General features: G+C 49.3%; 8 protein-coding genes and 1 pseudogene across 9 annotated transcripts in view; 5 read left to right on the forward strand and 4 right to left on the reverse strand.

The window, feature by feature from the left end:
• Positions 1 to 25,471: 25,471 nt before the first annotated feature.
• Positions 25,472 to 27,543, reverse strand: LOC101766875 (leucine-rich repeat extensin-like protein 4). The gene has a single exon (XM_004960789.2). It carries the CDS (start codon positions 27,283 to 27,285, stop codon positions 26,041 to 26,043), a length of 1,245 nt encoding a protein of 414 aa, XP_004960846.1. The 5' UTR covers positions 27,286 to 27,543; the 3' UTR covers positions 25,472 to 26,040.
• A 322-nt stretch (positions 27,544 to 27,865) lies between these two features.
• Positions 27,866 to 28,441, forward strand: LOC101754983 (mucin-1-like). The gene has a single exon (XM_004963459.1). It carries the CDS (start codon positions 27,866 to 27,868, stop codon positions 28,439 to 28,441), a length of 576 nt encoding a protein of 191 aa, XP_004963516.1.
• A 13,960-nt stretch (positions 28,442 to 42,401) lies between these two features.
• Positions 42,402 to 48,702, forward strand: LOC101767287 (WD repeat-containing protein 91 homolog). Its single transcript, XM_022825619.1, has 16 exons — positions 42,402 to 42,534; positions 43,043 to 43,454; positions 43,542 to 43,664; positions 43,894 to 44,035; positions 44,326 to 44,534; positions 44,792 to 44,850; positions 44,929 to 45,023; positions 45,110 to 45,212; positions 45,317 to 45,411; positions 45,481 to 45,543; positions 45,669 to 45,744; positions 45,844 to 45,952; positions 46,706 to 46,818; positions 47,678 to 47,736; positions 47,815 to 47,923; positions 48,004 to 48,702. The coding sequence occupies exons 2-16, from the start codon at positions 43,064 to 43,066 to the stop codon at positions 48,136 to 48,138; spliced, it is 1,881 nt and encodes a 626-aa protein (XP_022681354.1). The 5' UTR covers positions 42,402 to 42,534; positions 43,043 to 43,063; the 3' UTR covers positions 48,139 to 48,702.
• Positions 48,703 to 49,885: 1,183 nt separating this feature from the next.
• Positions 49,886 to 53,169, forward strand: LOC101768089 (annotated as a pseudogene).
• Positions 53,170 to 53,810: 641 nt separating this feature from the next.
• LOC101755394 (MAR-binding filament-like protein 1) lies at positions 53,811 to 58,462 on the reverse strand. The gene is made up of 3 exons (XM_004963460.3): positions 58,014 to 58,462; positions 56,514 to 56,719; positions 53,811 to 55,871 (listed from the first exon to the last, which is right to left on the reverse strand). Exons 1-3 carry the CDS (start codon positions 58,297 to 58,299, stop codon positions 54,096 to 54,098), a joined length of 2,268 nt encoding a protein of 755 aa, XP_004963517.2. The 5' UTR covers positions 58,300 to 58,462; the 3' UTR covers positions 53,811 to 54,095.
• A 727-nt stretch (positions 58,463 to 59,189) lies between these two features.
• Positions 59,190 to 61,810, reverse strand: LOC101768494. Of its 2 annotated transcripts, none has more exons than XM_022824849.1 (3): positions 61,472 to 61,810; positions 60,242 to 61,169; positions 59,190 to 59,860 (listed from the first exon to the last, which is right to left on the reverse strand). In XM_022824849.1, exons 1-3 carry the CDS (start codon positions 61,473 to 61,475, stop codon positions 59,686 to 59,688), a joined length of 1,107 nt encoding a protein of 368 aa, XP_022680584.1. In that variant the 5' UTR covers positions 61,476 to 61,810; the 3' UTR covers positions 59,190 to 59,685. The 2 variants fall into 2 exon arrangements, with proteins under 2 accessions (XP_022680584.1, XP_004960850.1); XM_004960793.3 differs by having other exon boundaries at positions 59,540 to 59,860; positions 61,496 to 61,809.
• A 22,915-nt stretch (positions 61,811 to 84,725) lies between these two features.
• Positions 84,726 to 91,354, forward strand: LOC101769164 (serine carboxypeptidase-like 11). Its single transcript, XM_004960794.3, has 13 exons — positions 84,726 to 84,910; positions 85,039 to 85,184; positions 85,314 to 85,513; positions 85,611 to 85,713; positions 85,966 to 86,003; positions 86,254 to 86,355; positions 86,444 to 86,527; positions 86,680 to 86,832; positions 89,724 to 89,795; positions 89,885 to 90,006; positions 90,572 to 90,685; positions 90,799 to 90,844; positions 90,960 to 91,354. The coding sequence occupies exons 1-13, from the start codon at positions 84,777 to 84,779 to the stop codon at positions 91,041 to 91,043; spliced, it is 1,398 nt and encodes a 465-aa protein (XP_004960851.1). The 5' UTR covers positions 84,726 to 84,776; the 3' UTR covers positions 91,044 to 91,354.
• Positions 91,355 to 95,823: 4,469 nt separating this feature from the next.
• Positions 95,824 to 97,912, forward strand: LOC101770250. The gene is made up of 3 exons (XM_004960797.2): positions 95,824 to 96,016; positions 97,026 to 97,077; positions 97,207 to 97,912. The coding sequence occupies exons 1-3, from the start codon at positions 95,902 to 95,904 to the stop codon at positions 97,364 to 97,366; spliced, it is 327 nt and encodes a 108-aa protein (XP_004960854.1). The 5' UTR covers positions 95,824 to 95,901; the 3' UTR covers positions 97,367 to 97,912.
• Positions 97,913 to 100,311: 2,399 nt separating this feature from the next.
• The window catches only part of LOC101769575 (heat shock 70 kDa protein 15), a gene marked incomplete at its 5' end in the record, with an annotated part of 5,367 nt that continues 4,326 nt past the window's right edge, over positions 100,312 to 101,352 (reverse strand). Inside the window, 2 exon segments of the mRNA XM_004960796.2 lie at positions 100,312 to 100,864; positions 100,949 to 101,079. Coding sequence (XP_004960853.1) covers positions 100,636 to 100,864; positions 100,949 to 101,079 — 360 coding nt within the window. The 3' untranslated portion in view covers positions 100,312 to 100,635.

The following is a 101,352-nucleotide window of genomic DNA, read 5'->3' on the forward strand; positions in this document are numbered from 1 at the left end:
GTGGGTGGGTGGTGTTTGTGGCGGCTGGTGGCGGCGCGGGTCGTCGCCCCCCTGGAGCGGCTCAAGAGGCCGGGTGCGAGACCGGGTTCGTATATCCTTGGGGCAGTGAGTTGTGAAGCTTTCGCTTAAGAGAAAAAGGTTACAGGGGCTTAAATGCAATTACACCCTTTAAAAAGCATACCTGGTAATTGGTTGGCTAAAATGAAATATTACTGCAACATTTCTTGACTGGCATTCCATGATATGATAATATAGATTCATGTTTGGGAACAATATATTATTCTTATAAAGCTCATATATATATATATATCTTTCGTGCTGTACTTTATTTTTTAGCTGGTGTATTACCTGGTAACGGAAATACATGGGAAATGCATGAGCTAGCATGTACTTTATTTTTTTCCTTGAAGAAACTCATCTAAATGAAATGACAACCGGTCCAAACTCTCATGTGATACAATGGCAATGGCATGTCATAGCAGCACGCCAGCACCGCAACAGCTTAGCGCAGTATAATAAGCATCGACACGGGACTGAGATATTTGCAATACTAGCGCTCTTTCCTGTCTCCTTGCCTAGTTACACAGTAGTCCCTTCGCAATGGAGTCTATAGTGTATGCTACTTTAGTTGTCATTGTCACTATTGCTTGTGAGATATTGGAGCTCAACAAATCTGGAGAAGCCAAGAAGTTGAGAATTGGAACAAATTTTTCCTCTCGACGGCGAATGATATGCTGCGGGCAATGTACCCTACACCAAAGAGACCGTGAATGTTATGGATGGCTAATTTCTAAGCATCCCACCCCTCCTCTCCATGCCTACCGCCAAGCTGTAAAATTTCTCAGAATTGGTGCCAATTTATTGGTGAAAAGAATAAAATCCAAATCTTCTCTTACCCAATCCCTCGTGATGGACACATCCACACAATAATCATCGGAATTTCGCCCGGAATTCTGAGCAGCGAGCGTAACGAACGTCCAGCGAAGCAGAGGACGGGCGAATCATACGCTGTTTTTATTGGGTCTCAAGTCTCAACAGCAGAGCCATTGTAGCGAGCGCACACTGGACGACACCCAGCAAGAACAGCTAGCGAAGCATCCGTCTCGGTGCCATGTGAAGGTGGTGCGCGCATCTGTTCGCCGCCGCTCAATGCCCGTACGGCCGCGCCTCTCGACCTGTACCCGTGGCGAGGACGGCCCGAGCACTTGAGCTATTAACCCGCAGAGCCGCCGCCGTTTTCTTCGTCTTGCGGCGACACGTTTGCCTGGGTTCCTGCGGTTGCAGACGCACGCACGTCTGGACTCTGGAGCATGCAAAAACCGGTACGCGCAGACGAGCACTTACGAATACAATGGAACTTTCATGAAACAACTCACATGAATGAAATGGCAATCAGTACAGCTCTCATGTACTACGTACTACTAGCACACAGGTACAAGAGATTAGCAGTATATATATAAGCATTGACAGGGGACTGAGATATACATTGGAGTACAAGCAAGCTTACACATCGCAATGAGTGTTTGTTTACTCACTATTTTCGGTGACAGTCACCGTTGCTGTTTAGATATTGGAGGTTAGCAAATCGGGAGAAGTCAACAACAAGAGAGTGCAAAGAAACTTCTTCTCTCCATGGTGATCAGATATCAAAGGGAATAGCCTGATTAGAATAGATCGGATTTCACCAATACCCAGGAAGATGATGGTATAGTAATCAAAAGTAGCAAAGGGGTGTGGAAATCTGCTATGAGCTGGTGGACGAGAAAAATGGTTAGTGTAGGCATTAGAACTATGATAACTGAATGATGGGTTGAAGATAATTTATAGCCATCCTTTTTATCAGGCCTTCACTTTCGATCAATATCAAGCATCACGACGTTTCAAGTTGTTTCTGCTGGTGATTCGGTCACGTTGGTTATAGTTTTAGGTCTTCATCGACACAGGAATGGAAAATCATGCGTTAAAACATTGCTGTAAGTAGCAAAGAGTAGAGAAGGTCGAGCACTCCACTCCAGCGGAGGCAGCACGGCACGGACGAGTCATGGCGTCCGGGTGTCAACGGCGGAGAAAAGGCAGAGTAGCAGAAGCGAAGCAGAGCTCTGTGCTTCTTGCGGCGGCGACACGTTTGCTTGAGCTCCTGAGTCTGCAGACGCACGCACGACTGTTATTCTGCATCAAGTGTATGAAATGGCACTCTCTGCTGAGTTTGACCTGCATCTAACTGCAATTTTGCCTCAACAGTTAGTTACTGGCCTAGTTGGGGATAATAAAGAAGAGTGACCATCAAAATAGGAGTATGTCTCAAGTGTACATCACGTTGTTTCCATGCCACTTTTCTTTGGCATCTCCTTTTGTTCTCCTAGTTGCCCGCATTGCACTGGGTCGCGGCTGGCCTCCATCGCGATGCAGGGTGCCGGCCTCCACCACGGAATGCAATGAAAAATTCATGAAGCAACTCATGTAAGTGAAATGACAATTAGTGCAGCTCGTATGTACTAGGCTACTAGCACACAGTTAGAAGAGATTAGCAGCAGTATCTAAGCATTGGCAGGGGACTGAGATATATGGACTACCGGCACCCTTTCGTGTCTTATAGCTTATAAACAGTAGTTCTTTTGCAATGGATCTTTTCTTTACTCCTATTTCAGTTGTTGCTGTTGCTTTTGTGATATTGGAGCTTAACAAATCTGGAGAAGTCTGGCTTAACAAATCTAGAGAAGTCAACAGCAAGAAACTGCAAAGGAACAACTTCTCTGCATGGCGCTATTTTCGGTTGATCAGATATTTTAGCGGTTAGCCAAATAAAGGAGAACGTAATTTCACCGGCCTCACGTCGAAGAGATGATAATACTAACGAAAAGTATCAAACCGGAGGAAAAGAGAAAACTGGTATGAGCGGTGACTTTGTACAGAGTAGACGAGTAGTATACGCATTAGAACTACGATAACTTGGTAATTGGAAACAAACGGATGCCTGATTTTCGAGCATGTTTCTCTCCTACCTTTCATTTTTGGTCAGATTTCGACCATGTTTTTGTGCTAGTGATTCGGTCACTACAATTGTCAAATTGCTAATAACTCGAGACATTTTTTTCCAGTAAGAGAGCGGAATCCAAATGTTTTGTTACTCAATCGCCGTCGTGAATCCTGATTGATCCACACAACAGTCGGAAATACATTGGAAATTTCATGAAACAACTCATGTAAATGGAATGACAACTATTACAGCTGTTATGTACCAGGCTACCAGCACACAGCTAGAAGAGATTAGCAACAGTATATAAGCATTGATAGGGGGCTTAGATATGTGTAGTACTGGCACCCCTTTCATATCCGATACATTACACAGTAGTTTGTTTCGCAGTGTGTCTTTCTTTACTGCTATTTAAGTTGTTGCTGTTGCTTTTGAGATATTGGAGCTTAATAAATCTGGAGAAGTCAACAATAAGAAATTGCAAAGGAACTTCTTCTCTTCATGGTGTTATTAATGATTGATCCGACATATTAGGATCTAATTAAGCTGAATCAAAATATCAGAATTTCAGCAATGGCACCGGCCTCAAGTCGAAGAGAGATCAGAATTTCACCAAAGTTGTTGGGCTTTGTAGGAAAAGTTAGTCTAGGCATTAGAACTATGATAACTAAATGATGGGTAATTGGAAACGAATTGATGGCTAATTTTCAACCAATTTTCTCTCGCGTCTTCACTTTCGGTCAAGATTTCTACCATTTTTTTTCTGCTGTTGGTTTGGTCGCTGTAGCTTTTGTAATAACTGCTGGCAATTTTTTATGGAAAAAATCCAACTATGTTCTTCAATCTGTCAGCAACACGTGATTGACACAACAGTAGTACATCAAAGTTTCTAGCAAAGAGACTACTGTGTGTAGGCTCTCACGCAATGAGAAGCATAATGGTAATCTTAGGCAATAATATGATACTGCGTGCTCCTGTAGTGCTGTGTTATGCTATCCTGTCACACTAGAGTCGTGACCAGTTGTCATTTCATTTGCATGAGTTATTCTGCATGAAATGTATATCGTGACACTCTCTGCCGAGTTTGGTACCTGCATCTACTGCTAATTTTTCCTCAACATCTACAGGCCTAGCTGGGAATAAGAAAGAAGGATGATCATCAGACTAGGACTCGATCAAGTGTACCTTACGCTGTTTTCGTATGACTTCTCTTTGCGAATCTCCTTTTCTTCTCCCAGTTGCCCCAGGCCCAGCTTTGGATCACGGCCTCCATGGCGAAGTGCGCCTCCACGGTTCCACCACGGAAATACAATGGGAATTTCAGGAAGCAGCACATGTAAATGAAATGACAATTAGTACAAAACTCGCATGTACTAGCACGCGGCTAGAAGAGATTAGCAGCACAATATATAAGCATTGACAGGGGACTGAGATCTGTGTAGTAGTAGCACCCTTTTTGTGTCTGATAGGTTACACAGTAGTTCTCTCGCAATGGGTATATTTCTGTACTCCTATTTTAGTTGTCACTGTTGCTTTTAAGATATTGGAGATTATCAAATCTAGAGGAGTCAGCAAAGATGCGATTGAAGAACATCTCTCCAATGCAAATGAACTTCTTCTCTCCACCGTTTCGATAAAGATAGAAAAGGCATTTTACACATGGATGCAATTTGAGCAACCGGAATCATATCGTAAGCTCCAATGAAGTCTGAAAAGCGTTCATTTCAAAAAAAAAAGAAAAGAAAAGCAAGATGCCGAGCACAATCAAGAAAGAAAGATTTCACCAACAGGCTAAGGCTTTGTATGAAAATAGCTTAGATAATTTAATGATGGTATAATTGCAAACAAATCTATGGCTAATCTTCAGGCATCCTTGTCCTGACTTGACCTTCCCTTCAGATTTCGTCGCATCCTTTTGCTGCTGGTGATTCAGTTACAACAGTTGCAAATTGGTAAGAACTGCCATGTTTTTCAGGAAAAGAAAAGTAATCCAAATGTTTTGTTACTCGACCACCCCTCATGAATCGACAATTCGACACAAGACTCGAACCTTCTACAAAATGTACTTGGAAGGTTCATATGGTAAGCTGAATGCTGGCAGAGTGGCAGTTGTGTTGAGTAAAAGAAGTCTGCTGGGAATGCAGCAGTCGTGTTATTGTGTATTCTTGTTGCTGTAAAAGGGAATTCAGGATTTTGTTCTCCCAGTTTCAGCTTGCCATGGTGTTGGATTGTTGTGTGGGGAATAAGCTTTGAGCCTTCTTTGAGATGTGCGTCGCGCATCAGAAACTAAAAATGCATACAAAATTACGAATATTGATGAAGTGATTGATACGGGCTGGTCTCAGACTCACCTTCAACTCTAGTATGCTGCACTGGTAGAACGTTTTGACGCTTTGTTCTCCTCCATCTAGAAGAATGTTCATTGGCTCAATTAAGTCGGATCTTGGCCGACGACTGTTAATTTACTCTGAATCTCGCTTGGAGCGAACTTATCCTAACTGAACTAGGACATGTGCGCTAAAAATCATTCTTGTTCTAGTCGCTTAAATATCATAGAATTTTCGTCTGATCTCGTCCAAGGACTGTCAATGTACGCTGAAATTGAATCTCATCGGAACAAACTTATCCTAATTGAAATAGAACTCGTGCGAGGAGAAATGTCAGGGCACAAGCACAACGGAGCTGAATGAAAGTAGAACTGCCTCTTGAACGCCACAAAAGACTCCGCCACGCACTCCCAGCCGCGCGCGCGCGACACCCTGCTCCGGACGTACGGCCGCGACCGTCACTCCAGGCCTCCAATCCGGCGGCATCGCCGGTGATCGCCTCCCGGCCGTAGTTCCAAGCTCCGCTGCCGTCCCGCGCCGCGTGTCAGTGGCGTGCCACGCCGGGCGGCATGACCCCGGCTGTTAAGCGGGCAGGGCAGGGACTTCCCGGCGACGTCACTGGCACGCCATACCGGCCGTACGAGTACGGGAAAGTGTAGGTCCAGTCGCCGGGAACGCAGAACGGCGAGCGGCGCTCCCGGACGCCTGCGTGAGCAGCGCGAGACGAGGAACGCCAGACTCGGGGGTGGACGGGGTGGACGGTAAATGAAATACCGTCCACCCCTTGGCCTTTTCTGATCGTTGGATCAGCCCCGTGCGGCCAAGATCGATCGACCTGTATAGCTGCAGGCGGCGACTAGTCTCCACAGTCCTCGCGCGCTGGACGCTGGGCTGCCCCGCTCCCTTGCACGATGCGCTGCGCTGGAGCTTCATCCAGTGAGCGCCACCCCAGGAAGAAGAGGTGCGGACACCGCACCGGCAGCTCGTGACCGCCTGCGGCGGCGAGCGGGCGAGGTGCGGAAGCACGGGGAGCTCGGCGAGGCCGCCGAAGCGGGAGGCATCGGGGATGACATGGGGCCGGCGGCTTGGAACACTTCAGCGGGGCGGTGGACGCGGGTGCGGCCGACGGATCCATGTCCACGTCACCGTCCAGCGCTCTGCCTCACGCCGCCGTACATGCCTCGAACACGAGCTTCTTCTGCCAATACGGCGCCCATGGACAGCATGCCGACGTGCACATCTCGGCAGGGGCATGTTATAGCAGCTGCGGTGGAGGTTAGGATTGGGTGGTTCTCACCTACACTTCAGACCTCTATCTCCGCCTCGGCCTGCCGGCGTAGCAGAGCTCCGTCCGTCCCTCGGTGCAGCAGTGCAGCACCGCCGCAGCGCCAGGTACTCGCTGGCATGGTTGGCACTTGGCGGTCACTTGGTACAACACCGCACTCGCGCCACGCGAGGCGGCATGGTTCCGTTAAGCTGGCAGGGACTCTCCCGCGACGCCACTGGCACGCCGTACTAGCCGGGAGACTGCTAGAATGTGTAGGTCCGGTCGCCGGGGACGCGGAACAGGAACCGGCGCTCCCGGGCGCCGCCGTGAGCTGCGCGCGACGAGGAACGCCGGACTCGGGGTGGACGGTAAATGAAATACCGTCCACCCCCCTTGCCTCTCGTGGCCGTATGATCAGAGTCGTGTGGTCAAGATCGACGTCGAATAGTTGCAGGAAGCGACAGGTTCCGACGGCCCTCCACGTGCTGGGCCGCCGTTGACCTGGGCGACGCGCTGCGGCGGCGCTTCATCCGGTGAGCCCTAGCGCCGCCCAGGAAGGCAGCCCGCCGGCTGCAGAGCTTCGTTGGCAATTCGGGTTCCCGTGCGCCCGTGCGGTTCGTCGCCATGAGCACGCGTACAGTACCCTCGCGAGCAGCAACACCGAGCATGGGCTGCCTCGGCGCCGGAGCTGGCTGCCGAACGAACCGCGCGGTCGCGACGGCATCGAGCCAGAAGCCCAGAACCGCCGTCGCCGCTCAAGTGGGCGACGTCATGCTTCTCCTGATCCACCGCGGCCACCGGCTGCCACGCGCGCCTGACGAGGAACGTCATGGCATGCATTGCCCACCAAACGATCTGGCACGCATTACATCTCGATCTGGCTCCCGATGGCCACGGACGCCGGCTCGTCGACGAGCACGCCCGAGGTGGTGGTGGAGCTCCTTGCCTTGCCACGGGCCCACCACCGGGTCCGCGTTCTGGTAGTGCCACGCCATTGACGTCTCCTTCATCTCCATATAAGCCGTCCATCCAGTGCCAGTGCCTGGCACCACCAGCTGCTGCTTGTCGCTCACCTCACATGGATCGTCGACGCCGACGAACCACATCGCCGGCTAGTCCCTGCACGCGAGGTTCAGGGCCTCGTCGAACGACCGCGCCTGGGCGGCGACGTCGTGCGCGCAGGTAGCTGTAGTTGGCCCAGTGCCGTGCCGTGCCTGCTCTCCTCGGCGCCCATGGTGACGGCGGCGCGCATGGCATGGACCAGGACCTCCGGGCTCCACGGGTTCACGCGGATCGCGCCGCCCAGCCGGAGAACTCGGACACGACGACGGCGCAGCTCCTCCGCGCGCCCTCCTCCAGTCACACCGTGTAGAAGACTAGAAGTAGGGGATCCGGTTGAGCCTGTCGCACGCGGTGACGACGCAGCAGTCGGCGGCGGCGTAGTAGGCCACCTTCTCGCACAGTACAAGACGAGAGCGCGGCTGGACAACCTGCCATGTACGGCTGCGTAAGCACAAGCACGCGCGCGGTTGCTCGCCTCGGCGAGCTCGGTTGGCTCCGATGGCTGCTGTGTTGAGTACTTGCTGCCGGAGCAGAGAGTGAATGACGAGATCCTAGGGCTTGACTGCATTTGAAGGCGATGGGGCTTCGCGCTCCCGGATGGCGCGGAAGGTGGGGAGGGCGGCGGCGGCGAGGGGCTTCTGGCGGACGAGCCGGAGGTGGAGCGGAGGGGCCGGGAGCCGAATTGGAGGTGGAAACCAGGGGGCATTTTGCATATATTCGGATCGCGATTAATAATCGTGATCCAATCCAGAGGGTATTTTATAAATAATCGGATCGCGATTAATAATCGTGACAAAAACCAGGGGTATATATGTAAATTTGTGGATCGCGGTTAATGATCGCGATCCAATTCAGGGGGCGTTTTGTAATATTCCACCGGCGCCATAGGAGCTCGCGAGGTCGCCTTGCCGCCGGCGAACACCGCTCGCCCCTTCGCGCTGCATCCCCGCGAGCATCCGCACGAGCCGATACCTCCGGACACCCTCCCTAAGCGACGCACGGCCCCAGACTAGAAGACCCCGCGACGGCCCCTCGCCATGATCGGCGGCGAGAGCTGGCGCGCCGGCGTTTGTCTTCCTGTTGCTGCATGATCCAGGTATCATTACAGAGTCAGAGTGGACTGGCAGGAAATCGCCGCCGTTGGCTGTGGCGACGAGCCGGCAGGAGATAAAAGGCTGCGGCGCTGCGCTTGCGCATCTAGCCGCCTGGGCGGACCCGTGAGCGAGTTGTGGACCTCGCGGCGATACGGTGCTCATGCTGTCCAAAATCCTCATCTGTGCGTGATGCGATGCGTCCGCTATGGCTGGCTGGAAGAGGCCAGGAGGAAGGAGCTCATGCTGCAGTGTGGCCGTTGGCCTGATTCAACGGCACCTGTGGCGGCCATTGCAGTTGACTCACAGACACAGGCGAGCCCTTCCGCCCTTCCGGTCTGAATCGCCGTTCAGAACTCCGGCCACCAAAACTTTCAGTTTACACCCTTATCAAATGTTTGTCCACCGAGTTGGTTGTGAAAATGGGCAGGGGGACAGAGAGCCTTCTGGTCCCTTCTCAATGGCAGCAAGACTACTGTGTGAAGGATAATCTTAGGAAGGATGATCATCAAACTAGCACTGTGCCACTGGCCTAGTTGGGAATAAGAAACAAGGATGATCATCAAACTAGCACTGTGCCAAGTGTACATTACGCTGTTTTCGTATGACTTCTCTTGGCATCTCCTTTTCTTCTCCCAGGTGCACCAGGCCCCGCCTTGGATCACAGCCTCCATCGCGATGCCCGCCTCCACCACGGCACCACAGAAATACAATGGGAATTTCATGAAACAACACATGTAAATGAAATGACAATTAGTACAAAACTCGTATGTACTAGCACACGGCTAGAAGAGTATGGCAGCACTATACATAAAGCATTGACAGGGGACTGAGATCTGTGTAGTAGTAGCACCCTTTTTGTGTCTGATAGGTTACACAGTATAGTATTCTTCCGCAATGTGCATTTCTTTACTTCTATTTTAGTTGTCACTGTTGGTTTTAAGATATCGGAGCTTACCAAATCTGGAGGAGTCAACGACTATGCAAAGGAAGAACAACTCTTCAATGCAAATGAACTTCTTCTCTCGTGTGTTTCTTTGGTGATTGAGCAGATATTTCCCACATGGACACAATTTGAGGGAGCTTAATGCATCTAGGAATCATGTCGTAAGCTCCAATAAATTCTGTAAAGCAATATGCCCAGCACAATCAAGAAAGAAAGGTTTTCACCAACAGCCTATGGCTTTGTATGTAAATAGCATGGATAACTGAATGATGGTAATAGCAAACAAATTAGTAGGGTAATCTTCAGGCATCCTTGTCCCAACTTACCTTTCCCTCCGGGTTTCGACGCCTCCCAAGTTTTTTCTGCGGGTGACTCGGTCACAACAGTTGCAATTTGTAAGAACTGCCATGTTTTTGCATCGACCGCCGTCGTGAATCGTGATCGACACAACACGGGAACATTAAGCGCCAACAGTAGCGAAGGTCCAGCGGAGCCAAAGCGCAGACGAATCATGCCGTCCGAAACGGCAGAGCAAAGCAGAGTAGCGCAAGGAACCAAACCCAACAGCGAAGCAGAGGACGCACGGATGGATATGTCCCACCCGTCCTAGCGCCATGCGTAGGTGGCGGGCCTTCCCACTCCATCTCTGCCCCTGCCCGTGGCGAGGACGACCTCTCGCTCTCGGATGGCGCATCTGTGCGTCGCCGGCCAGGGTCGATGGGATGAGGATCTCGTCGTGCTCATCACTCATCAGGTCCAGGCGTCCAGCGCTTCAGCTTTTAACCCGCACGGCCGCCGCCGCTCTCTGCTTCTTGCGGCGACACGTTTGCTTGGGTTCCTGAGGCTGCAGACGCATCGCATGCACGTCTGGGCTCCGGAGCATCCCAAAATGGCTCCCTAGTACTGTACACATTACAAGTACGATAACTTGATTGGTAATTTACAAAGTACGATAACTTGATTAGTAATTGGAAACAATCTGATGCCTGAATTTTTGGCATGTTTCTCTCCTATCTTTCATTTTCTGTCAGATTTGGACCATGTTTTTTGTGCTAGTGATTCGGTCACTACTGTTGTCAACTCTGTAAGAACTCGTAGACATTTTCTTTCAGAAAGAGAAAACGGAATCCAAATATTTTGCTACTCAATCGCTGTCATGAATCGTCGTCGACACAGCAGCCGAAATCATGCCTTGAACATTGAGCAAAAAGGTCCAGCGGAGGCAGAGCATGAAAGAGTCATGCCGTCGAAGTCTCAACAGTCAAGATCATGTAAGTGGAGTTTTGAACGAACGATGTAAATGGAGTTGTGACTACTTGCCTAGATGTGAATAAGAACGAAGGATTACATCAAATTAGAGTCTGTCAAGTGTACATTACGCTGTTTTCATGCGGCTTCTCTTTCGCATCTCCTTTTCTTCTCCTGGTTGCCCCAGCCTCTTGTAAGGCAATACGAATCCTAAAAGCTAGGAATTGTCTGCGTCACGGCCTCTATTGCAATGCCCGCCTTCACCATGGAAATGCAATGAAAATTTCATGGAACAACTCGTGTAAATGGAATGACAACTAATGCAGCTCTTATGGACCAGCATACAACTAGAAGATATTAGCAGCAGTATATAAGCATTTCGAGGGGACAGGGATATGTGTGCTACACTGCTACTAGCACCCTTTCGTGTCTTACAGAAGATAGATTAAGCAGTAGTTCTTTTGCAGTAGTGGGTCTTCCTTTACTCCTATTCAAGTTTGTTGATGTTGCTTTTGAGATATTGGAGCTTACAAATTTGGAGAAGTCAACAACAAGAAATTGCAAAGGAACTTCTCCTCTCCATGGTGTTCTTTAATTGTTGATGAGAAATTTTAGGGCCTCCACTGAATCAAAAGACGACAGTTTCACCGATGGTGCTCACCTCATGTCAAAGAAGACATCACAATCTCACAAAATCCACTCGCCACAGGTGGTGAAGATAATGATAGTAGCAAAATACCAAAAAAGTACCATGGGTAGGTGCCTTTGTAAAAAAACAGGAGGGTAGGTATTAGAAGTTAGAACTAGGGTCTGTCTATCCATCACTCGAGTAATTTGAGGGCTCTCATCACCTGGGTGGTTTGGCTAGACAAATCATCCAAATCTATAGCGAAATAAGATTTGAGTGATTTGTTTGCTGCCCTCACACAGGTGATTTGGGCACCCAAATCATCCAAAAAATCTACGTACTAAATTTTGAGTAAAACAAGTATATTGCTCACCCAAATTTAATACACACAAAATTAAAGATAAAAACTTCTCAACCAAATTTAATACACACAAAATTAAAGGGGAAAATATCCACATCCACGTATGAAAACAAATCAATCATGCCAAATAAATGAAATCAGATCAAGTAGAAAAAATACCATATATACAGAAAATTCAACAAATAGAAAATTTACATATGCAGAATGAAAAAAATTACATCCAACTGCCTATAGTAAAAATACAAAGAAAGTAATGTAAAATTAAATGAGCAACTTCATATGTGCAAGATCATCAATGAAATTAGGCTAGATAGTGATATTCACACTGATAGTGATAAACCAAAAGGCTAATTGTTCAATGAAAACTGAATAAAACACAATGACAAACATATATCAGATAGATAATAAACTGAATTGAAGCAATGCTCTAATGAATAGAATTCAATCCAGTTGCTAAAATATCTGAAGAAGAATTATTGTTGAAGGTACTAACAGAGAAAGAAACAGGGTAGATATTTAGATGTTGGTACAGAGCAAAAGAAACAGTGCAAAAAGATGTAATCAGTAGAAAGAGATAAATTAAATTTGTTGTTGTTACTATTTTAACCAATCGAAGACATTGAATATGAAACATATAACTAGACCCAATCATGAAATAGAACAAAGACAAGCTACAACTTAACTGAATCAAAATGTACCAAATTCAAATGTACCAAAATAAAACTAGAAACATACTATATGATGAAACATATTGTATACAACATGATCAAACAGTCTGCATTCAACAGAATCTGTATGATCTAAAGTAGAATCTGTATAATCTAAACAAAATTATCACTAGATCAGCAACAAAATACATGAACTGAGCAAAAAGATATAATCAGTAGCAAAGATAAAAATCAATGTGCAATTATCAGTGCTCAAATCAAAGTTGCTTCTATTGCTAATTTCACCTATCAAAGTCACTTAATACAAAAGCACAAAACTAGACTCAAGCAAGAGCAACTGCATTGAATAAAAAAAGAACTAAGAGTTCAAGTGCATTGATTCTTCTACATAATATGGAAGGTAAAATGAGAACAAACATACACAAATTTCACAGAAACCAAATGAATTAACTTTATAGATGTACACATAAGCATAACATGCAACTAAACCTATGACCACCCAAGGTAACCATAATTATCAGTTTAAGATAAAAGGTAAAAACAATGGCAACCAGCAGATTCTTCAAATTGAAAAATATGATAGAGATATAAAATGTTAGGACTGGAATTTTTGGCTAAGAATATAATAGAGTACTACATTAGATAAAAAGATAATTATTTAACATCTCAAGTATATTACACCATTATATCCTACAAGTTATGAAATAAAATGTTATTGTGATCACCAAAAGCTGAAACTACGCTCCTGAAATGTTCCAAATTCCCAAAAATCATATGCAGATTACGCGACTCAGATTTTTTTCTAAGGAATGTAAATAAATAAATTAATTTGGATTGTCACTGAAACCCCCAAATACAGATTAAAAAAATATCCAAAATTCCCAAAAACCATATGCAGATTTGTCAAATAACTCGGATTTCTTTTCTAAGGAATGCAGGTAATCAGATTTATTTTGGGTTCTTACTGAAACCCCCAAGGCATGAATGACCAAATGTTCTAAATTCCTAAAAATGACTCATATTTCTTTTAAGGAATGCAGATTAACAAATTAATTTAGGTTGTCATTGAAACCCCTAAACAAATAAAGATTTAACAAATATCCTAAAAACCAAAAGCCATATACAGATTTCTCAAATAACTCAGATTTTTTTTCTATGGAATGCAAATAACCAGCTTTATTTGGGTAGTCATGGAAACCCGTAAATACAGTTTGCTCATATGCCACAAATTTCCCCAAAGACAAAGAGGCAACACCTAAAGTCGTACATCCCAATGAAAATTTATGTACATTTAAATATAGCAAAATTTACGCCTAATAGGTTACTGTCATATTGGTCACAATGTAATGTAAGTCATATTTATCAAATATATGAAGCATTATAAAAGATGGATAACTGCACCAGCACCAACTGGGGAGGGGGATTGAACCACATACCACAATCACATCTTCTTCTTCTTAGATGAACCAGCTTCAACATCATCTTTGGTTGTTAGAGCCCTCCTTTCATCTATCCTCTTTGGACTGAAGCTGCATTGACCCTGCGAAGCAAACGAATGGTGAGAAAATTATTTTTGACAAAATTTTCAAGATTTTCTAGAAAGCAAAATAGAGCAGAAAGCTCATCCACATCTAATAGCCATCAACAAATTTAAAGTTGAACAAATAATACAGAATAATGGAAAAGATGTCAGTGCACTAGGGGGCAACATGATTTCATTCTAGTTATGGATGCATACACATATCATTTTATTATGCACGGTAAAAATGGAACCATAGTGGTTGAATAGGAAAAAGAAGAGAACATGGTATAGATCCAAGAACAAAAGAAACATCAGAAGAGAACAAGAACCATAATCCTCAATGAGCTTCTAGTGACCACTAAAGAGCACTAATGACCGATGAAAATTTCATCACTGAAAACTGGTAATTGTAGATACATCTATAGTTAAAAAAAACTGAGTAAATCCTTGCATAATAAATTGATCTAGAAAAAGATAACTAAATGAAAGATAACTATAGATAACATACACAAGTTCAAAACCACCAGGAGTGCGAATATATCACACTTACAGCTCAATGCAAACACATATTTGCACATACATTTTTAACGCTATTGAATCATTGTTCATAAATATCAAATTAATAGTGATTATTTCACTGTAAAATCAGACCAAGTTAACTGTATCTAAACCTATATACATGTAACACATGCAATTGCAAGTAAAATATAGGTCACAGAACGAAAAACACATATTAAAATGAAAACAACAGGCATACTTAGTATATGATATAAGATCTTGAGCATACTAATGTGAGCAAGGATAGATGGCAGATGCCTATTTCTATACGGTTTGATCAATGCTAATTCCTGAATTTTCAGAAGCCTCACAGTCACAAAACCATATATCTCTCCTAATCAAGCTCTAGTTATCCACGGTGAGCAAGAACAAATGGATACCTAGGCCTCTGACTACACACCTCTGGACGGCATTCTGCCCTAGACCTAGCCTCACTCCAGTCACAACAGCCCACAGCCCCATCAAGCTGGATGAGAACTGAAATCTCCAACACCACACACAGTTGAGAGGATTTGGAGGAACTGCCTCAAGTGGAAAAAAATCAAATCAATCATACAAAGGTATAAGCAATAGATAGAACCATATGCGTGTTAGGAGAAAAAATTAAGCTAACTGCAGGTTTCAACTAACATTAAAAGTGCACTGTACATGATTATGAAGAGGAATACATATAAAATACAGTTTGTACTAATTCATAAGAACATGTACAAAATGGTTCATTAAAAGGCTCATATAAGAATAGACACAAGAAGAGAACATCTATATCCATCGGTGTTAGAAAAAAATAATAAGCAAGGAAACATCACAAATAATGGTATTAACCTACACTACAGTCACCAAAGGGCAAATATGGTCAGAACATAAGGTGACACTTAAAAATATGAAATTCAATACTTACATGAACATGTAAAATTAATGGATTGACACAATGGACCATTTACATTTTACATAGAGGGCAACCAACACAGCATGGCTAACAGACTGACAACAACTAACATATCAGCCTCATATACATTGATTCCTGATCAAAAGAATTGTAGCGACCACAATGAACTAGCCTACAGAGAAGGGAGTATAAATAACTAGGTAGAATCAAAACAAATTGTTACAAATTTCTTGGGAAAGAAACTCTACAAATCATCCACATGCAAAAAAATAAGTGGATCTGAAAAAGATAATCAGATCAGGCTAATTGTAAGGTAGTGAACCTAATATAACACACCAATTTGTAGTCAAATTCAGAAACACGGAATCATGGATCAACAGACCTCACTCAGTTTAGCATGCACAAGTTGTCATAATCGGAAAAAAAAAAGATCACGCCCCTCATCCTCACTCACCCTCATTCACAGAGCACTACCATAGTACCATATCATCTAGTTTACCTATACAATAAAATGGACACAATTGCCTAATCTTTAGGACTAAGAACCACAATTTCATTAGGAAATGTCCCAGCCCATTGCTCGTGCACCTAATCAGAGAGGTGCAGAATATCGAAACCCTAAGTCATAGGGACAAAAACTTGAAATCTAGTATAATTAGATCTGATTTAATGCTAAATAGCCTAACCAAAATCTAGCATCCTACTGGATTGTTGGAAACAAGGCATGAACCAATCTTCATGGAAACCAAAGCAAAATATACAGATAGCAAAATTGAGAACAACAGAAAGTCGCTAATGTCTACAATGACTGGGAGTAGAAATCGCAGGGGGCGAAAGGCACAAGGAATGGAGCAACGTGAGTGGAGGAATGGTTTTAAGGTAGCCATGGAAAAACCTTGGAGATGGCTTGGCACCATCGCTCACACCACCACCTCGCTGCCCACGGAATGAACCTAGGAGATCCCCTGGCGCTGCTACCTCGCTGCCCTCAGGATGAGCCTGGGAGATCCCCTGGCGCCACCGCCTCGCCGCCCTCGGGAGGAACCTTGGAGATCCCCTGGCGTGGCCGCCTCGCCACCCACGGGAAAGAGAGAAAGGGGGCGAATGAAACTACGGGATCAAGTGCAAGATCTTTGACCTCGAGTGTAAGGTGGAGGATCTTCAAGCCAAAGTTGATGCAAATCCTTGGGCGGTCAACATCGCAGGTGACCCGATTTGTACCGATCCATGGTGCAAATGCCCCTACCACCACAACAAGGATCGCCCACCATCACCGCCTTCCTCTGGGGGTGCTATATACTATGAGGCTGGGCCCTCCTAGCTCTAGCGAAATCTACTAGAAAGTAGAGATGGCTCTATCCCTGGCTATTTCAATTACCTAAGGCGTGTTAGATTTAGCAATGGCACATGTTTAGGATAGCCATCTGTGCCGCACATGCCACTGCAATCTATTGTTTAGGTTAGAGTCATCGGTGTTCGTATGTTCTGCATGAATTTCATTTTCATGTTGTTGTAATTTCGTTGGAAACAGCTATGTATTTCATGGCCGGGAAGTGATTCAATTTCCAATATTTTCTCGAAGCGCTCTCTCTCTCTAATTTGGAATTTCATATTCAAACCAATAATGACATATTCGAATATTTAGTGCTTCCAATCTAACTTTATATATTTTTATAACTAAGGAAAAATGTCACGAAATAAAAAAAAATTACACAAAGTTATAGCCGTTTGAACGGCCATATGCGTCTCATGTCGGCACTGGCGGCCACACCGGCGAAGAAGGGGGGTGAGCACTTACCGCCCATTTCAAACGGCCATAGCCGTTTCAACAAGCGGTAAGCTCTAGCCCCTGCCACGTCACGTGACACGTAAGCTACCGCCGGTTCGGTAACAATTTTAATTATTTTTTAGTTAGTTACCGCCGTTAGCCATTTCATCTGGCTGTATAAGTCTATATCTGCAATTTTTTTATCCAACATTTATTTTTGCAAAATTGTAAAAAGTTAAATATAAAAAAATCCTTACCCATGTAGCCCATTTGCCACTTGTGACCCAAATATAAAACAGGGCCATCAATCTCCAATGTGGGCTAGCATTTGCGGCCCATATAGCAAACAAGCCTGTCAGTTTCCGACCACTTCATTCAGAGCTTCTTGCACCGACGCCTGTCGCCACAAGTCACAAGCGTTTCGGCGGACCTTGAGCTGTCCGGTTGGTCCCGGTCAGCGAGAGATTGGGGAGTGAGCTGCTGCAACCTGACCTGCCTGCTGCAGTCGCCGCACAGCAAAGCCGGACCCCTTTGGCTTTGGCCTAGCCCGACAGGAAAAGCTCCCCATCTGTCGGCGAAGCATGTCGAGGGCATACATAACTTTTGCTCTCGCTTCCTGTCGAATTAAAATTCAAATTTGATCAAATTTACACAAATTTTTTTTTAAAATTCACATCTCCAAATAAATTTAATATGAAAATATATTACATGATTAATTTATTAATATTTATTCTGTATTATAAATGTTAGTACTCTTTTATATAAATTTGATCAAATTTAAAATTAGTTGGCTTCTAAGAAGCAAGAGTTGCATTCTTTTTTTGAACAGAGGGAGTACCGATCTGCCCAGGTGAGGTCACTCACACCGTCACGCGATGCAACGGTGACTAGCGTGTGCTGTGTAGTTTATCTTCTTCTTTTTTTCAATTCGCTTCCCATTTTCACTTGCATACCAGTATACCACGAGCCCACGAGGGCTTCGGGCCCGTACGAGCTTGTGCTCCCTGACGGAACTGCATGTGAAGCTAGCTGAAGCGGCCGGCCTCGATGGAGCGCAGTGGAAGGGCGACTAGGAAGTAGGAACCCACCAAACGGGGCCCTTCCATTGGCTGGATTCTTCTTGTAGGCTAGCCTAGCCTGGTAGGAGTACGTCCGTCTTCATGTTCCGCATGGCATCCCTCGACCCGGACCGGACCCCTTCCTTCTGCAAGAGAGATGAAGCGCGCGCTGCGTGCTGGCTGCTGCGACAGTGAAGCTGCCTTGTCCAAACCCACAAAAGCCCAGGGGAATATGTCCGTCCAGGTCCAGCCAGCGTCCACCACCCCTGCCATGGGTGCGGTCCAGTGCTCGTACCAGCAATCTAGCTCTAGGCCTCTAGCTAGCTAGCCTGCCTTTGGCATGCCAAGCCAGCAGGGGCCACCACGATGGGAACGGAACGGAACGGAACCGTGTGCGAGCGATGGTGGACGGACACACACCTCCACCACCACCACCACGCACCGCTTTCCGCTTTGTACGTTCCTGTTCCTCTTTGCTGCTACGCGCGAGCGAGATACTATACGGCGGTGCTACGGCTTGGCATTTGTAACCTTCCGGCCCATCACTTTGTATGCAACCGTAAAGATTCGAACCAGCAGTGTTATTATGCGTGCGTGCACCGTGTCACCACTTTGGCAGTTGGCACCACCCTCAGCGCTCCCTCGATGGCCGGCGTCGGTCGTCTCGTCGGTGGCGCACCGGCTGGGCGTGGCATCATCAGCGTTTACTCCCGGAGTTACGGTGTCGGCGGCAGCATCTCGCCGGCCACGCGAGCCAACTTTTGTACCAGGCGATCCAGGTCAACATTAACTCTCACCTACCAGGCCACCAACCACAGAGCACCACGCCACCATGGCAACCGCCGTGGTCAAAATGGGCGGAGCTAGCAAAAGTCGCAGCGGTTTCTGCCGTGAGGCGCGCGATCAGGCGACCCTGAACAAACGGCGGATGCAGGAGCGCTTCATCGGGCACAAGGATTATTGCAAGTTGGAGTGCAGTTACCGGTTACCAACACAGGACCAATAAGCACGCACCTGCGCCCCCATCGCAAGTAGCAACAGTGCCGGCCACCTTTGGCTCGGCGGCCGGGGGCCGTTCGGCACTGCTGCCTGCGACTGCGAGGCGCCGAAAGGGATGGTTAGTGCAGTCTTGACAATGCCGAGAACCCAGAGAGAGATATTGGGCTTTATGGGAACAAAGTTTCTCCACGAGCAACTCGGCCTTTCTCTTTCGCTCGTGTCGTTTCATTTCATTTCACATCTACGCTACTACTACGCCAGGCACAGCACATGCCCCCCAACTTGGTGCCAGCGCAATGCGACGCACAAAAAGACCAAACTACCCTTCCAAAGAACGATTGCGCACTGGGTACGTATGATTACGGCGCTAGCCATTTCAGGATTAGTAAACTCACTGCAGAGGGATAGGCAATTCACAATGACTCGGTGGGGGTGCACATGCTACCCCCCGTCCCATGAAACCTGGGGGCAGTGCGTGTGCATTACAAAATGACCAGGCTGCCCAACAAAACGAACGGTGATTACGGCGCTCGCTAATTAAGCGCACCCTTGTTCCCCCCAAAAAAAATCTTGAGAGCAACTCTAAAAACTCCCTTAAAATTCCCCAAAACCTTATTTAGTGGAAAAACAAACAAAACTTATCTTCAATAGCTCTTCAATCATTCCCATAAAAATACGCGGATGCTAAAATTACCTCTGTTGCCCCGCATATATGCGGGGACAATCCCGGAATTTCCTGCAGCTCACGGCCACGGACGACGCGGGCGGGGTGCTTGCCTAGGTCGACGTCCGGCGGATAGGAGCCGACGCTGGCCATGTGTTGGAAGGTGAGTGAGAGCAATGCGTCCCCGGCGAGGACCGCGACGCCGTAGACGATGTGGCAGGTGGGCTTGCCGCAGCGGAGGTCATCGTCGTCCATGCAGGGCAGGTCGTCATGGACGAGGGACATGGTGTGCACCATCTTGACCGCGGCTGTGCAGCGCCACGGGGTCCTCCCCGCCGGGATGGCTGCGTCCAGTGTGCGGTTGACCGCCTCCGCGCGCGACCCCATGTAGACCTTGAAGTCGAACTCCGTGGTCGCCGTGGTGTAACAACCTAGATTAATTAAATGGTGTTTTAATCGTAAGAACAAGTTTTTTGTGCTTAAACAAGAGCTTTGGCAACTTTCAGGCAAGTGGAAGTACCCTTTTCCCCTCACAAGAAGCCCATCAAAATCCCGGTACACCAATCCGTGTTGTTTTGTCCAAAATTCAGGTCAAGTCCCCTAGTTTGGTCAACTCAGCCTCCTTTAGCAATTCTGGTTAAATCTAAAAATCATCCCGACCTAGCGCCTTAGGGTGGGTTTATCTTTTAAAAGTTGAACGGAATATCGGAAAATCCCTTTGTAAAAGTTGGAGAACCAAGTTCCTACAAAAACTTTGTTAATTGGACCTTGATCCAATTCACCTTTGAAACTTCCCAAATTTGCAGCTCAAGTCAGCCCAGAACCTTAAAAAATAGTCAAAACCGCCTCTTTTCTATAAGTCCGACGTTTCCCAAAACCTTGAAGCGTTGAATCTTCAAATCCACTGCGTTTTTGAACTCGATCAATTTTACAAAGTCAGACGTTGGTCTGTGTTCTACAACTCTTGTAAAGGAAGTCAACGTGATGCGGTTTGAAATCGGGAGATCCAGAGGTTTGAAGTTGGGTCCGGCAAAGGATCTCGTGGATCCGTCGGCCAGACAGCGCCAAAGCGCGCGTGTGCCACGCTCCAGAGCGTCACCGCCGCGTGGCGTGGCCTCACCGGCTAACGCCACCTAGCCCAGTCACCGGCCGCGACAAGATAGATCAGCGCGCCTCTTCCCCAGTCGCGCGCAGTAACGCCCTGCAGGCCTCCGCCCCATCTCGTCTCGCCTGAGGCCTCGCCGACTGCGCTAGGCGCACTGCCCGCGGTCCCGCCGCGCGCCCCAACGCCTTCCGGCCCTTCCGTCACACCCCGGACGCGCTGCCCGCGCGCGCCCCGCGACGCTACCGCCTTTGCCAACCACCACGCAAGCAGTGACAGCACCTCTCCCCTCTCCGCGAACGCCACACCGCCAAAGCTCACCGGCGCATGCCTTCGCCCAGTAACCAGCATGACGCGACCACACACGCACGCGCAGACCTAGCAGATCCGCGTGCCCAGCAAACCTGCTTTGCCCCAGCCCCAAATTCTTGCTGCCCAACCAGGGCAAGATTGCGTTAGAGCTCGCCAATGAAGGCACTGACCAATCGCCGCCGCGACAGAGCACTTCCTTCTCCCTCGATCTTATCCTCTCGCCCGCTCGAGCTCATTTCCTTCCTCCGAACACTTCCGCGCATCTATAAAAAGGTACCGAAGTCTCTTACCGGAGTCCCCTTCGCCACCACCGCCATTGCCGCGCTACCTGCTCTGTTTTTCTCCACCGCACTCACCGCCGCACTTGGAGCTGCCACTCCGGTCAGCCCCGCACCACGACTCCTTCACAGTCAGCTTCGCCTTGGTCGCCTAGAGCTCGCTGACCTGCTCAAGGAGACTCTGAGGCCCCTGTCTTGCCGGATCGCCGCCGCCAGTTTCCACGACGCCGACTCAAGCCGCCGTTGTTCCTCGTTCCGCCCCGGCTTGTTTCTTCCTGACCCCAAGACCTCGTCCGTATGACCAGAGGTGAGCTGCCGACCCCTTTCCAGCTCTTCTCGACCCTGTTTCATCCGCAAAAGCGACCGAGTGCTGTCCGTCGCGACCGAGTGTTGTCCGCCTCACCCGAGTGTTGTCCGCCTCGCCCGAGGGTTCGGTTGTGTCTTTTCATTTGACCGAGGGTATTTGTGTTAAATTCCAAGGGTATCTGTGTTAAATTCCAAGAACTTCCCTAGGTAAAATCTGAGGATCCCGGTACAGTTATTCCTTAAATCTAAGGGTCAGATCGTACGTTTTCCCTGATCTGACTCTTTTAACTCGTTGTAAATCGACAGAAACTTGGAAATTACATCTTAAATCGAGGAAAAGTCAAAAAAATGTGAAATCACTTTGGTTGGAATCCTTGTTCTAAGTAGAATCCAATAAAGTAGGTTTCACACTTTTTCCTGTAGTTTTGCTATAGATTTGGGTTTAAATCCTTGCAAATACCGTTGAAATCACTATCAAAGTGTCTTATTCTTGCATTGCATTTCGTGTAGAGCTGAACCTCGCAGATGAACCTACGAGCTTCACCCGGCGCTAGAAGAAGGAGCCGTAGCTGAGCCGCCACCTGCGGGAGTCGAGCCTGTGCACGCTGAGGATCAGTTCGCTAGCGCCCCGCTTGAAGGCAAGCCCCCGGAGCATAAATTCCTATGTTTTAATTACTTGCAATACATTTGCTTGCCTTGTTTGTGCATTTATGTTGCAGGAATTGTTTGAAACTATAGATGCATAAATTAGTTCCCTTTGATTTGAACATTAGTATCCGAAGTCGAGTAGTGGCAATGCTTAAATAGGACTCGGTAAAAGTCGAGTGATTTCCTGTCACTCGTGAGTTATAGGAGTTGCTTGCTTTCTTTTTGCAACAATTATAAGGACGATGGACGGGGCAGGGCTCTGTGAACTATTTTGGTGGTCGGTGGATTGTCCTGTCTGTCTACATGAAATTGGACTAAGGTCGGAAGGTGATGGTGTTCGTGATCAAGTGTTTGAAAGTACTAATCTCATACCTAGTATGAGATAGGGAAGCCTAGTACCAGATTGAATCGGCAAGTGGCTTATACCCCTGTTGTCCTTGGAACGTAGTTCCCATGGTGCATCATGTGGGTGCAAGTGCGGTCACAGTACGGTAGAGATCGGGACTGTGGAGCATTGCATGCCAAAGGCGGTTTGGACCTGACATGCATTTGGGACAAGTGAAGCGACCCTTCGTGGTGCGCGGATGTCGTGAGATTAGGTTCACCATACATGGTTAAGAAATTCGAATCGATTCGTCTGCCTCTCATAGTTTAGGACTACTTGATCGCTATGCCACACTGAGTAAGAATGAAAGATGATGATGATCTAATATTGTCGCTTGTTTAATTGCTCGAAAACTATGTTTGGTTTAGTATATTTGCTAACCTAGAATGGTAAACAACAATAGAACTTGTGGCTAAAATGTTGAAAGTAAGGACCTACGCTTGTCGCTTTTGGCAAAGACAAACCCCAGAGCTAAAAAGCTTGCATGTCTAGGTGTTGGTGGATTAGAACCACCCGTCAGTTAAGTCTTGTTGAGCGTAGTCGCTCAGCCTTGTTGTGGCTTATCTTTTCAGGTTTTGTTTTGGAAGAAGGTACCGCTTGGCCCTCCTAGCTCCCTTCGGGATGGACGGTCGAGTGGGCTCCCTCCTCGGACGGCGAGGATGGAGGTTACTGATGTCGTGACCGACTCACGGTGTTAGGCGCCGACGTTTAGTTGCCGTCGTTTATTTCTGCTGGTGAACACTTGCAAAATTATGTTGAGTTTCGAACTCTTTGGTTGTAATAAACTTATGCCCTTGTTAAAAGAATGGATTGTTGTAATCTCTGCAACCGCTCACCTTCGTGTGAGTTTGCTCTCGCGATCTTGTAGCGTGATTTCATCGGAAAGAATCCGACGGACTGCCGAATTGACTTGATTAAAGCACATGATCGTGTGTCAGGCAACTTAATTGTGCTTTAGCCAGGTTAATTTGGGCGGTTCCGCCACACGTGGCCACGATGGCGGAGAAGCGGCGATGCTGGTGGTGGTGGTGCACCGCAACGGAGGCGGACGAGGGCGCGACGGCGGCGCCCGGGAGGAGGGGGCGAGGCGGACGCGCGAGGCGGCCAGGGGGTGGAAGGCCATGTCCATGGGTGGCGAACAGCTTTTGGTGGCGATGGGGATGGCGGGGCGCTGGTAGACATTGAGGGCGTTGAAGCCGCCGGCAGCGCGGTGGAGGGCGAGGGAGGGGAAGTAGAAGAAGGTGCCGATCTGGTCCTTGGCCCGGAACTTGTAGGTGTAGTTGGCCCCCGGCGGGATGGCACAGTTGTTCCCCGCCACGTCGTCCTGCCACAAGTTCTTGCGCTGCTTGATGCCGTTCCAGGTGAGGAGGAAGGGCTCGTCAAGGCGGTTGACGACGTTGACGATGAGGTTGCCGGGGTGGTCTCAGTTCTTTGCTCTGCTCTGGGATTGGGGAGGCTCACGGCCACGTTTTGTTTCGGTTCTTCTTCAACTGAAGGAAGAAGAAACAATGAGACAGGGAGAGAGCAAGGAGGTGCCGGGCTGGACCTAATTACGATGACGTGGCCTGTTTTGAAATATTGAGAGCTAATTATTAGCGATATGCTGTGGGTTGATATATTTTTGGAGGAAATTTTTTTTAAAGAGCTCCCGATACATAGTTTTGAGGAGAACTTTTTGGGAAACCTTGCTCGCACGATCAGTAAACTCGTAGTACTGCAAATCCACCACGTGACGAGGAGGGTAGAACCGGCACCCCCACTAGCAGTGGTCACATTTCCAGGCATTTTTGCAACTGCGTTTCTTTTGATCTTTCCCCTCTTACGCATGGACACCGCTAAAAATGCACGCTCCCAGAATCAGTACATACTTAACACTAGATCTGATCAGAGAAAGGCTAAAAGTGAGAGGCGTACCCTAATCTTAACCGCCGTGAAAGCTGCTGTGTAACGGTCATCATATATTATCTTAGGGCCAAAGCAAATGGGGTCAGACCAAAGCAATTTGTGCATGATTTCTTCAACCAAAGGCGGGCCAATGCAGTCAGCGATGATCACTACACCTTCTAATCATGGTGGCAGTGCCGAAAAGGGTAGAGATTAAGGACCTTGCCTTGAATTAGTACAAGGAAAATAGTTCACCAATCTTCTTTATGAGAATATAGAAGGTTCTTGTGATCACTGTGCACCTGTATAATCAAGAAACACCTGGCAGTATCACTCTTTGTTAAAGCAAATAAGCTTTGAAAAACTTGTGCCGATAGGATGCTAATTATGCTGAACACACCATGCGAAGCATCTAAGGCACCATGGTGATTTCTGTAGCAGAGGGCACAAAGAATGACCAACCTGAAAACAGTATTCATACAACGACCATCTTCATAAAAAAAAGTAAGAACAGAACAGAGTACCAATCAAGAGGCCCAAAGTTTCTAAGAATCCGAAATAAATATCATAACGATCAAATAACAGTAAGTAGCTGTGACAAAAAAGAAAGAAAGAATAGTTAAGTAGGATACATTTCTTGGCCTGAGAACTTATCTCTCGACTCTCAACTGAAAGCAGCTTACTGAAGAAAGAACTCGAGCTTCAGTCCTTCTACAGTACATCCCAGGCCCAGGTGACACCAACCAACAATCCTCTACATCCTCGTAACCTGTCTCTCTCAAGCAGTTTATTATTCACAACCCAATTAGCAATCAATCCAAGCTCAGATTGTTCCCTCCATCCATCACCAACCATCGATCTCCAATCCTTTTTCCCATCACCATGACGCAAACAGACAGACCAATGCAAAAGGCAAGAGCGATGGTATATGCACCATATAATCTTCTATATATGCGGGTAGCTATCAATCAAGAACACTAGAAATCTAAGCACAACAATGACTGACCACGTACACCTGTGACAGTGGACTCTGCTGTGTCTCCATCCAGCAGGGCGGCGAAGGAATGTGAAAGTGATAACGCCTCTCCGCTGAACGAATCATCGGTAATGTGAGGGTGGCGGCGGCGATGCGTATGGCATCGGGTACACTGGTGGCAGGGGCCCGGGGTATACCGGTGGCGGCGGCGGCAATGGCGGAACAGGGACGAAGGGCTTGCACTGGAACGCGGCGCAGTCGACCGGCGGGAGCGAGTAGAACGCTGCGCACTGCTGCGGCGTGCGCTGCGCGGGGCGGTTGGGCAGGCAGTTCCGCCTGTCGCCGTCGGGCGGGACGACGCGCGCGCAGGACGGCGGCTCGCCGGTGAAGTAGTTGTCGGAGACGGTGAAGTTCTTGAGCCGCGGGAGCGCGCAGATGGCCTCCGGGATGGCCCCCGAGAGGTGGTTGTGCACGACGTCGAGCTGCTCCACCTTCCGCATCCCGGCCACCTGCTGCGGCAGCGGGCCGACGAGCGCGTTGAAGCTGACGTCGAAGACGGTCACCTCCCGGAGCAGCCCGACCTCGGGGGGAACGCAGGAGTCGAGCCCGTTGTTGATGAGGAGGATCTCGTTGAGCGTGCCGGACATGTTCCCGAGGCTGGCCGGGAGGCAGCCGCCGAAGCTGTTGTCGGCGAGCACGATGACAGAGGCCGGCGAGTTGCCGAAGTTGTCCGGGAGCGGGGAGCGCAGGCGGTTGTGGTTGAGGAAGATGGCGTCGAGCGGGCGGTCGAAGAGCTCCCGCGGGATGGGGCCCTCGAAGTCGTTGAAGCGGAGGTCGAGGAACTTGAGCGCCGGGAGGTCCAGCACGACGGCGGGGAACGCGCCGACGAGGCGGTTGTTGCTGAGGTCGAGCTCGACGAGGAGGCGGAGGCGGCGGAGCGCGGCGGGGACGAGGCCGCAGAAGCGGTTGGAGTTGAGGTGCAGCAGCGCGAGGTCGGTGAGGAGGCCGAGCTCCGAGGGGAGGTACCCCGCGATGTCGCCGTGGTTGAGGTCGATGCCCGCGACGGCGAGCTCCCCGGCGCCGGGCTCCCCCTGCGGCAGCGGCGCGCAGAAGACGCCCCTGTAGCTGCAGACCCCCGGGCCCACCCAGTCGGCGGTGAAGTTGCGGGGGTCGGAGAAGATGGCCTGCTGCTTCCACGTCTGCAGCGCGACGTAGGCGTCCCGCAGCCGCTGGCTCGGGAACCTCCACGACGGGTCCACTACCACCGCCAGCTCCGCCCCCGCTTGAGCCGCCCCCTCCCCCACCGCCTCGACGGCGGTGGCGAGGCAGCAGAGGACAAACAGCAGCAGCAGCAACGCCTTCCTCATCGTCTCACCACGCGCTCATACCACCAAAGCGAAGCCAACAAAGGGGAAGGAAGCGGAATCCGGCTGAGGAACGGAGGAGGCAGCTCGGCGCAAGCAATGCGGGGGGGATTATGGCGGCGGATGCGGATTCCTGTGGAAGGGAAGGGGAAGGGGAGGAAGTGAGCTCCTGGAGTGAGTGGGGAGAGGAGGACAGCTGTGTCACAGCTCAGAGTTGGGGTGGGTGGGGTTACCGCGGAGGGGCACGGAGCGTAGGGCTTCTGCGGCGGAGGAGGATTTATGGCGGGGGGAGTAATGTCGGGGTTGCGGCCGGGGCCCTCGCCGCGCTTGGCCCCCGGGGGACGGCACGGTAATTATGGCGGGGATGGCGTGGGTTTACTTTTGTGTTTCAACCCGTGTGCGTGTGGGTCTACCTACTTCATCACTCTTTTAATATCTTTTGTTCATTCACTATAAGTAAAAGTGTGAAAAAAAGTAACAAACACGCATTGCTCGCAAAAAAAATACTCATTAAAAAGGTGTAAAAACGCATACTAACGCTCCTGAAGCTTTGCGGTTTTGGTTGGAGCAGAGCGGAGCCGAGATGAGCCCCTTGCTCTCCTCATCCGTGCGCGGGGGGGCACCGCCCACCCCACGCCGCGGCGGCTCGGGGGCCTCCTTCCCCTTGTCGACGGGCACTCCATCCCCAACATCCACCTCTCGGACTGTGCAGGCACCATCGGAGGAATCCTCGCCCCAAGCACCCACTCCCAAGGCAGCGGCCCACCTCTCACTGGAGGGCACTCCGCCCCCAGCGCCCACACACCTCTCGTCGGTGACCAACACGCCGCCGGTGAACGCCTCCCCCTCGTCGACACACTCCTCAACGCCCACCGCTCTTCCTATCCCCATCCCCCTCCCGGTACCAAAGGTTGAAGGACGCTCCCCACCGCTTTCCCCAACGGCGCGTCCGTTCTTCCCGGGGGAGTCCTCTGTTGGCCACCCCAAGGTGGTGCGCTGGCAGGACTTCAGCGACGACGAGGAATGCATCGACTACGAGCTCTTGGCCTCGGCCTCGCCGTCCCCGCGGACCGCCAGCTACCGCGACGTGCTCTACCGCCCTGCCCCTTCCTCGTTGGTGGTGGCAACCAACCCATCTGCAGGGCCACCTGCTGGGTAGGTGGCGAAGACTCACCCATGTGGTGGGAAACGACGCCGTCGGCCCTTCAAGCGCACCCATAAGCGCCGCCCTCCCCCGCTGCGGGTGCCTCAGCCGGCCTAGCAGGCTCGCTAGGCTGCTTTGAGATCTCAGCCGCAATCTACGGTGGCGGATGGCCCTTTGCGGCGCCACCCCCCGAATTGATGTTGACGGTTTTCAAGAAGCGGTCTCGTGCTCCACCAGGCGTCGCCTCTGTCGGGTCGAGCTTGCTGGTGGACACTCGTCGTCCTCCTCGCCCCCATGGTGCATCCCACCGGAGCTGGCTGACCATTGCCTCAACTGCCTCTCCTTCAACCACTGAATGGCGACCTGTTGGCTTCCTCGACGCTGCCTACGCTGCCATGGTCTTCAGCACATCGCCAGGGATTGCTGGAGACCGCGTTCCCCCTCACGACAGCATCCTCCTCCGCAGACATCCGAGATGGAGCGACAGGCTATCGGGGTCCGTGGTAGGATGGCCAGCAACAACTGACGCGCTTCATTCGTGCTAGCGCCAACAGTACACCGACTCCGACGGCGTTAGATGCTCCAAGCCATACCCCCTTGCCACCTCCTCTGTCGCATGTTCACCGCACTCCCACCCCTAGCGCATCAACGGAGCCGCACCAACCACTGGTGCCGAAACCAAAATGCTGCTATGTGGAGTACAGCGAGGCCATGGCGGAGGAGGAGACCCGGATGTGGCTCGCATTGATCACATAGGTCGACAACGTATCCTGGGACTTCCTTGGCAATGACGCTGCTCAAGCGATTGCCAACGCCACGGGTTTGGACGCGACAATATTCACCATCACTTGCTCCTTCCCTGCGAGCTTCCTGCTTGTCTGCAACTCTTAGGCGGTCCGTGACCGAATTATGGGTGCCAGCCCAATCCCTATGGACGCCACGAGCCTCTCGTTAGGACCCTAAACGAGACTCACTCGCGTGACTGAGGTGGTGCTGCTGCACAAGGTGATGCTTGAGCTAGATGGCATCCCGGAACATGCTTGGTACATCGACACCACTAGCAAACTACTAGCTAAGCATGCCTGGGTAGAGCGTCTGGATCAGGCGATGACGAGCAAGGTAGACATGTCCACCTTCAAGCTCACGGCTTAGACCAAATACCCCTACACCATTTCGACAGCCAAGAAGCTCCTCGTGGCAGAGCCAGAGCAGACGGTGGTCTGCTTCGACGACGAGCTCCAGACCATCTTCGGCAACCTGGAGCCGTACTTATGTAAGAAGCAGATGCTGGAGTATCCCATCGACATCCATCTTCGCAGCATCATGGATTTCCAGCCATGGACTCCGTCTTCCTCCGAGTCGTCCCCCCCCCCCCCGACGATGGCGGCAGTAAATCGAACGGGAACCTTGACTGCTCCTATGGATTTCGCCAGGGAACTGGCCGGTTTCCCCGCAGGCGCAACGGTGCTGGTGGCACCAGTGCCGCGATTTAGGGAGCGGCGGCGCCACCTATGGCACGAGGCTAAGGAGGGAGGCCACAGTACTGCCTTATGACGTCACGACACTGCAAAAGGAGAAAGAAACCTAATCTGCTGAGGGAAGGGTGTTGCAAAAGCTCCCAAAGTGGATTCAAATAAGAGGGTGGTGACAACGACCACTATTGAGCTGGCACCTGTACAGCTCACGGGTTGCCAGGCGGTGCCCTCGCCTACCGTCTGTGCCATGCAGAGCCGTGTAGCTGTCCCCGCCCTGTCGATGGCGGCCTTGGAGCAGGCGGTAGACCCAATGTTGATCGAGGCTGACCAGCATGCTTTCTGGTCAACGAAGACTGTTTTAGGTCCATCCACCACTACGAATGTCCACGTTGAGGGGGAAAACCTGAGGCAAGCACTGGCCAACTACCTATTTCTCACCCAGATGTCGCCACGGGACACTTCTGGGTGCTGCGAGGAGGACGCCAACAATGACGATGTCATCCCTCTGGCGAGGGGGACGGAGGCAAGCCAGATGGTCCCAGCAGTCACGACTGCAATGGAAGACCATCTACCTACGCTAGTTATGTAGGAGAAGGTCCAGGAGACAAGCCTCGTTGGGCCAACAATGGCCCAAAAAGTAGAAGGAGATGAAGACATGGAGGAGGCCACAGAACTAGGCTCTCCACTAGGCTTCTCCAGGACAATGGCCCATTCTGAGGGCGCCGCCAAACTATTAGCTTCAACCAACGATGTACAGTGCAAGATCCGCTATTGGCGAAATGTGACGAAGGAGCTACAGAGCTGGTCATCCAAGAAGATTGGCTCGGTCAAGCTACAACTCTTGGTGGCGAAGGAGTTGATCTTACGATTGGACAGAGCTCAGGACACCCGGGTGCTATCACCGGCAGAAGAAGACCTGAGGAGACAATTGAAGAAGCTACCCCTGGATCTCGCGTCACTTGAGAGAACAATCGCCAGACAACACTCTAGAATCATGTACCTCAGCGAGGGCGATGCAAACACATGATTCTTCCACATTCGTGCCAATGGGCGAAGACGCAAGAACCACATCACCACAGTCCGCACGGAGGATGGAGCGCTGCACACATCAGACACCATGGCAAAAGGTGTTCTTCGACTACTATGATGGGTTGCTTGGAACAGAGTGGACATGGAGCCACACACTCAACCTCACGTCACTGGGAATTGAGCCAAGGGACCTCTCTGATTTGGAAACTCCCTTCACCGAGGAGGAAGTCTGGCATGTGATCAAGGGGCTACCGCCGGACAAGTTGCCTGGGCTTGATGGCATGACAGCGGCATTCTATTAGGTAGCCTGGCCGGTCATCAAACAAGACATCATGTACACTGTCAACACCTTCTACATGATTGACCGCGCAGGGTTTTCACTGTGTCAATAGAGCTCTTCTCACCCTAATCTCTAAGAAGGTAGATGCAAAAAGTCCTGAGCACTACCAACCAATCAGCCTGATCCACAGCTTCCCCAAGCTATTGGCGAAGATCCTCGCGAATCGTTTGAACACGTTCATTAGAGAGCTAATACTCTGCAATTAGAGTGCATTCATTGGAGGCCGGTCCATACTGGATAACTTCAAGTACGTCCAGCATGTAGCGACAGTGATCAAGAAGCGCAAAATCCCAAAGGTGCTGCTCAAATTGGACATCTCCAAGGCGTTTGACATTGTTTGTTGGCAGTTCCTACTTGACGTGCTGCAAGCATGGAGTTTTGGAGCATGGTGGTGCGATTGGATTTCGCTACTACTATCCACGGCATCGACAAGAGTGATGATCAATGGTCAGCTAGGGCAACCGATCGAGCACCTCCGTGGCTTGAGACAAGGAGACCCATTATCGCCGATGTTGTTAGTCATCGCAATGCATACGCTGAACAGGCTATTCCGCAAAGCTAGTGACGATGGAGTTCTCCAACCCATGGAGGCGTTGATGATCAAGCACCATTGTAGCCTGTATGCAGACGACACCATCTTGCTGGTGGCCCCAACTACGGATGAAGCTCAGGCAGTACAAGAGATTCTCTGGATCTTTGGTGATGTCTCCGATCTGAAGATCAATTTGGGCAAATGCTCAATCACACCAATCTTTTTAGAATGAAAGACTTCCGGTCCATCCTGTCGTGCCTAATACAACAGTTCCCCATCAAGTATTTTGGCTTGCCGTTGTCAACCAAGGCATTCCTAAAGTCGTAGTATCGTCCACTCATCGAGAAGATGACAGCGAGGTTGCCAGTCTAGCAAGGGCCACTGATAAACAGGAGCGGCCGCCTCACGCTTGTCAAGTCAACTCTATAAGCGATGCCAATCTATCTGACAATGTGTGACAATCTCCCACCTTAGGTCATCAAAGAAATGGATGCCATCAGGACGAACTTCCTCTAGACTAGCAAGGACACGTCTGTTCGAGGAAGAATGCCATGGCGTGGCCTACTGTTTGCCGTCCGACAACATGGGGAGGGCTGAGAGTGCTTGACCTCAAGCTTGCAGGATTCGCTCTAAGAGCAAGATGGCTATGGCTGCAAAAAATGGACAGCGAAAGGGCATGGTCAAAGCTCCAAATCAAGATCAAGACTGAGGTGCACACATTCTTCAAAGCATTTGTTACAGTACGTGGTGGCCTGTTGGTTCAAGCAATCATTGAGTACATCGACCTTTGGCACCGCCTGTCTAAGATGCAATTGATCAAGGAACAAGAAGACACGTATCAATGGCAATGGACAGTAGATGGAAACTATACAGTAGCATCTGCCTACCAAAAAATGCAGGAAGGCAGCACCACACTGCAATGTAGCAACCGCATTTGGAGAAATTGGGCACCATTGAGAGTCAAATTCTTCACATGGCTAGCAACAAAAGGAAGGCTTTGGACAGCGGATAGGAGGTGATGGCACAACCTGGAGGCGCACGATACTTGCTGGCTATGCGAGCAGGAGAATGAAACCGGGGATCACATCCTAGTGAACTGCTCCTATGCAAAACAAATTTGGTGGGTGCACTGTCTTAGCTAGGGCGATCATGTACCTTTCCGGATCATCCAAGTTCGTTGCAAGATTGGTGGTCCCATGTGAGGAGGTTGCAGCCAAGGGAAATGAGGCGAGGAATCGATACACTCTTCATGCTGATCATTTGGCGCCTGTGGAAGGAACGCAACGCGCACCTATTCCACAACTCTCCCTCAATGGTGCAACAGTTGCTAATGAGCATCAGAGAGGAGACGGAGCTCTGGATTCAGGCGGGAGTACACCGGTTGGGATGTTTGAGGGGAGAGTGATAGGGTTAGCTCTTTGGTTGTCTTTTCTTAGTACGCCATTGGTGACTAAAGCTGTGCCTGAGCTCCGGCTCATTGTGTTGTAAAACTCTCTTTATTTCCATCTTAATAGAATGATACGCAGCTCTACTGCGTATTGGAAAAAAAACATACTCACACTCCTGTTAGCTCGCTGGGTATTTTCAAGGTCGAACAAGCATAGGAGAATTGGAGGGTTGAACTTTGAGAGAGTACCACAAGAGTTTGTTTTGTTTTGTTTGGAGGTGAAATGAGCCGAAACCTCAAAAATATAGTGATGCCCCCCTAATATTACTCATACTATTTGAAAATGTAGTCTTTTGTGAATTTACTTAATTTCCATTCTAGTTCCAGCTCGGACGGTTGAGGAGAATTGTTCTATCCATCCTAAATTGTAGTTTGTTTAGTTTTTCTACATGCATATCTTTTACTATGCATCTAGATATAGGTCATGTATAGATATGTAGAAAAACTATAAAATGGAGGGAGTAGTCATCTAACATCGGACTAAAACCCTTTTCTCTTAGTTCTAGCAATCTTTCTTTTTCTCGATGATACATAGGTTATGAGACGCACCACATCTGCAGAAATCATATCTAACATTATCATTTGTCACGTTGATTTGAACCGTAAAAAGGCAGTGAGCGTCATGTCACCAACACTTGAATAGAATGAGCAAGCTTGCGATAGTGCTGGTGAAGAAGTCAAACTGTCAAAGCATGGGTTGCGTGAGCTATATATATCAGTAGTTGCTGGTACATGGAGAGGGTCGGGTGAGTGAGAGGAGAGCAGGGGAAAGGGAAAATAATGTTCGTGGAGACCAGGCCTGTTCGAGATAGAAAAGGAACAAATCGGAATAGAGAGAATTCCTTTATTAAAAGAGGAGATATTCAAACATTAAAGTTTGTGATACTAGCAAATTGGCAGTTTTCAAAAACCACAAGGGACCATATGGAGGGAACAAATTGCAGTGGCGAAGGGAAGGGGTCTTGCAGCGGCAGAACCCCCCCCCCCCCCCCAATATGATTTTCCATTGAAAATTTTGAATTTGATTAAATTTTTAAAAAATTTAGCATTGTTGATCTAATGATGAAAAAAATGAATTCCTGACTCGGAAAGTTGCGAGAGGAAAGCGCAAAGACTGCTGCCCTTCTCTACTCCGATCCTCCATCTGCGCACAAGTGTGTGCAAAAAGCTCTTTGGAACGGCAGGCATGCACTAGTTTATGCGAAAGGCGTGCACACGAGGCCGAGTGCACGGCCGTGCGTGTCACCAACTCGCGTCGAGCCCATGATGGCCACTGGCGCCCATGATTGACCATGGCTTCCTATATCCGGAATGTTCACATGCCACATTGCGTGTGCACGACACTACAACCTAGAGAGAAGAGAGATCTTCACATTGGGGGTGTTTGGCAACACCCTGTTAAAGTTTAACACCTGTCACATCGGATGTTTAGATGCTAATTAGGAGTATTAAACATAGGCTAATTACAAAACTAATTGCACAGATGGAGTATAATTCGCGAGACGAATCTATTAAGCCTAATTAGTCCATGATTTGACAGTGTGGTGCTACAGTAACCATTTGCTAATGATGAATTAATTAGGCTTAATAGATTCGTCTCGCGAATTAGGACAGGGTTCTGCAATTAGTTTTATAATTAGCTCATGTTTAGTCCTCCTAATTAGCATCCGAACATCCGATGTGACACTGTTAAAGTTTAGCACCTCGTATCCAAACATGAGGGCAATTCTGAATTCTCCCGTAGACAATGTTTGTCCTTTGAATGATTTTATTGCGAAAAGATCACACAGGGAGAGTACACTGGCTGCACGGGGATCGGAGAAGCGAGCGCAGACGCAGAGGCTGCCGGTGGCCCTGCCTTTGCCGGGCCTAACCTGAAGTCCTGACACGGTTTATGCTGCCTGTACCCTCTAATTTATCGCCATTGAATGCCACACGTACGCAGAGAGACGCCACCTCTAGACTCCAGCTAATTTACGAGAATCCCAGTACGAGAATCCATCAAGATATGAATGCGCATTCACCATCTGTACTCTCTGCAGCAAAACGCCCTGGCATTTTCATCCGTTTTACACTTGGAGTAGTGTTTTTTCTATTCCAGCCTTTCCTTTTAAATATATTTTTGCACGTGCCATGCTACCTTGCATGTAATGGGATCGCTGCTGAACTTGCAGCCTTGCAGGTTTGTCACGGAGCTGTGTAAAAAGGGTTTACTTTTATAAACTGTATCTTCGTAGGCTCATTTTTAATACTAGTCCATCAACCCGTGTTCCCGCCCGGGTTAATATTTTTAAATATTATTGTATTTAAAAATTACTTAGAAACTAAACTCCTAACTAATAATCAAAATTATTTACCTACTACTCTCTTATTTTTTCAATACTTCAACATAAGTACCTTTGTCCAGTTATGAATAATTTTTAATTAGTAATTACTCCATACATTTTTTTATCCACATTCACACTTTTTTCATTTTGTATCGCACCTCCACACATTATGTTTAGCATAAAAATCAATATTTTACGCACTTCTTCACATACATGTATAAATAGTCTACATGGTGACGCCCATCATGCTTATATACCTTAATTTATTATTTCTATATCATCAGTGATATAAATAGGTAATTTAATTAGAATCATATATTAGTTTACTTTTGAACATTTCTATATGATGCTTACGAAGATAATTAGATTAAGATTTAGGTATTTACTTTGGTTACTTTTAATAATAATATATGTGGGTAACTTAGATACAAATTTAGAATGACATTTTAAGTTATGCTTTTATAATAATATGCATGAGTAAATTGGATGAAGATTATGGGTTACTTTAGATTATTTTTTATAATGGCAGAGCTTGGTAATTTAGATATAGGTTTATAGTTTATTTAGAATATTTTTATAATGTTAGTGGTGGGTAACTTTTTGAAAATATAATAGACCAATGACTATAATTATTAGAGTTTAGAGGATTGATGTTTGATGTTTCTGATTTTTGTGAGAATTTTTAGTATTTGAATTTTTTTCTAGCATGTCTCGTGAGAACTAATTGGGAGTCTCCAATGGAAAAAAATGAGGCAACACTACTACAAAACTGTTACCTTGAGGTACCTCTCATTTGTTAAATATTCGAACATGATACTTATATAGATATATACTTATTATTCTCATCCGACTGTGATAGATTTTAGTTAGAAATTACTCTATAATATTTTCAGACATGTTTATAATCTTGAACTGTTCACTTTGCAACACAGATATGCCCTTGAATTTGTTTCATGGACCCTAAGTTTGAGCTATAATTTTAACATAGAAAACCATATTCTCAGCACTTTCTCTATATCTTTAAAATGGTGAAACACATCATGCGTATAAATTTTAATTATTATATTATATATTATTATACCATACATCAATAGTGTAAGAAATAGACGATTTAGAATCATATATTTACATGTATTTTTAAATAAGGTCATTTGGATTAGAATTTAAGGTTACCTCATGTTATTTTTAATAATAAAAAATTTAAGGGGTTACTTTAAGTTATTTTTTAAGTATTAGTTACGGGGAATTTAGTTGTAAATTTAGGGGGTTATTTTAAATTATTTTTATAATGGTATAAGTGGGTAATTTTGATGAAGATTAGGGGTTACTTTAGTTTATTTTATATAATGACAGAGGTGGGTAACTTCGATATAGATTTAGCGGTTATTTTAGACTATTTTCATAATGGCATAGGTGGGTAATTTTTTAGAAAACATAATAGATCCAATCGCTATAATGATCTTAGTCCTACCGATTCATGGCTAGATGTTATGCTTTTTTGTGAGAATTTTTAGAATTTCTCTATTTTTCTAAAGTGTCCACTTATGATTCTAGGTGGCTTCACCTGGAGCCTTTCCAATTAGTATGGTAAGATAGTTTTTAAAAGGTCAAAGTATTGAAATGCTTTCTTTTCCTCCTTTTTATCTGGGTTTTTCACAGCCACCCTTAAAAAGATGTTTTTTCACCTTGGAAAGCAAAGCTAGCGACGTGTCCTGGCAGGATTGACGATGCCTCCTCGTGCAGAGACTGACAAGTCAGAGGGGCTGCTGATCAGAGGAATTTAAGGATCAGGCCACCTCAAATAATTGCGATATTTAATGAGCTACTCCTAGTACCACGGCATCTGGCAGGACTGTCACACATGCTGGTCGTTAAATAATCGGCATGATTAGATAAAGAAACATGTGCAGTGCGGTTGCAAAACCTCACACATGCTCGATCTCCTTGTTGCCTAAACAATTCTTGCAGCCTCCCAGGTGAACTGTCGTCTTTGCCCAAAGAGCAAAGCATATCATCATGCATGCAGGAGGCTACTGTTACTCACACTGTCAGACACATGACGACTGCGGAGCTGGAACAACACGTGTAAATATATATATTTGTGTCGGTTTAGGAGAGTTTGGTAAAAGGTTGCATTCAATTCTCGTCGGTGAAGCATGTTCATCACTTTGCAGAGCACTGCTGAGGCCATGCTTGCTTCCCCGACCCCAAAAGTTGGAGGATGTGTCGCTCGTTGGAGGCCAAGCAAAACAGTGCCATATTGGGAGGCTGCACTGCTTTCGTTAAGCGCCTTGTTGCTTGGAAGTTGTAAGGGTATGGGTATCGATTAGCATTTTGTTTAGGAATTTATAATAATAAACATGGGTATGTATATATTATATATAGCCTCCAAAAGATTCCCACACTAAAGTAATTCTCCGTATTTTTTTATAATCATATTTATATATATCATAGGAGCGTTTGCTAGAGTACATGACGATGATCCCGACTTGTTACTACATAAATTAATCCTGATAGAAATCATTCAGTAGAGTCCATATTTCTTGTACCGCCGCAACAGCCTCTTGTCCTAGCATCAGCTTAGATCCAAATACTCTGTTGGGAGAAGGGAGGTCAAGAGAAAAAGAGAGAGAGGGAGGATGATAAGGTTGCGGGGAGGACGCGAGGAGTCAGGTAAGCTCGGGAACTTAATACACTTTGAGTCTAATTCTATAGAAGATTTGGATCCGAGACCAAGTAGATAAGTGAGACCAAGTGAAATTTAGGGGGTGTTTTGCACTCCACTTCATGAAAATTAGCTCTACTCCACCAACTAAAAAACTCGCAGCCAAACACGTCTAGCTCCACCAACTCCATCTCCAGAAAAAAGGTGGAGCTAGGGGTCAGATCCATGTTTTTGGTGGAGTACCTCAAGGAGTGCTCAAAAACACAAGTTTCTAACCTCCTCGTGGAGTTGGGGTTATTTACCCACCATTACCACCAGTTACACAACTTATGGTTCGTTTTTAATTTTTCTATCCCCTCCCTCTGCCGCTCAGCCCGCCGTGGCCGACTCGCCCCCAACCGCCAGACCGCGCCGCCCTCGACTACCAAACCGCACCGCCCCTGACCGTCGTCGCCTGCTGCCGCCAGCCCGCCCCCAACCGCTGGACCCTGCCGCCCCCATCGCTGTCGCTCGCCATGGCTCGCTCGCCCCCGACCACCACCCCCGACTGCCGAAAAGGGCCGGCGGCGGGTGAGCTCCCCTGGTCGCCCTCCATGGCCGGCGGGGGGAGCTTCCCAGGTGCCGCGGCCGGGACCCATGGCCGGTGGGGGAAGCTTCCCAGGCGCCGCGGCCGGTGCCCATGGCCGATGGGGGTGAGCTCCCTTGGGCAACGTGGCCGGGGCATAGGCCAGCGGGGGTGAGCTCCCCTGGGCGTAGGCTGGCGGGTGCGAGCTCCCCTAGGGCAGCGCGTGTGGGCTACAGGATGCTGGCCGAGCTCAAGCTCTGTGTGGTTGCGGGCGAGCAAGATCCCATGCGCTGCTGCTCTTGCGATTTGCGAACATGAAGAAAGAGGAAAAAGCTAGCTGAAGCCTGCTGATTGCTTGCTCGTGTAGATGAGGTTCGTTTTCATCGTCATTTTCGATTGATGATTGATGAGCAAGATTGTTCTACATTTCGCAGGATAATTTCTCGTAATACATGTAGCACTGTCTAAAACTGAGATGAGAAGAGAAGAGAAGAGAAGAGAGAGGAAGAGGAAGAGGAAGAGGAAGAGGAGAGGAGAAAATAGAAGAGTATGACATGCGGACCCATTCACTAAGGACAAAATAGACTATTCCTAACAAGTTCTCATGTTTCTGGAGCTGGAGCACTGCAATTAGCCAAACACGTACAACAACTTCATGTTTTCTTGAAGTTGGTGGAGGGAGCTGCTAAAAGATGGAGTTAGTGGAGTAGAGTGCTACCAAACACCCCAGCGGCGACGAGGCTTGTCACTACTTATGACTAAGTCATAAGATACAAGCGACAGGCCTTGTTACGACCATGATCTGCCTGACTCAAAGGTTTATGGGTAACTTGTATTGTTACTGGCCCATCACTAGTAACTAGTACTCCCTCCATCCCAAATTATAAGTCATTCCAAGAATCTTGGAGAGTCAAAGTATCTCAAGTTTGACCAAATTTATATGATAATATAATAATATTTATGATGTCAACTAAGTATCATTAGATTCTTTATCAATTATATTTTCATAGTATACCTATTTGATGTCATAAATCTTTATAATTTTCTCTATAATTTTGGTCAAACTTGAGATGTTTCGACTCTCCAAGATTCTTAGAATGACTTATAATTTGGAATGGAGGGAGTAGTAAGTAGTAAGTTTTCAGTGATTCTGCAATATTTGTCCGTCATCATGGTTGACCGGATTCACATATTAGTGTAATTTTTAAAATTTTGGTCAATCCTAGGATTTTTTTTCGAATCCTAGGATTAATTTTGTAATTGCTAGATTAAATGGTAGCATTAAAAAATTAAAAAATCTCAGATATTTAGCACTAGCACTTCCAGTTCCAAAGCATAACACAAAGCTAGCCATTAGCTGGACTCTACCACTAGACGCATGTCCTTTTCAGCATCATCGATCGCTTTCAGTTCTGCCGCACTAGCATCTCGCTCGCATGGCTTAATGGCTAGCATACCCAAGAAGCTACGGGCCACATCTACAAACACTTGTTAGCATCACATATCTCTGTCCATATCTACAGCGCGCTGGTTCGATATATAATTGATGCCTGATTATGCATGCATGCTGCTAATGAACGAAGCTTAATTACCTAGCTAGCCGTGTTCTTGACGACAAAGAAGTGCTTCCAGAACCGGTCAGGGCGTAGCTTTCCTCCAGCTATTTTCGCTCGTTGCGTGCAGCTGGAGGGCACGATGAAAGGCGCGTCGTGCTCGTGCGCGTACGCGCGCATGTGCACTGGCCACGAAAATGGAGGGTGGAAAAGGATTGGATCATCCGCAAGCGTCAACCAGCAGTGCATGGCCGTCGTTGTGCACAGGATTGGCAGTTGACAGCGATCACTTGATCGATTCCCTGTATCTTGTTCGTTACGGGTGTCGCCATCCTCCTCTGCTGCCATCCGCGCGCTGCCAGAGTGCCAGTCGTGACAGGAACTGGGGTTAGGACTTAGGACCTAACAACCCTAGGCTGAATGGCTGATAGCCCGAGGAAAATGATCGATCGAAATCATCCCAAACGAGGCCTGAAAATCGGAGGCGATCATGATCGAATCCACATGCATGGGCGCATCCAAGTCGCGCTATTCTTCGATCGGTTGCTCACGGTTCCATCGGCAATCATCATGTACCGGCACGGCAGGTTCTGTTGTCGCAAGCAATCTAGAAATCAAACCGTCTGCAGCAGCGAGAGCAGAGCAGGCCGTCAGTAGCGGTTGCTGCGTGCACGCACGTACGCTCGGGTGCCAAACTCGCCGTCCGTCCGTGACCGCGGTCGATCACAGGTCGTCTCAGGGCACGATCTTCGAGGACGATCAACGGGCGTGCGCCTTTGCCTTGGTCACGGCAAGGGCCTGAGTTTTCGGTTGTTCGTTGGGGGCACGCCTCATCACGGGGATCGCCGATCGGGATCGACCACCCCCTGCTGCTGCTGCCAGTTGACTGCAACGACATGCATCAATGCGAAACATCGTGGCATGGCGTCCAAGGAACATATGCTTGTCAGCAGGTGGTCTGCCCTCACCCAAGTGAGGAAGGTGTGGGCCACGGTTCGTTAGCCCGCTTTTGTGGCAGCGTGCATTTGCATGGCCTTATACGTGCAACACATGTGCAAGGTTGTTGGCTGCGCCAGTGCCACCGGTGCAACATCATAAGCCATCTCTTTCTGCGCCACACACCTGTTGTCCTAGCACGTTAGGCGGCAACCACCATGCCATCTTTGGGGCACAACTTGCGACGCTGCATCGGTTCTGGGATGATGGCGCGTTGGGCATGCGCCAAGACACTGTTATTTGGGTTGCCACTTGCGCCGTATGTCCTGCTGGAGGTCGGTCCGTATATGGACAGGAGTAGCAGTTTCTAGGTGCATCCAAAGCTAGGTAGCCATCACGGCCAGGCCTAGATCATGTGGCGACAACAAACCAATTAAGTGAATCCTCCACCGGTAGTTAGTAAAATCCCGAGAAACGAAACAAAAAAAAGAAATCGGAACCGATATACTCTAACTGGTTATTTATTTAGTTTTCGGTTTGTAGTTTGATTTTCAAAATGACCACTTTGACCAACTGTTGTTATTCCGGTTTTTAATCTAAAAGATAATCGGATATTCTGAATTTGTATAATCCCATTTCTAATGTGTCTTATTGTTGCTTAAGTGCCTAAAATGATCGTCTGGGATTTTGTATAGGTTCATGTACATCATTCTTGCAAGCTTGTGCCATTACTTGCTATATCTTTTCCCAATCCGAGGGTTGTTGCGTAGGCATGTAGAGATCCGACTGGGATTATAGTTTAATTAGTTTCAGGATTGGTTTGTCTGGATTTGATCATGCAGTGTTTAGCAACTACGTGTAATAATAATAGACTGATGTCGAAGATTTGTAAAAATAAAAAGACCGATGCGTCCTTGTGTGATTGTGTCGTGCATGAGATGTGCGCGTGCACTGCTTGGGGCTGAATTGCGAATGGGCCAGATGGTTACGTGGGCACCTGGGTGGGCTTTTTGCGCTGCTACGCTCCAACTTTGGGCCCGTTGCCTTGTTCCAATACTGGGCCAGCCCGACACAACGAGCAAACCTGCGAATTCCCGAAACCACCCTTTTAGCTCTGCTCCGCCTCGTCGGCTCTCACCAATCGCTCTGCCGCCCCGGCCGGCTCGCCTCGCCTCGCTCTCCTCCCCGCGCAGGCGAGCACTGTTCCCAGCGGCAGCGGCGCCGCCACCTCGCAGCCAGGTCAGCTTATCGATCCTTCCCCTTCCCATCCCATCCCTTCCTCTCCTCTCCCCTCCTCTCCTTCGCGCGCCTCTCCGGTCGGTACCCGCGTCGGTCCGTTCGAGATCGCCGGGCCAGCGGCTCACGGGGTTCATCCCGATCCGAGCCGCACCCAGACTACCGCGGCCATGGCCGCTTCGTTTGCCTGCATACATGCTACACCGAGCACTTCGGATTGGTTTCTCGATGCTTTTAGAATCAAACGCATAGAAATCTTCTACAGCGTAATTGGGATGTTCACTTATCTTACTTCTACTTTCAAGCACGGGAGATACTTAGTTTCACATGACATTGGTTCGAAATGAAATGCTTCAGTGAGAGTAAGTAAAGCTGAAGTGAATAAATTCTCCGAACCTCGTTAAGACAGATATTGTTGTCAGCATAGAGCCACATTGTCACTTCCCCATTTTCTTCTTTGACCTGTGGCTGACCTGCTCTTGAGTCATAACGTCTCATTTCACATTTGTAGTGATACTGACACTGGACTGCAATGGAGAACGTCCGGTATGCCGAGGAGCTCGTGAGGGAGTTTCTGGTGTTCAGGGGTTTCACAAGTACGCTGCAAGCATACGAGTCAGAGTTGTCTACTGAGATCGGCAGGAACTTTCAAGTAGATAAGATCCTGGATTTAGTATTCTCAGAGTATATAGCAAAATACCAACTGGATAGGTTGGTAGGTCTGTTTACCTTTTTCAAGCAGTGTTTCACATCACCTGTGGACACAGAGTTGTTCTCGACCCTTGTTAAGTTGGAGCTGTCAGTATTAAGGTACTATGTTATCAATGCTTTGAAATCTGGAAGACAAGACAAAGTAGTAGAATTCTTTGGTGAAAGCAGCAATTATCTGATGCAAAAGCGTGAAGATTGGCTGCCATGGTTCGGTATGTGTTTGTTGCCTTCTTTTGCCTACATTACTTCTGCAATCTACAGTATTCTAATGCTTTGTCAATCTCAATAACATTATGCAGCTATTCCGTATATTAAGAACCCAAGCTTTGATCCACAGTTCCGTGTATATTTCTCCAAAGAATGGTTGGACACTTTGGTTCTTTCATTTAGGAATTTCTTGAGTGGGATATTCAATGATACTCATATCCTTTTATAATATATTCTTTGCTGTATTCCTTCCTATAGGTGGTGGGATGTTTTTAACCTTTTACAAAATCTTCACTGCCATTGACTGATTTGTAACCTTATCCCCGCTCAAGTTGATCGTCAATGTGATATAATAATTGTTTGTGAATGTTATTTTTTCTAGTAGGAGCTGGCTTTGACACATTATTATTTACTGCTACACTGTTTTGTCCTTGACTTTACCACGGATCCCAGCTCTGTTGAGAATTAGCACTGAAAAGAATACCATCAAATCCCTCAAGAACGACATAAAGCAACTGAATAATAAATTGGCAGAGCTCCAAGCGTCATTAGAGGCAAAGGAAGATGAATTATCTCAGTTGAGAAGGTAAACCTCTCTTGCCTGCAAAATTACCCTTTCGTCTCTTAATGCATGCAAAGCCTTTGTAATTGGCATATGAATCCTTCCACAAATTGACAGCAACTATATTAGATTTGATGGGGTTAAGTGGATATGTGCGTGAAGTGCTCTAAAATTAACTTTCGTATGAAAGGTTATATCTCCTTTTAATATTGAGCTCGGTTAGATTGTGAGTGCTAAACACCAACATCGACTTATGTGCACAAGATTAAACATTTGCACGCATCCTCTAATTATGTCTCAACTTATAAATACAGGAACTCCAGTGGTGCTGGTTACGGAAACAAAAATTTAGTTGGTACTAGTACAGCTGGTTTCCTTCTTGAACAAGAGATGTCAGAAAATTATGAAGAATCCTCAGCCTCAGGTAACGTGATACAGGGTTTTGATTCACGGTCTTCAAGTTCAGTGAAATCTTCTTCAAGAGGTGGGAAATTGCATGAATCTTCTGAGATAATCCATACAGGTGGGTTCTTCGCACCTGTTTTTTTTCATGTGCTTGTACCTGTGTTTGCCATGTTTTTATGTAGGGTAGCCAGTCAATAGTTGTGCTCACCATCATGCATTCTAATGCTATCGTAGTTTGGATGACTTGTTTGCATGATCCAACATATTTTCCTATTTGATATTCTTCAGTGCTTCTATTGTGTTAACTCTATGTACCATATAACATTCCCCCCTGTATCTTTGACCTGGATGCATAATATATCTCTTTTGCTGCAGAGGATGAGCAGATTTTGTTTACCGAGGAAGACTTTCCTGAAGTGAAAGTGGATTTTCAGGTAAGCTACAGCTTGTTCCCCACTATTCTATGATCGCTTTCTGCAGTTACCTATATGACTGATTCGACTTGCTAACAGGAAACGTTTTTAGGCCATAACAGTTCGATTAGCCAATGTCGATTTTCTGCATCTGGCTCAAATATTGCTAGTTCATCAATCGATGGTACAGTTAGGTAATTCTGCTATCTGGAGTAGCTTCAGTTTAGCTGCCTAACTGAACATTCTGGATTTTGACCTGTTGGTCTTACACTTTTGAAAGGATCTGGACGCACGATTCGTCAACACCATCATCTAAAAATGCCACTATATACTGCGGGGCTGAAGTATGTGCACTTTCTTGGGAATGCAGATCTGATAGATTGGTATGCCTATATTGAATTGTACTGCATTAGTATCTTTCCATCACTCCAAATTTGGTTAACTTGTTTAAGACTTCTGTTTTGTCACCCATTTTTCTTGACCATAGCTGCTCATAGGCACAGCTAATGGAGGAATTAAAGCTTGGAATGCTGATGCAAAGAGAGTTGTTTGCGACCTAAATACATCAAGAGATTTTCCAAGGTTGTAACCTATAATCTGCTGGTTCCTTGCTGAAAATGTTCCACTAACAAAACTTTCCATTTCATGCAGCATCTTAGATTTGAAATGTAGCCCTGTCGAACCTGTGTTTGTCTCTGCAGCTGCATCAAGACGGTAATGTTTTAGATTTCACACTTCATGTACTTGATAAGAAGTCCATTGAATTATTATATGTCATGTACCTTGTTCTCTAATAGCACTGCATTATTATACTTATTTTCAGCTTATATACTTTTCAGGCATGGATCAACTGTTTTTGAGAGAACAGGATTTGCAAACTTGACTGTGTGGCATATGAAAACATGGAAGCCATTGGTACTTCTTTTGCTTTCATTCTCTTCTCTTGAAATTATATGTATTGTTTAGCCAGTATCTTTCCTAAATACTTTTCTCTGTTTTTCTTGTATTGTGAAGACAGTCCTCCCTCTTGGTGAGGATCCACCTGCTATTACTTCTCTTTGCTTCAATCACAATGGAAAAATCTTGGCAGCTTCTGCAACAGATGGAATGATTCACATGTTTGGTATCCTTTTTTCATGATATTATTTTATCATCCCCATCAAGTTATCTGCTCTCTGTATTTTATTCTGGGTCTCTCTTCCTATCATCCTGATTGATTCAGATGCTCACTTATTTGGTACTGGTATTTTGTTCTTAAGATACTCGTACATCCTGTTATTGGTGATCCATCGTCCAGCTGCATGAATCTGACCAGGACCCAATATTTCAAAAAAAAAACATTAGGCGTTAGGCAAGTGGTCAGGCTCCGCCTAGCGCCTTGGCACTCCTAGGCCCTAGTACCTTTTTTCACTCAAATGAAGTAGTGCCTTGTTCAATAAAGGAATATGGCATATTACAACAACGAATTTGACATTATCATGCATGCATAAGTTCCATGATCATAATTCATATTCCTCCATCTCTTATTTGTCTCATTTTCATACATGGATCAACTCCTAAACCACTGTAGGTGCAAACACACCTAGACAAAACACATAGGTGCTAGGCGAGGTGGTGCTACTCTGCGTAGCGCCTAGGCGTCACCTAGCACCACCTTTTGAAACAGACCCTCAACCAGAATTAAAAGAGCTTAGCTAGTTAGCAAACATCAATATTTGCAGTTTAGAAATGAGACAGCTTATTGGTCAAACGGTTTTGGAAGTTTGCATCATTTTTTGCTCCACCATGCTTGAATTTGCTTATGTTGTTTGCATGACGTTCCATTTCTTTTCATTTTGTGATTATCTGAGCCTATCACTTCCTTAACTGCAAATAGACATGTCTGCTGGTCTTCAAATTACGGGATGGCCTGCTCATGATTCCCCAGTGAGCTCAGTTCTTTTTGGACCAGCAGAAACTAGCATCTTCAGTTTAGGCTCAGATGGAAAGGTATATAACGTTCACCTTTTCCCTTTTAGTGTGTTGATGCAACTAGTCATATCAATGAGATAAAAAACATTGAGTATGCAGTTGGTATCCCAAATGGATTGCATGGTGTGACCCACAGCAAGTGGTTGTGAAATGTGAACCCTTTCCCATCAGAATGTGATTTTTTTTTGTGGTTTAGAAGTCTTATGGTCCTTGACTTGTCTACCACTAAACTCACAATCTGTTTAAACTATCATCCTCACTGTAACAAGATCAACAAAATGTTATCCATGTTGCATGTGTTGTGACTGCTGGAATAATACTAAAATATCCAACAGGAACAAATAGGAATACTACATCAACGATAAAAAGGTACTACCGGAATTATGTGTTGCCGTGTATCATGAGAACAAACCAAAAGTACTACTGAAGAATACTACTAAAAAAACATTGAAAGGTGCTAACTGAACTGGCCAGATGCTCTAGGAGCCATTTAAATTGATGTAGATTTGGTCACTGGGAACATGTTAGTTCAAAAGGATCGTGAATGATGCTCGATTTACAGCACATATGCTTAAATCTAAATGTGCTCTTATATTTGGGGTGGGCTGACATCATCTTTTCTTTTCTCGTGGTTGGGATTTGGGTGTTGTGACGCCCTACTAATAACTGTCCGCACATTAGATTATTCCATGGTCAGATAACCTTAGTATTCCACAATATCTCCAGTTATCAGCTATAAACAAAACAAAAGTTGCAACATATTTAATAATATTATTTTTCTTAGTACTAATGTGGATTCTTTCATACAAATATTTATTTTATGATCTTTCATTACTTTGCATGTTTTCAGCCCCTTTTAACTCTATTCACTTTATAGATATTTGAATGGAGCTTGCACAATCAAGGTCAGATTCTTTGGTCAAGAGATTGCAGCAGGTGAGAACTTTAGTGATCATTAGTGAATTGTTATGACAGTTGAATTGCTCATTCTCTTACCTGTGCTTCTATTACCAGATTTTGCAATCCAGAGAGCTTTAACAAACGAATGCATGAGATTGCACTGGATTCTAATGGCAAGAGGCTGCTGGTTACCTCTGGTTTGGTTCGGGCCCCAATATATCAGGTTTCCACCACTATCTGATTGTCCCAGGTATTTTTTTTTCAGAAACGGATACCGATGCATTCATCTGCAATTTCCTGCAGGTGCAAGGCCATGAAAGTGGATTGAGGACATTACCTCACAGTTCTTCTATCACAAGTGTGGATTGGCATCCAACACTGCCAATGTACATCACCGGGTCTGCAGACCACTCCGTCCGGGTCACATCTATTTTATGATACATATAAAGCAAGGTAATCATTTTGAGATTTTGTCAATGTCTGGCAATCAGAGATATTATTGCGGAAATCGGCTAGTGAAGCTCGTGGTGACTACCTGTTTCCCAGCAAGCAATCATTTTTATCGACAGTCTCATCACTGTGGGAGGCTTTTGGTGAGACAACATTTTTTCTGCATGGAAGAGTTGTGTTTGTATTTTGTAGCTGAGCTGTACACTTTGGAGAGTTCCAACGTTTTTTTGTTGTAATACGGAAACAGGTATAGAATTCTGTGAACGTTTTGTATACACAGTAGATTGAATTGTTACATCAGGTTACTTCCATTACTCGAACACGTCTCATCTTCATCAAAAGCATAGAGAGGATCAATGCCACAAGATTTCAGTCTAATAGTGGCTGTTTGTCAGTAAGGAACACATAATGATTGTATGATACGGTTGCTGTTCATCATAATTCGCAACATTGGAGGATTTCATGTTTCATCTGAAACTAACAAGTTTGTATGAACTCATTGAGGTAACATTGTTCGCCATTTGGATTCAGTTTGGGTTCTATGTTGCAGTATATGTAATGGAGCGCATCTTTCGCCATGTCATTCGTATCTGCTCAGTTTTGTTTGGTGTGTAACAGGCCATGTGCCTGATACACGCAAGTTGTGATAGCGTCTCTTCTCTTTTTTTTAGCACGCTCTAACACTGTCCCTTTGTTACCTGACCTGATCGGTTTTCTTGCTGAAATTAATGTGAACAGCAGAGTTGAATTTGAGTTTGTTGGACCAGCACTGCTCGTTGCCTTTGATTGAAATAGAGCCCAGTGGTAACTTGTAACAAATGATGAAAATCATAGCTAGGTGATTAGCTAACATAATTCGTAGAGCCCGTGTGATCTCCAGAGTCCTGATTGTTTATTAACATGGCGTGCCATTTCTGATGTCCCTATGCTACAGCACACTCGATAATAGAGCTCAGTACTGTACGCTTGCGACATGTTATCCAGAGGATTTGCATCTACTGGACACTGGTTACTCCAATAATTTGATCATCATATCTTCTAGAATCCATGGACCAGGGGGAAGAACACAACAATTAGGTAAGACTATGATTTCCCATCTGTGAAATCTGAGGTTTTTCTTTTTTAAGGTAATCGATACCAAAAGCTGTCAAAATTCCTTTCACCGGCATATCAGTTGAAACTGACAGTAACAGCAACCTCGTGAAGTTGCAATAACTAGTCGCCTAGCCACCACTGCTGCATTACATCCAACGGTTAATTGCAGATCGTGACCGCAGCCCATGTTGCCACTTGGAACCTGCTTGAGCTGGAATTCTGAACCAGCGACCACAACCGATCACCTAGCCACGACTGCTTTATTACAGCCATCAGTTCTTAGCTCCAGAATACTTTTAAACATTATGTGTAATTGGCCTAGTTTGTTGAATTTTAATTCCAAAACTGAGAAAGGTACATGTTATATTTTTAAGAAAAATGGGTTGATCTTCACTTATTTTATCACCAGAAAAGGTTTCATAATTTTTTGAGGTGATTTCGTTTCGTCGGCGACTGATGGAATGGAAGTGACGGAAATCTCAAATAAGAATGGAATTTAGAACTTATCAGCATTAAATAAACGAGAAAAAAAATTGCATTAGTAGGGCCGTGGCCCATCCACCCCTCTCCAAACCTCACGTGGGCCATGGGCTTCTTTCTCTCCTGCCCAATGAAATCGCACCTCTCCTCTCATTTCGGTGGAAGTTACTGAAGACTTGAAGAACTGATATCCTCATGAGTCGATCCACCGCCTTCTCCCGCGCCGCCGTCCGGCGAGATTGATTGGGCAACAACTCGCCATTATTATTCCGACGAATCACTCCGTAAGTTCGATCCATTCCTCCGCTCCTGTTCGATCTCATTCCCCTACAATCCAACTCTCCCTCGAGATTTTTCTCGCAAACTCTTCTCTGACGCAAGGAAGCTGTCAACGTGCAGGGCAGGCCAGATGCTCGACGAAACGCCCGCGAAGAAACCCAGGCTATGCTCCGCCGGGGATACGTCTTGCGGCGACGCGGCCGCGGCCGCTTCCCCGGTGGACCGCCTCAGCGCGCTCCCGGACGCGATGCTGCACCATGTCATGTCGTTCCTGCGGGCGTGGGAGGTGGCGCGCACCTGCGTGCTCTCACGCCGCTGGCGCCACCTCTGGGCCTCCGCGTCTGGCGCCTCGGCCGCCACCGCTGGCCCCCCGAGGGGTTCGCCAAGTTCGTGTACCGCTTCTTGCTCGAGCGTGAGGAGTCCGCGCCTGTGGACACGCTCCAGCTGCTCTCGAGCCCCGCTTGTGGAGACCCGTACTGGCGGCTCCCGAGCCCCTCTTGTGACGGAGACCGGGTGGATTACTCCAGTGATGATGTTGATATGTGGATCCATGCCGCCATCAAGCGCAAAGCCCGCGTCATCCAGCTTGCTAGGCATCCAAAGGAAGAAGACTGCCCTCAATTCGAGCGCGTCAGTATTGCATCCCGCCACCTGAAACACCTGATTTTGTCAGAATCCTTCTTGAGCGACAGAATGCTAAGACAGCTCTCTTCTCAGTGCCCTTGTTTGGAAGTCCTGGACCTCAAGGTTGCTATCTGAGAGGCCATGAGATATCATCTGCCTCTCTCAGGAGCTTAACCATTGTCAAATGCAGTATTCAGGAGAATCTCACCATTGCTGCTCCAAACCTTCTATCGCTGTGCTGTGTCAAGCTGTACTTCCGAGTTCCCTTGTTCCAGAATATGGGATCAATTGCCACGGCCACTATCGTGCTTGACGACTCCTTGCATGTTGGTTATGAACACGAGCCTAAACTCACCCATGAGTCTGCACATGATGGAGGCAGTGACAGTGACTGTTCACTTGAAGATGAACCTAAATACTGTAGTGATTCCTGTAGCGATGCAAGTACCTGTGAATACAATGAGGTCCTATCTGATAATGAGGATGAACAAAGCGATGACCATGGTCAGGGCCAAGATCGCTGCAAACACTGCAAATGCAATGGCGACCCATATTGGATCAAACGTGGCTATGGTCGTCGGAACGGATTTGGTGATGATAAGATTTTAGGTGGCCATAATGTTCTTCACAGTCTATCAAATGCCACAAGTTTGAAGCTATTAGCCGATGCTGGGGAGGTATGGCTTTGAGTAATGAGTCTTGTTTACATCTGGCCCAGAACCCGTTATACATGTTATGTGATACTTTTCCTTAGTATGGTGGTTATTTTGCACTATAGTATTAATATTGGCACAATTGACTTGAGTACAAACAAACCAAAATTAGCAGAATAGTTCTAGTTTCTTCTCCTGTTATCAAGTACTGTAAGGTAAACTGGCTGAATATTTAAAATGTATAACCTCATTGTTTCCCATTTTTTAAGTAAATTTTGCAAAACTTAAATTTACTGTCGAAGCTACCAAAGAAGTATAACTTGTACATTATGTTTCAGATACCAGTTAGGCAGTTACAAAACATTCAAGGGCTAACATTCTTTTAGGATCTACAACCCTGTCTCACTTGAGGTCACTTTACAATATTTGCTCATGAGTCATATGCAGATACTGGAGGCTCACTCAGTCGGTCCCTTCTGCATTTATTTGAGTCGTGGGGACATGTTATCAGGTGGACTGATGTGCAGAGTGGTTTAACTCAACAAACTTTTCGACACACTCAAAATTCAAACTAAAATTAAAGATGGACTCCTGTGTAGCTTACTCCATCTTTTATGATTGCATTGAACAATTGCTTCATTTTCCATGCTGTAAACTCCAGTGGTGAGGTTACATATATTTATTGCAATAGTTTGGTTATTACCATATGTTGTTCATACCATTTACCTTTTTTGCATATCAATAAACCAGTCTGAACCCCATTACCTGTTTACTACCCCAAAATGGTTGTTCATTGGTGTGCTGTGTTATTCTTCTTCACTATGCACTGAATAAATTCACTTGTATGTTCCATATGAAGGTGATTCTGAACAGGGAATTGAAAGCACGCCCAGTTTTTAGCAATCTGAAGACACTGTCCCTTGGTGAATGGTGCATGGCTGCTGACTTTGATCCGGTAGTTTTCTTCCTACAGCATTCCCCTAATCTGGAGAGGCTTTTTCTTGAACTTAAATTGGTAAGTATATGTAGACATCCGATGAATATTTGTTGTGTCTTTTTTTAATGTTTAATTAATAATGTTATTGTTCCGGAAAAAGTATGATGACCCAGAAGAGGAAATGGAAGACAATACCAGGCTAGTGGGAAGATCATTTGTTTGTGCACACCTTAAATTGGTGAAGATCAAATGTTCAGAGTATGAAACAAGAGTCCATTTGTTGGCGGAGTTGTTCAAGGCCAATGACGTACCCGTTGAGAAAATATATGTCCGTCAGCAGATCACCTGTGAGTCATATATTCTATTCATACTCTTGTCTGTTAGGCATTTCCAATGTCAGGCAGTCCTACTGTTACTATACGTTGCATGGCAATGCTATTCTGTTTACTTGAAGTTCTTCTTTATGCATACTTGGGGTCAATGAACTCGTGTTTTCTTACATTTACACCAGGCCACTACATCGAACCATGGTAGCATGAAGCATTGAAGCCAGATGGAGGTAGCCATGCTGGAACTGCTGTTCTGGATGTGTACATGTCATGTCATGTAAGATGTGATGATCTCGTTTATCTTTGCGGGCAAGAAACTGCGGCTTTGTTCCTTAAAAAAAATGGTGCCAAACTGACCGACGACATGCCAGCAGATCTGTTTGGGATGGCCGTACTTTAATGGGATGGTTTGTGTAAGAAACAAACGACGAATGTTATCGTAGTTAAAGGTTCAGTTCATGGTTGTCGCAGACTTGAAGTTGCAGTAAGAAATAGTGGAGTGGTACAACAGCACTTTGTGCCGTTAAATCATCAATGCTTGGTTTTGATTTAACACTCTACAGTTATTAAGCAGGATTAGATACTGAATAGTTTTCGTTTAAAGAAATACTGGAAGTTGACTGCAAAACTTTATAATTTCGTTGTTTCCGTAATGGATAATCCCATTCGGAGAAAAAAGGTTAAAGGTTGCTTCTTCAGATGATGTCATGCGGATCGCGGAGTGGGGGTACTTTTAGACTTCACAGTACGCACCTTATTTTTTCTTTGATCGAAACTTCACAGTACACACTAAAGCTATGGACATGCATGTTTGGTTGACCTTCTCAACCTTGCTAAGTTAGCAGCATTCAGCCTGGAAAATCTCTCTTAAAAACCATGGAAATACTTTTCTCTTGACTCGAGACTACCAAAAAAACGTAGAGGAACGATGGAACCAGCGGGTGGGGTTATTGTAGGCGAGGAGGGAGGACAGGATGGGCAAGGGCACAGGATTGGGTTATTGTTGGGTACGGAGGGAATACTCAGCTGCTCGTTAGATTACGAATTTACGACTACTCATTGATTGAAACTTGAATAATTACCTCAAAGGAACATGCACTGAGCTCAGGAGTGTGGATCTGATCCAATTAAACATGGTATATGATGCCAGACATCACAAAAATAAATGCATTGATGTGTAATGCCGAATGAACAGATGTCTAGAACAATTTAGCAAATATGAGAAGATATCATGAACAATAGATTCATGATTAATGAAGCATCTAGGAACAAAACCGCAAATTTGGTATCATGAGAGATCAACAACAGATCTGTACAGACTAACATACATTCTCAGTTGCAAGCTCAACATATGTAAGTACGGCAATATTCTCTCTTTCAGTAGGGTTACAACAAAAGAGCCGGTATCACCTAAGGTAATACTGTAGAAGAGGCCTGACGCTACTCTTTGAAAGACGAAAGTTCAATATTTGTTCTAAAAACGTGACTAAATAGAGGAAACGAAAGAATGGTAATTCTTGCTTTTGGCATTCAGATAGTGTTCACTGCTCAGGCCGCTGGTCTGCCTTTTCTCCTCCTATAAACCCGTTTACGGGAACGAGCTACAGCACCAGCACTGTTAGTATTTTGAACACGATCGTTCACAGGTTGTTCTTTCAGAGATTGACTGGTGTTCGGTGTTGCACCTGTTTCTAGAACAACTTCGGTATTCTCAGACCCACTTGTACTAATCTGCCTCCTCAAACGCAATATCTCACCTTTTGCCGTGGCCAATTCATCTTCAAGCTGCTTAGACCTCGTTTCAAAACTCTCCCTCTCGGTCCCAAGCCTTTGGATTGTATTCTGAGCATCTTCCATGTTCCCCTGAGCTTCAACTGTACTCTTCTTTTGTTCCTCAAGAGCCTTCGATAGCATCTCTTTCTCTTCTTTAATAGTGGAAATCTTAGAATTGGTTGTTTCCAGCTGCTTAGAAAGAGACAGTGTACTCTGATTCACCTCATTCAGTGATCTAGTGGCTTCATCCAAGTCAACTTGAAGAGCTTTTCTTGCTTCAGACTCTATCGCTGATTGTTTCACCAAAGCCTCAAGCTCCCTGTTTAGAGTAGCATTGATTTTACGTTCTTTAACTAGCTCATTCGTCGTGAACTCTAGCTTCTTATATGCATCCAGCAGTTCTTTGTTAAGGTCACTATGTGCTTCTGAAACAGAAACTAATTGGTTAGAGATGACTTCAAGTTCTTCCTGTGACCTTCTAAGTACCTCCCTCACTGATGCCAGTTCATCTGAGAGAGTTGTAGAAACTGACTCTGCCTCTTCTACCTTTTTAGCCAGAGCCTGTCTCACTTCAATGGCCTCATCTGTTAATTTTGAAATCTGGGCCATCAAGTCCTGATTTGATCTCTTTACTTCATCAAGATCTTCAGAGAGTTTAAACACTTCATTTCTGGAATCTTTTAGTGCCTCTTCAGTGGAATGAACGAGGTCTGACAAACTTTTCCTGGCAACAACTTCATTATCTAGCATTGTTCTGGTGGTGTCCAATTCATTGTTCAACTCGGCTATTCTAGTTCTGTCTTTACTAGAGTCACTCAATGCAGCAGAAAGTTTTTCTTCAAGCTGATTGACCTTATCGTCTTTCTCAGATAATAGTTGAGAATCGCGAGATGCCCTCTCTTCAGAAGCAGTTTGCAGGTCCATATACTGACTCGTTAGTGCACTTATTTTTTCTTCCACTTCACCCTTTTCAGCGCATAATGTTTGAACTTTCTCATTCAATGAGTCAATCAATGATGCCTTTAATTTAAGATCATCTTTATCTGCAAGAACATCTTTCTCTAGTTGCTTTATTTGAGAATTTGCCTGTTCTAGGTTCTCTTTGGCTTGATTGTAGATCGCATTCAGGTTCTGGTAGTTCTTTTCCTTGGCAGAAAGTGATGAGCTGAGCTCCCTGATGTGTTCATCCTTGCCATTTACCTCTTGGCTAAGCAGATTTACTTTGTCATGCAAAATATCAAGCATTTCCATCTTTTCATTCAACTTGCCTTCAGACACATGTTTATCTTCCTCTGCTTCTGCAATACTTCTCTTAAGTCGATCTATCTCAAGGTTAAGCTGCTCTACTAGCTCCTTCTCCTTTTGAACTTCATCGGTTAAAGATGTTACGGTTCTTCTAGATGAAACCAACTGATCTTGGAGCAAGGCTTCCTCCTCCTGGAACTTCCTAGCTTGTTTCTTCAGTTCTGCTTGTTCATCCAATATTCTTTTCTCATAGTTTTCCCTAAGCATAGACATTGTTGCCTCATTTTCAACCAATTTGGCCTCCATCTGGGTAACAGAATACTAGATTTGTTAAATGGAAAACCCATTTTTGAGGGAATTCAATTTCGTATAAAAAACTATTTTGAGCAAAACACTTGTAAGAAGAGTCTCACATGATGAGACCTACGAAGACATGCATATCACAGGTGCTAAATAAAGTCCAAAGATTCAAGCCAAGAGATATTCAGTTAGTATACTGAAAAATAAAAAAGAAAACAGTAAATGTTCAACCATTTTAAGATAAGATTCTACGAAAAGAACTCAGGCAAGTTGATCAACTAAACATCTGATGGCATGTCTCACAAATTAGCATCGGAATCCCGACATTTCCAAGGAACATGGCAAATTGAATAATTGATTGCACAGTGGACCCAGTTTGTGATTAAAAAAAGAATTACTGGCTTGCAGCTCTTAGTTAATCCCTTGGTATGACTGTGATAAGTCACAAGGTAATATCATGGTACACATTTTTCATCTGCATGCATATAAATTTAGGATGGAAAAAAGTACTAGATGACAACACCTAGTAGTTTCTTCGGCACAATTTTATTTCTGTGCATATGGAATTTAGTGCAAAAATTCTGAAGCAATAAGCAGTGGTAAAAATATAATTTCACAAATATTGATTAGTGACTCTAGATGACATACAGATGAAATGGTTGACTGCAAAGTGTTCTTTTCCTGTTGAGAAGTACCAAGAAGTCCAGCGAAAACACCCGAAGCAATAACCGCAATTGCATTCAGGAGACCTGCAAGTGGATTTCTTGCATGCGGTACTTTCACATCAGACTGAGATACTTCTTCCTGAGGCTCCACATGCTGAGATCCATCACCCTTTTGAATATTTGTTCTATCTGAAAAGAATAAACAATGTTAAGGTTTGAAGTGTACCCAACTCATGATCAGATATAATTGTTCTATCTTTTGCAGAACGACGAAAACATGTATGCTCCCATTTATGACACAGTACCACATACACAAGCAATTGTCCGCATCGTCATTCATGACATCCCTACGTTATCATTATGGCATGTCCTCTGCCCAATCTAATGCATACATCCTTCATATTCCAAATCTCAACTCCACTAAGTTGCATTTTTCACAATTAAAATTTCACAAAAAACTACTCCCTCCGTCCCAAATCGTAGGTCGTTTTGGCTTTTCTAGGTGCATAGATGTTTGTATGCACTGAAATATAGTGCATGTCTATGAACCTAGAAAAGCCTAAACGACCTACAATTTGAAATGGAGGGAGTAACCGAAATGTATATGTCTGAACTAAATAATGCGGCGATCTGGATACAGAAACATATCAGTTGATTTCAGAAACTTACCATTACTAAAAACACAAAACCCGACAAGCCCAAACATGGAGATTGTGTTCCACACATATTACAATTTGTTTCTGGAAAGCAATTATAACTTGCATTCATTTTAGAGCTATAGCATCAATGGTCTAAATGACAGCAGTGCAAGGATTAAAGGAACTCAAAAGTTGCCAAACAATAGATTTAAGTCCTGGTACATGACAAAAGGGACATGCTGGACATGACAGTAAGGAATTACAGTAACACTTTTAATCGGTTTTGATGTGGCTCTAGAGCACACACTTGGCATCAACAAATGACATGGGAATTGCAACAGAAGACAAAAGAGCATTTTGACTAGGTGTAAATTTGGATGAGGGTGGCATGGAGGCCTACCTGATGAGCTACTGGATTTTGAGAACTAGTTGATGCCAAAGGCTGGCTCAAGGAGGCAAGGCAGTTTTGGGGGTAATGCCCTCCCAGTCCTTAAGTGGGCAGGGATGAAAGAGCTTCTGGCGAGCTTGGAGCTCAACGATGTCATCAGGAATTTGAACCAGCAATCAAGCAGCAAGTAGGTCCAAAGTGATTATGGACTAGTTCTATTCTACCTGATGGGTTTTTATACATAAGAAGGTTCTGAATGGCATCTAGCAAAAAAATAGGAAAAATCGAATAGAGGTTGATTTAAGCAGAAGGTTAGCATCGCAATTGCGAAGGCAACTTAGCAGGTTTTCTTAACAAAGAGAAAAGGGTACTAACAACAAAATGTCACAGATTTTAAACTAAAAATCTCACATATCATCCTCGAAAAAAGGGGGTCGAAATGAGGGTTACTACTAACCAGTGACGAGATCAACCGTGGAGCGCTGCGCCCTGACCGCCGCCGCGGCGTCGCGGAGGCGGAGGAGCGGGAGCACTGAGACGCCGACCAGGAGCACGGCCCTCCTCCGCGTGGCGTCATCCGCCGCCACTGCCGCCAGCGACGGGGAGCGGGCGGCGTTGGACGCCGAGGCGAGGACGGCGCTGGGCGCCCGGCCCGCGCGGCGGCCGCGGGGTGCAGGGAGGAGAGAGGGGCGCGGCGGCTGCGCCGCCGGCGGCGAGAGGAGGAGCAGGTGGTGGTAGCCCATGCCGGCGTCGCCGGGACCAAAAACCCTAGCCCCCCGCCGCTCGCCGCTGCTTCGCTAGCTGGAGGCGGGTGCGGTTAATCACGCGAGCATTTGTGGCAATGGAAATGGCGGTGCGTTGGGGTTGGGACTTGGGAGTGGGACTAGGGAGTGGCGACGCGCAAGCGGAAGCGGAAACGGAGCCGGAGGAGGCGGCGGCTTCGAATACTGTGCGAGCGGCGTTTCTGTGGGCTTTTAACAGGCCTGGTGGGTCTTAGAAAGGATCGTCTTTATTGGACCGGCCCATGGAAAGGCACATCGCTACCAGAGCTATCAACCGGGCCCAAGTTGAACACAAGGAAAAGGAATTTCTAAATGCTATGAAAATTAAAATGTTTTGGCATTAAAAAAAACTGTTTTCTATGCTGTTTTGAACACAAGTTGAACCCACGTTGTGACTGATTTCATCCTTAAAACTATTTGAGTCTGTTTCGAGGAAAATCCTTCCCCCAGGGAAATGTGGTTATTATCCCTAAATGAAACACAAACTATGCTCTACAGAGTTTACCATCAGCCGAACGGAACTTTCTGCTACTAAATTCTTGTCGATCACGTCTCCAGGATCATATAAATCCAAATGACCTAACATCACAAATAATGCAAGGTATAGCAAACAGACAAGAAAATTCTCAACAGCATTGAACCATGGTCGTACCTGTGTCTGCCCTGCATCATTGCTTAGCGACAGAGTGTAAAATTCAGGCTGCAAAAGACACGGATATTTACTGAAAAATCTATCACACAATAAGCAGGTCACTTTGGTTTCAGTGAAATAATGAAGCAGGCTTTCTTCAACCTCTAGGCCAACTTCTCAGCCCTCATCAAACAAGTATAAGCTGGGACAAATTGCGGAATTTCAACATGATTTACAAACATAATGGCACTCCTCATATCAGTGGTTCCAGCTCTTGTCACAAAACAACAGCAAACAAGGCATCATCATACCACTGTCATAGTAATCACTACTGCTCGAATCAGCAGAAAAAGCAGCTCAATGCCATTATCTCAAAATATTGTTGCAACTTACAGCATGAAAACATCGTCATTGCTGCTCAGAATGAAACCAAAGAAGAGAGAAAATGAAAAGAAGGGAACCTGCAATGCCTGTAGCCTTAGGACCAAAATTACAATGCTAAAGGCAGGCAAGCTCTCCGTTCTAAAAGCCGAGGGATAAGGTCTCGGCAAATTCTAGATGGAGCTTCCAATCCTCAATAAATGACCAATGCCACTGAATTTCTCAAATGCTGGAACAGAACTTACAAAACCAGCAAACCGATGATGGCGGTGGTGAAAACTGCACCGTTTGACATTATTGATCATCTACCTGGCTCGCGGAGCATTGCTCCATTATCAGGGGAGGTAAGCATCAACTGGTGCCGTCAGCACAACCATTTCGGCCATGAATATGTCATCGTTGAAGGAAGAAGATGAGCTAGCTGAGCTGAGGGAGGATATTGCTATGCTGTTCTCTTCAGTAAGTATTTCATTATCCCTACAATTCCCACTGCAGAATGCCTTCTCACCGCTGCAAAGGACATTCAGCAAATTATTCAGTGTTCTTGGTTGTTTCTATGACTGTGAATGTGACAGAAGAACATGTTCTTTTTCAATGAAGCTACTATCTAAATGCACGTGACTGAAGAATATGTTCTTCTTCAGTGAAGCTACCCATTTCACATTGAACTCCTTAAGATTGAAGAAATCCAATCCAAGATTAGTAATAAATCATCAGATTCTTCGGTCAGTCTATCCAATTCAGGAATGCTCAGTCTAACAACTAACACATTCAGAATTCAGATGCAAAATGTACGAAGAATCCCCAAAGAACAAATACACTCGCAGATCAATCACAGACACTAGTTCTTCACTGCGGCAACCCAAGATTGTTAGGATTGCATCAACGTACCGATAAATGCAGGAGTCATTGCCATCCAGCTTCTTCTTGCAAGAGACGCAGGAGCTTAGGATCTCCTCGCCGGCCTCGCCGTCATCGAAGCACTTCACCAGCCAGTAGGACTCAGCTCCTTCCTTCACTTCCATGGCATTCATGCTCTCACCGCCAGACACACGAACAGTGCAGGGCTCCAAGATGCAGTCCCCATAGATGCGAGTGGTCTTCGGGTTAGGCCCGTGCGCAATGATGCAGGTGTAGTCCTCCGACTGCTCCACCTCCGTCGCGGACACGGACCCGATGTACCGGCGCGGGCCGCCGATCGACGCCGGCAGGGACCCGGACGCCCGGAGCTTGCCGAGATCGGCAGGGTGGCTGCTCGCGCCGGGCTGAGCGCCGCCAGGCACGGTGACCTCTGGACCAGACTTCACATCCCCGTAGGACCTGCTGCACAGCACCGGCTTGCCGCTGGCGCCGGCGCCTGCGGCGGTCCCCACATTCCCCAGCACCGGGGGCGCGGCCTGGCCGCAGTCCCTCGGCTGGGTGGTGAAGGATTTGCTGAGGCGTTGCGGCAGCTTGAACGGCTGCCGCATCTGGGTCCCCAGCAGGCGGTTCCTGGCGCCGGCGGCGGGCTCGGCGAGGGCATCGTCGTCGACGAGGCCGCCGAGCCCGACGCGGTGCGAGTCCCAGCTCCTGGGCGAGCGCGGCGACCGGAGCATGGAGCCGCCGAGCGCGGCGAAGGGCCTGAGGTCGAGCGGCGACGTCGGGCTGCGCGCAGCCGTCGGCGAGTCGCAGTCCGGGGCGGCGGCGCCGCACCTGGCCGCCCCGAGCCCCACCAGCAGCCTGGGCACGGCGAAGAGCCGCGGCCTCCCTACGCCCGCGCCCGCCCCGGCGCCATCGTCCGCCGCCGCCACCCTCCTGAGCAGCATTGTCGCCTCAGCCCCTGGAGAGCACGCGAGCCGAACAGGATCAGCGCAACAACCAGTCCAAGACTCCAGTCCCCTCCCCCCAAAAACGACGGGCACCGAAAGGCGAGGCGAAAGGCAAAAAATCCCCCCGCGAGACGCCAAATCAGTCACCAGCACGATCCAAGAAGCACCGGGAACTCCACCGGCGAGAACAAGGCGGCGCAAGAGGACAAGCGCCGCGCAGCGCGTACGGCGACGGGGAGATAAAGCCGGGTGAGGAGGAATCTCACCTCCAAGTTGCGAGCAAGAAAACAGTCAAAGAAGAAAAAAAACACACCCATGCGTTCCGTCCCATCCCCACCTGATCTGCTGCGCCGCTCCTGCTCCCTTCCTCCAATCCTCCTCGCTCTCCCTCGTCCGTCTCCACCGCAATGGTGCGAGAGGAGAGAGAGGAAGCGGAACACGGGGGATATGTATGGAGCCTGTGAGCGCGCAGGCGCAGTAAAACGCCACTGCGTCACTGCACCCGCTGCTCAATGCCTCCCCTCTCTCTCACTCACACACACAGAGCAGGGCTCGCTTTGGCGTGCAGCGCATCAAAATCAGAGGAGGAGGGGGCAGAGAGCAGTGAGGTGACGGGTGGTGGGCTGCCTCTGCGCCTGCGGCCTGGGCTTGCTTCTGAAATACTCCTCCGCACCCCCCCCCCCCCCCCCCCTCCGCCCATTCATGGCTGTCAGTCGAGGGTAGCTCCGTAGCTAGGCACGCCCGGGCCGGCTGCTCCAATCTCCATAGCCATAGGCCGGCGGAGCGGCGACTCACTGTAGAGTACGCGTATAAAAATACGTCCGGTGGCGCTACGTACGCATACGTACGAGTCCCTGCATCCATTGACCAGGACACGTACCACCACGACCACGGCTGAATAGTGACGGCGGTGTCGCGGTGAAATCTTGACGGCCACGATGGCAGGCGGCGGCGTGATCTGACGGCGCGCAGACGGGGACGAAATCACTCAAGCCATGCTGGTGGACGTCCGTCTCCTTCCTCCGTTCATCCTCCTCCTCCTCGTGTGGTGGGGCCCGCGCAGCAGGCGGAGAGAGATATCGCGCTATCCAGGAATCGTACGGCTACGCTTTTATGGGCACAGTGATGGGGCGACGATGACAAAGGCCGGCCCAGCAGCGGGCCCACCTATTAGGCGGAGGGAGGGGTGGGGCCAGGTGGGGCCCGCTCGATTCCTTCTCACCTTCTGCGTCACCTTTTACCACCGCTTCCCTCTTGTCACTCTCCGATCGAGGAATTCTAAAAATAGTAAGATACTAAGAACGGTTCCAACAGCATATTAGTTCTTATTTCTAAATTTTTTAACTATAACCTAAATTTCTCTCTCGCGAAACATACGTTGCTCCAGCAGGAAAGCCAACTGCTCCACTTGGGACTGTTCCGGTCGGAGGCTTCCGCCCTCAGCTCGCGCCCTTTCTGCCCCGGCTGGCGTCGCTACCACGGAAGGAAACGGACCTCTGCCTGCAGTACCTCCGCCAATCATCCTGCGCGCCCTTTCTCGTCTCTGGCAGCCCCTCCGACAACTCATCCCATGTGGCAGTGCCTCTCCTCTCCCCGTAAGCTTATCCCCCAACACATGGGCGAGCTCGACCTGCTCACTGCCGCTGTAGCGAGAGAAGCTCGAGTGGCATGGCTTAGTGCGTGTGGGTGAGGCCGAGGTGGCGAGTGGTGAAGGGGAAGGATGAGGTGAGGAAGAGATCGTTGATTTGATTTTGAGGCCGTCCACCACTGAATTGTTGTCCTCCGCTTTGATTTGCGGCCGTCTGCTGCCGAATTGTCACCCTACGCGCTGGCGGTCCTCATCTCCCCATCCGACATCCTCGTCGCCATCCATGGACGTGGGAGGAGCTCGTGGGGGCTGTAGCTCGTTGATTCACCACAGAGGAGCAGGGCGTGCAGCGTCGATTTGAGCAGAGGGGGAAGCATAGCCAGGGTCGATTCAAGGGCTGAGGAGGAGGCGGGCACCGGGTGTGAGGATGCGTGGAGGAAGACTGCGGCGTGAGAGGGATTGAACGAGACGAAGAAGAGGATTTTTTGGCGTACACGACCTTTTGCCAAAAGACCCTCATTAAAACATGTAATTTTTTGTACTTTTCCTATATCTTGATTTTTTTTAAAAAAAACCTTAGGATCTAAAGAGTATTTCTAGTTCAGGTATGCTGTCCGAGAGGAGCTATGAAAATATTCTCACTCCTATATCTAAAATCGATTTTAAATCACCAGTGTTACGTATGTTGTTCTTGTACCCTCTAAACCTCTGGGTCCGTCAAGTCTCCCAGCATTATCTCTCAATTTCATTTTCATTCGGGTGGTAGCCCTGCACAATCATGAATGAGGCTGAGTCCTGCGCCAGCCGGGTCTATTTCCAATGTCTCTGGTCACATCTACTATGCCTGCAAATGGAGCGGGTCGATCCGTTTCTGAATTCGCTCCGACCCAGAACGGATCGAAGCGGGCTGACCCCAATCAGAACAGAAGCAAAAGGATCGTTACTCCCACCGACCCCAATCGCCCTGGGGTCGAACCTCGCGGCTTCGCTGCTCCCCGCCGCCTCCCGATTCCTGCCCACCAGGTCGACCCCGCCGGCCACCGGATAAAGCTTCGCCGGCCATCAGATCGACCTCTCCGCCGTCCGAAACTACCCTCCAAGCTCGCATTCGTCCCACCTTCCAGAGTTTCATGTACTGCAACGAGTTTCGAATTTCGATGGCCGGATCCCTTCCACTGGCCTGGCCTCGTGCCCACTAAGCCCCGACCGCACCGCTTCCACGACGTGCTCCATCGAAGCCTGGAGCCCCTTTCCCCAGCATCCTGATCCACGGGAACACAGCTGCACAGGCCTCCTCTATGCTATGCAGTTTCTTGATGCGTAATGCCAAATCATGGGCAGAGGTTCAATTTCGTCTACAGGTGCAAAGCCAAGACGTAGATTTTCATTTGTGCCTTTTGTTGGCATTTTTATTGTTTGATAACCCTTGCTGGACACTGAATTTATTGTTTTCTACAATCATGAGATGTTCTTGGCAATAGAGGACCATTATTGCTTCAGTAAGTTGTGGTATTGTTTTTAAGCTGATTTTTGCATGCATCAAATGCAATCAGCCTGGTAGCTTGCTTTGTTTCAGTTCAGCTATTTGGTTCAATTTGTTTTAGAAAACCGACCCTGGTAGCGTGTTTAAATTGAAGTTGAACATGCCCTTCATCAGTTATAAAACCCCTTAGCATCTGCTCTATATATGGCTTCCCCAACAATTCAGCAGTTCTAAAAAAAATAGTTTTGCAGGATTCATCCAGTCCAAGACAAGAAAATATTGATGCTGATGCTAAGAGTGACAAGCTGAGAGCGATGAGGTTGATCTAACAAATATTCAGATACATGTGTTGATCTTGTAGAATGCAAAGATGTGATATAATTCAAATGTGTTGTGTTCTATCATCTATTTGATCATTTTCTGAAACTTTGTTTTGTGCTCATACCATGCTACTGGGTCGTGACATGTGTGTAATGGAGCATGCTTCTCATTCTTTGACATGAAATTTTTCTGGCCCTGAGTAATATTCTTCTCAGTTGGATTTGTTGGAGGCTCTGAAATTTTAGTACACACTATGTTCATTCTCATTTTGGATTTTTTTTGTGATTTCTTTTCCATGTGAAATCTCAGAATTATGCTGGCTATTGTTGTCGTCTACTGGATTAATTTCTACTATATGAATGAAGCAAATGAGAATAAAAAAAAAACCAACACGTAGCAGCAGCTAGCCTGCAACCACTGCAACGTACGGGCGGTGGGCATCATCATTTAGCTCAAAGCTCATTTGATTTGCAACCACTGCCCGTGGGCAGACAGCACGTAGACGTAGGCACGTAGCAGCGGGAGAGGATCGACCCTTGGCTACCCGCGGATCTTGCGGGGCAGCAGCGCCGACGGGGCGGTTAAACCCACGAACCTGCTTTGATACCGGTGGATCGGCGGGTTACGTTTAGGAGCGCTCCGAACCGCACCTTTGCAGGCCTTCCCGTGAGGACGTGAGGTCGCATACTCGCTTGCTGGTACGTATTAACATCCAAATCTATACTACAAACATCCAAAACAATTGAAAACACTTCCTACTCGCAGTTAAACCCCTTACCCCTCGTAGAGGATCCACTTGACAGGTGAAGAGGGGTACCAAAGTTTTGAAAAAGGGTGAAAACAAAATTTTCTGAAATGGTTCTGCCTTTTTGCGACTTCATTTTTTCGCCGTGAAAGAATTTTAGCCGCTGCACACCCACCTCATCCCACCCGTCAATTTTGCATTGAGATCACCGTGCCCCCTGCGCTTGCCATGTTTAGTGCGTACCTGTTCATTCACCCGTTAATTATGCGACAAGATTTTTGTCCAAGATTTTTTCTCCGTGCGAGACATCCACCCGTGCATGGTAATCACGGTGGGAAGCTTATTCACGTTGGACCTTTCCTCCGCGTCCACCCATCCAACGGTGATTTAGAAAAGGAATCTTAATCACGGTGAGTTTTTTTCCTTTTGCTTCAAATCACGTCACGCTGTTTCCTTTACCTCCTGCTTGAGGCCACGTTTAGTTCACTTCAAAATTCCAACTTTGGCACTATGAAAAAGAAGATTCTCCATCTGTCGTTGTCAAGATTTGCGGATCAAGACTTAGACTAGTAAATTTCTTTTATGCGCGTAAGGCTTCGGATGGTGGCGTGGGAGACACGAGGTTAGACTGGTTCGGGCAAGCGAAGCCCTACGTCCAGTATCGAGGCTGCTCGTGTTGCCCACGCGGGGTTCTATAGTAGGGGTTACAGATCGGCGAGAGAGGGAACTGATCCCCGGTCTTTTGGGTGCTTGTGCTCTAAGGGAATGTGAGAGTGTGCTGTTGGCTCCAGGAAAAAAGTCCGAGCCCCCTGTCTCTGGCCCCCGATGCCCCTTTTATATCGTAAGGGGACTGCCGGGGTTACAGGTGAGACCGGGTGGTGAGAGCAGTAAAGAGTTTAAACGTAGTATGGTAAAAATACAACACGAAGGGAGGAATCAAGTTCCTAGGTTCCCGGCGTCCTTGCTGGCCTTTGGCATCTGCCGGCGCGTATGCTGGAGGAGAAGGGTGGCGGCGCGCCAACTGTCATCGCGCCCTGCAGATGGCCTCCTCGGTGGCTGTAGCCGCCGGGTCATGATGAGGGAGTTTCGTCGTGACTCTGGTGTCCGTTGGGAGGGGCGGCGGATGCCGCCGTCCTGCTGATGGCTCGCGGAGGGTGGGCGTCACATCCCTGCCGCCAGGCACGCGAGGCCCAAGAACGGGCGAGTCTTCCCTCTGCTCCGGGCGGCGCAGGCCATGAGTGCCTTGCGGCGAATGGAAGGAGGCTGCAGGTACTGTAGCTTGTACAGTGCGACCGTGCATGGGTACTTGCAGTAGGTTGCGTGAGGAGCGCGATCATCCCTCTTCCTGACGTATCTGCGACGCTTTTATGGCGAGATTGACAGGGGGACCCACAAGATCTGCGCCCGAGGCGGATACTTATCGGGCGGGTCCGGATCAGCCTGACCCCAGATCTGCGGTCGGGCGAGGCGGAGCTTGGTCTTCCGGGGGTCGGGGATGCCCGACCCCGGAACTCGGGGTCGGGCGAGGCGGAGTGCGGTCCACAAGGGGTCGGGAGCGTCCGATCCCGGGTCTTCGGTCGGGCGAGGCGAAGCGTGGCCTTCAAGGGGTCGGGAGCGTCCGGCCCCGGGTCTCCTGGTCGGGCGAGGCGGAGCGTGGCCTCTCCCTGCCATGTCGGGCCGACGGCAATTTCGCTACCTTAGATGGGCCTGGGCCTTCGTGACCGTTGCTTTAAGCGGCATTAGGAGGCCGTTAATATTTCCCCCCGACAGTAGCCCCCGAGCCTGTGGTGGAGCAGGAGTGCTCCTCCAGAGGCTTTTTTTCGCCGTTTCGCCGGAGATTTTCTGCTCATCCTGCAAGCTGCGGTTTGATTAGGGGTAGGGAGCGTTGTTAGTCCGGCTTGACCGGGGAGTCCCTGAATCGCGACCACACGCGTGGTCGTTGGTCGCGACGCTAGCCCCCGAGCCCCCGCGCGTTGCAGGAGACCGATCGGGAGGCTAGGTCGACTTTTGATCGTTTCCCCTCAAGCATCCGTTCGCTAGGACGGAGGGGTCGAGCCGTGCCACGCTAACCTCGTTGGACGAACCGTGGTGCTCGTTGAGCTGCGAACGGGTAGATTCGAGTGGAGTCCCGATCCCCGTTCGGGGGGGGTCCGGCTCGGGCCAAGCTGGTGGCGTACTCCAGTCTCCAGCCGTCCAGTTCATATAGTTCCCGGGTCCGTTCAGTCGGATTCGGGGGCTTGTTGCCTTTCCTTGTGGAAAAACCATGAACTTTGATTCCGGCCTGGACTCGAACGTGAGACCGGGACGCCCTTGGCTTTCGCTTGCCTTGGTGTTGGCCGCTAGCGGACCCGTCCCTTCTCACCCCTCGCTCGGGGGATGTCCTGAGGCAGCTGTCGAACCCGTAGCGGGCCAGCCTTCGAACCTCTGGATCGTAATGGGCCGTAGGGGCGTTTTCAGCCCCGTATCCCTTTCTTACCTTTCGGTGGGCCTTGGGCCGAATCGGGGCGGACGTTGCGTCTTGGGCCGAACGTGGGGGACGTCGTGGGTGTGCCTTCCGGGAGACGGAGTTATGGAGAGCGCCGACCCGCGAATCGAGGGGAAGAGGATGTTTTCGCGGCCGGTCGTGCACACGATTTCCAAAAATAAAGTGGGCATGACGGGGGCGTACCTGGCGCCGCATTTATGGCGACAGGGGCATCGGTTCCGCTCCCCTCGCGCCTTTCCTATAAAAACGGAAGCTCCGCCTCGCTGGTTCTGCCCGCCTTCTACTTTCAAGCCTTTTCGCCCTCCAGACTCGCCCTTAGCTCACCTGCGCCCGCTTCGCCTTCCTCCGCTCCAAGCTACGCCCTTTCTTCCCACCCACGTCAAGTTTCCTCCTCCTCCGGCGATGGGATCTTGGGGGATCTCTCACTTCAACTCCTCACGCGCCGAAGGCCTGGTGAGGAAAGGCCTCCTCTGCGAGAGGACGGATGCGGGCGAGTGGGAGCTGCTGGGGTCGGAGCAGGTGCCGTCGCCTCCCGCCGGCTACGTCGTCTCCTTCGCCCATTTCCACGAGCGGGGGTTCGCGACTCCGCCGAGCCGCTTCTTCCGGGGGCTCCTCCATTACTACGGGCTCGAGCTTCAGCACCTCAACCCCAACGGGATCCAGCACATCGCGGCATTCGTCGCGCTGTGCGAGGGGTTCCTGGGCATCGAGCCCAACTTCTCACTGTGGAAGTACTTCTTCACGGTGAGCCTGTACCAGAAGACGGAGAGAAGGGGGAGCCAGCAGCGGTCGCCCCCGGTGCCGATCGGGTGCGTTGGAATCCACCTCCGCCATACTCGCTCCAAGGAGTATATGGCGATGAAGACCTCGGCGTCCCACAAGGGGTGGCATAACCAGTGGTTCTATGTGGAGAACTACTCGGACTCCCCCCTGCCGGGATTCACCAGCCGCACCATCGACGTGGCGCCGGAGGTGTGGGCGTACGGGCCGGTGGAGAAGGAGAAGAAGTGGATCCACGACCTGCTGCAGGCTATCGAGCAGTTGAAGAAGAGGGGGCTCACCAGCGCCGGGGTCATTGGGGCGTACCATGCCCGGCGAGTGGCGCCGCTAATGCTCCGGGTCCATTCGCTTGCCGCCATGACTCCGGACACGCCGACCGAGGGCACCGCCCTGGTGGCGGGCGCGCTCGCCGCCTCCGAGATCCGGCAACGGATTCGGGAGGCGTTGGAGGACAAGGATGCCGACTACCTGGTGCCTGGGCACCCGCCGATGCGCCCGGACGCGGGCTTCGTCGACCTGGTAAGGGATTGGGGCGCCGACCTCCTTTCTTCACGTCTCGTAATCGTCATCCTGACGCGGGGCCATTTCACATTCGCAGGGCACGCTGACCCGGGTCGTGGACTCGCACCCGCCGGTGCCGGAGGACGCCGATCGGCGGACGCAAAACAGTCTCCTTGCCGAAGCGCAGAAACACCGTAAGGACAAGGAGACGGCGAAAAGGAAGAAGAAGGCCGCCAAGGAGTTCCAACGGCGGCGGAAAGGGCGGGTCGTGTCAGATGACGACGACGACGACGATGATGATGACGAGGATGAAGATGAGGAAGAGGAGGAAGAGCTGATTTCCTCCCTTCGGTCGGGCGCGCTCGTAATCCGGGAGGTGCGCCCGCAAACGGCCGCGAGGGATGAGGCGGAGGGGACGTCCGCCCGGGGCTTGGTTCCGCAAGGCTCCGGGGCTGCGCCTCAGGGGTCGGCGCGCGACGCCCCCCAGGGTTTGACGCGGGACGCCCCCCAGGAGCCGGCGCGGGACGCCCCCCAGGGGTCGGTGCGGGGCGCCTCCCAGGAGCCGGCACGGGGCGCCTCCCTGGAGCCGGCGCGGAGCGCCCCCCGGGGGTCTTCGGAGCCCGCCCCCGCCGTTGCCCAAGAGCCGACGCGGGGTGCCCTCCAGGAGTCCGTGCGGGGCGCTCCCCTGAGGTCCATGGAGCCCGCCCCCGTCGTCGCGCCCGAGACTCGAGGGCAGCGAAGCGGCGACAAGCGGCCGCTGCCGGATGCCCCGGGGTCGGCGTCCGGCTCCGAGGCGAAGCGCGCGCGCCGTCCTTGCTCTGCAGGAATGTAAGTTGGCCTTCCTCGTGAGTCTTGTTCCTTTCCCCTTCTTGCGTTCATTTCCGCTGATGTTTGTTCGTTGATTCGCAGCGCCGCCTCCCGTGGTCTCGTCTTGCAACTGGTGCCCAAGAAGGCGCTGCGGGTGTCGCCCGCCTCTGTGGGGCGGACCGCGGTCCCGCCTGCGGTGAGTGGCGGGGTCCCTGGTGAGGTCGCGGATCCTGCCGCGGCAGCAGCCTCTGTGATGACGACCGGCGGAGCGGCGGCGGCGTCGAGCGCGGGGGAGGGCGTGGCCCCCGTTCCGCCTTCTGCTCCCCCAGTCGACCCTACGGAGGTGATCGACCTTGACGCCGACGAGGTGGGGGGGACGGCGGCGACGGGAGGAAGGATGGATGTCCCCGCAGCCACAACGGGGTCGGCGGTGGCGGCAACAGAGGGGGGAGCGTCTGCCCCCGCGGTCGCGGTGGAGGAGGCAATGGCGACGAAGGCGGGAACCTCCGCCCTGGGGATCCCAGCGGAGGTGGCACCGGCGGCGGAGGCGGAGGAGCCCGCTCGAGGGACTCCGGCAGGAGCGGAGGAGCCTCCCTCGGCGGTTGCGGCGGAGGGCGAGGTAGCCGCGGGGATACCTGTTCCGCCGCTTGCGTCGGAGGCGGCGCCGCCTTCAGGCAACCCCGCGGCGGCCCTGGCGGCGACGGGTGCGCAGACGCCGGGGCCGTCGGTGAACCCGGCGGCTTCCGGGGTGGTGGAGCCTGCTTCGACGGCGGCGCTAGGATCGGCTCCCGCCTCGGCCTCGGCTGCCACCGTTCCCAGGGCGTGGAGAGGGTCTGTCCTGCGTTGGGCATCCCGTGAGGACCCGCCGAGGCACCTCTTCACCCTGGATGATGCCGCGGAGTGGCACAAGTGGCAGGCGGTACAGGGTGGCCTCGCCCACACCTGCGCGGCTTTGTCCTCGGTGATGGGGGCTTTGGACAACGTCGTCCTCCCTGGTAGCCAGGTACGTCGCCCCTCCTGTTGGTGATTGTCCTTTTCCCGTTGCCTTGCCCCTGATGGCATATTGCTTTGCAGGCTCTCCAAGAGTGCAGTCGGGGGAAATCTGATTTCCTCCGGCTAGAGCGGGGGCTCTGGGAGCACTTCAATGTGGAGAGGGAGCGAACCAGGGAGCTGCCCCTGCAGGTTGCTGCCGCCCAGGGGGTCATCGGCGACCTGCAAAGGCGCAAGGAAGTGGCGCGGGAGGAGGCGCGGCTGTGGGAAGCCAAACTCCAAGCCGTCATCGACAAGGCCCGCCTTGACCGCGAGGAGTTCCAGGCTGCCGCTGAAAAGGCCCGCCACGACGTCGAGGAGCTCGCACGGCTGAAGGGGGAGCATGAAGCCCTCCAGAAGACCGTCGAGCGCATCCGGCGCGAGCGGCAGAAGGCTTGGCAGGACCGGGACGCCGAGAGGGTCCGGAAGGAGGAGGCCGAGAAGGTGGCGGCTGACCTTGGGGCGGAGGTCGAACAGCTTCAAGCGCAAGCGCGGGAGCTTCAGGCCTCTGTGGCCCGGGAACGCCAGCTGAAGGCTCAGTCTGAGGGTAAGACTCTGCTCATTTCTTTTGTCTTTGTGATGTTGCGGTGATTTTCAATTTAGCGGGTCTTCCGGGTGGTTCTTGCAGACGAAGTCGCCAAGCTGAGGGACCTGCTCGACACGGAGCGTGGCGAGCACGGCGCCCTGCGGGATGCGGTCCGCGTCGTCTGCGACGGCCTCAGCGTGGTTCCGGAGGAGGGGTCGAGCTCTCTGTCGGCTCGTGTCCTCGGGATGCGCCGCCGGAGCCGCGAGATCGCCGTGGATGCGCTTCACACCGGCGTGCGGCGAGCCTTCGAGGTCTTCGGCTCCCATTATTCCGGCATCAACTTCGCCGGGATGAGCGGAGGATACGCCGCCGGTTACTCTGAGGCCAAGCTGGACGAGATTGATGCGGCAGTGTTCACCCCGGCGGAGGCCCTTGCGAAGCTCCTGGAGGATGAGGCCGTCCCTCCGGAAGATTCCCCGTCGAGCTAACTGTACCGGGCTGGTGCCCAAATTGTAAATACATCAGTTTCGGACTTATTTTGTGATGGCCATAGAGGCCTTTTCTATAACTTTGCCGTGCGAAAGTTTCCGATCCCCTTTCTTGTCCTTTTGGACTTGAAAGTTTAGAGTGCGTTGTCGGGCGTGTCAGTAAGCTTTGATGAGCGAAGGCACCGTAGCCGCTGGGGCGTAGGTTTTTTCGCAGTCCGATCAATCTTGCCTGAACACCGTTCGCGCACTCTCTCCTTTTTGTGCCCAAAAGTTTAGAAAGGGGGGCTCGGTTCGAAATAAAAAACGTTTTTTCCGATGGTGCCAAGTGGCTTGGGCCGGAGCCCCTGATAGCCCCCGAGGGGTATGAGGCCCTGGAGCGAAGCCAGGGTCGGATATCCCTAAGCTCGATGGTAAAAGCCTGAACAGAGACGGCTTGGAATTTCTTTTTTCCGAAAAAAGAAAACTTTGAATTTGCAGACAAGTCTGTACAGAACTTGGAAATGAAAACTAGGGGTAAAAATGCCTTAGCTGTTATATGTTCCAGGCGTTGCTTAAGATCTGCCCGTCGGGAGCCGCTAGCTTGTAGGTGCCTGGCCGTAGTACTTGCGCGACGATGAAAGGACCTTCCCACGGGGGAGTTAGCTTGTGCCGACCCCTGTTGTCCTGGACGAGGCGGAGCACCAGGTCGCCATCGTTGAAGGCTCAGCCTTGTACCTTGCGGCTGTGGTAACGCCGTAGGGCCTGCTGATACTTAGCCGAGTGCACCAAGGCTACGTCTCGCGCCTCGTCGAGTTGATCTTGTGCGTCTTTGAGCGATGCCTGGTTCCCTTGTCCGTCGTATGCCTTGACCCTCGGCGATCCGTATTCCAGATCGGTCGGCAGGATGGCCTCGGACCCGTAAATCATGAAGAACGGGGTGAAGCCAGTCGTCCGGCTGGGAGTCGTCCTCAGGCTCCAAAGGACTGGGGGAAGCTCGGCAACCCATCGTCCGCCAAACTTTTTGAGGCGGTCGAAGATTCGCGGCTTGAGACCCTAGAGTATCATGCCGTTGGCTCGCTCGACCTGCCCGTTCGTGCGGGGGTGTGCCACGGCCGACCAGTCTACTCGGATGTTGTGGTTGTCGCAGAACCGGAGGAATTTCTTCCTGGTGAACTGCGTGCCGTTGTCGGTGATGATGGAATTGGGGATTCCGAAGCGGTGGATGATGTCAGTGAAGAACTGTACCGCCTGCTCGGACTTGATCTGCGCCACCGGTCTTGCTTCGATCCACTTAGAGAACTTGTCGACGGCGACAAGTAGGTGGGTGAAGCCCCCGGGCGCTCTGTTGAAGGGCCCGATGAGATCCAGCCCCCAGACCGCGAACGACCACGTGATGGGGATGGTCTAGAGGGCCTGTGCAGGCAGGTGAGTTTGGCGCGCAAAGAACTGGCACCCCTCACAGGTACGGACTACTTGGGTAGCGTCGGCGACCGCCGTCGGCCAGTAGAAGCCCTGCCGGAAGGCGTTGCCGACGAGGGTCCTTGGCGTAGCGTGGTGGTCGCAGGCTCCGGAATGGATGTCCTGGATCAATGCCTTTCCCTGCTCGACCGGGATGCAGCGCTGGAGGATGCCAGTGTGGCTTCTTTTGTAGAGCTCCTGATCGATGATGGCGAAGGATTTGGCGCGGCGTGCGATCCTACGGGCTTCCGTCTTGTTCGTCGGGAGCGCGTCACGGATGAGGTAATCGAGGTACAGGGCTCTCCAGTCGGCTAGGGGGTCGGGCCCCGCCGCGGGGTCTACCGCGATTTCCATGACCATGGGGCCGGAGGGGTCGGCTTCTGAGGCCGAATCGGGGGAAGCGACGCTGACCCCGTTGGTGCTGGCGTCAAGGCCTGGGACGGGTGGCGCGCTACCGATGTTCCCTAGGTCGGGGTCCGATCCCGGGGTCGGGGGTGCTTCGTCGACCCTCGCCGGCTCTGGATGACGGATTGAAGGCTTGAATTGGTCGCTGACGAAAACGCCGTCGGGAGTGGGCATTCGGCCGGATGCTGCCTTCGCCAGCTCGTCGGCGGCTTCGTTGAAGCGCCTTGCGACGTGGTTGAGCTCCAGCCCATCGAACTTGTCGTCAAGCTTGCGAACCTCGTTGCAGTAGGCTGCCATCTTGGGGTCGTGGCAGCTCCACTCCTTCATGACTTGCTCGACGACTAGCTGGGAGTCCCCCCGGATGTCCAGCCGACGAATGCCCAGCTCGATGGCGATGCGCAGCCCGTTGAGGAGGGCTTCGTACTCGGCGACATTGTTGGATGCAGGAAAGTGGAGGCGGATCATGTACCTGATGCGCATGCCTAGAGGAGAGACGAAGACGAGACCCGCTCCAGCACGGGCCCTCATCAACGATCCATCGAAGTACATCGTCCAATACTCCTGCTTCTCCGGCGCTGATGGCGTCTGGATCTCCGTCCACTCTACTACGAAATCGGAGAGTACCTGGGACTTGATGGCGGTGCGGGGGGCGTAGGTGATGCCCTGGTCCATGAGCTCGAGCACCTACTTCACGATCCGTCCCGTGGCGTCCTGGTTTCGGATTACCTCGCCTAGCGGGAACGACGAAACGACCGTCACAGGATGGGAGGTGAAGTAGTGGCGCAGCTTCCTCTTCATGATTAGGACGGCGTAGATGAGCTTCTGGATCTGTGGGTAGCGCGCCTTAGACTCGGACAGGACCTCGCTGATGAAATACACCGGGCGTTGCACCCTGAGAGCGTGTCCCTCCTCTTTCCGTTCCACCACCAGGGCCGCGCTAGCCACCTGGGTGGTCGCCGCGATGTAGAGCAGGAGGGGCTCGCCATCGGTCGGCGGGACCAGGATTGGGGCCTTCGTCAGGAGGCCTTTGAGCTGGTCAAGTGCCTCCTGGGCTTCGCCGGTCCACTCGAAACGGTCGGTCTTCTTCAAGAGTCGATAGAGAGGAAGCCCCCGCTCGCCAAGACGCGAGATGAAGCGGCTCAGGGCCGCCAGGCACCCCGTGACGCGCTGGACTCCCTTGATGTTTCGGATTGGCCCCATGTCGCTGATGGCCGCTATCTTCTCCGGATTGGCTTCGATACCGCGCACGGAGACGATGAAGCCTAACAGCATGCCCCTGGGAACTCCGAAGACACACTTTTTGGGATTGAGCTTAATACGCTTATCCCTTAGCCTTTCGAAGGCTAGTTCGAGGTCGGGGATGAGCTGATCGCCCCTCTTGGATTTGACTACGATGTCATCAACGTAAGCCTCAACGGTCCGCCCGATGAGGTCCCCGAAACACTTCAGCATGCATCGCTGGAATGTAGCCCCCGCGTTCTTGAGGCCGAACGGCATCTTGACGTAGCAGTAGGGGTCGAAGGGGGTGATGAAAGATGTAGCGAGCTGGTCGGATTCTTTCATCGCGATCTGATGGTAGCCGGAATACGCGTCAAGGAAGCTAAGGGCTTCGCACCCGGCGGTTGAGTCGACTATCTGATCTATGCGTGGCAAAGGAAACGGATCCTTTGGACACGCCTTGTTGAGACCGGTGTAATCAACACACATCCTCCAGTTCCCATTCTTTTTCCGTACAAGAACGGGATTAGCTAGCCACTCGGGGTGGTACACTTCCTTGATGAATCCAGCCGTCAAAAGCTTCTGGAGCTCCTCGCCAATGGCCTTGCGCCTCTCTTCGTCGAAGTGGCGCAGTCCTTGTTTCACTGGCTTGGAGCCGGTCTTGATGTTCAAGGAGTGCTCGGCGACTTCTTTCGGAATGCCGGGCATGTCCGAGGGCTTCCACGCGAAGACGTCGCTGTTTGCGCGGAGGAAGTCGATGAGCGCGCTTTCCTATTTGGGGGATAGCGTAGCGCCGATCCGCACGGCCTTGCCGTCGGAGCTGCTGGGGTCGAGGAGGACCTCCTTGATGCCTTCGGTGGCCTCAAAGGAGGTGGCCGACTGCTTGAAGTCGGGCTGGTCCTCAACGCCCTCCGCGAGCTGGACCGCCAGATCGCCCGTGGTGGTGATGGCTGCGGCGTACTCGCAGCATTCCACGTCGCACTCACACGCCTTCTGGAAAGACGTGCCGACGTTGATGACCCCGTTGGGCCCCGGCAGCTTGAGCTTGAGGTAGGTGTAGTTGGGGATGGCCATGAACTTCGCGTAGCATGGCCGCTCCAAGATGGCATGGTAGGTTCCACGGAACCCCACCACCTCGAAGGTGAGGACCTCCTTCCTGTAGTTGGAGGGGGTCCTGAAAGTGACGGGCAAGTCGATTTGCCCGAGAGGCATTGCCTGTTTCCTGGCACGACGCCATGGAACGGCGCCTTGCTGGGATGGAGGCGGGAACGGTCGATCCCCATAGCGTCGAGGGTCTCGGCGTAGAGGATGTTGAGGCCGTTGCCCCCATCCATGAGCACCTTAGTGAGGCGCGTCGGGCCGATGATGGGGTCGACGACGAGGGGGTAGCGTCCGGGATGCCGGACGCGTCCCGGGTGGTCGGACCGATCGAAGGTGATGGCCGGTCCCGACCAGTCGAGGAAGGCCGGCGTTGCCGGCTCGGCCGCGTAGACCTCCTGGCGCTCCAGCTTCTGCTGGCGCTTGGAATCGTACGCCGCCGAGCCGCCGAAGATCATGAAGCAGCCGTCCACCTTGGGAAAGCCATCTTCCTTCTCTTCGTCGCCCTTCTTCTCCTCGTCGGGCTTCCGCTTCCGGTCGCCCTTCACCGGATTGCCTACAAAGTACCTCTTCATGATGTTGCAGTCTTTGTAGGCGTGCTTCGCGGGGAACTCGTGGTTCGGGCACGGTCCCTCAAGCAGCTTGTCGAAGAAGCCAGGAGTGCCCTCTGGGGGCGGCTGCCCTCGCTTGCGCTCGGCAGCGGCCACGAGGGGAGCCTCGCGCCGCTATTTGCCCTTCTTCTTCTGCTGGCGGTTGGAGGTGCCTTCGTCAACGTCCTCCTCACGCTTTGCCTTGCCTTTGGAGCGGTCGAAGATCGCTCCAACAGCCTCTTCGCCCGAGGCGTAGCTGGTGGCAATGTTGAGGAGCTCCTTCGTGGTTCGCGGGCCTCGGCGCCCTAGCTCGTGGACGAGAGGCCGGCAGGAGGTTCCTGCTAGGAAAGCCCCTATGACGTCGGCGTCCGCGACGTTGGAGAGCTCAGTGTGCTTCCTGGAGAAGCGCCAGATGTAATATCGGAGGGACTCGTCCGCTCCCTGGCGACAGCTCCGGAGATCCCAGGAGTTGCCGGGGCGCGTGTACGTGCCCTGGAAGTTTCCTATGAAAACCTCCTTCAGGTCGTTCCAGCAGCGGATCCGTCCCGAAGGGATATGTTCCAGCCAAGCTCGCGTTGAGTCGGCCAGGAAGAGTGGTAGGTTGCGGATGATGAACAGGTCATCGTCCGCCCCGCCGGTTTGACATGCAAGCCGGTAGTCACTGAGCCAAACCCCAGGGTTCATCTCCCCTTAGTATTTGGCTACATTTGTCGGTTGCCTGAAGCGCGGCGGAAAAGGCGTGTTCAGGATGCGCAGAGAAGGCTCGGGGCCCAGCCGGGCCGGGGCTCGGGCTGCGGTCTTCCCCGCTGTCGTAGCGCCCGCCGTGGTGAACGTGGTAGACACGGTCCACCCCGTCCTCCCTATCCGCACGGGAGCGCCTCCGCGCATTCAGGGTGTCGCGGGCGTTGCGGATGGGGCCGACGCGTTGATGAACGGATCGAGCCCCGCCTCCCGCGGGTGGTGGTGTTCGTCGGGCGGACGCGGCCTGGTTCGCCCCAGGAGGGGGCTGGTGGACAGACTCCCCCCGTCTCTCCGGGGGCGCGTCAGGCGTTGCCCTGCTGGCATTCTGCCCGCGTCGCCGGGACGCGGAACTTTCCGCCTGCTGGACGGCGGCGCATTCGAGCAAGTCGCGCATCTCTTGGCGTGCCCGTCGCTCCTCGGGCGTCGCCGGCTCGGGGAGTTGCCGGAGCAAGGCCGCCGCAACCGCGACGTTTTGGCTGGCGCGGGCGAAGAGCTGCGGACGCTCTTCGTCCGCGCAAATGCACTGCTGGACGTCGCGCGCCCGCTGTCGTGCTCCGCCCTCGTGGTGGGGACGCTCGACCTCTTGGCGGGAGGCTGCGCATGCCTCCGGGGCCCTCGGTAAGGCTCCGGTCGTAGCCGCGGCGCGCGGGGGGGGAGTCCTTTGTCTCTCCTCGGCGCCGTTGTCGTTGGACCCCTCGGAGTGCATGTCGGCCATGAAGCACTCACGCGAGGGGTGGGAGCTCCTGTTGCTGGAGCCGGCATCGGAGATCGTCCTCACCACGCCTGCGAGCTCGTTGCTCGCGGGCGACACGGTCATGGAACGCGTCAGGAGGCGACCGTAAGTCTCCGCGGCGTTGCGTAGCCCGAAGAGCCGACCACCTGGGAAGGACCCTCCGGCGCGCGCCCGGCCACTCGCCGCTGTCCCGGCGGGGGGGCCAAGGATGGCGGGACAAGCGGGCAAGACGAGGATAGGGATCAGCTCAATCCCTTCCCCGGTGGCGAGGAAGTCCAGACTCCCGAAGCGGATCAGGGAGCCCGGAGCGAAGCTGATATCGTGATTGGCCATCTGAAGCCGAAGATGTACGTGCAAAGGTCCCTTACCTGGTGCGCCAACTATCGTTGTCAAGATTTGCGGACCAAGACTTAGACTAGTAAATTTCTTTTATGCGCGTAAGGCTTCGGATGGTGGCGTGGGAGACACGGGGTTAGACTGGTTCGGGCAAGGGAAGCCCTACGTCCAGTATCGAGGCTGCTCGTGTTGCCCACGCAGGGTTCTGTAGTAGGGGTTACAGATCGGCGAGAGAGGGAACTGATCCCCGGTCTTTTGGGTGCTTGTGCTCTAAGGGAATGTGAGAGTGTGCTGTTGACTCCAGGAAAAAAGTCCGAGCCCCCTGTCTCTGGCCCCCGATGCCCCTTTTATATCGTAAGGGGACTGCCGGGGTTACAGGTGAGACCGGGTGGTGAGAGCAGTAAAGAGTTTAAACGTAGTATGGTAAAAATACAACACGAAGGGAGGAATCAAGTTCCTAGGTTCCCGGCGTCCTCGCTGGCCTTTGGCATCTGCCGGCGCGTATGCTGGAGGAGAAGGGTGGCGGCGTGCCAACTGTCATCGCGCCCTGCAGATGGCCTCCTCGGTGGCTGTAGCCGCCGGGTCATGATGAGGGAGTTTCGTCGTGACTCTGGTGTCCGTTGGGAGGGGCGGCGGATGCCGCCGTCCTGCTGATGGCTCGCGGAGGGTGGGCGTCACATCCCTGCTGCCAGGCACGCGAGGCCCAAGAACGGGCGAGTCTTCCCTCTGCTCCGGGCGACGCAGGCCATGAGTGCCTTGCGGCGAATGGAAGGAGGCTGCAGGTACTGTAGCTTGTACAGTGCGACCGTGCATGGGTACTTGAAGTAGGTTGCGTGAGGAGCGCGATCATCCCTCTTCCTGACGTATCTGCGGTGCTTTTATGGCGAGATTGACAGGGGGACCCACAAGATCTGCGCCGGAGGCGGATACTTGTCGGGCGGGCTCGGATCAGCCTGAACCCAGATCTGTGGTCGGGCGAGGCGGAGCTTGGTATTCCGGGGGTCGGGGATGCCCGACCCCAGAACTCGAGGTCGGGCGAGGCGGAATGCGGTCCACAAGGGGTCGGGAGCGTCCGACCCCGGGTCTTCGGTCGGGCGAGGTGAAGCGCGGCCTTCAAGGGGTCGGGAGCGTCCGACCCCGGGTCTTCTGGTTGGGCGAGGCGGAGCGTGGCCTCTCCCTGCCATGTCGGGCTGACGGCAATTTCGCTACCTTAGATGGGCCTGGGCCTTCGTGACTGTTGCTTAAGCGGCATTAGGAGGCCGTTAATATTTCCTCCCGACACCATCACATCAAACTTGCGGTACATGCATGGAGTACTGAATGTAGAAGAAATCAAAAACTAATTGCACAATTTTGTTGTACTTTGCGAGACGAATCTTTTGAGCCTAATTAGTCAATATTTGGACAATAATTCACAAATACAAACGAAACGCTACAGTGTTGCTACAGCAATTTTGACACCCCAAAGTTGAGCAACTAAACAGGACCTAAGCACGCATTGGTTCCTGCTGCTTGTATCACATCGTGAAGGACGTCTCCTTTTGAGCTATCATTGTCGTGTGCCTCCAAGGCGTATTCGGTGCTAAGGGGCTGCCGCCGCTGCACGCCTGCAAAACGTAGACCTCCACATCCGACTTGCCGATTCTACCCCAGCGCCCATAGGTGCTTCCAAGTCCGCCTTGCTGAGCAGGCTGACATCTCGCAGCTATAAACTGAAGGCAAGGTTAGGCCCTCCACGCTATCCTCTCAATATTCCTTTTGTCTGATCTTTCTATGGTTTACAATTTGAATGTTCCTTTTTTTTTTCAGCACCTCTTCGCAGCTATCGCCTAGCTAACCTTCTACGACATCCGTGGTTTCTACAGTGAGCTCACCTTGGTGTACGAGGCGGCCGCATCCTCTGACTAGCATGCACATGCTTAGTTTGTCGTCCAAGTAACATTTTGCGTCTCCTCGTTGGTCAATGCCAGATGATTAGTGTAATATCCACCGGTAGATCAGATCTAATCCCTCTCATCTCACAGGAATTTTTTTAGCTATTCATATCCGATGGATCATCATTGTCCACTTGGTGATATGACAAACGCAATTGACCTCGGATCTGGACGTGGTCGTAAAGGTCATTTGGCCGGCTTATTTGGCAGTAGAAGACACAGTTGTTGGAGTGGAGCATGGTATATATCTTTTCTTTTCATCTCGGATTACTTGGTTTGGTTTTTGCCTACTCATCATTTCAGTTTCAAACTTGCGGTTCATGAAGAAAATGAAAATGTTGATCCGGCAGAACTTAAAAGGTGAAAGAGAGACGCTGGCTAGCCCGGTGGCCGAGGGGAACGGGGGGAAAGGGTTGCGGACCCTAATTATACTCGTTCTTTGGGAAATCTGGCTAGAGAGAAATCGGAGGGTCTTCCAACACAAACACAAGACGGTTACCCAGATAACCGACAGCATCAAGAACCAAGCTGTGATGTGGGTTGCTGCGGGAGCTAAACACTTGGGGGACTTTCTCTCAGGTTGAGTGTCCTGTTTTGTACTAGTTTCATAAGCGGAGTTCTGCCTCCCCATTTCGGGGATGCGAGTGTACAGCTTGTATAGTACGTTTGTATTCAGCCCGTCGGGCTTTTCCTCTCTTTTAATATAGCAGCAGCTCTCCTGCTGGCTCGTTTCAAAAAAAAAAGGTGAAAGAGAAGAGATAAATATGCCAGTTTGGCATAGGATGAAAAGGAGAAGAGGCATGTAAAGGTTAGGGAAGGTTACTATCATAGGAAGGCTGAAGGCAAAATAATCAAGCTACCACAACACTTAGAATACCTCTGTCCCCTTTAGAGGATATCACACTCCCTATCAGACCAAGCTTTGCTATGACAATTAATAAAGCTCAAGGACAGACGATACCTAATGTCGGCATATATCTCCCTGAACCTGTGTTCTCGCACGGACAGATTTATGTTGCGTTGTCAAGAGGTGTTTCCCAAAAGACTACACGGGTTTTGGCTAAACCTAACAATGATGTTGACTCTACTGGGACGAGAAAACATTGTTTATAGCGATGTGTTGGAAGCATAATAATACATGTCAGTTTGATAATGTCTATATAAGTATTTTTTTATTTATTTTTATTATTGGATACGGTAACGATTCAACTTATGATTCATAATAACACGGTGAAGAATATTTGAAACTGGTTGGCTATCTGTTATAACTGCTGCCTAGCTACATGGACGCACTAACAGCTTAATCAGCCTGACGTCTCACGTGCAGCCTTTTATTATCAGAGTTTAGTTCAAATGTAAATAATATTTTTTACTTCATCAACTGTAAATGGAGATTGATATTCAGTTGATGGAATATGTATCGTTATGTGATACTAGATGTGTTGACGCCAGATTTTGACACGTGTGTAATCGGCGTCAGGGAAGGAAGAAATCAGAAGGAGCGGCGAGACACAGGGGTGGCGGTTGGGAATCGGCCGATTGGTGCTACAGTCATGAATCGGTCGATTGACCTTTGGAGTTCCGCCTCGCCCGACCCCTGAGGTGTGGGATCGGATGCGCCCGACCCTCCAAGGGAGGATCTCCGCCTCACCCGATCTTAGGTCCTAGGGTCGGAGTAGTCAGAGCCCTCGACATGTGGGTCCTAATCGGTTGTCCCTCGCCGATGAGGTGAATAGAAATCGGCCGATTAGGAGGCTGGAATAATTGGGCCGGTGTGGGCCTAAAGAGGATTATGAAGATGAAGAGGGAATCCGCCCATGAAGAGCGCGATAATCGACCTAGTACAAATCGTACTTGTAAATATTCGTTTTCTGTTTAAATTTAGGGATAGAGTTCTAATCGGATGAGAAGTCGTTTGTAACAGGCTATAAATAGCCACCCTTGTAGATCTGTAATCATCATCAACTCAATACAACAAACTACTATTTCCTCGTACTTACTTTCAAGCCGGCGACTTCGCCAATACTTTTCTCCTTTTTTCACGAGTTCGTACGGGTTGACGGGGTTGCATCAACTTGACCTCCGGCCGATCTTGTAAGTTCCGTTTATCAAGTAATTTCTAAGCTTTAACTCCGGGCGCATCGCTGTCGTTTCGTTTAGATTTATCAGTTATCGATATTTACTAGAATTCTAGGTTTTACCTGTCGTTCTGGTTTTATCACTAGTTACCCAGCTAGGAATCGGCAATTTCGGCTTTTCTTATATTTCGTCATTTAATCTATTTATTTCACGCATAGCCGATTAGATCTGTTCCTAGTGTTGCTACTGTATCGTTGTTTAGATTCCTTCAGTGGTTTTCTTTATCGACGTTGCCTGGTAATCGGTCGTATTGTAGCCGATTTCCTCATTACAGCAAATCGGCCAATTCGCTGATAAGCTTTCTCGAGATCGGAACTTTAGCCGATCGCAACCTCTGGGATTTGACACGTTTCAGGTCATATTGGCTGGCACGCCACGCGAACCGCACCAGGACGATCATCTGAACAGGAGCTAAGCAGATTCTCCCAGGTCGTGTGTCCGACGCTGGGGATTCGATCAGTCGATTTCTAGCGCTAACAAGATGTAAGATCCCGTTCGTATGTTAAAGGGTGTTGTTTGTGATGTAGTTTTTCCATTTGCTAGCATGCATCTTATTGGATGGTGGCATAAGATCCATCTCAAATAAAGTATGAAATTTATGTAGTCCATGTGATTGTTTGTGCTATGCAAAATAAGTAATATGGATGAAATAGTTATAGTATGTTTTTAATTAAGAATTACATTATGGTTTAAATTTTCTATCGTAAATAATTACAGTATACTTATTAATGTACGAATTATTGGTCAACCTCAAGTGTGATAGACTCATAGATCTCTATGTTCTTTTTCTAAAACACGTGCAACACGTGCGTACCGCACTTTCCTAGTATGAAAAAGAAAATAAAGTCATACGCGCTCACAACCTTTCCATGGTGCCGGCGGTTCCCACTGAATTTTTATTGACGAGCTAACTGGAGTATTCGTCACGCACAACCTCCAGGCTTCAGCTCGTCCTTTTGCTCGCTCTTCCCCATCCCCCTCCTCCTCCGTCGCCCGATCCCCCTCCCTCCCCGCTCCTGGCAAGCGAGCGGCCGGGCAGGTGAACAGCCGCAGGGGCCGGGCCGGCGAGCGACTGCGGGGGCGACGAGCAGCAGGAGGGAGGCGAAAGAGCGACGCCGGCAGGGTTTATTTATATGGTATCTATGATTCAGGGTGTTTGGTTCCATGGACTAGTTCCTATCACATCGAATATTTAGATACTAATTAGGTATGAGTATTATAATTATAGAATCGTTGCATAAATGAAGGCTAATTCGTGAGATGAATTTATTAAACCTAATTAATTCATGATTAGCACATATTTACTATATGATGATCAAATCATGGATTAATTATGTTTAATAGATTCGTCTCATGAATTAGCCTTCATTTATGCAATTGGTTTTGTAATTAACCTATACTTAATATTTCTAATTTGTATCTAAATATTCAAAACTTGTTCCTGGAAAAAACACCCCCTCATATAAGACCAGTTTGGTAGGGCTACAGCTTCGGCTTCTCTTGCAGCTTCAGCCGAAGTCCTAACAAACAGTTTGGTCAAAAATAACTCTATCCCTAAAAGCACTAGGAGCCGGAGCTATTTTATACGAAGAAACCGGAGCTAAAACCAGGGTCTTGTTTAGTTGCCCAATTTTGAAGATGTAAAATTAATGTTGTAGCACTGTAGCACATTGTAGCGTTTCGTTTGTATTTGTGAATTATTGTCCAAATATTGACTAATTAGCTCAAAAGGTTCATCTCGCAAAGTACAACAAAACTGTGCAATTAGTTTTTGATTTCATCTACATTTAGTACTCCATGCATGTACCGCAAGTTTGATGTGATGGGGAATCTTCTTTTTGCATACGTTGCCCAACTTTGGAGTGTCAAAATTAATGTAGCAACACTGTAACGTTTCGTTTGTATTTGTGAATTATTGTCCAAATATTGACTAATTAGGCTCAAAAGATTCGTCTTGCAAAGTACAACAAAACTGTGCAATTAGTTTTTGATTTCATCTACATTCAGTACTCCATGCATGTACCACAAGTTTGATGTGATGGAGAATTTTCTTTTTCATAGTGCTAAAGTTGAGGTTTTGGAGTGAATGATCATAGTATCAAAGTTGGGAGTTTTTGGGGACTAATAGGCCCAGGTCCTTTTCATCCAGCTCCTTCTCATTTAGGAGCCCAACCCCTACCAGACTAGCCATTGCTTTAGCGTGGCCAAGGCATCATCATTACGCTAGTCGCTAGATGCGGCGGCCTCTCATGGCCATTCTGCTCGTCTTCCTCCTCTGCCTCTTCAACATCGCGTCCGCCGCGGAGCGGAACCTTGTAGATAGCCTCCCGGGATACGAGGGTGCTCTCCCTTTCCGCCTGGAAACAGGGTCCGTGAGCGCATCAATAATCCTTCACTCCTGCTCCGCTCTTCCATGGCCTATGCGGCTACTCTCAGGTATATCATCATTTCTTCTACTACAATCTACAACAGATGTGGCTTGTGTGAATTAACTAGGTACGTGAACGTGGACGAGAAGAATGGGGCGGAGCTGTTCTACTACTTCATCGAGTCGGAGGATGATCCCCGCCGTGACCCGCTCCTCCTCTGGCTCACCGGCGGCGACCACTGTACCGTCTTCAGTGGCCTCGCCTTTGAGATTGGTGAGCAATTTGATTTTGATACGAAAGAATCTTGATCATATCGTCTGTAGTCCACCGAATCTTGATTTTTTCTACATCACATGGGCTGTCGTCCACCGAATCTTGATTGGTGATTTGCTTGAACTGCAGGCCCAGTCAAATTCATCAGGGAGCCCTACAATGGCAGCGTGCCTCGGCTGAAGTACAATCCGTACTCTTGGACAAAGGCTGCAAACATCATATTTGTCGATTCACCCGTCGGCGCCGGATTCTCCTTCTCACAAGATACCAAGGGCTACGCTGTTGGGGATGTATCGTCGTCTCTGCAGCTCAAAATATTTCTATACAAGGTGCGGAGAAACAATTGACATCTTCTGATTTTTCTTCTTCTGTTATTTTGGAGAAGTATAGGTTTAGTATTCGTCCCCTGCTTCATGATAAGTGCAGTGGTTCGAAGGGCATCCGGATTTCCTTGCGAACCCTTTCTATGTTGGAGGGGATTCCTACGGGGGAAAGATTGTACCATATCTTGTGCAGAAGATTACGGAAGGTACCGTTGCCAGTCCATGCTGAATTGAATTGTTGAGATATCAATGTATCTACTGAGTTAGTTCTCTGCCGCCAATATCTGAAGATTCCTATTTAAATGGAAATGGATTAGATCTGTTATTAGTACTATTTTCCTACTGAGCCCCAAGCAATCTATATTCAGATATAAGTTGAAAATGGGTGGTCATTTGTGTATTAAGAAGGTTGTGCAATTTCTTGCATACTTATGAGATAACTACTGCTCTGTTTTCAGATATTGAAGCACAAGTCAGGCCTGCTCTTAACCTTAAGGTACCAATTCATACCAGAAAATTCGTCTCAATTTTTTTCATTTAAAAATTCATAGCAGAATCTCTCATTTACTATCTATACCACAGAACATAGCTTTTAAAAGGGTACACAAATCAGCTAATGATATTAGTAGCAAAAGTTCTTATGGTGTATTTTTCTAGTTAGCTGTTTAAGCTTAAAATATTTTTTATATTGGTTGTTTGATAGTCTCAAGCTCTTTACACAATATTTATTATAATGACTGAATCAGGGCTACCTAGTAGGAAACCCTGTTACAGGTGAGAGCATTGACACCGATTCCCGAGTGCCATATGCTCATGGATTTGGGATCATTTCAGACCAATTGTATGAGGTATTTAACTACGCTCAATTTTAACTACTAAATATTCCATCAAGTGAGGTATATATGTTATCGATGTGCGAGCATATAATTTTTTAAGGCCACACTGGAGCACTGTAAAGGAGAGAGCTATAGCAACCCGACAAATATGATTTGTGATCAATTGCTAAAGAGAGTCCACGAAGTAAGTTGACAAGCAATCTTAGGCCTTCTTCGCTCTTGTGGTCCTCGAGAGCTTTCACTTTTCCTTGTAACATGACAATTTTCTAATGCTTTCTCCAATGTTTATTTTGTTATTTTCGTTTTTGGTGTAATTCCTTACTTAACTGTGGGCAGCTTCTGGGTGAATGTTCAAAGCCACACATTTTGTATAAAAAATGCTTTTATGTTTCTCCTGGACAAAACGATGAATCTCCAAGGAGAATCATACTGAAGAAGGAAATCGGAGGATTAAAACGTCCACCACCTCGCCCTCCAATGGATTGCCAGGTAAGTATTTTAACCCTATTTTGGTTCCTCTTGCTCAAGAGAATTACCTTTTAAATATGCTTGTCATCAAAATTCTGTGATGTTAAGGTTGATCCTTGGACTAGTATACATTCCAGTATGATGTTCAAATTCTTTACAATAGTATACATTATGCTGCTGTTTGGGTTGACTATTTTGGGGCGTGATCCGATTACGGTGGGACCTGATACCTATACAAATATTTGTTTCAGTTGCTCAGTAAACGGTTTGCACGGTAAAAAATACCAGGCTTACACAAAGATGATACCGCCCCCCCCCCCCAACCACGGTTTTTTAGATTAAGGAAAAATTAACCGACCTCGATCATCCACGAGTGGATGCCTACAGCGTTAACACATTCGGAGTACAAAACAGCTTCATCTCCGCCTTTCCCTGCTGCTCGATCGGCTCCCTCCGCCCTTCCCTGCTCTCTACAACAGCGGCGGCGCCTCCGCCGAACCACCCCCGCATCCGATGCCCACTGCGCGTTGCTGTGCCAGCAGCCCTCTCCTGCAGCGTGCTCCGCCACCTCTACCGCCCCTTGCCATCTACATCCCCGGGCGCGAGGTCTGCCCGCTCGGCCCTCTCCATGGCACTGCTTCCACCTCCATCACGCTGCTGCTCGCTCTTGGTTCATCACAGGGGGTACTGAGCATGATGTTTCGCCAGAGCTGCACATGCCAGGGTTCTCCTTCACACGTATGACCTGCCAACCTGGGTAAATCTGGCTCCATGGTGAGGATGCGATCACATTGGCCGGAGTTGCTGTTAGCTGTTACCGTTACATTGTCCAACTAAACAAAGAGCTCAAACACCCATCCTGCATCTGATAGCGGTGTAATGTGATTACATTACCATTTACGTTACCACTCATTCAACCAAACGCTACCTATATTCCAGTTCCATATAGATCTTCAAGTTTTCATATTCTTCACACTAGTATACGTTCCAATTTGACAGTGTCTTTTTATCTCTATAATTAACCTTGACATATACACCCTTCACTGCTCCCATTTGACCTAAACTATTGACATTTGATTGAAAATAAACTAACAGTATAAATTATATGTTTCTAGTCTTGACAATTTATACATACCTATCGTTGAATTTTATTTCAAAAGGAAATATTCAAAGCCTTAAAGAAATAAAAACTTAGAAGTTTAAAATTTTAATAGTTAAAGATGTATTGAAGACACAATTAAGTTCAACATATTAGTAGTGATTGGTTGGTTCAACCAGTTCCTAGCCAGGCTAGCTCTAACTCAGGACAATATTTACCAGAATAAATCAATGCAAGATGCTCATATTTTGTTGAGTAGCTAAAGATAGCCTGATTAATTATGCTTGGCTACACAATGTGATAATATAACTCTTTATTTTCTAGAGGTAAGGTCTCACCGTTCTCTCCTCTGCTGCCCACTCCGTTCATGCTTCCACCTCAACGCGGCGTTGTCCGGCAGGGACTCGCTGCCACCAAGCTCCTTGCCGCCCCGTCTCTCTGTCCATAGTCACCTGCTCCGCGGGCACCCGTCGTGCTCTTCGGACCTTGCATCGGGTCGGGTGAGCTCGCCCATGCCATCAATCTGGCACCGCCTTTTCCAGCTCCTCCTGGAAGCTCAATTGTTGCTGCTCCCTCTTCCTCCATGGCCCATCAAGCTCGGCTCAGCACCATCCTGCCATCGCAATCCAGCGGCATGTGATGGCCTCCCGAACCTGAATTGGCGGCCTCGTACAGCGGGAGCAGCGGGCACCCCGCCACTGCCGAGAGCTGCCCGGGCGGCACATGCCCCACCCGCTCCGCCATGACGCATCCGTCCCGGCAAGCGGCGCCGCTGCGACCTCCCGCAGTGCCGCCTGGACCTCCCGTGACGCGCACAGGGCCCTGACGTGCCGAGGAGCTCTCCCACGCTGGCGCTCTCTAGTCGCCTGGCACTTCTTGACGCAAGCCTCGAGGTAGTACCGGCGGCCGCCGCCATCGTGGCCGATGGCGGGGAGCAGGCGCTCGCGCAGGTCCGCCGGGAAGGGGTGAGGTACGCGAAGTCTTCGACGCTAGCTGGCGTTTGGAGCGAACGAACGCCGTCCAGTACAGCTAGGCTGGTGGCAACCCAGACAAAGTGGGGGAGATGAGAGGTGATCAGGTGAGGCGACTCACCAACCACCGAGGCTTGTCCCAGCCTGCATAGTGGAAACGCTCGCTCGCTGCGTTCCCAGTAAGCCAGGCAACAACCCCTCTTTTGCACTATCCGAGCCTGGCTTAGGGGCTATGCAGGTATCCAATCATGCGCATGCTACATTACCGATCACTGCAGCGAACCAATCACAACCATTATTTACTTCCTTTGGCCATGTCCTTTTATAGACCTTTTATAGACTGCAGCTTTCTAAATGCATCCAGCATCCGTCATGTCCATGGGCAGAGCAAGGATGATCTAGCAAGATGGCTATAGGTAAGGGGTTGAGATCCTCACCGACATGTGGGCCTGATGGTGCCTGAAGTCGACTGCAGAGAACATGAGAAAACATTATAGTGCTAATATGACACTAAGAAACTAAAAGTTAGTCAGAAGAAAATGGCCAGGCTAAATTGCACCAACAACCTCTGAGGAAAAATGCTGATGTTGTAGTGCCAATAAACACACTAAGGAAAATTAATGGCTGCCATTTTTCGCTCCATAATTTCTTAGATAAAGACATCTAACATTACCAAGACTGAATACATCTGTCACACTATATTTTAAATACATAAAGTCAAAAACTCCAGTTTACCAAGACTGAATACATCTGTCACACTATATTTTAAATACAATCCTGGGATAAATAAATAGTGCTAACTAAAGTTCTGATTGAATCTTGTTTGCTTCTTTAACTCACAGAACTACGTAAATTATCTGTCATACTTCTGGGCAAATAGCATGGCCACCCGAGATGCACTAGGTATCAAGAAGGTAAAGAAATTAGCTCCGTGCTTCTCAGACTTGTTTCACCTGTATATCGAATTTAAGCTAACCCTGTGTTCTATGTGTATGATACACAGGGTAGCAAGGATGAGTGGGTGAGGTGCCACGATGGCGACCTACCATATTCGAAGGATATTAAGAGCAGCATAAAGTACCATCGAAATGTTACATTAAAAGGTTATCGTGCATTAGTTTACAGGTAAATAAGGTTGTTATGTAGATGGAGGGAAGTTTTTTTTGCAAGAATTTATGTTAACAAGAAGCCAACACTGAGCAAAGTATAGACATCAAAGTTCATTTTCTTAAAAAAAAATAGAACTGTGCCAATAGATATTTCGCGAAACAACCGTCTCATACGCTAAATTTTAGGACTATGAGACGACTACTCTACCACTGTACGAGTTGTGGTTGCACGCAACTCATAATATTTCTTTTTTTTTCTATGCACAAATTAAGAAAATGGAATTACTATGAGACAACTTAAAAATACAACACATTATACATGTTGTTTGTTAAGTCGTCTCAAGATTACGTCTATTAGACAACATCAATGTGCTTGTTCTAAGCCTTCTCAGTGAAATACCTCTAAGGTCTAGGCACTGGTACAGGTAACCCCATTTGTGGCAAATTGTGGTTGACGTGTTGGTGTAGGGCAGTTTCTCAGTCCTAACTTGTGTACCTTATTATATTTACTTTACGGTTGTATGACTTATGGTGCCGTTTTTTCGGCAAAACATAATCTGTCCGTTCTATTATTCAAACAGTGGGGACCATGATTCTGTCATACCGTTTCTTGGTACCCAGGCCTGGGTGAGATCACTCAACTTCCCTATTGTTGATGAGTGGAGGGCTTGGCATGTTTATGGCCAATCCGCAGGGTGAGGTTTTGTACAAAGAACCATTCAATTGCAATGTTGATTTGTAAAGTAAGATGGATGCCTTTTTAATATATGACTACGTAGATTTGATGCATATATGTTCATGTGTGCAGGTTCAGTATAGTCTATTCGAACAACTTGACCTTTGCTACTGTAAAGGTAGCAATACTACCTTTTAGCTTTTTATATTTCTGATTACCTGACATAGATAACAATGCATTATTGTTGTATATATAGCTGAAGATCACAAGTAACCAAATCACTTTAATTGCAGGGTGGAGGACACACTGCACCAGAGTACCAGCCGGAGAGATGCCTCGCCATGTTCAAGCGGTGGATTTCCAACAAGCCACTTTGACCAACAGTTATTCTAGACAAATTTATATGCTGGGCAGCAACGTATGTGCTTGTTTCTGAATTTTCATTGCACAAAATTTCACATATATGGAGTGATAAGGTTGTCCGTACCAGTTCGTCAGCAGGGCTTCCATGAGACACTCTCTCATGAGCATAGCAGTCTTTTCCAAACAATTGTTCAAATGACTCTTTTCCATTCTTATATATTAAATTATTTAAGATGAGCAAATGTAATCTTAGAAGCAAACAGTTATTCAAGAATAACTTTCCAGCCACGTATGAACAAGCTATATTGAATGGTCTTTTTTTTTATGGAATGGGAGGGGCATATCTATTGAAAGGAGTTAAGTTATAAGGCAAAAAAGGGAAAGTCGCAACATCGTCTCAATCCATTGTGTGCGGACAACAGTAAACGCATTGTCTTCCGTAGGCGTCTCGACGTTTTCTTTTACCGTGTACGTACAGATATGTGAGCTTTTAGCTTTCTAACATGATTTTGGAAGAAATTGTGCACGCTACAATAAACTCCTGTAGATATTACTGGGTTGGATTGGAGGGGGGGGGGGGGGGGGGGGGGTAGGGGGGAGTGCGTCTTTGAGTAGACGTATAACCTCTGTTTTTCTTTTTCCAAAATAGATCCTTTCCTCTCTTTTTTTACTCTCCCTCTATATTTAGGGGTGAGAACAGATTTGGAGTGTTTGGTTCCCACCATGGATTAAAGTTTGGACTAAAATTTGCACTTTTAGTCCCTAAACACCAAACAGGTGGACTAAAGTTTGGACTAAAGTCTTTAGTCCTCTAGTCCATAAAACTGGACTAAAGGGTGTTGGGGACACCCCTGCTCCTCATTTACCGCCCTCCCTCCTACCCGGCCACCCTTCCGCCCGCCGCCGTCCCTCCAGCCACTGCCCTCCCACCCGCCGTCGTCGCCGCCCGCCGCCCACCCTCCCGGCCCCCACCCCCGACCCCGACGGCGCTGGCGAGCCGGAGGACCTCCGTCGTGGCGTCTCCGGCTAGCCCACTCCCGCCGCCACGGATCCAGGCAGCTCTCCTGCACGAGGATGTCCTTGGCGCGCTCCTGCACGGACGAGGCGACCTCCACCTTGGAGGTGGCGGCGGCGGCGGCGGGGAGGGCCTCGGCGCGGCGGATCTGGTGCGGGCCAAGGCAGCGAACGCGGAGGACGGTGATGATGGTGGTGGTGAGGGGCACGGGGTTGGTGGGGTCTAGGTTGGGCCTGGAGAAGGAGGAGAAGGAGAAGGAGGAAGGACTGCACATCTTCGACGTCTGCATCACAACGGTGGTGGTGGGGCGCGGGGTTGGAGGAAGGAGATGGAGGAAGCACATCTTCGGCGACTGCATCTTGGAGCCCCACACGGTTGGGGACTCCAACGAGGCCGCCATGGAGCGGCCAGAAAATTTGGCGTCAGGAGGAGGAGTGCTTGGCACCAGGAGGAGTAGGCGCAGGGGTACCAAGGAGTTGGGAAGGATGGTAAAAGAATCTTTGTTCAACAGCATTTAAGGATTTTAGTCCACTTTAATTCATGAAACAAAATAGGAGTGGGATTAAATTTTAGTCCATGGCCTAAAGAAACTAAATAGGACTTTAGCTTGAGACCGGTGGTCGTGCAGCTGCATTGGCCGTACGTTGCTCTCCTCTCTCACGGAGAGAGAGGGTAGTGCACCCTATCTATAAACTAAGGGTGCGTTTGGTTTTGGGACCATGCGGGTTGGGTTGGAGCCAACCCAGTTTTCTGGGTTGGAGTGAACCCAGTTCTTGTTTGGTTGCAGGGATGGGTTGGACCCAGTTTTTTGTTTGATTATGGGATAAAGTGGGTTGGAGTGGTTCCATCTCTTGTTTGGTTGGAGGATGAGGGTTTCACAATGAATAAGCTCACCTTCTTGGTGAGATTACCCTAGCTGCCATAATTCATCAACAATATAGACATCAACCTGCTACTGCTCACATTCTAGCACTGTTATTCTCTTGTGAAAAATTGCCGTTAATATTAAACCATGGTACTGCTTAATTTAAAAAGAAGAAAGATATTCCAAATGATGGATGAAAATAACAACATATACCAAGTTCAAGCCTTACATACATACACCAAAAGTTCATCAGTCTTGAGCAACGTCAATGGCCAGTGATAGCCTTACATATACCAAGTTCAAGGCAATACAATATCAGCCATCAAGTTGAAGCTTACATAATATAAATTCAGAACTTAGACACTAATTCATGATCAAGTTTTAACAAAAGAAACATCCTACTCATTGAAATCACTCTTACATTCCAGGGAACTTCTCAGCGATGAACATTGTGACCCAATTTAACTTGTGCTCGAATGGCAAGTTATAGAAAGCTTTGCCAATGTGAGGATTGCTCACCAAATGAGCATAGTAGAAGGATATGTGTGCTGAATTAAAACCAGGAAGTTGGTTCAAGACATCAAATAGGTCAGGTGGCAGCTCATTATCAGGTTTAGCTACCATTTTTATGGCAGCGGCAAGGTTCTCACCTACACTTTTGAAGGCGGCAACCAGCCCATCCTCCTCCATTTCAGCTATCTTGGACTTCTTACTAGGTCTACTAGCAGAAGACGTTGCCCCTTGAGTGGTATGCCCCTCACTTGGACCATGCCCAGTAACCTCATCCCCCTCTTCTTGACTTTCACCCTCATCATCCTCTCTACCTAGAGGTGCACTTGAGTCTTTTGCAAAATTTCCAGTAGCCATTGTATTGCCAAATATTGCCGTCATCTCTCTATAGTGCAAGAGGACGGCAGCGGACGGCGCCGGTCACGGGCCGCCGCCCGCCACGGACGGCAGCGGACGGCGCCGGTCACGGGCCGCCGCCCGCCACGGACGGCAGCGGACGGCGCCGGTCAGGGGCGGAGCCGCATCGGAGGGGCGGCGGCCCGTGACCGCTCCGGACCTAGCTTGGGGCGGCGCCGGAAGGGGACGGGGGCGCGGCGGCGGAAGGGGTCGGGGGCGCGGCGGCTGAAGAGGTCGGGGGCGGATCTGAGGGGCGGCGGAGCGGATGAGTCCCCGGCGGTGGATCTCAGGGACGGCGGCGGCTGAGGACGTCAGGGCGCGGCGGCGGACGTCACGGGCGCAGCGGACGTCACGGCCGGAGGTGGATCTGAAGGGCGGCGACGGTCAGGGGCGGCGGAGGGCTGGGCATCCCGATTTTCAGGGGCGGCGGCGGCGAGATCAAGGGAGAAGGTGAGGGGAACAGCGGGCGGTGGATGGGGGCTGGCGCGGCGTATGCTACGGGCGGCGGCGAAGGTGGGTGAGGCGGCGGATGGGGGCTCCGGCGGAGGAGGTCAGGGCGGCGGGGTTGGAGCCGGGCGGTGCTGGCGTTGGGCTCGGGGGTGAGAGGAGGTGCGGTGAGAGGAGACGCGTGAGAAGATCTGGGTCGAAATGATCCGTTGGTTTTGGAGGAATCCCTTGGACCCGGATCTAATGGGAATATTCCCATGTGGGTTCGACCCAACCCAGTTCTCTTTTGAACCAAACGTGGGACGAAGGAGGTCCGACCCGTTCCGACCCGTTCCGACCCAGTAACCAAACACACGGTAAAAGTTCGGCATGCCTCAGTGCGTGCACTGCAGGTGTTCATGGCATCACTGTTTCAGAGCAATGAACGCTCGCCCTGCAACTGCGAGGTTACAGTCATGAGTGGGAGCGATTGTTTTTTTTTCAAAAGAAAAACGAAACGGAATAATTCACCACAAACAACAAGTCCCGTGCCACTGGATTGTCACTGTAGAACCATTCCTGATCCGTTCCGTCCGCATCCAACAGTGCCTCGTAGTATGCTCTATCATTTGGTGACACGTTAACCTCTCAAGTCTCAAGTTTTTCGATGCATATGTACACAAACCGAAACGTACGTCGCTACGTGACATTGTGACCCAAGTATTCGCCTTGCAGTGGGCACGTATGATTTCATTTCACATGGGAGAGCACAGGCGCTCAGCTCATTGGTCATCAGCCTTGCGAAAGAACAACGGGTTCAAAGGATCATGGACCTACCAAAGTACCAAGCACCTTTGGTAGAGGCTAGGGCAAAGCACGGGAGGGAGGATGGTCCATTGCTGGGCACTGTGGGCAATTGAAAGCCCTATTTGATTTGTTTGTATTTGGGGTTCAATAATCAACGGGATATGGAGGTCAGGAGGTGGATGGGGCCCATCTCATTTCAGACTTGGACAGGACAGGTGTTGGGGCCCAAACCCTAGTCTTTATCTTGTCCACTAGTTATCTTACTTTTTTCCCCTCAAGAAAAGTTACACTTGTCTTTGAAAAGAAAATCTTATACTTTTTCGCGAAGAAACAAAGAAAATCTCATATTGATTCGCTATAACCTGGTTTTCGTTTCGTTAGCATATTACGTACTTATGCTCCTTGAATTAATTGCCCGATTGTTCAGAATATTCAGCTATTAGTTTAAATGAAGTGAAAAAAGAGAAATAAACCTTGAATAAGGTTCATGTGGAACGATGGAATTTAGATAATAAAATATTCCGAGTGAAATATTAGTTGATCTCGAAGTAAAAAAAAAGGTTTCACTTGTAGCTAAGCTCCAGTTTTGAAACCTGTTTACAGTTTCTGTCATTCTGTGCGTATCAATGGGCCAATTTAAGGACCCTCTCTCATTTCCATCTTTACAAAGGCCCCTGACGTGGTGTAGAAATGGAATGGCCCAAAACTAGCTTGGGCCTCCAGTCCGTATATATATATAACCGATGGGTTCCGGTCGCTTCCAGCTCGCCACACACCTCTGCCCTCTCCCACGCCAACACCGCCCCACCAGGCAGCGAGGCAGGCACACAGCGAGCGCGCGAACGAGGGAGACATGGCCCACTCGCCGTCGGGATCGCGCGCGGCGGCGCCGTCGACCGGGGACGAGGCCTTCACCGACGCGGGGGCGGAGGACGTCGGCGACTCGAAGCTCTCCGCGCTCCTCTTCGGTACGATCACGTCCTCCCTAAAAACCCAAGGCTCTCGTCCTTTTGCTCGCTCCTCCGGTTTGCTCGGCGCGATCCCCATCCCCGCTTCTGCTTAGTTCATCGCGATGCTGGGTTCGTTTGCTGCTCGGCTCGGCGCGATTTTGGGACCCAGATTGGTGGTTGCTGATGCGGATTTTTCAAGTTCGTGCTTCCTTTGAGGAATGTTTGCTGCTGGGGTGCGGGGATTGAATCCCCCGTGGCGTCGCGTTGCTTGATTTTGCACGAGCCTGTCGTCTGCGTAGAAGCGCGAGCAATTTGGTACCCATCCACTCGATTCTTCTCGAGTTCGTTCGTTTCCCCATCGCGTTCCTATTTGATGCGTTGTTTGGGGTTATGCCCTCTTCAATTTACTCGGCAAGTCCCATAAAAAATTACTCGGTAATATCTTAATGTCCGTCTCCAGATTTACTAAAAGCCAAGCGAAATTTTCTGTGGAGGTCACCTCCGTCGTTCTGTAGATCACTTGTTAGATCCCAAATACTCGCACACTATGATTCGCATGTGCACACACGGCCACGGGTAGCCTGTACTGATTATTTGCGAGCAAGCCAGCAGTGGAAACTTGCATCTGAATTGTTTGTTCGATTTGGTGCTGCTCGACTAGTCGAGTGGACGCGATTTGGACCGGTAATTTTTGAAATTTTGGGTGCCGTTTTGTGCGGGATAACTCGATTTTGGGGTCGGAATCAAGCCCCGGGCGCGTGGCTTTGGGCTGTGGATTTGGACAAGGCCATTGGTTGCGTAGAATCATGCCCCATTTTACAGAAATCCAAGCGAAATTCCATCTAGAAATCGCCTCTGTTGGGTTGATAGGTTGCTAAATTCTATGCACCCGCACTATGAGTTACTACTGATGGTTCGCCCGTGCACACCTGAATTTGCTTGCAAACCAAGAAGAATTGCTGGCACCTGTGCATTATTATTTGTGCTGCCAACTAACGCGTGCTTGAACTGTTTTTGCGTTGCGCAGACGTGTCGCAACAGGTGCAGAGCGGTCTCCAGAACATGCTCAAGATGAGCAGGTGAGCATCGGTCACACCTGTGCAATTGCACCGTGATTCCGGGTTTCCCGATTAATCCTTGCAAAAACCAATGTGCTCGATCGGCCTGGTTCTGACGCTGTTGTTCTGTACCCCTGTGACCGACGGCAGCGAGATCGAGCGTTGCGACGGCGAGATCGAGGCGGAGGTGGAGCGCGTCAGGGACGCCGTGGCGGAGAAGGGCCGGGCGCTGGACGACGACCGGGAGAGGGTCCAGAAGGCCGTCCTCGCCGCGCTCGACATCCTCAGCGGCGGCCGCGGCTGCGTCTGAACGGATGCGCGCGACAGACCAGACACAGTTCGTGCAAGATTCCACCTCCATCTGAGAATGTCGTCGCCAGTGTGCTGTTACTGTTATCCCTCGTAGTAGTCACAGACTGATGATGGTGGTGGTAGTTTTGGCTCCGTGCAGGTTAGGTTCTTGCTTGGTGGAATGGAAGGACTCCGTAGTTTCATGCTTGCCCCTTGCACTGCTGTAACAGAGGAGTTTTTTTTTAGATCAGGAACAGAGGAGTTCGGAACTTGAGATGTGCATGGTATGATCGACGGAGATAGTATGTTCCCCTGGATAGTGATAGATGCTGTAAACAGGTAGTATTGTACGTAGTAAGGATCTTTTGGACCTGAGACTAGTGGGCCTGTTCGCTTCAGCTTATAAGCCGACTGAAAAGTTAAAATAGCTGATTTATTGTGAGAGAAAAATACTGTTTGGTGGTGGCTGATAAGTCAGCTGAATAAGCTGAAGCGAACTGGTCGGCGAACAAGTCCAGTGTGATTCTGCGGCCCTGCCGCCGTTCTGCAAACAAAACTTTCGACACGTACTGTGACAAGCAACGAGCTAGACCGCGCCGTGCCGACGCGGAGCCAAGGTTGACAAACATGGGTCGCCAGCGCCGGAAGGCCGGGTGGTCCCAGCATAGTACATGGGCCATGGCACGTCCAAATAATGCTGGCCCAAATACGAAAATAAAGATGATGGGGGTAGAGTACAATGAGAACCTGTACTGCCTAAATCCGAATCCTCCACAGGAAAACCTTGCACAAACTATAAATTTTGTTGGACCCGGCGTCCTCCGCAGCCGCCGAAAAGTCAAAACCGAGACGGAACCTTCCGCTTGTCCTTTTTCCCCAAAGCCAACGCGGCGAAGCAAACGAAAGCGAAGCGTCCCTTTATCTATAAAAAAAAAAACGAAGCGTCCGAGTCCGAGTACCCCACACGTGCCTTGTCGCGCGGCACCCGTCGTCCCGCTCCCGCATCGGCCGGCGCCCACGAAGCTAGAAGCAGCCTCCTCGTCCGAGATCATGTTTAGTTCACTCTAAAATCCAAACTTTAGCACTATAAAAAAGAAAATTTTCCGTCACATCAAACTTGCGGTATATGCATGGAGTACTGAATGTAGACGAAATCAAAAACTAATTGCATAATTTTGTTGTACTTTGCGAGACGAATCTTTTAAGTCTAATTAGTCAATATTTGAATAATAATTCACAAATACAAACGAAACGCTACAGTGTTACTACAGTAATTTTGACATCCCGAAGTTGGGCAACTGGCCCTACTCGGAATCCACCGGCACCGCCTGCCCTATATAAAGCAGGCTGCCACCACAGACATGAGAACTCGCCGTCGACTCAGATCAGATCATCGGAGCCTCCCGATTAGCTAGCACGACAGCATCAGAGCAGCACAAGATCGATCGAGCGCCCTGATTAACCAACTAGCGTTGCCGATCCTCCTCCGATCATCAGCGTTGCTTGCTGTTGCTGGCCGGCCTGATGGCAACCGTGGAGGCGGCGCACGGCGCGGAAGCCGCGGCGGCGGCGAAGTCGGCGCAGCGGCGGGTGCTGGTGGACGGGAGAGCGGTGGACCATGTGGTGGCGTACGTGCTCATGGCCGCCGCGCTCGCTGTCACCTACCTCGTCCACTGAAGGAACAACGTCCCGGCGGCGGTGAATTCGCCGTGGCTCGATCGAGCGGTCGTCGTCTGTACAGTTCTTCGTTACTGCCTGATAGTATTATAGATGTTTAACTGATTATTATTGTATTATAAGATAGTGCATGAGGTTTTGGGTCGCGTTTGCCAAATTCTCTTCTGTAAGACTGTAACACAAGCTCAGATCCATTTATGTGCGCGCGAGGAAAAGAGCTATTTTAGTCTGACATGTGTCGTGTGCGCGCGTTCTGGAAGGGCCTCGTATTCCTTTTCTACTATTTGGTCTCACTTCGTAATTTTTTTTTTGTCTCTACCTCTAAGCCACATTTGGCACCTGCAAGCTCCACCGGCCGCCGCTAGCGTGTTTTTTTTTCTTTGATAAGGAGCCGCTAGTGTTTGATGTGCTGACAGACAGGCATGCAGTATGCCCAACTTTCTTCCTCTAGCCGCCAAGAATTGATGATGTCTCACCAAAATCCTTTGACAATCACCCGCGCCACAAAATTGTGGTAACCTTTGCGATGATCAAGGCCACACGTTCTCCAAAAAAAAAAAGGGAACCAGCCTCACTCGGAGCTTGCGAATGGAACGTCTGTGGAAGCGCACCCACCACCCAGGCCAAGGCCAGGTTCCAAGTGGGACCAGAACACACGTCGCCAGACGCCAGCCGAGCCTGCTGACAACCGGGGGCCCACGAACTTGCTCTCGACCGCCACGCACGCGGTCCAAGTCCAACGCGACGGCCTGAAAGAACTTCAGGGACCAGACAGAAACTGAACTGGAGCTTCTCCGGTTCTACGCGGAAAACGCCCTACGCCAAAGGAAATTTCACCTGTCGGTGACCGGCGTCTGCACCTGACCCAACGTTCAAACCTGCAGAGAAGGAAGAAGGTTCTTTTCTCTGCCCCGGATTGAACATTCTACCGGCCTGCCGGGAGCCAACACGGGAACGAGACGAGAAACGGAGAGAAGGCAAGAACGCAACGGTCAGCAGTCCGCTCCGTTGCTGTCGGAGAAACACGTGCTTCCCTAGTTCCCTTCTCTACACGTCCTCACCTCGAAATCAAGACTGCAGCGACATTGCGGTGCTGGATTTCTTAGAAAAGGGATAGAACCAAAAAAAAAACCTATTTGGCAATTTCACAAGCGACTCGAAAGCATTTAACAGCTTTCTAAAAAAAAGCATTTAAGAGAAACCTGCAGGACGTTTAAGAACTTTATGGAGGATTCTGTCAGTACAAAACCCCACCAGCAAAACCACCCACTTTTTGTTGTTGTTTCTGCAAGCATATACATATACTAAAAGCAAAAACGCTTCATATAAGTCGAGGAATCCAAGTGATACATCCAACTTCATGGAAAAAAAATCTAGCTTTGGCCGATCAACCACAGACATTCGATTGAGAGATTCAATGGTACAATTCGATCATGCAACATCTCTATTCGGTTTTAGCCCAGTCCAGATCGCAAGAACACTGGGCATCCCAACCGTGTCCAATCCCCAACACGAAAAAGTATGAAGAGCATCAGTTCGCCTAACTTCTCGCCTACCAAACATAGCAACGGGAGAATTCAATCATCACGCAGAAGATGAACCCAACAATGCTCAGGCCTCAGCAGAATTGTCAGGCTTATCCGTGTCCATTTGCTCCCCAGAAGCCTCCTGAGCACCTCCCTCACTTGTCGGCTCACCACCAGCGCCTGCACCGCCTTGCTGCTGCTCTGGTGTTTGAGGCTCAGGTGCCTGGGTTTCGGGCTGCGACGGCGGAGTCTGTGGTGGTGGAGTCTGTGGCTTTGGTGCGGGCTTAGGTTTTGTCATGGTCGGTTTGCAGAACCTGTAAAACAAGGTTTCAGAACCAATTCCAAAATACAGTGTTGAACTCAGATTGATGTGGGAGCTAGTATCTCTGACAACGAACCTGTCAAGTGTTTCAGCTTTCTTCTTCAGATCTGATACAAGAACCACAGGGTTAGCATGCTTTGGTAGGGCATCCTGCTGCTGCTTTCTCTCTCTTAGCCAGTTTTCTGCCTCAGAGCACTCATTGATGACCTGTGTGCAATAAAAAAGATTAGCAACCAACAGTAGGATTTGACTCTTACAGCTGACTATTACACAACGGTGGAGTGCAGTACTACTAAGGGGGCGTTTGGATGTCAGGGGCTAAACTTTAGCCCTGTCACATCACACGTTCAGATGCTAATTAGGAGGACTAAATATGAGCTAATTAAAAAACCAATAGCAGAACCCATAGGCTAAATCGCGAGACGAATCTATTAAGCCTAATTAATCCATCATTAGCGAATGGTTACTGTAGCACCACAT

This window comes from Setaria italica, chromosome III, assembly GCF_000263155.2.
Source record: "Setaria italica strain Yugu1 chromosome III, Setaria_italica_v2.0, whole genome shotgun sequence".
NCBI lineage: Eukaryota > Viridiplantae > Streptophyta > Magnoliopsida > Poales > Poaceae > Setaria > Setaria italica.

Coding starts and splice junctions, on each gene's coding strand:
- LOC101767287 (XM_022825619.1), top strand. CDS start 43,064: ATGGAGAACGTCCGGTATGCCGAGGAGCTCGTGAGGGAGTTTCTGGTG. Junction 45,412..45,480: donor ACATCAAGAGATTTTCCAAG/GTTGTAACCTAT, acceptor CATTTCATGCAG/CATCTTAGATTTGAAATGTA. Junction 47,924..48,003: donor TTCGGGCCCCAATATATCAG/GTTTCCACCACT, acceptor AATTTCCTGCAG/GTGCAAGGCCATGAAAGTGG.
- LOC101754983 (XM_004963459.1), top strand. CDS start 27,866: ATGAGCCCCTTGCTCTCCTCATCCGTGCGCGGGGGGGCACCGCCCACC.
- LOC101766875 (XM_004960789.2), bottom strand. CDS start 27,285: ATGAGGAAGGCGTTGCTGCTGCTGCTGTTTGTCCTCTGCTGCCTCGCC.
- LOC101768494 (XM_022824849.1), bottom strand. Junction 59,861..60,241: donor AATGACTCCTGCATTTATCG/GTACGTTGATGC, acceptor TGTCCTTTGCAG/CGGTGAGAAGGCATTCTGCA.
- LOC101755394 (XM_004963460.3), bottom strand. CDS start 58,299: ATGGGCTACCACCACCTGCTCCTCCTCTCGCCGCCGGCGGCGCAGCCG. Junction 56,720..58,013: donor CACGGTTGATCTCGTCACTG/GTTAGTAGTAAC, acceptor TATTCTTTTCAG/ATAGAACAAATATTCAAAAG. Junction 55,872..56,513: donor TGCAGTCAACCATTTCATCT/GTATGTCATCTA, acceptor TCTGTTACCCAG/ATGGAGGCCAAATTGGTTGA.
- LOC101770250 (XM_004960797.2), top strand. CDS start 95,902: ATGGCCCACTCGCCGTCGGGATCGCGCGCGGCGGCGCCGTCGACCGGG. Junction 96,017..97,025: donor GCTCTCCGCGCTCCTCTTCG/GTACGATCACGT, acceptor TGCGTTGCGCAG/ACGTGTCGCAACAGGTGCAG. Junction 97,078..97,206: donor AACATGCTCAAGATGAGCAG/GTGAGCATCGGT, acceptor GACCGACGGCAG/CGAGATCGAGCGTTGCGACG.
- LOC101769164 (XM_004960794.3), top strand. CDS start 84,777: ATGCGGCGGCCTCTCATGGCCATTCTGCTCGTCTTCCTCCTCTGCCTC. Junction 85,514..85,610: donor TCAAAATATTTCTATACAAG/GTGCGGAGAAAC, acceptor TGATAAGTGCAG/TGGTTCGAAGGGCATCCGGA. Junction 89,796..89,884: donor ATGCACTAGGTATCAAGAAG/GTAAAGAAATTA, acceptor TATGATACACAG/GGTAGCAAGGATGAGTGGGT.